Here is a 144,179-nt window from a genome sequence, read left to right on the forward strand (position 1 = left end):
CCGTCCTTCCCAAACTTCCCTCCGCCAAAGAAACAGCGCAGCTGCTAATACATCACGTTTTCCGGCTGCACGGCCTGCCCTCCGACGTGGTGTCTGACCGGGGCCCCCAATTCACCTCCCACTTCTGGAGGGCATTTTGCAGATTGCTGGGCGCCACAGTCAGCTTGTCGTCCGGGTTCCACCCCCAGTCCAACGGCCAGAATGAGCGAGCAAATCAGCAACTGGAGACGGTGCTGCGATGTCTTACCTCCCAGGAGCCGTCGGGGTGGAGCCAGCACCTGCCCTGGGTGGAGTACGCCGTCAATTCCCTACCATCTTCTTTGTCTGGGCTGTCCCCTTTCCAGTGTTGCCTGGGCTATCAGCCCCCCCGTTTCCTGCCCAGGAGGAGGAGGAGAACGCAGCTCCCCTTGGCAGCTGCGTTCATCCAACAATGTCGCCGCACCTGGAGGCGCGCATGGCTTGCCCTGCTGCGAGCCTCTGCTCAGGCTAAGCGCTTTGCCGACCGCCACCGCTCCAAAGCCCCTCGTTATCGCCAGGGTCAGCGAGTGTGGCTCTCCACCAGGGACCTTCCCCTCAGAACAGACTCCCGCAAGCTCGCCCCCCCGCTTCATCGGGCCGTTCCCCATTGCTAAGGTGATCAGTCCTGTGGCGGTCTGGTTGAAGCTGCGGCTCTCACTCCGCCGCATACATCCCACCTTCCACGTCTCCAGGATCAAGCCTGTCTTCCGCAGTCCGCTCTGTCCTGCACCCCGGACGCCCCCGCCACCCCGCCTGATCGATGGATCAGAGGCGTACTCTGTGCGCCGCCTGCTTAAGGTTCGGCGACGGGGGCGCGGACTCCAGTACCTGGTGGACTGGGAGGGCTACGGTCCTGAAGAGAGGTGCTGGGTCCCTGCCAGGGACATCTTGGACCCCGCCCTCATCCGGGACTTCCACTGCCAGCACCCTGGTGAACCCGCTGTGACGCCTGGGGGCGTCCGTAGGGGGGGTACTGTCAGGGCTCCGTCCCCCTAGCTGTGGTGTTTTTGTTTTTCCCTGTCCATGTGCTTTTTTTTCCTTGTGTTCCAGCCCCGCCCCGCTCCCCGCCTAGTCCCCGCCCGCCTGATTGCCCCATTACCTTCACCTGCCTGCCTGCCCACCTGCATCCCATCTCCTCATCAGCTCAGCCCTATTTCTACCCTGCTTGTTCCTGTCTTGTTTGCCAGTTTGTCTCAGCGTTTTTGAACCTGTTTCGTCCCCGCCGTTTTTCTTGATTTCTCTGCCTGCTCTTTGTCTTTGTTTTCTGCCTGCCGTCTTGTCCCGATGCCTGATCATTTGCCTGCCCGGTTCCTGACCCTGCCTGCTCCTGTTCCCGACCCTGTTTTTGTCCACGGACTGCCTTCCGGTTTTCGACCCTGCCTGCTTTTGTTTTGCATCTTGCCTGACATTATTAATAAACCCGCCTGGAACCTGAAGCTCTCTTGGTCTGCGACTGAGTCCTTGCCTGAGCCATTACACCGGGATTGGGAGCATCTCCTACAAATGGTGGAATAACACAGCAGGTTCAGAGAGCGAGCCCTGCTTTCTCTGTGCCTCACCAGCGTATCTGTGGGAGATTATCATATAGATGGGGCTGCTGTTACTGTCATGATAGGCTGACTGCAGAGGGGCAGGACCCAAGGGTGTCATATTACACCAGGATAGTGGATCACTCTTGCCTCTCCCTCCAGCTCAGGATTAGGCCTTGATCCCAGAATTTATCCAGCTCTTTGTGGTATCAGAGGCATGCAGGGTATTCATTCTTTTCATAGCATTTCAAAAGGGAACATATATAATACAATAATACTGGTCTTAGACAGCTATACAAATGTTTTGTTTCATAACTGGTTTTAGCATGCTAGTTTGTACTGTGTTGTAATTCCTACTCTATGTTACTCAAGGCTGACATCCTTATTTTAGGTCATAGACTACTTATATATATCCAGGAATGGAAAAGGAATTCAAATTATGAACCCTGGTAAAGGATGCAACAGCAGTGTCATCTGAGGTTTTAACTCATTAACTGTCTGGTCACCTACTACCCCTCATTACTCCTGGTTGTTAGTGTACGGTTTTTAGCAAGTTACTCGCTTTAACCTGCCTCAACTCCCACCGCACGGGGTCGTTCGGCCGACGAAGACAGCGACCACTCAACAGCGTTCACAAGCACCACACATCTTCTGTCCTTTTTCACGTTTATTCTACAATCCACACATGAGCAGGGTTACAGAAGTTAGAAATAGATAGATACGTGTAGTTAGAAAAGATAGTAGTTAGCAGTAGTAATAGTTGTAGTTTGTTAGCTGTAGCTATAGTTGTAGCCTGTTAGGTAGTCAACAGCTCAGCTTCGCCGGTCAAACGCGAGTGAGCAACAACAGAGTTATACAGTACTATAAACCCCCCGGGAACATCGCCGCTAGGGGCGCTATAACACATACACACACTTCACAGAATTATTAACCACTTATGTGCATATGAAAGAAAACTCCACAGTTAGGTTCTTGTTACGTTCCAGGACGTAGCCACGGAGTTCATACATCTGCTCTCTCTCTTGCTCTGTTCTGCCCTCCGTTTTCTTTTTTTTCTTTGCATATTGGTGCCTCTACTGCGATTGAGGAATGAGCAGGAAGATTTAAAAGGAGGAAGCCTCAGGATGTAGGGGTACTTCCCCTCTTGCTAAGGACTGTCCGGTGTACTGCTAGAGTGCTAGCTGATGATGCGCGTTGGTGTGTGTGCATTTTCTGTTACATGTAAATAGTTGTAAATATTTTCTTTGTGTTTTTGTTATTTAGTCAGCGGGTAGTAGGGGGTGGGTGCCATTTTCTATTGTTGGTTTTTTTCTCTTGTTTTCAGATAGTTAGGGAGTCAAGGAAGAGACTGTGTATTTTATTTTATTATTTTTGATTAGGTAATTTATTCCCTTTCTCCTTAAGTTTTGTTCTGTTTGTTATTTTGGCCTTGCCCACCCCTGAAGTTACGGTGTGTGTTTTGGACTGGTGAGAAGAAAGGGGGGTGTCCACTCGTTTTATATTATGTTACACCTCACGCTAGACAGGGTCATAACATTCTACTTTGTGGAACGGACAGTGTGATGAATGAGATGAGACTGGTCTTGCAGAGACGAGGTTTATTCCCCAGGAGCCAGTTACGCACGCAAACAGTGCCTGAACTAAGACTGCCTAGGCTCAGATGAGCACTCACAGAAATACCTAGGTGTAATTAAGCCACACCTCAACAATGGTTGATTTGGGTTTAGACAGAGGCAGTGGACTCCAAGCATTGATGTGTTAATGACTCTTTGTTCTCGTACAGTTCCTGTAAACAATTTGGTGTTATCTGTCCCAATATGGTGGTGACACTTTGCCAGTTCCTGCAGACTATTTGGTGTCGCCTGCCTTGGTATGGTAAAGGTACACTATATGGACAAAAGTATTCGGACGCCTGACCATTACACCAACAGGGACTGTAATGACATTGTATTCAAATACATATACTTTAATATGGAGTTGGTCCCCCTTTTGCAGCTATAAGAGCTTCCATTCTTCTTGGAAGGCTTTCCACAAGATTTTGGAGTGTTTCTGTGGGAATTTGTGCCCATTCATTCTGAAGAGCATTTATGAGGTTTGGTGGAGGAGGGATAATGGTATGGGGCTGTTTTTCAGGGTTTGGGCTAGGCCCCTTATCTCCAGTGAAGGGCAATCTTAATGCTTCAGCATACCAAGATATTTCAGACAATGCTATGTTTCCAACTCTGTGGCAACAGATTGGGGAAGGCCCTTTTCTATTCCAACATGACTGTGCCCCAGTGCAAGGACTATAAAGACATGGTTTGATGAGTTTGGTGTGGAAGAACTTGACTGGCCCGCACAGAGCCCTGACCTCAACCCCATCGAGCACCTTTGGGATGAACTGGAACGGAGATTGCGAGCCAGGCCTTCTCGTCCAACATCAGTGCCTGACCTCATAAATGCTCTACAGAATGAATGGGCACAAATTCCCACAGAAACACTCCAAAATCTTGTGGAAAGCCTTCCAAGAAGAGTGGAAGCTGTTATAGCTGCAGAAGGGGGACCAACTCCATATTAAAGTACATGTATTTGAATACAATGTCATTACAATGTAATGGTCAGGCGTCTGAATACTTTTGTCCATATACTGTATATATATATACTGTGTATAAATAAATAAATAAATAAATATATATATATATTTTTATATATATATATATATATATATATATATTTATATACAGTGGTGACTGGTGAGCTGGAAACAGGGGAAGCTAAAACATTACCTTTAAATCTATCATTACTTTCAACCTGTTCCCCTTTATCCTCCTTGATTAACAATAAAACAAATAATTTACAAATTACTGAGAATAAACTTTTAGGTTAGGTTGAGTGCAATTAACAATAACGTTTAGAAGACAGACCTCACAAAAGTGAGCATTTAATGTAATTTAAATCGACAAATGCCATCCTTGTTAATTAAACAATTTCACATTGTAGCTTTCGCAAGCACACAAACTACAGACAATCTGCGCTGTTTCACGAGCATAATCATTTACTCCATTTACGCGATTGGTGTCAATTATTCTGTGAATTATTTTTTATTGTTAATCAAGGAAGATAAAGGGGAACAGGTTGATTTAAAGGTAATGTTTCAGCTTCCCCTGTTTCCAGCTCACCGGCCGCCACTGTATATATATACATATATATATATATATCACTATCCTATATAACTATATATAATGTAAGGATATACATAAGGATATAATGGTAGCCAATGTTAAATAACGTTTAGTAAGCTATTATAGCCTACATATATCTCTAGAGAGAGAAACCTAGCTAACGTTAGCCCTTATACCACCTAATTTGCTATGGTTAGCTAGCAGTAAGTACATATTGTACAAAATTGTAGCTAGCCTACCTATAGCTCACAAGACTATTGCTCAGAGAGTGACCGTTCTAAACAAACTGAATTAGAACACTAAAGCCGTTTTCACATATGAACTCCGGACAAAGTGCGGAGAATCAGGTCCGGAAATTGGCCGGAATTTCCCTTTCACACATTTTTTTTTTTAATTTTATTTACCAACCAGTACATTCACAGACAGAATATGTGGACATGAATCATGTTACAAAGATGCCAGGAGAGTACAGTGACATTGATACAGTAAACAGCAGATGTTCAAACAGATAAAAAAAATCTACACAGAGACAGAGAGAAGGTCATTCACAGAGGTGAAAACAGTTCAGAAGGAGGACAGTTTTTGCATCTTTAGGGTTTGTTGAGGTTTGAATTGTGCTGTTATATATTTTTATGTCATTGAGGAATATAGAGAGGAGTGGCTTGCTATTATTATACTTGCATTTGTGTATAAAGTATTTTGCTAATAAAAAGATTAAATTGATAATATAAAATATATCTTTTTCCTCAGGACTGAAGTCATGGAAGCCAAGTAAAACATGTTCTACAGGAAAATTCTAAATTATACTTCAAGCTGGTGCATAAAAATATTAGTAGATCTGACCAGAATTTTTCAGTATGACAGCAGAACCAAAATAAGTGTACTGATGTTTCAGGAGGCCCTTCACAGAAAGAGCATTTATTATCTAGATCATTTTCATTCTAAGAATAATTTTTTTTAGCAGGGTAATATCTATGTATAAGTTTATAAGAAACCTCTCTCACTTTATTTATTAAAATATATTTTAAAGGCAGGGAACAAACACTCTTCCAAGGGATGTCACAGATGAAACTAGCCCAATAGGAAATCACATAAGGAACTGTCAGAATGTCTCCTTGGAACAAGGTCCAAATGGCTCTATTGTTCTTACTAATCCTGGGTGAGAAGCAAATCTGTCCTATAGCTGAGGTACATTGGTCTAAGTCTGGTATATTTGGATTGTTGGCTCTTCAACAACATCACAACCCCTTGAGGTATACCATCAACAATGGTGGCAACACCGGTGGCGAACGGTGGTAATTTAAATTTAGATAAGAAATCAAAATAGTTAAGGAGAAGACCATTCTGATTCAGTAGTTGAGAGACCAACAGAATACCATAGTTCACCCAATTTTCTAGGTAAAGAGACTTGTTTTTATAAAGAATGTCTTTGTTATTCCAAATTAAATACTTATGTGGAGAAAAATTATGCTGGTAAATTAAGGACCAGTCTAAAAGCACTTGTTTATGAAAGCTAGCCAATTTAATGGGGGTTTTATGAATGCTATAGATACACATTAGAAGAAACTTGAGACCTCCTACTTTTGAGAAAACATCTTGCGGGATAAAGTTCCAGTTAGATGATGGGGTATTTAAAAATTGCCTAAGCCAATTTATTTTAAATGTGTTGTTAAGAGATGTAAAATCAAGAAAGTTCATACCTCCACGTGCATTGGTATTCATTATAACAGACTTTTTAATATAGTGTGTTCTATTCCTCCAAAGAAAATCAAATAACATCTTATCAATTTTTTTAGCAAGAGAGTTATCAATATATAGGGGGTGTGCCAAGTACGTAAGAGATTCCTTCGGCTTTTGTCAATAAAATTCTTCCTCTTAATGACAGATCTCTTTGCAACCAGCAGTTAAACTTCTTTTGAGTTTTGGATTAAAATTAATGAGGCATCTTAAACTATCATTTTTAAGGATTGTTACCCCTAAGTACTTGACTTGATCTTTGACTGGAATACCACAAGTACTGGACATTGAGTTATCTTTTACAGCCAACAATTCTCATTTAATATTTAGAAATAGTCTTGATGCTCTGGAAAATTTTTCTATAAGAGAAATAGCTTGAGGAACCTGGGAAGCATTCTTAAGAAAAAGTGTAGTCCATATATATTGATTGTAATAATTACAGTTTCTTCAAAAGAAATAATCAAAAAAACAAAAGTGACCTAATGGGTCAGCTTCATAGGATATTTCCTGTGAAGCTTTTCTTTAAAATGGCTACTCCAGCAAAATGAGAAGATCCGTGTGCAAGCCACAAATCATTACCCCATTGTGATCTCCAAAAATTTGTGTCCTCCTTTGTTGAATGGCATTCTTGAAAAAAACAGAAGCTAGTTTTGTAGTTCTTAGCATACATAAATAAGGCTTTTCGTTTTACACTGTCTCTTAACCCCCAGCATTGACAGACAAAAAAGACAGAGACATAAAAAAAAGAGAAAAAAGAAACAGGAGTAGGTACAATAACACCAAGTGTCAACTAGAGTAAACTACAACTCACTTGGGCTAAGTTGCACTAAAACTGAAACTGTATTAATTGTATCAGCACAACTCAGAAGTATAAACCATATCAAAATGCAATAGGTAAGAATAAGTTCAACATCCATAACCCAATATATTTATCTAAATACTCATTAAATAGACGTCCCATGGTTTTCCACTGCTAGCAGGCCTGAACATAGACATCATCAGGAGAAAGAACTGGCCTAATATTCAAAAATTACACCAAAAAAGGTGAGGTATTAAGATAATAGTTCTTTATAAACCATACTAACTACCCATCTCTCTTATTTCCAAAATTAAAATGAACCCAAATGAAATTGGAGTGTGGAGAGTCAGAAATTTCTGAAGTCATTGAACATTTTCAAAATTCAGCCCAGAACCTGACAGGGATATTAATCCTAGCCTATCATTTAAGACAGCTGTTACGTCCCAGATGGGTAATGGCATCCAGAGGTATGTATGCGGGACACAACACAAAAGGAAACAACCAGCCCCCGCTGGCTTGGACAGTGCAGGGCGGCAAAGAAAGCACAGACGCGGGAGCAATGTAGGGGAGCACGATATATATACAGTGTTTACAAGATGATATACAATGACAAACATTCACAGGAAAAGGGGGGGGGGGGGAGGACAACAGGTGGTGCCAAAGAAAAGAACAAAACAAAACAAAAACCAACCCTACATACCAATACAAATCCAACTGAATACAAAAAACAAAACGGCTGGCAGAGCCAAACAAAAACCTACCTACTCTAACTAACTAAACCAAAAATACACAGAAGCGGCACCCGCCTCTAACCTAACCCTAACACAGTGAACCCTCACATGGGGACCCCCCAGCTTACCTGTCATGCCTCCCATGACAACCGAAAGCAACCAAAACCGAGACAAGATCCACAATCGAAGTCAATAAACGATGCAAAATCAAAAACACGGAACAAGCAAGTTTGTAAGCAAATGATGAACATGAAGGATCAAAACAGTGAGCGAGTACCCCAAGAATCCAGTATCTTTAAATCGGGGCGCCCTGTTTCTGGTTGGCCAGGCCGGAACGAGGAGGCGGGGCGCAGCGCCGCGGGATACCTGCGTCAGGAGAGAGAGTGGAACAGAGCGGAAAACGAGATGCAGGCGGCCCAGACTCCACACGCCCAGTGCGCTGCACGTAACAACAGCACAAAGGAATCTTAGGCTATGTGTTCAATGTTATATTAATTGGACAGGTCATTGATTGAAACGTTTTTACCAGCAGTTACTGCAGTCGCCCCCTTGAAACCAGCCCTTTTTCCTTCCTTCATTGCTTTCTCCACCAACGGCCACAGTTTATTCCTGGCATCTTTGGCTTCCTGCGGCAAATCTTCAAAGATCTTTATGTTGTTCTGTGTAGATGTTCGAGCCTCTCTCCACACCTTATCCCTGTGAGAGCGTGAGATGAATTGCACGATGATGCGTCGGGTTCGCTTGCCATCCTGAGGACCAAGCCTATGCGCAATGTCCACCGTATTTGGAAGATACTCAGCTATATCCGGAGATACCCGGCCAAACAGATCGATGATGACTTTCTTCATGTTTTCACCTGGTTTTTCTGGGATTCCTGCAACCCGCAGATTCCATCGTCGTTTGTAAGAGTCCATCTCCGAGCATTTCTGATGAAGCCATTCGTTTTCTTTCTCCAGTCCACTGACTTTGCTTTGCAATAACTTCACTTTTCCATTGATATCCTCTAATTGCGCATTCACGAATTCCAATGATGCCATCAGTTCTTTTATCGATTGTGTGTTGCTATTCACAGCATTTTCCACAGATTTTGAAGAGATTCTTGTTGCATTCTTCCAACTTTTTCGATGGCTGCGAGGAGTACAGAGTTGGAAACAGTTGGACTGTCAGCAGGTCTGTGTTTCTTGGCAGGTTGTGACTCGGGAGTAACAGGTAACAGGGCTTCCCCTGCTACAGCATTAAAGTCAGTCTCCAATGATTTTCTTACATAGCCATGTAAGGCTCGTTTCATGTCGTTATCTGAATCCATAGACCCACTTGCTTGACTCATTTTCCTTGACGACTTTCTTCGCCGTCTCTCTCTAATAATTCTACACGCTAGCTTAGCAGGCAGTTTGCAATAGGCTAGTCAGTGTTGTAATTGATATAAAAGAGAGCCTTAAAGCTATCAGCAACTGTCAGTCTAAAAGCTTAGTAATGGGGTATTATAGCCAGTTGTAGTATACTTGTACTACTTAGCTGAATTATGCTCCAACAGTTTCTTCAGAGCTGATACCACATTACACCTCCTACAGCGCCATCTTGGCCTCCCTCTCTGCCCTTTCACATATGTAGCACACAACACGAGATTTTCCATGTCAGAAGCATTCTTACCTACAGGAAATACTCCGGTTTGGTTTAGGTGAGGGGCGGCGCCTGGGTAGAGTGTGCAGGAGGCAGGACATGATGCAAAAAGTACGCTGCAGAAATCGCAGTGGCTGTATTCGAAACCATCTACTGCATACTGTGTACTGCGTACTACACAAGTATATACTGTATACTGCATGCTATTTTTCAGTGTAGTACCCAGTATGTGACCATTAATAATTACATTTGTAGTATGTTACATTGTCGCATCATTGCGAGTTTAGAAATGTCCAGATTTTCCTCGTGGTATTTTCCAGTTAGACGCCACTTGCATTCTCACGAGTGAAAAGTATTGACGAGATCGCCTAAAGTATTCATGAGTTGAAGTATTTTCAGTATTTTTTTTTTCTTTTCAATGTCTTACCTTTTGGTGGCACGGGTACATATTGTGGCATGGAGGAGGAGAAGGTGAACATAGCTATTGTACTTTTGGGTAGCCTATAAAAAAATCACACATAGCCATCCAAATGGTGCTACCGGTACACATAATTTATTATTAATTATACATTTATTATAACAATAAGGTAAGTTTTTGTTGTTTGCTATGTAATGTTAGGTCAGCAGTTCACCTATCTCACTATACCTATCACTATTACTTAGCTACAGCTTAGCTAGCTACTAACCAGATAATAAACTACTAACCAATTAATTAATCATCATAAGTTATAATAATCATAAGTTATTAATCATCGTAAGAGACAAGTTTTGGCAGTATAGCTATAGCTAACTATCTCTTTAATGATCATTGGACTCAAAATAGCATGTAATTGGATGTATCTGCAATGTCAGCGAAACATTGGAAAGCAATGTACAGGCACGCGGAAAAGAGTACAAGGCAGATGTTTGTATTCTTCTGGTTTTGCGCCAGTCGCATGATAGAAAGATAGAAACGTCATCAACACGCCCACTTGCTCGCGGTGGATTCTCCAGAACGTTGCCTGCTCTATTCACACATGGGCTCACTCTGACATGAGGCGGACTTTGTACTAGGAAGCTGGCAGAACGAAGTCCGTCACATGTCCGGTCCGACTGATTCGGACATTGCGCTCTCACATACAGCTCCTCCGGCTAAGGGCCAGATACGTTCCGGCGTCCAGTGCATGTGTGAAAGGGGCTTAACAATCTATACAATCTCATGTTGTAGCTTTCGCAAGCACACAAACTACAGACAATCTGCGCTGTTTCGTGAGCATGATCATTTACTCTATTTTACGCAATTGGTGTCAATTATTCTGTGAATTATTTGTTTTATTGTTAATCAAGGAGGATAACGGGGAACAGGTTGAAAGTAATGATAGTGTCAGGGCTCCGCCCCCTTAAGCCGCAGTGTTTTTGTTTTCCCTGTCCTTGTGCTTTTGTTTTCCTTGTGTTCCTGCCCCGCCCGGCTCCCCGCCGGGTCCCCGCCCACCTGATTCCCTTATTGCCTGCACCTGCCTGCCTGCTCACCTGCTTCCCATCTCCTCGTTACCCCAGCCCTATATCTTCCCTACGTGTCTCTGTCTCGTTGCTAGTTCGTTGCAGTGAGTTTTTCCTGTCTCGTCCCCGCTCTAGTAACCTGAAGCCTGATCGCTGTTTTTGGAATCCTGCCTGTTTTTCGACTTCGTCCTTCGCCTGCCGTTTTGGTCCCGTCTGCCTGTTCTGCCCTCCTGGTTACCGACTCTGCCTGCCCCGACTCCCGATCCTGGATCTGCCCCCGGACTGCCTTCCCGTGTTTTTGAACCCTGCCTGCCCCTGTACTACGAACTGCCTGACGATTTTCATTAAACGCTTGGTTTCGTTTACCCGGTGGTCCGCGCTTGTGTCCCGATCCCCGTTCTTGACAGATAGTGTAGTGTTTCAGCTTGTGCTTTGCCAAAAACCGGATTCGGATTCGGCTCCACCCCTCCCCCCTTATTGAAACTCCACTCTATGACTACCTCTACAGATCCACACAAATGCGAGGAGCTATATGTTCCACTCCTACCCTCCCTCCCTCCCCACTGCAATATAATATAAACACTTTGAATTATGGAGCATATAAGCAATTCCCTCCACCCAAATAATGCCACCGATTACAGAACCATTTCAGCCCTATAATGCAACTGCGATTTTGGCATGCGAAATTGTCTAAATTGTTTAAAACACAAAATCACCCTCCAGATTGGCTGGGCCACCCGCGACCTGCAGTTATCCGTTTCAACAACTTACAAAAACAATTAGGCTACCATAACATTAAATAAAAGGAGCGCGCTTAAATAAAGTAATACAGGCATGTCAATAAACAGATACAGCAACGCCCTCAATCGAATACAGAAAGTACTCACTTGCTCCAGGAAAATGAAATGACAACGCTCTTGTTTTAGAAAAATAAAACATCTCTACTGATTTTTTTTTCCACATCGTCTGCGATGCACAGTTCAGTCCTCTGCTCCTGGTTGAATCCCCTTGTCTAACCTTTCAACAAAATGCTCAGCCTCCAATGGATTTTCAAAAATGAGAGTGCGACCTCCGTGCGTGACTCTCAAGCGAGCTGGAAAGATGATTCCATAGCGAATACTCTTGGCTCGGAGTTTCTGCTTTACCCGGTCGTAACGTCGATGTTGTTTGTGAATCTCAGCCAACAAGTCGGGGAAGAACATCACCGGGTCGGGTGGTTTTTTAGAGGACTTTTCCCTTTCTCCTTGCAATGTCCTGGATCATCAATTTGGTAAATTGCTGCATTCTGTTGTTTTAAAGCCAAATTGCTAGAATTTAAAAACAGATTGTTATACTGATTGAAACTGATAAATTATAGTCTTAGAGTAAACGGGACGTGCCAGGTTTAAGGTAATTACTGAGGGTACACGGGCATTCATTTGAAAAAGAAGTCGACAACCTTGAATGACAACTGTGCATCTCGCACCCTCGGAACATTGAAAAAAAACAGAAAACATTCCTGAATTGTTCCCTGATGGTCTACATATCTGATGATGACTGAGAGCTGCAGGAATATTTGGACAAGCAAGCATGCCATATGGCCATAGGACAGCTCAGAGGGGCCAACCTACCTGAAACTGAGGGGGCAGTTTCACCCGTACTAGGTTCAGGCTAATTTGCTATCACAGTGGGGTGTCGGTCAGGACACAGGAGTCAGGTTCCGGGTTCAGGTGTTTATTGGGGATTTTGAAGGGATGGATGCGAGGGTTTGTGGTGTATGTGTGTGTGTGGTTTCTTTGGCACAGACGCACACAACAACAGCACAATGTTTGGTCCCCAAAGGCTTGGTCTCCCCAGTTCTTCACCTCCCAGATATTGTTGCGGTACTGAAGTGGGGGAGATCACTACCACCTTTATCTTGTCCCGTATCCCCGGCCCTATTGAGGCCCTGATTGGTGGCCAAAGGATACGGGCAGGTCCGAGGGCGAATGGTGACCTGGGGGCCGTCCTTGGGGGTGCGCCTGTGCCTCGAGTTCCCTGTGGTGGTCCTGCTGATAAGGGGAGCAGCAGGACCGGTTTGTGCAGGTTTCAGCTGAGTTGTAAACAAGTGCCTGTGAGAGGTGGGGGTTGTGCGCAAACAAAGACAAAGACAGAAACCAACACATGTGGCCCTTTTCTACACTACCTTTTGGCCCTTTTGGACCAAAATTTATCCAGCTCCAGGCTGTATCCAGGCCGTAGGAAGAGCAATGGAACCCTCTAGAGGGTCAAAGCCAGGCAAGAGACAATGCCCAGGATGGAGACCTGCAGGTTGGAGGAGAGGAGCAAGAGACAGAGATCAGTTTGGGGAAAATGGGTATGGACATATGAATTTTCTGCCTTCATGAACTTCAGTAGTTAAACTCATATGTATTCTTTTGGGAGCAATGTTTCCTTTGCTGGTATAGATTTATCGAGAGAGCCAGAGATATTGGAGTGGCTGACCGTGTGCACATCCTCTGAGGAGGAGAGAGGGAGGGGTTTCTGCCTCAAATACAGTGGATTAAATCCTACAGAAAGATGTAAAAACATGGTTAATTACAGTTCCACTTAGGGCTGCTGCGATTAGTCGATGTAATCAACAACGTAACATTTAACATTGTCAAATGTAAAAAAAAATGCAGTACAATTTTGAACTGTCACTTTTTCATACATTTACAGACAAATTGATGCAAATCTGTCAGTCTTTTTCAAGGGTAGTATTTTTCATTAATGAAAAATATGAAATAACTTGTGTAAATATAAGTGTTAATGTAAATGTTAAATATAAATGTTGAATGTAAATATTAAATATGAATGTTAAATCTAATATGCAAATGTGGAATGAACCTAATGAATATGGTAATTAACCACACCTCCATTGTGTGACGCATATTCTTTCCCATGGAAAAGCTCGGGCATTCACATCAAGCACTGTGGCAATGTAGAAACATGGTGAATGTAGCAACAGGTAGTGGTGATTTGGTGGAAGTAATTGAAAAAGCAGTAGCTGCTGGTGTTGTAGCAGCTCTGCGAGGTCAGACTACGCCAACGTCGAGTGGACCTACAATGTCATCGGTAAGTTCTGATTTTTAATTTAGCTACGTTATGGTTAACAAACATTGCTAGCAAACAAGCGTAACATTCCAGCAGATGTTCGTAGCCTAAGTATTGCTGAAAAGTTAGCAAGGTCACCAGACCAGACAGGCTACGAAAGGAGATGAGAAGCGAGTGATGACGTTGTCACAGAGGCAAATACAACGTTAGCTAACTAGCTAATGAAATACAATGTAGTAACCTTACCAAGGTGATAACTTGCAAAGAATCTGCTAGCTAACATACTACGAGTTCACTGACTGTGTTTCTGGTCCGTGACAGACGTATGTCATCGCATAACCAGCATGTGCTGTATTGTCTACGACTACAGGACTACTAGGAGCAGATTTTCATACACATTTCCAAAAATGTGTCCCTTTATCTCATTAGCCGGAGCTCATTTAGCTCTTGCTAACTTTTCAGCAATACTTAGGCTACGAACATCTGCTGGAATGTAACGCTTGTTTGCTAGGGATGTTTGTTTTTGAAGTTTTGGCGCTATCCCATACCCATTAACTATAAAAACAATGGAGAAAGAACCGGCAGGTTTTCAGTGTTTCATAGTGAGCCGAGATAAATTGATATGTAAAATATGGAGATACGGGAATATGATTGATAAGTACTAGAATGGCAAGAATACTCCACATCACCAGGTTTAAATTCTCTCCAAATATCCCTCAAATTCAAACTCTTTCATAAAATTTAGTATAACTGCCCTACTCTAAGTGTGTGATTTATCTATGCCTGATGACCGCTCCCTTGATGGATCCAATATACAATTAAAATCCCCTGCTATGATGTAACTGCCAGTCACTGTTGAGAGAGTGTAAGCCTAAAACAGATCCCTAAAGAACTTTGGATCATCATTATTGGGAGCGTATATATTAACTAAGTTTAAGTTTTCTGTCAGAAGGATACACTGTACAATTAAGTATCTACCAGCCTTGTCCTTGATTAGATTTGTTACCTGAAATGGGATTGATTTATGAATTAAAGTCATAACCCCTCTAGCATGCATAGAAAATGATGCTGAAAATACACACCCCTCCACCTCCTCTTAGTTTTAATATCATCTTTTGCCAATAAATGTGTTTCTTGCAGAAATATAATTTTTGATTGTAAACTATTAAGTCTATTCATAACCTGTTTGACTTTTTAAAGTTTTTGTAGGCCTCTGCAATTCCAGGATGTAAATTTAACCGCCACACCACGCGACATGACTGTTGACACAAATTAAATTACCCATATGGACACACAGAGGACTGCGTTTGAGAAACATTAACATAACTAACACGGATGTTTCAACCCACATCCAACATTGTGAACCCTTAACAACCCCTGGACCCACATAAATCCACCCTAAAGGGTAGCCCCCCCTCCTAATGTTAAGACCTCCCCTTACAGCTAACGACTGCTCCGCACTTAGCAACACGTGAGTCGGTCCGACTTTACTTCTTTCCCTACTCATGATGCTAACTTGCGCTATGCCATTTAGTATTGGGATATCCTACATATATTGTATAAACCCTACAAAAAACGGGCAATGAGCCCGGGAGGGCCAACATATTTTATGGCTAATGTAACTAATTAGAAAGCAGCAGAAACAAAACATCAACTTAATGTCAGCTCAGCATTTTTCATAAGCAGATATATACCCTTACTGCGGGTATTTACTTATTCATATTTAACGTTGGTATTTTCAGTCTTATAACTAAGGCATACCATACAATGTTGGCGATGCTCATCCAGGTGTTAACCATCTGTAACCTTAGAGACCTAAAGTAAACAACTAAATTAAATTAGGGCTAACGTGAATACCATTAAAAATTCTGCACAGGACAGCATGCTTATCGTTTGTCAGAAAACAAGGCTTGTCCTCTTCAGAACATAAAAGTGGCATTTGTTCACTGTCCCTTATCAGTTCAAAAGTCAATAAATTAAACCAAAATAACCGAATGCGACTGGTACAACAAACAAAAATATATATACTGTATATACCTGCATATACCGTTAGCCTATATTCACCGTTAGACAGATTTGTCTGTAACTTGAAAGTTAATCATCCTCAGCCTGTCCCTTTTCTTTTGTAATACGCTCAATGAAGACCTCCACGTCGGACGGGTTCTCAAATGTGTAGGACTGGTCTTTGTAGGTCACGAGAAGACGAGCCGGTACCAGCATGCCATATCAGATCCCCAAGTTCCGTAGTTTCTGCCGAACAACGTCAAACATCTTCTGTTGTTTGTGCACTCCCGCGGCCAGGTCCAGATAGAATCTCACCTGCTGATTTTTGTATAGATCTGTTTCTTCAGTACCGCCATCCTCTCCTTGTAGTTCAAGAACTTCATGATGAGAGTTCGTGGCGGGCCATTGGGATCTCTCCTCCGGCCTGTTCGGTGAGCTCTCTCCAGTATTAGCCCGAAGCGCAGCGGAGCCAAGTCCAGTATTTATTTGCTGCTGAATACCAGTGAAATTTCTCTCCAAGCGTGGGGCTGTCCTGCTGCTCACTGGCTCAGTGGGATGGCCCAATCACATTTTCTAATGGGGAGCCCTCATGCACAATGGATAGCTGCCATTCACAACTTGGCATAAATTAGACACCAGCATGTACATGGAATATTTCTGTAGGGGATGAAAAAATGAAATATTGCTGAAAACCAGTTCTCCAAGCATTATGACTGTTTGCTGGTTCTATCCAACACAGTTTCATGCAAGCTTGTGCTGGTCTTTTTGTGGTATTTTGCAATTAATCATTTAAGTACCTTTAATCTAGAGTGTTGTATTCAGGTTGATTTGAATTACTAACCCTTATTTCAGTACTCTGAACCCACGCAATGTCATATTTGAAAGAAATTAATTAAAAGAGATTCCCTCTACTTGGTTTGAATAGACAGGGTGTGGGTATGGTCTGGATTTTACTCTGGACAAATAGAAAGAGTCAGGGTTGCAAGAAGATTGGACTCCACTGAGGATGGAGCTGTTGTTTAGGTTTGATCTGAATGTCACCTGAGTGAAGCTGTGAATGAATGGGTGAGTGAATGCTGTGAGTGAATGCATCAGAGTAAGACTTTGCATGTGATGTTGGCACATCAGTGGCACTTGAGGACACACATTAGAGGACATTAACATTACAGAACAAGCCCTCCCAGTCACAGTATCCCCAACTGCAGTTTTATCAACATGATATATGCATTTATATGCACCAATTTGTTTTTGAGAGGGGTCTGTTGAAAACAGGTGAGGATAATGTACAGTGTACTACAGAAGGGTCCTTCACCTCCTATATAACTGTCCCTACTTTCAGGATCAGGTGTTCTAAATTCATGTTTTTAATGGCAGTCAGAGCTCTAATATGCTGCAAGGATATGGAATGCATTTAGTATTACATTAAAAACAAGCATCTTGCCAGTGAATTGGACTGGATGTGAAACCTTCCCAACAAAATGTCTTCTGTCTCAATGATCTCATTCAGCTTCAGTCAGCTCCTTCTCATCTCATATAAATCTGGAAGCCCAGCGATTCTTCATTGATCTATTTTTTTTTTTAGCTGTAGCTAGCTCACTAAGACATCAGCATTCGTTTAGGATGAAGAAAAAGACATGGCTTCAAGACAAATTAATTGGGTTCAAAGGAGTTTCACTGCAAATTGCATTTCACACTGTAACGATTCGGTGTTAAACAGACACATTTAATTGACTTGAATGCACAGAAGTGTTGTCAGGGTGTCAGAGACTTCTACCTGCAACAACCAGCAGGCATCCTCGTAACTGCCTTTTGGGTCCTGTTGTCTGCTGCTTCCCCGATCTTCCTCCAGAGGGCCCTTCTTCCTATCTGTGCCTTGCTTAATTTAGTTAAATGTTTTCACCTGTGTGTAGTTAGTCTAGTAATGTGTTTTGTGTTCTGTATAAGCCCTGCCGGTTTCTTTGTTCAGTGTTCAGTCTTGAGTGCTTTCCTGTACCCTAAGTTGTTTTTAGTCACTAGTAAAGATTCTTTGTCTTCTGTAACCAATTCAATTCAATTTTATTTGTATAACACTTTTTACAACACAAGTTGTCACAAAGCAGCTTTACATTGTTCCCAGGCCTGAGACCCCCTGAGAGCAAGCCTAAGGCAACGGTGGCAAGGAAAAACTCCCTAATTAACAGGAAGAAACCTTGAGCAGAACCCGGCTCAGAGGTGGAGCCCATCTGCTTGTGGCCAGCACTGGGCAGACAGAATTAGGGAGAAAGCTTAAAAGTTGTACAATGTACATTTGAGTTTTGATAGACAGTAGTAGTTAGCAACAGAGTAACTATAAAATGTATCCTAGAATGTCCAGTTCTTGTTACGCAGTTGGCTTGATAGGCAGGGCAGCGAGGTAGCAGGACTGGAAATCGGGACGTGACGCTTGGGCTACAGCTTCAGGCAGGAGCCAGGAGCAAGGATAGGAAACAAATAGAAAACAGTGATTAGTGCATGTTAAGTGCAGAAATGGAAACATAAAGGCATAAAGGCAAAGCGGGGAACGGAGGGGGGAAGAGGGATGCATGTGTGTAATAAGGAAAAATCTCGACAGATAAGGACTATGGCAGCATACCTAGGGGATGAGAGGTAAGGGGCCAGCATGATCATGAGGGTGACCCTAAGGCAGTCAACACCAGACCAAAGCCAGATCATCTGAACACAAAGTACCCAGGCTATGATGTAGTGACAGCAATGACCAATTAGTCCATCAGAGACTCTATGATCAATGTCAGCATTGTGTCCCTCAACTAAAGGATTTGAAATAAATTACAGTAGTCCAATCTGGATGTAACAAAAGCGTGGATTTGCTTTTCAGCCTTCTGTATTGATAGAATTTTCCTGATTTTGGCAAAATTCCTCAAATGAAAGAAAGCAGTCCTGGAGGTGTTTTTTAAATGTGTGTCAAAAGAGAGCTCAGGATCAATCGTGACACCAGGGTCTTTGATGGTTGGACTTGAGGCCAGTGAGACACCATCAAGATTTAATGTAATATTGGTGAGTTTGCTCCTGATAGACTTTGGGCCGATAACCAATATTTGTGTTCTGAATTGGGCCATCCATGTCTTTATGTCTTTGAGGCAGGCTTCCCATGATTGATATTTCCAAGGAGACATCAGGTTTGGCCGATATGTATAACTGGGTATCATCTGCATAGCAGTGGAAATTAATGCCATGTTTACGAATGATATTTCCAAGAGGGACCATGTATAATGAAAAGAGCAAAGGTCCAAGCACGGATCCTTGTGGTATACCATGTCTTTCTCTGGAGAGTTTGGAAGACTTATTGTTAATGAAGACAAAGTGATGTTGCTCTGAAAGATAAGACCTGAACCAGGATAGAGCCTTTCCACTTATGCCAATCAGGTTCTCAGGTCGGTCTAAAAGAATAATATGATTGATGGTATTGAAGGCTGCACTTATGTCGAGGAGCACAAGTAGGGAAATACAGCCATTGTCAGAGGAGAGAAGTAGGTCATTGATTACTTTTAGGAGAGCGGTTTTTGTTCTGTGATGTGGTCTAAACCCAGACTGAAAGACTTCCAGAATATTATTGGACTGTAAAAAGGGGCAAAGTTGCTTTGTTACATTTTTTTCTAAGATTTTCTAAAGGAATCAGATTTGAGATGGGCCTGTAGTTCGACAGGTCAGTTGGGTCTAGAGTGGGCTTCTTCAGAATAGACTTGATGACTGCTAGTTGGAAGGACTGAGGTACATGTCTGAACGTAAGGGAAGCATTGATAACATTTAATAATGGAGTGGCAATTTCAGGTAGCAGCTGTTTTAAGAATCTTGCTGGAAAGTGGTCTAGTAGACAGATGGCATTTTTAGATGAATTAATTAGGGAGAAGAAGTCGCTAAATTTAATGGGTGTGAAAGAGTCTAGGCATGTGGCTGGCCTATTGGACATCTCTACGTTATCTGAGGTTGGACAGGCCAGGCTGGAGGCAGAATTAGAGGAGAGTTTTTGAATTGTGTCGCATATCTTTATGATTTTGCTGTCAAAAAAATTCATGTAGTCATCACTACTATGAATTGATGGAATGCAGGGGTTGGCTGATGCAGAGCTCTTAACCAACCTGGTGATGGAGCTGAACAAATACCTGGGATTGTCTTTGTTTTTCTCTATTAGGGTAGAAAAATACGCAGCTCTGGCAGCTGTGAGCGCATGCTTGTAGTTTAGAAGACTTTCTTTCCAGGCCAGAAGAAAGACCATGAGATAGTACCATGATATGTTTGCCCTTCTGCTTAGTTAACCTAAGTTCATGTAACAGACATGCACTCTGTTACAGTTGTGCAGATTGTATGATGCAGGGAGCTCATCAATAAAGGCTTTGGTAGTAGCAGAAGAGATGGTGCGTCTGAGAGAAAATATGAACTATGAGTTCATGTAACAAGCTAAAGGAAGGTTGAAAGTCACCAGGTAATGGTCTGACAGTACGGGATTGTGTGGCATATTTACTACATTGTTAATTTCAGTGCCATAAGTGAGGGCCAGATGCAGCGTATGGTTGCAGCAATGTGTGGGTTTATCCACAAACTGAGAGAATCCAGTGGAGTCAATAATGGACAAAAATGCTGTTCTGAATGGATAATGTTCATTGTCCATATGAATGTTGAAACTGCCTACTACCATAACCTTTTCTGTGTTGACGACCAGGTTGGATGGAAAGTCTGCAAATTTGGATAAGAAAACAGTATAAGGGCCGGGCGGCCTTACATTACATTACAAGAGTAAACACCTGAGATGCAGTCTTGTCAGGATGTGCAAAGCTAAGTACTAGCAATCCAAATGAATTAAAGTTCTGGCCAGATTTAAAAGTGGCACAAAGATTAGAGTTATATACAGCAGCAACACCACCACCTCTACCAGCTGACGAGGGACCCGGTAGTTACTGTAACTGGGAGGCGTTGATTCATTGAAAGCAATAAATTCATTCGGCTTAAGCCAAGTTTCAGTCAGACATAGGATATCAAATTTATGGTCAATAATCAATTCATTTACTAGCATTGCTTTGGGTGTTAAAGACCTTATATTTAATAAAGCAACCCTAAGGACCACTTGTTTGCAGGTATTAATTTCAGCCTGGTTCACCAGATTTAATTTTCATCAAGTTGTAACCAATCTATGTTTTGTGTGATCTCTGCATCTGGATTCCTCCTGCTCAATTGTTACTAGTGTGGCAGTGTTTATTGGTTTGACACACAGAACACAATGCATTGGAAAGCTTCCAGATATTGTCACCCCCTTCACCACCCCTCTTGTGCAAAGGTAAGCAACAGGAGTAAATATGGAAGGGACAGGCCGCATGTAGCAGGGTTCCAAAGTCAGGGCTCAATGTCACTGAGTGTAAACTGGGTTGTGACACTAGGAGACAGATGGATAATCAGGCTAAAGTCACTGGCCTCTGGGGTTGAAGGGGGCCCTGAGGGACAGCATGCACCAGATGGGACTTCCTTTGAAAGTTGATAGTTTGATGAAACTCTCAGCTGATGAGCTGGAAGGGGTTTTTATTTCAGATGATTCACACCTCCCTGGGACCTCTCTGTGAGCCTCATTTGTCCATGTCCGCATCTAGAATGATATCTGATGGATTGCTTATGTTTCTGGGCTGGGAGACAGATGTCACGATGACCCGCCAGGCGACACATTCAATTCCATTGGCTCTGGAGGCTTGTTCTCAGTGGTGCTACCCATGGTACATTGTATATTCACTGAGCAGGCACCATTTTCCACATAATACGCTCATGGGCACAGTGGTGGTGAGTCTCCGCAACATGAACCCACAATCTCAAAGCTATAGTAGGCAATATGTGCATGTATGTGTGTGTGCATGTGTGTGTGTCACACGGGCTTGGCTGCACCCCTGTACAGGATGAATCCTGTGCCCTGCAGCTCCACTGGGATGGCAGTGTCTGAACTGAACACGTCTGCATTGAGAGGAGGATATTAAAAATAAGAACTACAAAAAGTCAAGCCAGGAGCTGCAGGATCAGGTCATTGAACACACACACAATATTATAATGTGAAAGAAATAAAAGTGACCACATGACACCTTGTCTTTCCACACCCAGTGGTTTCATAGTTTTTAGGTGTCTTAATTTAAGTTTTATGTATCTTTATTCACAGCAGCAGAATTATACTAACATTACACTTTCCCCATTTGTTACATTATTATAAAACAAAAAATGCATTTTTACAAGTGTGCAAACCCCGTAAAGGGTATTTAAAATGAAATTATATCCATTCATACCATCATATTTACAGTGTCAGTATTCCAAATCTCATTCTGCATCAGAAAGCAGAAACAAACAAAAGAAGTAAATGAAAAAATGAAATAAAACAAACTGCAATTTACAACTGGGTAGATGAACTCAGGGCAGCTCATCCAGCCTTAGACAAGCCTCTTGAATAGCACTGACTATTCATGCTGTCATTAACCTCTTTCCTCTTGTCTAGTTTATCAGTACTTTTGTCAGGAGAGGTTTCATAAATACCATCCACTGCAGCAAAAGAAGAAAAGACAAACTGCAAACAAAAGTAGACCATTTGTCTCACTTGATATGGCGTGCATATTTCATGTTCACATCTATGCTTCCTAGTTTCTTGAAGGATTTTGAGTGTGTTTTAGCCGATACCATGCTATGCAATGGTTTCAGGAATTTTGTAAATGGGACTACTCATCTGGCACATTTTGTATCGGCTGCCACGGTGACGGCCAGGGAGACGTGTCTGGAGTGCGTATTATACCTGGCAATGCTGGGGGCCACAGAGAAGAAGAGAGAAAAAGAGAGACAGAGAAAGAGAGAGCAAGACAGAGAGATCACTCCACACAAAGTACAGCATAAAAAAACAACAGCATGGTGTCACTGTAGCTGATATGTCACCTAAAGTCACAGGTGACTCTCAAGTGATGCTTCAGATCTGTTTATGTCATGCATTATTTATGACTGCTAAGCTGTCTGTGGCTATCGCTAGAATCTGTCCTGCAAGAAAATAACATCTAATCCTCAAAGTCAGAGCACACTCATTACATTACATCATTTAGCAGACGCTCTTACCCAGAGTGACTTAGAAGTAAGTGAATCGCAATGCTAAGAGTAGACATTGTAAGATAGCACAAGAGGTCAGTAAGATACAAAGTTAAGTGCTAGGCTAGAGTTTTTTTTTTTTTTTTTTTTTTTTTTTTGAACATAGCAATTGATAGGATAGATAGACATACATGGGGGGGAAGGTACTTTTTAGCTGCAGATACAGCTTGAACAGATAAGTTTTAAGTTTTTTCTTGAAGGCAGCCAGGGAGTCTGTTGTCTGAATTTTGACAGGAAGCTCATTCCACCAGTGTGGAGCCAGTACTGGGAAGAGGCAGGTTGGGGAGATACTGCCCTTATATTTCGGGACGTGGAGGCGACCTGAGGTAGCAGAGAGCAGCGCTCTTGCAGGCTTGTAGGATTTTATCATGTGCTGTATGTATTGGGGGTTGATCCGTTAAGTCCCTTACAGGTTACTAGCAAGGTCTTGAACTTGATTCTCGCTGCAACCGGTAGCCAGTGGAGGGACTCAAGGAGAGCTGTCACATGGGCCTGCTTGGGGAGGTTGAACGTCAATCAGGCTGCTGTGTTCTGGATGAGTTGCAGCGGTCGGATGACATATGCCAGGAGGCCAGCAAGCAGCAAGTTGCAGTAGTCCAGATGTGACAGGATGAGGGTCTGGCTCACCACTTGGGCTGAGTATTCGGATAGGTAAGGTTTGATCTTCCTTATGTTGAATAACAGGAATCTGCAGATTCCTGTTATTCAGGTCCAGTAAGTTAACGGTGAGGAAGTGGGAGATTTGATTGGACACAGCATGTTCTATACCTTTAGAGAGGTATAGAAGATCGGCCTATAGTTGTTGACTAGAGAGGGGTTCAGAGTGGGTTTTTTTAATTGACTACACTATAATTTCTACCAGTGCTCATGCAAAGACTGACATATATAAAACTGCTTTTCTGCACTTACAGTATTTCCAAATTGCAACCATTAACAGTCCTTTATTCAGTGATTGTAGGTTTACTGTTTTATAGGTACTTTTAAAAGTCTATATATCATGCCAGTTGCACAGTAGTCACTTTCTGCTACAGTACTGTGCAATACTCCTAGCATTATCTTTATTTTACCCATTGGTATTTTGTAAACTAAAGCAGATGCCATCTTCCAGAGGCCTGCTGAAACTAAATCAGACTACATCTCCCAGAGGCCTGCTGAAACTACAGCAGACTCTGAGTCTCAGAGGTCTGAGAGTCTGAAACTGAGGTCTGAAACTAAAGCAGTCTGTTAGAATGCTGCAGGTCTTGGCCCTGCTTTTATAGCCACTGACATTCTACACTGCATTTAAGGATTCCCTAGAAGGGTCACTTGAAGGCCTGAATTTGCTGTGGGCCCTGAATCTGCTAGGACTCCATCGGCTGTTTGGTACAGTCCACTGTTTACTGCTTACACAGATCTCTGAGTCATGGTTCTTAGTGACAGACTTCAACCCAGTTTTTAGAACCATCAGAGCAAATGTGATAAGGCCGGAAATGAGCTGTTGATAGGATGGAATTTGGTTTCTGGATACTTATCTCAAAGTCATAGTTGAGCCAATTTTTTCAAGGACACTTGATAACAGAGCCAAAAAATTTCCACAGGCTCAAATCAGTTGCAAATTCCTTGTTTATACACTCAACAAAAAGAGATATTAAGTCTTCTTCCTTCCAGACATTTGGGTTAGATAGACAGCAGTAATTAATGACCTAGTAATTATGAAATCTATCCTATAATGTCCGGTTCTTGGCACGCAGTTTGCTTGATGGGCAGGGCAGCGAGGTAGCAGGACTGTTCGGTTCTTAGCACGCAGTTGGCTTGACGGGCAGGGTAGTGAGGTAGCAGGACCGGAAGTCGGGGTGTGACGCTTGAGCTACAGCTCCGGGCAGGAGCCGGGAGCAGGGGTAGAAAACAAACAGAGAACAGTGATTAGTGGATGTTAAGTGTGGGAATGGAAACAAAAAGGCAAACAGATAAGAATGGCAGGGATGTAGAACAGAGAGGCAGGAGAGGAGGGGCAGAGAAAAAGGTGTGCAACAAGGAAAGACACCGGCAGGCTAACATTATGGCAGCATACCTAGGGGACGGGAGGCAAGGGACCGGCATAGTCATGAGGGCGACCCTAAGGGGGAACAGAGGGGGACGAGGGATGCATGTGCGTAATGGTCGTTATCTCACATTAAATTAGACATTCTGATCACTGAAACTAAGCCATTTGATAGATAATGAGAAAAGAAAATGGCAATGAGCCAAACCTGCATTGTGTTAGTATCAATTTTAAGGAAAAAATCATAGTAGATCTTATACGTGTTCAGCAATCTTAATTTGGCTGAATATGGCTCATTATTGACTTATATGTATTTAAATACTCAAAATCTATAAATGTTATCATTGAGAACATAAATACAGTTGATAAGCAATCTATACTGATGATTTAGGAAGTTAAATGGAGTTTCTGCTGCAAACAGTGGTTGAGTAATTAGCCAATAATGGACATAGATCAGACTCATTTATACATTTATTTACACCACCAGACCAAATTCAAGATACAATGACATCTTTGATGAGGATGAGCCTGCTAAAAGGCCACGGCGTGCTTTACCCCTTCCACCAAGTCCACCAGCCCCACCGGCCCCACCAAGCCCACCGGCCCCACCAAGCCCACCAAGTTCATGGGCCACACCAAGCCAACCAGCCAGCTCAATGCCAGTAATTACTCGTAAGTGATGGCTTCAGGTTTTAATGCTAAGCCATGTCATTTAGTTTTAAAGTAACTTAATATCCTAGCAGTAGTTGCACTTGTTAAAAGTAAATAGAACTCGTGATTATGGATGGGTGTTCTGGCAGATATTAGTACATATGCACACTTGGAATGTTGGTGATTAAGCGCGTTAAACTGTAGCATAAATCATAATAATAATAATCATAATGTCACACTTGAACGGTGTAACACGTCATTGAAATTTCTTTAAATTTCACTTACTATGTTAACAGCAACAGACCGGCACATTGTGACCGCGCTGGAGCACCTTAAGGAGGAGATGGCAATGATAAAGCAGATGCTCCTCCATCTGACCCAGCAATCTAATACAGTTGCCACTCTACCAGCAGGCATTAATTTGCCTCTGAGCAGCTTGGCTGAACTCGAGGCCACTGAGGACAAAATGAAGGACCTGGTCTGCTTCAATGGAATGGTACTGTACATTTGGTTTCCTCAAACATCAAATTATTCTAAAATCATAAAGGTTTTTTTATGTCAGTTTTTACTATGTTCTCAAATTACTGTTTTAATCCTTTTTGTCCTCTTGTATATAGACTAAATACTTGTCTACTATTGGTGGCACCAACCCATGCACCAATACCCGCCACGTTCTGTCCCGCATCCTGACAACGCCATTGGCACAACAGCTGTGCTGGCAGGGCTCTGGCAAGAAGGCAGCTTCTCTGCAGAGCCATCATAGGTATGTAATTATGTTCTTATATGGTCTTAGTAGGAAAAAAGTACAGAAATCTTAGTTTCTGTCTGTTTTCACGCAAGGTTTCACAAACCTGAAACATGGCTCTACAGCCCACATAATAATTGAGTCTAGGTTTGGTCAGTTACACAGTGGTTGATTTTCTGTCCAGACTTGATCTGGTTTGTATAGAGGAAAAAACATAAACCGGTTGATTTATTTTTAAGCTGTTTCCCAACCACAAACTCGGACACAATCGCATGCATACTGCACTTTATAAAACTGATCATTCCGGTCCAGGATGCTGATTGGCCCATACAGCATTCCAGCCATGCTAAAGTACACGATATAGTAACAGCTATGACCCGACACACCTGTTCGCCTTTACTTTGTATCACTAAGCACCCTTAATTAGTAATAGGACTAACAACTATTAACCTTAGGTAGGAAAATGATTAACAAATAGCCTAGTATATTGTATAAATATCTTTTTGCTAAAACTAAAAGGACAAAATGTTTAGGGTAAATATTGATCTATTTGGGGACATGACAATATCTTACTAGAGTTGGACAATCTGAAAAAATCACTAGCAAACAAACATAATCTGCTAGAATTAACAGATTGCTGTAAACTCCTGCCACATTTTCAAATGCATTTAGCCAACAAGAGTACATGCGAATAAAGTGAGTTAACCATCAACGCATTGGGTTACATGCACATTTCACAGGTCAATCTGTTTTCATTTTTTAGCAATGCAGCTATCATACCTTTGATAAAGTTACATAAAACACAGCTTGCTTGGTAACATTAGAGAAGATGTATCCACCTATAGAAGAGATCTTAATTTCTTGATTAAATTACCAAGACAACACATCTTAATAGTTATTGCATTGTATATTTTGAATATGGCAATTTTTTTTGGTTACAATCCCTGCTCTATTTACATTGCATTACATTATTGTCATTTAGCGGATGTCCTTAACCAGAGCGCCTTACATCTATTACAATTTTTACATCTAATACATTTATACAGCTGGACATTTCCTGAGGCAGTTGTGGCTTAAGTACCAGCAGCAGTGCCCTAGCAGGGAATTGAACCGGCAGCATTTGGTTACAAGCCCTGCTCTTTACCACTATGCTACATTACTGCCCCCATGCTGCACCCTGATTGTAAGAATGATTGCTTTGGCTATCATTGTTATCATTGAAACAGTCAGGCATTTTAATATGAATTTGATTCTATGTCACAGAGGGGTAGAGAGATGGAGAGAGAAAATCACAGAGGAAAGAAGTCCAGAATCCAACAAAAGACCATGTAAAGTCAGCACTGCAGCATAATACAAGTGAGTATATCTTCTCATTCTGGCTCACACAAAGGAAGCTTATTTTGGGCATGATGCAGAAATTCATCTGATTTTACTGCGTGTTTTGCTTCAGTCAGGTGTTACCCAGTAAAATAAAAAAGTACACTGAAGTATACTTAATTTAAGTATACTTAGTATACTTCCATGCACTCATGATTAATGTACGAAAAGTGTGCTATTTTCGATGTACTAATTATGTCCTTAGTATGCTAATGATATATCAGTGCTACTAAAGATATACTTAAATACAACTAAGTGTACTTGACGGTACTATTTTGAGACACCATTAAGATCCACTTAAATATACTTAAGTACATCCTTCTGTACTTTTTATAAATGTACTTTGTTTCAGCTTGGAGTATATTTGAATCCACCTTTCAGACAACTGTTAATACACTTACAATATATTGGAAATATATTTATAATTCAATCAAAATGTGTGGATAATACATTGAAAATATATTTATAAATATATATAGTATTATATATAGTACATATACTAACTGTACTTAAATTGTCTACTTTTTTACCTTTGTATAATTTAATTGAATTTATAATGAGTTTCAAATGTGTCTGCAATTAGCAACAAGTATATTTAAATACATTTTAATACACCTTAATTGTGTGTCAACATTAGGGGTGTAACGGTACGCAAAAGTCACGGTTCGGTACGTACCTCGGTTTTGAAGTCACGGTTTGGTACGTTCTCGGTACAGTAAAAAAAGACATGCAAAACATGAAATTTCTTTTGATTTATTATGAATTTAACTTGTAAACATATAAACTTGTACAAACTTGTAGACAGTGGCAAACTGGCCATAATTTCCTGAACATATAAGGAATGTACATAAAGGCAAACACCTATGGTTGAATTGCCAACGATCCGATACATTAAAGATACGTGTGAAGCAACTACTAATGCAATACGATATGATTCACCCCTATTGCGATGCAGTGCAATTTGACACGATTTGATTCAACACAATGCGATTCAACGTGATACGATGCGATGCAAAAGAATATGAGTCTATACCAATTCAATATGGTACAGATAGTTTGATTTTATTTCTTTGGTTCTTCTTAAGCAGACAGCAAATCATAAATTAACTAAAATGCCATTTACTTCAGTTAGTCATGCTGCCGGTGTACTTTATAGCGGCATGGCATATTTTGCAGATTGCATGCATCTTGGCAAATTGTCCGTCTCTCTAGAAAAATCCGCAGTGTTGCCAAACATTTGATTTCTCAGCACCGGAGGTTTGCAATTATTTTTAAAAAAGGTACTTAAGAACATATGATGACGAGAACAGGCCATTCGGCCCAACTAAGCTCGCCATTTCTTAATTAAAGAGTATCCAAAACTGCATCAAGTCTAGACTTGAACACAGCAAGGGTCTCTGCCTCAACTACATGACCTGGCAACCTATTCCATGTATTGATAACTCTTTGTGTAAAATAATATTTCCTGACATCAGTGCGGAACTTACTCTTAACTAGTTTCCATTTATGTCCTCTTGTTTTACAGACTGAACTCACCCTAAAGAATCTATTATAGTTGACCTTATTGATTCCTTTTATAAATTTAAATACCTCAATTAAATCACCCCTAAGCCTCCTCTCGCTTAATCTAAATAGGTTAAGTGACTTGAGTCTTTCCTCATAGCATTTATATTTCATGCCAGGAACTAATTTAGTTGCCCTTCTTTGAACCTTTTCTAAAGCTTCAGTATCTTTTTTATAGTGCGGTGCCCAGAACTGCACACAGTATTCCAGGTGCGGTCTGACTAAGGCATTGTATAATTTCAATATAACCTCTTTAGATTTATACTCAATACTTTTGGCTATATATCCCAGCATCCTGTTGGCCTTTTTTACTGCTACAGCACACTGCCTAGATCCTGTTAAGCTTGGGTCAACCATTACTCCCAAATCCTTTTCAAATTGAGCACATTCTAGTTTTTTTCCACCCATGAAGTAGTCTTGTTTAAGGTTCTTTTTTCCTACATGCAAGATTTTACATTTATCTAAATTGAAAGTCATCTGCCAGGTATCTGCCCACTTTTGGATGCTGTTTAGGTCTTCCTGTATTACCTTAGTTGATTCAATACTGTTGGCTAGACCCCCTAGTTTTGTGTCATCTGCAAATTTTACTATTTTACTTCTAACCTCTGCATCAAAATCATTTATGTATATAAGAAATAGCAAAGGCCCCAACACCGATCCCTGCGGGACTCCACTTCGTACAGGACCCTGCTCTGATACAATTCCTCCCACAGTTACAGTCTGCTTTCTATTAGACAGCGAACTTCAAACCCACTCGGTGATGGCTCCTGTAATTCCCGCAGATGTCATTTTCAATATGAGTCTCTCGTGCAGAACTTTGTCAAATGCCTTTTGAAAGTCCAAATAGATAATATCATAAGCCTGGTTTGAGTCCAGACATGCTGTAGCTTCCTCAAAGAAGTCCAGGAGGTTTGTTAAGCACGACCTCCCTCTGCGAAAACCGTGTTGGCTATCATTTAGAACACTATTTTGTTCCAGGAATAATTGCAAATTATCCCTAATGATGGATTCCAGTATTTTGCATGCGATACAAGTTAAGCTGACAGGCTTATAATTTCCTGGTTCAGTCCGGTCTCCTTTCTTGTAGATAGGTACTACACTGCCATGTTTCCAGTCATCTGGTATTTCTCCAGTTTTAAGGGATTGCTTAAAAATAACTGTCAGAGGCTTGTAAACCACCTCTGCTAGTTCTCTGAGAACTCTTGGATATATTCCATCAGGGCCTGCTGCCTTATTTGTTTTAAGTTTTTGAAGTTTATCTAGTACTTCTGCATCATTTAAATCAATTTCCTCTATAAGTCTCTGAGAACTGACTGCACCTGAAGGCATATGCAAAAACACTTCACCAGTGAAACTCTCCACAAAGTAACTGTTTAGTGTATCAGCAATAGCTTTGTTATCGTAAACCATAACCCCATCCTTATTTTTTATACCTCTTATTTCATCCTTAACTATCCTTTTTTGACCATAATATTGAAAAAACGTTTAGAGTTGCTCTTTGCATCTAGCGCAATTTGTCTTTCATAACACCTTTTGGCTTCCCTTATTTTTTTCTTAACTTGAGCTCGCATATTACTGTATTCAATCTTATTACTATCTGAGCTCTCCAACTTGTATTTTCTAAATAATTTCCTTTTTTGTTTCAAACTGTTCCGCAGTGACTTATTCATCCACTGTGGATGCTTCTTTTTCAGTTTTCCTTTTCTCACTTGCGGAATGAATTTACGCTGTACATCCATATGCACCACATTTCTTTGACAGTTTTACCACCTAGAAGAGGTACCCAGTTTATATTCCTTGTATAATCACGCATCTTAATAAAGTCAGCTTGCCTAAAGTTGAATACTCTAGCATTGGAGAATGCAGACTTAACTTGCCAAAAAACTTCAAATGTAATTGAACTATGGTCACTTGTACTGAGTGGTTCCCCTACCTCAATACTGCCGATTCTATCAGGATTATTACACAGAACCAGATCTAGGATTGTGTTCTCTCTCGTGGGTTGAGTAACAGACTGTATCAAAAAACAGTCATTTACAACATTCAAAAACTCTTCCTCACATTTACCTTGACCTGACACAGCCTCCCAATTAATTGAAGGGTAATTGAAGTCCCCCATTACTATTGTCTCACCCTCCTGACATGCAAGTTTAATGTTATCAAAGAGAGTACTACTGACATTGCTATCTGAGGCTGGTGGCCTATAGCATACTCCAACATTCAGGCCTTTTTCATTTTCCCCCAATATCTTAATCCATATGTCTTCACTAACACCAAGGGGCTCCATTCCTGGTATTTCCTGAGTATTAAGATTATCCTTTACATAGAGAGCTACGCCTCCTCCTCTTCTATTGATTCTATCTTTTCTTAGCAGCTTGTATCCCTCTACGTTGTACTCATCCCCATCCCCTGGACCAAGCCACGTCTCTGTAATCCCAACAACATCAAAGTTACTATTACTCATAACGGTTTCCAGATCGAGAATTTTATTTTTTATGCTTCTAGCATTTAAACAGAGAAATTTCAGGGTACCATGTGTGCCTCTCCTGCCCTCTACCCCCGCCCCCAACTGCCCAGAACCACCTCTATTACAGTGCTGCTCTGACTGATTTACAAGCATCGTTTCCTACTAATAAGATATTTAGCCATGGTGTGTTCTATTCCGGCAGTCTGTCTATCCCTACCCATCTGACTGTATAAACTCCCTGCCCCCCCAGACCCTAGTTTAAATAACCCTCTGCTACCCTAAGCATACGCTGGCCCAGTGCAGCTGTACCCCTCCGGTTCAGGTGCAACCCGTCCCGCTTGTACAGGTCACCCCTGTTCCAAAAGGAGTCCCAGTGCCCCATAAACCTGTACCCCTCTTTCCTACACCAGGTTTGTAACCACGTGTTAAACCTCCATATATAGGCTTGCTTCCCTTTGCTTGTACGTGGTACTGGTAGAATTCCAGAGAAGACTACCGTGGAGGTTCTGCTCCTAATCTTCCCCGCTAGCTCAATAAATTTTTCTTGCAGAACCCCGAGCCTACCCTTTCCTATGTCATTGGTTCCAACATGGACCATGACCACCGGATCCTCCCCCGCTCTGGCCAGGAGCTTGTCCGCGCTCTCCAGGAGGTCTCCAACCTGGGCACCAGGCAGGCAACAGACCATGCGAGACTCCTTGTCGCGCGAACACACTATGCTATCTACCCCTCTAATGACTGAATCCCCCACTATCACCAACTCCCTTTTCTTGGAGGATGAGGCCACCTGGGTGCCCTGGGGCTCTTCAGTCCTCCCACTCTCAGGATCGTGGGTCAACTCGTCCTGCAGTGGCGTGAAACGGTTGGTCACCGCAATCTCTGGAGATACTGCCCCTCTTGGAATTTTGTGCCCCTTTCTACGTTTACGCCCTACTGTAACCCAGCTCTCTCGCCCTATCTGGTCTGTATCTTCCCCCCTACCCGGCTTGGGTGAGCACACTATCTCTCTATAGGGCGTACTAATCAGTTCCTGGAACTCTAACAATTCAGGATTACTGTGGAGTCCAGCTAGTTGGGCCTCGAGATCAAGAATCTTGTTCTCCAAGTGCTCAACAAGTCGGCAACGGTCGCAGATGAACTCATTCTGGAGGTCTCCCTCCAGAAATCCGATCATCTGGCAACTCTCGCACAGTTTTGGCCACATTTTTTCCCCTAACTGTAAACGCTTTCCCTAAATAAGGATTTACTGCCGAGACAGAATTACCAGCTAAAAAAGTGCTAAAAGCACCGGGGTGGCTCAGAACAGTCAGAAGGCAGAAATCAAGCTCAAGAAATGCCACTTAGCCTAATACAATAAAACCACGTTTACAGTTCAGCAAACGCGCAGACGCGCTAACACAACCATAATCAGAATATCCTAAAATCTGACGCCGAAAAATAGTAGAAAAAGGTAAAAAAGTGAACCGGCTAGTTAGCTAAACTACCCGAATAGCTAGCTAAAGTGTGCTGCTTAATTATTTAGAGATTTGCTCCTGAGAGGGCGAAAAACCACAAAAAACCTCTCGTCAGCTAGAGACGAATTAGCTGCGATGGAGGAAAAAAAAAAGTGCATTTCCTTTTAACCATCAACTCTCCTGTTAAGCTTTCAGTCATTTTGTTTGCTGCCTCCAAGGACTGAACAATTTGGGGAAAATATCTAATTGCGATTTTTCTGACAGATATTGCGATTGCGATGTGATTTGAATGGTAGCGCACTGCATTCACAAAAGAAAAAAAAATAGACACCTTATCTCGTAATTATGAAAAAAATTTAAGGTAGCCTAGTTATCAATCGTCACTAACCTAGGCTACAGGATAAGACAGTGGGCAGTGATGGCGCTATCGCATTTAATCTGCTTTTATTTCTTCCTCGGTATGAGACACTGGGAGATATTAATGTTACTTAATGTGGATGGCATTAATATTAGTATGTCAACACTGCGCAGGCATCTCAAGTCCGGACATTCTAAAACACTTATGTTCCAAAACTGCGACCAATGCTCACCAAATGTCTCTCGGACGTCTCTTGTCATAAACACTTCCACCTGTCAAAAAATCAAAACCGAAATCCTATGAGTATGGACATGATCTTACATTAAGCATTTTCCTCTCCATTGATGCCCATTATAAGGAAAAGGTTTAACGTGGCTTAATTAATGTTCCAAAATAGCATCCAATGATCACCAAATTTGTCTGACAAACAATTCCAATAATAAAATAACAGGACCTTTCTGTAAACAATCTCTGACATTGAAAAAGGTACATCATTCACTTATGGCTCAGGGGCAGCATCTAAATATTGCACTGTAATCTGTAATTAACAGAACATCATTTAGCAATAGAACATCATCTAACCAATATCGGCATTCAATGCCGAACTCAACCAGATGGGACCACATTGGACCAACTGCGCCTCTTCGGCGTGCTCCGGACAATGGACCGCAAGACCATGGCATCACCAGACAATGGTGACCGCCCAAAAGGATGCTGAAAGCGCTGCGTGAGGAAGCGGAAGCGCGGTAAGTGAGCCGGCATTCATGCCAGGCTAAGGGCTAACCCCAGCCGACCAGCGCTCCCATCTATTTTCCTCTCCAGCGTCCACTCCATCGACAATAAACTGGACCAACTGTGTGTTTACATCAACAAAGAATGGTGTATGAACACAGTGATCGTCTCTGCGCACTGCTCAGCACTCATGGAGGTCCTGGCAGTGAGTCCTTCTACCACCCGAGAGAGTTCACAACAGTGATCGTTGTTGCTATTTACATCCCCCCTAGCGCTAGCGCTAATGCTAATGCTAGCAGGGCTCTGGGTGAACTCTACAGGATAATCAGCGAGCTACAGATGGCCCACCCCGACGGCTTCTTCATCGTCGCCGGCGACTTCAACAACGCAAACTTAAGGACAGTACTTCCGAAATTCCACCAGCACATAGACAACACGCAGAGATAACATGCTAGACCTTGTGTACACAAACATCCACAGTGCATACAAGCCCGCACCCCTCCCCCACCTCGGACAATCGGACCACATCTCCGTTTTACTGACTCCAACATACAGATCCATACAAAAAAAAGTCAGACCAGCCCTGAAGGAGGTGAGAACCTGGCTTCAGGGAGCCACATCAGCACTGCAGTACTGTTTTGAAAACACAGACTGAAATCTTCAGAGAAGCTGCCACATATGGCAGCTCTGTGGACTTGGAGAAGTACACAGAAGTGTACTGGCTACATTAGCAAGTGCACTGAGGATGTTACTGTCTCCAGAACTGTCACCAGCCGTGCAAATCAAAAACCATGGTTCTCTGCAGAGGTGCGTGCTTTGGTGAAAGCCAGGGATGCTGCCTTTAAGTCTGGGGACAAGGAGGCTCTCATCACAGCCAGAGCCAAACTGTCCCGGGCCATCAGGGCCGCAAAGCACACCTATGCAAAGAAGATCCACAGCAACTTCATGGACTCCAAGGACACATGGTACATGTGGCAGGGAATACAAACCATCACGGACTACAAACCAACACCTCAGGCTTGTAGCAGTGACGCCTCCCTGCCAGATGTGCTGAATGACTTCTACGCACATTTTGAGGCACAGAACAAGGTACTTGCGAGGAAGATCCTCCAACGACCAGGTCCTCTGCCTGACATCATTCAACATCTCCCTGAGCACAGCGACAGTACCTGCTTGCCTCAAAACAACCAGGATCATACCAGTGCCTAAGAGGTCAACCGTGTCCTGCTTCAATGACTACCGGCCTGTAGCGCTCACACCTATTGTGACAAAGTGCTTTGAGAGGCTGGTACTGAGGCACATGAAGGTCCATCTCCCAGACCATCTGGACCCACTGCAGTTCGCCTTCCGCTCTAACCAGACAACTGATGATGCTATCACTACAGCCCTCCACCTCACCCTCTCCCACCTGGACAAGAAGGACAATTATACCAGAATGCTGCTCATAGACTTTAGTTTAGCATTCAACACAATCATTCCGCAGAGGCTGGTAGGGAAGCTGAGCCTACTGGGCATGAACACCTCTCTCTGTAATTGGATCCTAGACTGCCTGACTGACAGGCCTCAGTCTGTCAGTATAGGAAAGAACACCTCCAGGGTCATCAAGCTGAGCACCGGCGCCCCCCAGGGCTGTGTGCTGAGCCCACTGTTGTTCACGCTGCTGAAGCACGACTGTGCTGCCCAGCACAGTTCAAATCACATCATCAAGTTTGCAAATGACACAACAGTGGTGGGGCTCATCAGTAACAACAATGTCCGCATACAGAGCAGAGGTCAGTCGGCTGGTAGACTGGTGTTGAGACAACAATCTGTCTCTTAACGTTGAAAAAACTAAAGAGATGATTGATGACTTCAGGAAGAGCCCTGCTGTTTATACCTCCTTGAACATTGACGGCTCTGCCGTGGAGACAGTTACCAGCGTCAAGTTATCAACGTCGCTGACTGCAAGTCCCTACAGCGGATAGTGAGGACAGCTGAGAGGATCATCGGAGTCCCTCTTCCAACCATGGAAGAGCTCTTCGAGAACCACTGCACCCAGTGGGCGACCTGCACTGACACTGACCCCTCCCACCCCTCCCATGGACTGTTCACTCCCCTGCCGTCTGGCAGAAGATACCAGAGCATCTGTACTGTCACTGCCAGACACTGCAACAGCTTTTTCCCTCAGACAGTTAGGCTCTTCAACTCCTCGCTGCCCCCTACTCCCCTCTTGCCTGCGCAGGAACAGACCCACACCCCCGGAGCACAGCATGCCCCTGCCCACTCCCCTGGACTGAGCACATAGCCACTTTAAAAAGTGTATTCTGTTTACATATTTACTTGCACTCTCTGCCTACCACCTTAAAATCTGATGTCATGTTACTTTTGTATATTTATTTATCGTCTTTTTATCCTGTCTATTTATTGTCTTGTTATTGTCTATTTATTGTCTTGTGTATTTGTGACGGAGAACTAATTGTGTTATAATTCTCCATCCCAAAATTAAGCGTCCATCTTGCAATGAGGAAGTGAGGGAAAACGTGCGCCGTCTAAAATGGAATTGAAATATTGTAAATATGCTAAACCATGTTTGATTTCATGTTCGTTATTGATTGGTTAGCATCGCCGGATACATTATTATTTTCCCACCAAACTTGTTAAGTGGTAGAATGAGCTTCGGGGGTTTGTATTAAAAAAATAAAAAGTTGAAATAATACTTTACATTTTTCCGGGGTACATTAGCGAAATGTATATATACATTTTAATGGGTGCACATGTTACTTTGTATTAACAGTGAGCTAGGTTTGGACGTCATACAGTATATGTCATTTATGAAACTTACAGTATTAAAGAAATCCCGGTTGTACTCACCTGTGCGTCTGGTGGCATGCAAAGGAGTGCACCGCACTGAACATGTGTTTTATGCATTGTGGGAAGTGCAGTTCACGTTGGTGTAGTACAAGGGGGGAATTGTTTTCAATGTTTGGGTAATTTTACTATATTGGTGGCGGGGTAAATGTGTAGGTTGAATGTGTTGTCTCTGTATATTCATGTTATACATGTTGAGGAGAGAATTAAGCTTTTTATTGTTTCTCCTTAGTTACTTGATTGTGATCCGAACAATGGTAGGGTCTAAGGGGGGTAAGCTTATTTAAGGCCCTCCGTCTGAGAGGAGGAACAAAAGAGCCAGGGTTGAGGTAAGACCTGGTTGAGGCCCACAGGTGGAAACATTCGGGGACTGATTGCCTCATGTTTCATGTTTTTTTTGTAGATAAACTAATAACAAACAGTGGTTATTTTTGGTTTGTTTTTTTTGGCACTTTAATACAATAATTAGTTCTGTTCACCCTATTTCTGTTGTCGTCTCCCCTGTTTGACTGCCTGCCATCCTCACAAGTGGTGTCAGTAGTGGGATGGCTGGCTGCAGGGCCATCTGAGGCGTGCCCAGTGTGTGAGCCGTATGAGGGACCCCCAGGTTCGGTTGACCCCGGTGGGTGAGGGACCCCAGAGATGGGTGAAACACGGTGTGAGGGACCCCAGAGATGGGTGAAGCACCAGTGAGTGGGGCACTCTGGGATGGGAGAAGTACAGTGGGGGAATGCGTGAGGTATGCCTCTGTGCATGAAACGCATGCACGCGCTTCCCAAAGGGGAGGGCAGTGTGACAAAAGTGTTGTCACTACGGTTGAGTATGAGTATGAGTACAGTTGAGTTGAGCCTGGCTCTTTGGTGTTGCGGTCAAAGCTGCAGTTTGGCACCCTGTAGACCTGGGTTCGAGGCTGGATGGGGTGACTGCTCTTGCTCTTTGCATACTTTAATAACCTTCTTTTTTTGTAAGGGGCATTTTAATACACTTACTTTAATTAATTACATTAATACACTTATTTTAAGTGCACTTCAAAACTGCTATGCTGCTATGTCTTGAAAACATATTTTGAAAGTGTGAGAAAAGTAAATTTGTTAAAAGCAAGCCATTAAGTACACTTGATAATCATATATAAACTTCCACTAAAATTGAACTTATATTTGAAGCATTCAAAGCACACTATTAAGTAATGTCCTAATAAAGTATTTATGTTTATTGTAAGTGTTTCGAGCTAAATTTTATGTAATTCAATTTTTTAGCTTATATACTAGTACAACCACGGGGTAAAAACTACACGTTCCATGAAACCATGGAGTTTTCTCATTCCCGCTCTCTGGCCTTGCTAGCTAGAGTGTGGCTAATCATTGCTATCAGCTATCCCTATAGAAGCTACCTTGCAAGCTCATCTTTAGAAGACTCATTATGTTTTTACAAGACTCATTATGTTTTACGCACCGTATATTGCTGTGTCTTACTACCTACATGTTTCATCACTCTTAAGTACTGTTAAAAACTTCTTAGGAAATTCTTTCCTACTCTATTTGTCCACCCAGTGCCAACCGGAAGCAGATGGGCTCCCCCTCTGACCCGGGTTCTGCTCAAGGTTTCTTCCTATTAGTCAGGGAGTTTTTTCTTGCCACTGTCACCTTTGGCTTGCTCTGAGGGGGTATCAGGCCTGGAATACCGATGTAAAGCTGCTTTGTGACAACTCATGTTGTAAAAAGCGCTATATAAATATATTGAATTGAAAATTTAATTGAATTTAGCAGTCATCGCTATCAGCAATAGCAAGCTCATCGTTAGCAGCAATGGTGTCGCTTAGCCATATTCTCTTCTTCTTTAAGGATGAGACCCAAAGTTTTCAGCGGGGCGAAAACCATTATAAATCAGGGCACGTGGAGGAATTCAGTTGTTTGTGGTCAGGGTGAGCATGAGCATGAGTTGACCAGTTTGGTCAGGGCGAGCATGAGGGATAAGACCTACAGGGTGTCGGTGAGTGTAGACCAGTGTAACGTTAGGTAGCATAGCTAACCAGCTAGCTAGCTAGCAAGGTCAGGTTAGCACATCATCACCCATTGAGCTTGCTAAGTGGACTAACCCACGATTTTGAATGATGAAAAATGCCTGAAACCTTTGATCTACAGAGTCAGGAACACCTTGATGTTTAAGCAAAAAGATAATTCTGCTTACACGTGTAGATCCGGGCACTGGACTTGAGTGAAAATGCACGTTCAGTTAGCTACATTTGATAGACGTCTCTCTGATGGTGTGCTTACAGAGATAACCTTCATGGTTTCCATAATGTAAAACTATGTCATGGGGCATTTTGGAAACCTGAAAAATTTGCAGTCGTTCACATATGTATTGGGGCTACAGTCCAGGACAAATCACTGAACCATTTTATATCGATTACAGTTGTTTGTTACCTAGCTAACTACCAACTGTAGTCATCTTTGCTACTGTGTCTTCCACTAAGAATAAGAATAAGAATAAGAAATACTTTATTAATCCCGAAGGAAATCTGAGTGTCACAACTGCACACATCAAAAACAACAAAACAATAAATTGCATAAAATAAATAGAGAGGTATAAACTACAACAAATAGAAAGAAGTTTGTGCAATTATGCATTGTGCAGTACTTCTGTAGCTGTCATAATAAATAAATGAGAATAGTGAGATGGAGAAGTTATCATGCTTGTGCTATGATTATATACATAGTATAAAATGAATTATGAAACAAGAATAAACAAGGGTAAGGTTATTGCTATTCTACAGTATGAAGTGCAGTAGAATAGTTATTGTCGTACAATATGCAAAACAATGATAACTGTATAGTGCAAATCCTGACCAGATGGCTAGAGAACAGTTGTGCAAAGATTATGTGTGTGGCGGGGGGCAGCACAGGGCATCAGGTGCCAGTCAATCCCATGTTGCAGCAGAGAGGGGAGGAGTTGTATCATTTGATGGATGCAGGCAGAAAAGACCTTCTGTGCCTCTCAGTGGAACATTTTGGGGAGATCAGCCTGCCACTGAAGGTGCTCTTCATGTTCACAAGCCTGTCAAGGAGAGGATGGGAGGTGTTGTTTAGGATGCTCACCAGCTTGTTAAGCATCCTTCTCTCCGCCAGCGCCCCTAGTAAGTCCAGCTCAATTCCGCCACCTATGACAGAGCTGGCTTTCCTGATGAGCTTGTTCAATCTGTTTGCATCCCCACCTTTCAGACCACACCCCCAGCACACCACCGCGTAGAAGATGGCACTGGAAACCACAGACTGATAGAACATCTGCAGCATCTTGTTGCAGACGTTGAAGGATCGTAGTCTCCGCAGGAAGTAAAGCCGACTCTGGCCCTTCTTGTAAAGGGCCTCTGTGTTCGTAGTCCACTCCAGCCTGTCAAGTGCACTCCAAGATATTTGTAGGAGTGGACTACTTCAACTCCATGGATTGCAACAGGGGTCCGAGCAGGTTTATACTTGCGGAAATCCACAACCAGCTCCTTCATCTTGCTGACGTTTAGCTGCAGATGGTTCAGGCTGCACCACTCCACGAAGCTGTCTATCAGTCCCCTGTATTCTGCCTCCTGTTGCCCCTTGATACACCCCACGATAACGGAGTCATGAGAGAACTTCTGAAGGTGGCATGACTCTGAGTTGTACCTGAAGTCAGAGGTGTACAAGGTGAACAAGAAGGGAGAGAGGACGGTCCCCTGGGGTGCCCCTGTGCTGCTCAGTACTGTCTCTGACACACTGCTCCCAAGTCTCACATACTGTGGTCTGTTGGTCAGGTAAGGTAAGGTAAATTCATGACTTTCACAGTGCTTCCAGCCTCGTCAAGATGGGAGTAGGCCCGGTGCAGCAGGTATATGATGGCATCCTCCACTCCGATGCATTCCTGGTAAGCAAACTGCAGGGGGTCCAATGCTAGTCTGACCAGGGGTCTGAGGTGGGAGAGGACAAGCCTCTCCAGGGTCTTCATCACATGTGATGTTAACGCCACTGGCCTGTAGTCATTTAAGACCATGGGGTACCCCTTCTTGGACACAGGGACCAGGCATGATGTTTTCCATAGCGCGGGAACCTTTCCAAGTCTCAGGCTCAGACTGAAGATGTTTTGGAAGACTCCATAAAGCTGTTCAAGCACAACCCTTAAACACCTCCATCCCCATGCCTTCGGGGTCTGCAGCTTTGCCTGAGTGGAGTCTTTCCAGTTGCCTCTTCACCTGGTCAGTTGTGATGGTTGTGGAGAGTGGTGAGGGGGGAAGGGCAGTCCCCGGTACAGGGGCCTGAGAGGGTCTGGAGGGGGGCTGTATGGTGATATGGGAGGTGTGAATAGTCGAGGGGCTGGGGGATGGGTGGACCAGGGCTTCAGTTTCAAACCTATTGAAAAACAGGTTCAACTCATTGGCCCTGACCACGCAGTCCTCTCTCACACGGCTGCTGGTCTGGTTGTAGCCGGTGATTCTCCTCATGCCTTTCCACACGGCACTAGCAAACCTAGCTGGGTTCAGAGCCAGAGTCGGTACTCTTTAAGTGTGTAACCTGCGGTGTCCCCTCCCGGTCCCACATGTCATATCCTGTGCTGGCATTAAGATTTAGGTCTCAAGATGCTTCAGAGGACACAGCACAATATCATTTGCTGGTCTGTGATGGCCTACAGATGCCCAGATGGATAGTGTTTCATTGAGGGTCCTGGAAAGAGGCCATGATAGATAATCATAAGGAGCATGTGCACCCTCAGGGGCCAAACAGAATGGCAGTGGCTCCACCATCTGCATGGGAGTCTCCGTTCTGCTAACTCACCATAACGCTGATGCTACCTGCAAGATGATGCAATCAGATAACACAGCTACACTGGAAGGAATATGCAGCACACATTACTATGGTGTGTATGCATGTATGCCAACATGTAATCAGACACAGAGTCAAACACACACACACTGTTTGTCTCTGTCATCTCCTGATTCTCTCACCAGTCCTTCTCTCTTTCTACTGCTGTTTTAAACACATTTCCATCTATGCTCTTATCTATTCATATTCTCTCAGTCCCAGCCTCTTCTCCATGCTGGAACCCTCTGCATCCAACATGCAGAGATCAACCTCTTACACTTCACCTTGCTGCTTGATCAACAGGTCTTTTACTTCATTCCTCTCTGAAGACTCTCAGCCTCACCTAAATACAAACCATGGTATTGAACTCAATCTCCTCTACTTGATCCAGTCTGATCCAGTTCCCTGGACATTTTTGTAACCGCTATCACTCTCTGGGATGGTGTCATCATTTTGGACTAAGAACATCAACTACCTTCAGTGAAAGCTGAGCTCTATGGCCAGGGGTCCATCCCAGTTGTTGGCTTTATTCTGCTGTGGGTAGGGCTGGGTAGATTGGCCTGGATCTTCTAGTTTCACTGCTCTCAGGCATGTTGATCAGATGACATCAGTAGAGTAGTGCCTATCCCCTGATGAGTGCCTGCTCTGCTGCACTGCACTGTGGGACTTGCAGTGTGAGTGCATCGGAGGAGTACATTTCCATCACTTCACAGCTCAGATGCAGCAGTGTATGATAGTGGTAAGGGGTGGGGATCATAACAAAAAGTTTGCTGGTTTGATTCCCCACCGGGGCACCGCTACTTCACCCTTAGGCAAGGTACATTACCTACAACTGCCCCAGCTGTATGAACATTTACATTATATTTACATTCATTCATTTGGCAGACACTTTAATCCAAAGCGACTTACAAGTAGAGTACAGCACAAGCAAAAAACCATAAGGAGTCAACAATATTAGAAGCACTGCATGACCAGGTTTCAATGGTTGGCCAGGCAAGGTACAAACTGGCTAAGGTACATAGCTGGTAAAGCTAACGAGTGTGTTACACCATTTGATTACACTTTTTAAATTTCATTTTATAGTTTAGTAGTAGACAGTTTTAAGACATGAGAAGTTCCTTTAAGGGGTAGTATTTCAGGTGACAGCGGAAGACCTGTGTCTTCAGCTGTTTCTTGAAGACATAGAGGGACTCGGCAGAACGGATGAAGTGTGGAAGTTCATTCCACCATTGGGGGACAATGGCGGAGAAAGTCTTGGATAGTGATTTTATGCAATGATGTGATGGGACCACCAAATGCCATTCGGTAGCAGAGTGTAACAGTCGGGAGAGAACGTAGGGTTGCAGTAGTGAGTTCAGGTAGGTAGGTGCTGTTTTGTTGGTTGCCCTGTATGCAAGCATCAAGGCCTTGAACATGATGTGAGACATAACGAATAGAAACATGTAAAAATGTAACCTAAGTAAGTCACTCTGGATAAGAGTGTCTGTTAAATGACAACAATGTAATGTAATGCAGCTGCCCTCATATGAGTCCAGAGGTTGTCACGGTGAGGCATGCCTCGTGCACAATTATCGATTTCAAATTAGGGTTGCATAAAGGGGAAAATGCAAAGTAAGGCAATAAACAGAGACTGCAGTCAGTCAAACGCCACAAATGAAAAACAGCAAGGAAGAGAAAAACCAAACAAGCAAACGTGTGCGAGTCATGCTACAAATAACCCCAGCTACACAACCACAAGTGGTAGGCCGAGAAGCTATGCATTTCAGATGAGATGTGAAAATTGACAGAATAATGTAAGAAACAAGAATGCAAATGATGTGCACAGCAGAGGGAAGCGTGGGCGGATGAGTAATGATCTGTGAAGGGAGACGGAGCCTGGGACAGACAGCAGAATGGAATGGAGGTGCTGCTCTAATGGGTGTCAGGCCAAGATGGATCACCCAGCCAAAGAGAGAGCAACATGGTTTCTGCATCAGAGATGTCAGCACTTGAGCAGAGAGGGAGCACAGGGATGGTGGTGTGCTGTACACCACACAGTATAGCTGAGCACAGGGGGTATGACAGGCACTGGGAGGAGTGAGGAGTGAGCACAGAGGGGGCTAAGGTGAGACACTGATATGAGACAGAGACCCGGCCTCTGAGACAGAGACCTAACCTGTGAAGCAGAGATCTGACCTGTGAGTCAGAGACCAGACCTGTGAGGCAGAGACCTGACCTGTGAGACAGAAAAACACATGAGGTGATATAGGAATTGCAGGCACAGAAAGCTGGAGTGAATGGAATGGTGCAAGAGTCATAGAAGCATCCTGTGCACATGCAACACAAGTACTAACCTCAGTTAAGTTTAGTTCAGCTTTATTCATCATGTGTATATATCAGACACACATTGGAATTTGGGAGTACAATGCAAGTAAAAGAAAAAAAAAAAACAAGGACAAAAGGCAATTACTTAAAAAATACATAAAACAGAGACATAAGAGACATAAAGTGCAAATAGGTCCAATAACAAAAAGTGCTAGTGTTTCATGTTAGTGTGTGGCTTCAAGTTTGTTCAGGGTGGCCTTGATAGGCTGGTATTGTATCCCCAACTGCAGAGGGATGAAAAGCTTGCATGCTGGGTTGCTTGAGTCACTCATATTAGCCATGTCTTCGGAGTGGTTCTTGAGACGTAGACATCCTCTACCGTGGAGAAAACAATGAGTAAAAGGATGTAACAAGTGGAAGGGTATTATGATGGGGTTATCACCACAGCCATGCCACCTTTGCAAAAAAGAGACTCAACTCTTCACAGGGTGCAGTTGCATGGTACATGCTTCTCTGATCCTGCTGAGATTTTAACTGGAAAGTAGAAGAATGGAAGGGATAAGTGCTTTGTATTCTGTCTGGCATGTCCAAACGCTGCAGCTGTGCAATGAGCATGATTCACAGCTTGCATGAATAAAATAAATCACCTCTTTCAGCTCAGACACCAGGGGAGAACAGTATCAGATCTCAGCTGTTCCTCCCCTTCCTCTGATCAGACAGGCTCTGCTTTGATGCATGCGAGATTGATACCACGTATATCAGACTCACGTTTCCAAACGCATTCTCTTTCTATGATGGGAGTATGGGATTCAGCACCCCCCAACTCAACCCCCGAGTGTGAGGAGATGTCATTAAAAGAAATTGCCTTGGCGAGTACCTTTAGCAAGGAGGAATGAAGCCTGTTTCTATATCGTCCTTTTGGGGATTGTAATGTCCTGTGTGTGGTGACGGTATAGTACACTTTATTAATCCCCTTGGGGAAATTCGTCTTCTGCATCTGACCCATCCAAAGCTCATCAGATGAGCTACCTTAGAGGGCAGACAAAATGAAGACCCAATCTCGCTCCTGGCTGATAAGCTGTTGAGCTGTGAACGTGAGTGCAAGCCATCTCTGTAGCACAAGTCACATAAATTGTCTGGGCTTCTATACACATTCTGCCTAGTAGAAATTGCATCATATTCATTTTCGTCTGACACCCTCAATATGTTGGGGTGCAAACCATAAACATGCTGTGGCTTCATCTGAGTGCTTAAGAAAGAGGCGTCCAGGAGAAGGCAATCATTGGCTATCATGTAATTAATGCCAGCACAGAAATGGATTTCGCATAATGTGACTGCATGCTTGGTTGCAGATCTCACCATAGATCTAATTTGTTTTCTGAGAGGTAGGGACTTGCAGCATTTCAAACCACTGGCTTTTTCCAGCCCACAGCAGTGAACCAATGGGGAGCAAGCCTGTAATTTATTTGCTGTCATTAGTGACATGTCTCCTCCACTCCAGTTGTTGCTTTTGGCAGCCATTGTGTGGAGAGTGAGAATGTGGATGTGAATCTCTGCGCTTATTCTCATCTCAAAGGAGAACAAAGTCCTCTGGATTGCCATTATGATTAATTACTGTCACGACCCATGATTCCTGGGTAAGAGTGCTAACATGTAACCTGCATTAACTCATTAAAATGAGTTCTGCCCTTTATTAATGCGTGCCATGTCAGTTTGGGTGTTTTAGGAAAGGACACTCATATGGAATAGGCTAATTAATTAGTTACAGCTGTTAGGACGTTTTGGGTGACGTGTGAACTAGCGGTGAGAGCACTGGGCTTTCTCCCCGAGAGAAGTATGTAACAGCATGTAATGGTGTGCAAGCGTATTCATTCATACACAGCTACCACACTGATTTGTTTAGTCTTTTGCTAATGTTATTGTGTACAGCAGTTGTTTTTTCTAAATAGCAGCATATGGGTAAAACACCACTATTAAACCTCTGAGAGTGCTTAATTGGTCACAAAATGTGAAATGAATACAATTTTAGGCCTCCAAGGATACACAAGATTCACAGATAGAACAGAAACAAACACAATGGTGATAAGATGGCAGTACTAACACTAAAACCACGAACTGCAGCACTTTGTGCTTTTGGCACATCTGCCCCACGTCACAGATTCATCCGAAAGAAATGTGACACTTCACTCTTGCACCCACTTATGTTTTTGTGATATTGCATTGCATGTTCAGTATTAAAGTAACAATAGGAGACCTGCGAATCTCATTGTCCGTGTCTATGATAACATTCATAATGCCAGGACAGCTGTGGGGAGATTAAGCAGCCAAAACTCAGGGAAAAATCAAAATGCTTTTATCAACAAAATAAAAAAATGTTCATTAATGCAAATACAAGGCAAACTTGTCAGGAGGGCAAAGGAACAGAGCCCAGTGCACACAAACATTCACCTCTGTGTGAGACATCACTGTAACCCCCAAGTTACAGCTTGTCTATCAAACAGATCTGACTCACAGACAAGTAGAGAACTTTTACCAGTTCCTCTTCAATTTTCCATTTTGTCAATAAATTAGTTAATCCACTTAAATCATGTTACTTGTCATTGTATGTGTGTAATTGTCTGATTTGTCCAGCCGAGATGCACCTGCCTAATTAAAGGCCTGTTAATTACAGGTGTGGCTAGGCAGGTATAGGGGGAATATCTTGAGATGGTTTGAGCACAGGCTGATTTTTATGTTTTTAAGTCTTTCATTTTTTTCCTTCTGTGCATTTTGTTAGAAGTGTTGACAGGGTTCTCCCAAAGCATGTTTATGCAGAGCACAAACACACATACAATAATCAGGTAGTACTGGCTGATGGAGTGTAAACATAGACCTGTGTATATGTCAGTTAATGCCACCAGGTTCAGTATCTATTGAACACCCTTCCTGAAAACCTATCAATTAAATTAGAACTGCAGCTTCTTACAGAAAAATGTTTTAAAAAACTACCTGTTTAAATCAGATTGGTGTGCACAATGCACTCCCTGTGGAAACTGCCTAATTGCTAACGTTAATCAGAACAACTAAATTACATCCTGGGGGGGGGGGGGGGGGGGGGGGGGGGTAAAAATAAATAAAATTAGATAAATTATCCAGACTTCAGCATATGAAATGACTAATTACAGTATGAGGCTGTGGTATCCTTCCCTATTATGACAGCTGACAGGAAGACAAATCATATCTATGCTTGAAGACATTGACTTAAAAGACTTTCTACTTTATTGCTACATGTCTTATGCTAATATTTGCCATGCATTAACAATAACGTATATGAGAGTGAGTCTATGACACAGGAGTTAGTATTTTTAGTCACAAACTGTACACAGGCAGTGGTCACCACTATCTTAAGAAAGCTGTGCAAATATTTACATGTATCAGAAAAGTACAAACTGCTCTTTTCTGGTTTGCTGTTATAAAACTCTCTGACATGTTGTGAGCACTGCTTAATTGTTTGTATCATTGGATAAGAGGTGGGGATGGTTTCCTAGCTGAGACCATTGTGCCTACTGGGGTTTGACAGGGGATGTTACCTAGTGGTGTGTAAAAATATTGTTTTTTCGATTAATCATTTTTTTAAAATCCGTCCGATTCGATATCGATCTGTCTACTAGTACTAGTTATACTAGTTTTTCAGTCATTGTAGCTACCTTACAAACCAGCTTTCTCTGAGCTAACTAATGCAAACACATTGCTGCTTTGTGTCATTAATAAGTAGGCAATGATGCAGATTGGTTTTGTTTTTAAGGAACTATACCCATGTGTTCCTCAAATAAAAAGATTTTGTTATACAGCCATGCGTTGCTTAACGTCCACAATATGTTCTGTGAAATAGGACGTTATGTGATTTGGACGTTGTGCAAACACCATACTATACTTTGCAAACCTATATGGAATAGGCACGAGATTGGATGCTGCTGCTTACAAGTCGAAGCATACACTGTTATACAATAAACATTTTAATTGTAAGTATTCAAAGTTCACATTAAAACAACGATAGAAAGTATAGTACAGTACGTACATAAGACATTAGCATAGGAATTTATTATGACTATCAAGACATACTGTATGTATTGTATGGTATGCTATGTACTGTATGGTTATACGCCTGGCAGCGCAATCGTTTTATTTCCATGAGACATGAGATACACGTGTTGCATGCGGGAAGCATTGCCTTCACTATGTCCGGTTATGTCCGTTACGTCCCATTCTGCGATCGGGATTTTTAAACTTTATTATAACCTTATGGGACTACGGACGTACAGTTTAAGCAAACGGACGTTGTCCAAATGGACGTTAAGCGGCGCATGACTGTACAAGCCTTTGGCCTTTTCTTTAGTGGCTTTCACAATTTGTTTCCAGTGAATCTGCACTTGTAAATTTGTGTTCCCTTTAGAGTTTTTTAAACATCTCTCCAAATATGGAAAGCTGCGATATAGTATTTCATGTCTCATTCCTATAAAATCGATATCGAATCGGAATCGAATAGAATCGGATTGAATTGACTCGTTAGCTTGTGAATCAGAATCGAATCGAATCAGGGCATCTGCGCCAATACCCAGCCCTAATGTTATCTCAGAGACTGACTGTTACGGATGAGGCGGCTCTCCTTGAAGTGAGACACATGCCAAGTTCCACACATGATTATTAGCCCTCATCAAAGCAACAGAGAAAAAATTCCTACAATATTAGATTTAATTCCATTCACTGACAGATTATTTGTGGAGACTGCCGTTGTGCCTTGATAATCTCCGCAATCACTCAGTTAGTTGCAGGTGCATAGATACTACGGAGGGAACTATGAATGAAGAAAGGGAACTTGCACAATACAAAAATAATGGGGAAAAGTCCTTCAAAGAGGGTGTAAAAATATTTTATTTATGACTGCTGTTTAAAATGCAAAAGTGCTCAATGAAAATCAGACAAACATTTTGACTATCAGTGTTAAGACAGCTGACAGCTTATTTACAAATTCGTTTTGAGTCTGTGTGCAAGAACAATTTCTCCAGACCAGGAGGGCGGCTGTGCCTCCAGTTGTAGCTAACCTCCCGTCTACTAGCTAGCTGGTAAACAGGTCATGCGAGGTACCTTCTCTATCAGAAAAAATAATGTTATCTATGTTTTTATCTCTGTCCGTATTTAGCTAAATAAAGTAACTAGCCATAATAATAATAATCATAGCTACTAGTAGCAGTTTTGTTCAACTGAGTCTTTTGGCTCATCTGATTCTCCATCCATTTTTTCATAATTGTATAATGCTTATTAGAATTGTAATTCAACTCTCTTACCTCAATGAGCGACTGTCCAATAATCATTACCTAACATTTTAAGAATGACAAAAATAGTATTTATATTGCCTGTATCTACAATATGATGTTTATTCCCTTTTCTTTTAATTATTGCTGTGCAATGTTTTGTGCTTTTATGTATGATTTTGTACCTAGTCCACATGCCCTGGAATTACCAGTGAAATGCAGCCTGTGGCTAACGTGTGAATGATGCATTTTGTGAATGTTTTTAATCATACACTGCCCCTGATAAACAAACACCTTTAACGTGGCATTTAAGTCAGAATTTGTGAGTATTTAAGTGACAAATTCCCCCTCATTTGCCACTAAAACTATGGAAAACACCCAGTAACAGGGAGTTCAACACAGCTCTGAATGTATTTACACATACTATATATCACTTTATCACTCTAATGGCCCGCAAACAGTGCACACCTCTCACATCACTCAGTTGCATTTTAGATTGTAGATTTATTTTACTCACAAGCAAGCATCACTACACAAACCAGCCTATATTTTCTGATATGGATCACCTCAGACATGTCATTTTCTGAATAATGCTTCTCTGACTAAATAAGCTCAAAACTTCACCTACCTACCTGAGCTCAATACAACAAGCCTATGTTCCCTCCCAAACACTATGCTCTGCTACCAATCCATCAAAAATGATAAATAATAATGAGGAAAAACCAGACCATTTAATATGAGCATGGACATGATACCAAACACTGCACTCTCAAGTGCAGAATATCTCTTTCAGTCACAGACTGCACTTCAGCTCCACAGCCAGGAACAACAAAATGGCTGCCTCACATGCAGAATCCTGGCTTTGGATCAACAAGCTCCCGCCTGTCCAGGTTCTGCTCGTGATGTAACACAAACCATATAAAGCCAAAGCCCCAATTTATCCAATTTCTATAATCAAAGCAGGGGCTAATTAACTGAGCCATAACAGCAAAAGCAGCTCCAAAAATAACAACATGATGTTTTTTGATCAATAGCTGTCAGTGCTTAGATAATACTGCCGGGGCCTAAAATGATACAGCTTAGTGACCTGGAGTATGCTTTTAATGCTTTTAATGATTTCAGAGTCAATGTGCACTCACCAGGAGTCTGCCTGTCAGAGTTTATAGCTAATGTGCAAAGTGAGGATACTATTGTAGTAGTAACTGTAAGGAATATAAGTAATATCCATAATGAACTGAGCATTGCATCTCTGGCAATAAAAGTAGTCCTTACGTTATTTCTCACTGGCTTATTGTAGCACACTGTGGAGTCATGACAGCATGGCTATCAACTCCACCTGCTACATTGGGTTGGGTTGGGAAGGTTACTGGGTGCATCATATTTCCCACCAGACAAAATCAAAGCAAACAGGTGTTTCTTCTAGGTCACAAGACTCCCTAAAGACCTCAGTGGCATGAACTGTGCTGCGCAAACACATCTCTGTGCCATTCATATGAACTATGAGGCAGCCCATTTTAATTGCGTCCGAGCATTCAATTGTCCAAGTGGTGACATTTTTATTATTTAGATTATTTAGCGAATAGTGAGGGGATGGGATATAAATATGCAAATATCCTTGCCACCGTTGTCACTGTTGCCACTTAATCAGGGGCCAGTGAAGTTGGCGCATTCTTATGTTGTTAAAAATTCTCTGTCATCTTAAAAAAGAAAAGCCCTTAAAAGGAGACTTAACCTTAAAAATTATGAATACAGTGCTCAGAATCATACTAGCCTAAGAGAACAAAACAAGTCCAAAACCTTAAAAAGAAACAAAGAAATATTCAGAACTAAAACTTCACGAAAGACCTGACCTTAAAATGTAAAATTCTTCTGATAAATTAACGAAAAAGATACAGTTATTAACAGAGCAGTGTGTGTTTTATCATCCAGTGCATGCATGTATATGCTTGTAATTGTAAGAGATTCAGCTTTGGGTCTTTCAATATTTGTGTTAAGTGCTACTGTTGCTTGTTACGTGTGTGTGTGTGTGCGTGTGTGTTATATCAAACAGAGAGACCCCTTCACGTTATGGGGACTCCGGTTTAATGGTGTAGTGAGGCACATGCTGACTATAGACACTCACATACACCACCACAAAGCATTACTTACTTAATATATTTGTCTGTAACCACCCATATTAAAATTTCATATTTTCTGACTATGAATGAATTATTCACTCCCCTTTCTATGATTATTGAATGATGAATGTGGTATGGGAGAAATGAAAATGTGAAGTCCTTTATTTATATTACTGTCAAACATTATTGGGGGGAAACATGTTGTGGTGAATATCTTCCTGCTGGTTTGGCCAGCCTGTGAGCATTCATCATGCATAGTCTGTGAGCCTTCAGATAATTAAGTGTGTAATTACCATGGACAGGGAGAGATCGTTCCTGGAACCTCTTCCTCTCCCTCTCTCTCTCTCTACCAACTCTAGCGGTTCTCACTCCTCTCCCCCCTGCCACGTAGGCTGGTGCTGTGACTGTGACTTCAAGGCATCTCTCCATACCTCCAGAAACGTGAGCTCGGCATAGCTTGTGACCACTGTTAGCATGAGCGTGCACAGCTCCTTGGAAGATTCAGTCATAATTCTCGTGCAGACAAAAAAGAAGACAGGAGGGGTCACAGACCACTAAGCATGTTGATAATGTGCACCTGAGGAAGAATGGCTCGATCCTCCAGCATGCCGAAGATCAGGCATTGGATAGCCATGTGAATAACTTAAAAGCAGCCTGATTTTCTTGGAGTAGAGGTGGGCAGAGTGGCAGGTCATGTTGAGGCCTGTGGCTGAGTGCCTGCTTCAGCAAAGCCATGTGGTATTGACCTGTGACCCCCGCACTTGCTCCTGGATTGGGACCACCCTATTTCAGGGTCAACAGGCCACATCAGGATATTGATGTGAATGCAGAGCAGCTGAAGACCTCTCTGTCTTCACCTCTAAGCCTGCTATGCCATTGTTTGGCGCTAAGGCTATGAGCTGGGCTTGTAATGCTAGTGTTACACTTTGACTTCCCAGTAAATTTCAAGTCAGATAATGTAGGTAAGTTGCCCTGGATAAGAATGTCTGCTGGGTTTACGAATCATGTAAATAATGTGCCCCTGTGGACACACCAGTGACTACACATTTGATTCAGATGGCTATTGTCCACGGCACTCTTCTTGGTGGAACTCTCCACCTGCCCTCACTCCCCATAGATTTAGCTCCCAGTGGCAGCACCTCTCAAACCAGCCCCAGCAGTCCATTGTGCCTGCCAACTCATTTACATCCCTGCCCCTGTGTAAGTTGCTCTGGATCACAGTGTCTGCTAAATGACAGTAATGTAATGTAATAATGGCCCTGTTCACACCTAGTATTAACATGCGTCTTGGATGATCCGATCACAAGTGGACAGCCTAAATACGGCTGTTCACACCTGGCATTAAAATGCATCCGCACGTGCGTCTCGAGCGACTGTGTTGGAAAATTTTTGACTAAGTGTATACCCCATATGTAAATTATGAGCATTGCCACTTTCACCCCACCAGAGAAAAGCGGAACTTGATGTGGTACGATTAAGCTTGTTACATGGTGGAAATAAATTATTGCCAGCAAACATAATAATGACTGCCAACAGATGTTGATTTTAACCACAGTTATTGACATATTAACTGAAGTTAATGATATATTAGCTATTTACTTTATCTTTACTATACATATGAAGGTCTAGAGGTGTATAAACCAGACAATCCAATGTTAGCCTTAAAATAGACATATCCTATTGTACTTTGTATGCATGTGAGCAGAGACTGAGAGGGGGGTCGGAAGTGTGCTGACGACTGTGAGAAGTTATGCTGCTGTGAGAGAACTGTATGCCGTAAGCTACAAAGTAAGGCCAGTTAGACGCTGTCCGGACATTGCCCAGGAGATGGATCGTGAAAGTAAAGAAGAATTGGACTCTGTGAGGGGGGGGGGGGGGGGGTTGTTTGTTCAGTACTATTGTGGTGGAAGAAATGTAACAAATTGTATATCCACATGCAGTAAGTCCATATTTAGTTCATAAGCATGCCAACCCTAGAAATAATGTAAAATTAAGGTGGGATATTTTTTCCTTTTTAAAAGAAGACAGAAATGTGCTGATGTACCACAGGGGCATGCTGGAGGGGAGATAGATAACAGGAGAATGTGGTGTGACTGGGAAGAAGTAACAATAGTGTATGGAGAAGATGGGGTGACTTTAAGGGAGGAGTTTGAGTTTCATAAGCAAGCATTGCCAGTGGGTTACATTAGGTTAGGGTTATTCTAGGTTAAAGTGGATAGTCAATCATATACAGTGCCATGCAAAAGTTTGGGCACCCCTGGTCAAAATTTCTGTTACTGTGAATAGCTAAGCGAGTAAAAGATGACCAGATTTCCAAAAGACATAAAGTTAAAGGTGACACATTTCTTTAATATTTTAAGCAAGATTACTTTTTATTTCCATCTTTTACAGTTTCAAAATAACAAAAAAGGAAAAGGGCCCGAAGCAAAAGTTTGGGCACCCTGCATGGTCAGTACTTAGTAACAGCCCCTTTGGCAAGTATCACAGCTTGCAAACACTTTTTGTAGCTTTTGAGTCTTTCAATTCTTGTTTTTGGCCATTCTTCCTTGCAAAAGGCTTCTAGTTCTATGAGATTCTTGGGCTGTCTTGCATGCACTGCTCTTTTGAAGTCTATCCACAGATTTTCGATGATGTATAGGTTGGGGGACTGTGAGAGCCATGGCAAAACCTTCAGCTTGTGCCTCTTGAGGTAGTCCATTGTGGATTTTGAGGTGTGTTTAGGATCATTATCCTGTTGTAGAAGCCATTCTCTTTTCATCTTTGGCTACCAGTGAAGTGTTCCCCATGCTACTGGCTGCAACATAAGCCCAAAGCATGATCAATCCACCCCCGTGCTTAACAGTTAGAGAGGTGTTCTTTTCATGAAATTCTGCATCCTTTTTGCTCCAAACATACCTTAGCTCACTGCGGCCAAAAAGTTCTATTTTAACTTCATCAGTCCACAGGACTTGTTTCCAAAATGCATCAGGCTTGTTTAGATGTTCCTTTGCAAACTTCTGACACTGAATTTTGTGGTGAGGTCGCAGGAAAGGTTTTCTTCTGATGACTCTTCCATGAAGGTCATTTTTGTGCAGTTGTCGCTGCACAGTAGAACAGTGCACAACCACTTCAGAGTCTGCTAAATCTTCTTGAAGGTCTTTTGCAGTCAAACGTGGTTTTGATTTGCCTTTCTAGCAATCCTACAAGCAGTTCTCGCTGAAAGTTTTCTCGGTGTTCCAGACCTCAGCTTGGCCTCCACCTTTCCTGTTAACTGCCATTTCTTAATTACATTACGAACTCAGGAAACGGCTACCTGAAAACGCTTTGCTATCTTCTCATAGCCTTCTCCTGCTTTGTAGGCATCAATTATTTTAATTTTCAGAGTGCTAGGCAGCTGCCCAGAGGAGCCCATGGCTGCTGATTGTTGGGACAAGGTTTGAGGAGTCAGAGTATTTGTAAGCTTTGAAATTTGCATCACCTGGCCTTTCCTAGCGATGATTGTGAAGAAGCCATAGACTTAACAAGCTAATTAAGGTTTGAGACCTTGGTAAAAGTTATCTGAGAGCTCAAATCTCTTGGGGTGCCCAAACATTTGCATGGTGCTCCTTTCCTTTTTTCCACTCTAAAATTGTACAAAACAAAAATAATACAGCAATCTTGCTTAAAATGTAGAAAAGAATGTTTCATCTTTAACTTTATGCCTTTTGGAGATAAGTTCATCTTCTATTCACTTAACTATTCACAGTAACAGAAATTTTGACCAGGGGTGCCCAAACTTTTGCATGGCACTGTATGTTTTAGCAGCCAAGGCAGAGATGGAGCTGGAACAATAGTTTACTGTATGAGTCAGTGTGCATGTGATAGAGAAGCCAAAATAATGTTGCTTCTCTTGGTACATGTGCAGATCTTCACCTGACCTTCACTTCTCCTGGTGTCTTGTGTTAAGGATACGCCTGATACCCCCTCCCCTTGCCTCTGACCACTGTAAGAAAGTTTTCATCTTATTCAGCAATGATGTTTTGTGTATAACAGGAGGAGCTAGGAGAAAGTAATAAAAGAGAAATGTATGCAGACCAGAGGGGCTAGCTTTTTTGGGGTGTGAATGAATGCTTGGGGAGAGTGAATGGGGGATTTGCTCTGCGTGGACCAGCCCCGGTTTACTGTATGTGATTGATTACCATATGCAATAAACCTAATTACATCAGACTCTTGAGAATTATATTTGTTCTTTAATGGGCACTGGAATTCACGTTCTGTAATTATTACAAAAGGTATGTATAAATTATATAACTTAAAATTGTTACAGTACAAGTGTGGAGGGAGCCTCCAGTCCGATTGGCCTAGACTGGGAGAGGTTCTCCATCACATGACCACTTGTGATCGGATCTCACTTCCCCGCTCTATATGCAAATAAACACGAACATCAAGTCCGTTTGCAAATGTGAGTTTACGCATCATTTAAAGGTCTGTTTGAACGAATCTTGTTATGACTGTCATTATGAAATAATGCGTGTTGTATCTGTAAATGAAAACCTAGTTGACTAGCAAGCTAGATTCCGTTCATCACTAAAATTAAATACCCTTAGCTCAGCTGCAGCTGATCTTTTGTTAAATTCAGTTTATCATTGGAAAAAACAGAAACGCTAGATTAGAACATTTTGAACTTCACCGTATTTGTCTGGCACCTTGCCAGTATGGTTGAATTAAATTGGCTAAGCAAGATATTATGTTTCCAAAGTTTCTTGCGCTATTCACTGCAATGAAAATGTTTCATAATGTAGTTTAATATCAAAGGATGTTTGCTGGTTTGCTAGTGTAACGGCTAGTGTAACGGCTCAGGCAAGGACTCAGTCGCAGACCAAGACAGCTTCAGTTTCCAGGCGGGTTTAATGATAACAACAGGCAAGCAGCGAAACTGGAAGGCAGTCCGTGGACAAAAACAGGGTCGGGAACCGGACGAGCAGGCAGGGTCGAGAAGCGGGCAGGCAAATGATCAGGCAACGGGACAAGACGGCAGGCAGAAAACGAAGACAAAGGACAGGCAGAGTCAAACACGGAAAAATCAGAAATCAAAAAACGAACTGGCAAACAAGACAGGAACAAGCAGGGTAGAAATAGGGCTGGGCTGATGAGGAGATGGGATGCAGGTGGGCAGGCAGGCAGGTGAAGGTAATGGGGCAATCAGGTGGGCGGGGACCAGGCAGGGAGCGGGGCAGGGCTGGAACACAAGGAAAACAAAAAGCACATGGACAGGGAAAAAACAAAAACACCACAGCTAGGAGGGCGGAGTCCTGACAGTACCCCCCCCCCCCTACGGACGCCCCCAGGCGTCACAGCGGGTTCGCCAGGGTGCCGGCGGTGGAAGTCTCGGATGAGGGCGGGGTCCAAGATGTCCAAGGAACCCAGCACCTCTCTTCAGGACCGTAGCCCTCCCAGTCCACCAGGTACTGGAGTCCGCGCCCCCGTCACCGAACCTTAAGCAGGCGGCGCACGGTGTACGCCTCCGATCCATCGATCAGGCAGGGTGGCGGGGGCGCCCGGGGTGCAGGACAGAGCGGGCTGCGGAAGACGGGCTTGATCCTGGAGACGTGGAAGGTGGGATGTATGCGGCGGAGCGAGAGTGGCAGCTTCAACCGGACCGCCGCGGGACTGATCACCTTAGCAATGGGGAACGGCCCGATGAAGCAGGGGGCGAGCTTGCGGGAGTCCGTTCTGAGGGGAAGGTCCCTGGTGGAGAGCCACACTCGCTGACCCTGGCGATAACGAGGGGCTTTGGAGCGGCAGTGGTCGGCGAAGCGCTTAGCCTGGGTTGAGGCTCGCAGCAGGGCGAGCCGTGCGCGCCTCCAGGTGCGGCGACATCGTCTGATGAGCGCAGCTGCCGAGGGGACGCCGACCTCCTCCTCAATTATGGTGTCAATTATGGTGAGGATGGTGGTGTTACCGTCTGATGGGGGCAAGCCGGTGACGAAGTCCAACGCGATGTGGGACCAGGGTCGTCAGGGAACCGGCAGGGGTTGCAGCAGATCGGCGGGCGGCTGGTTGGACGTCTTATTCCGGGCGCAGACAGAGCTGGCGGAAACGAAGCTGGAGATGTCCTCCCTCATGGTGGGCCACCAGAACCGCTGACCAATGAACGCCGCCGTACGTCGGGCGCCAGGGTGGCAGGCAAGTCTGGACGAGTGCCCCCACTGCAGGACCTGGGATCGGACAGACTGAGGTACAAAGAGGCGGTTAAGGGGACAGGAGCTAGGACCCGGCTCGGTCCGGAAGGCGGCGTGGACGGTGGTCTCGATGTCCCACTGTGCCGCCGCAACCACGCACCGGGTAGGCAGGATGGTGCTGGGTTCCGGGGTCTCGTCTGCTGGTGCAAACTGGCAGAAAGGGCGTCAGTTTTCCCGTTCTTGGTTCCTGGTCAGTAGGACAGGGCAAAGTCGAACCGGGAAAAGAACAGGGACCAGCGGGCCTGTCGGGGGTTCAGACGCTTAGCCGACCTGATGTACTCCAGGTTTTTATGGTCGGTCCACACCAGGAACGGCGTCTTTGCCCCCTCCAGCCAATGCCTCCACTCCTCCAGAGCAAGCTTCACCGCTAGCAGCTCCCGGTCGCCGATGTCGTAATTGCGCTCAGTGGGCATGAGGCGGTGAGAGTAGAACGCACAGGGATGGAGTTTGTTATCGGCAGCCGACCATTGCGACAGGACGGCCCCCACTCCTATGTCCGAAGCGTCCACCTCGTATGTCCGAAGCGTCCACCTCCACGATGAACTGACGGGCAGGATCAGGCTGTGTCAGAATGGGCGCAGAAGTAAAACAGCCTTTCAGGTTGCAAAATGCCACCTCGGCTGCCGGAGACCAGGAGAATGCCCTGTTGGTAGACGTCAGAGCCGTGAGGGGAGCTGCTACTGTGCTGTAGTCACGGATGAAGCAGTGGTAAAAGTTAGCAAAACCGAGGAAGCACTGCAGTTCCCGACGGGAGGTGGGGTGGGGCCACTCCTTCACCGCACGGACCTTCCGCCGGTCCATTTGTATGCTTCCTGCTGTGATAACGAAACCCAGGAAGGAGATGGTGTCTCGGTGGAATTCGCTCTTCTCAGCCTTGACATAGAGGTGATTCTCCAGCAGGCGCTGGAGAACGCGACGGACATGCTGGACGTGTTCAGGCAGGGAGCACTGGTTCAGCATATCCCGTAGGACATCATTCACCAGTGACTGAAACACGGCAGGGGCATTAGTTAACCCGAATGGCATAACCAGATATTCGTAGTGACCAGTGGAGGTGTTGAAGGCTGTCTTCCACTCATCTCCCTCCCGGATACGGACCAGGTGGTAGGCGTTTCGGAGGTCGAGTTTGGTGAAGATGGTGGCCCCCTGCAGTGACTCAAAAGCAGAGGACAGGAGCGGGAGGGGGTAGCGGTTCTTCACAGTAATAGCATTGAGACCTCGGTAATCGATACATGGATGAAGAGAGCCGTCCTTCTTCCCAACAAAGAAGAAGCCGGCCCCAGCAGGTGAGGAGGACGGGCGAATAATTCCAGCTGCTAGGGACTCCCGGATGTAGCAATTCATGGCCTCAGTCTCTGGTGGGGATAGGGAGTACAGACGCCCCCTAGGTGGTGATGAGCCGGGCAGGAGGTCGATCGCACAGTCATAAGGACGATGCGGGGGAAGCAAGGCTGCACGGGACTTGCTGAACACGGGCTTCAGGTCCAGATACTCCGGCGGCACTGCCGAAAGGTCCGGAAACTCCTCTGGTGCGTGAGCGACAGGTGACACAGGAGCTAGGGCCTCATGCAGACAGTGGGAGTGACAGAACGGACTCCAGCCCAGGATCTTGTTGCCCTGCCAGTCGATGTGGGGGTTATGCCGCGCCAGCCAGGGATGACCCAAGACTATGGAAGCTTGCGGGGTGTCAATGACGTGCAACACTATCTTCTCGCGATGGTTGCCGGAGATGAGGAAGCTCACGGGGGGAGTGGCGTGGGTGATACGGACCAGCGGGGCCCCGGTGATGGCATGGGCCTCCAGAGGCGAGTGCAGCGGGACCCGGGGCAGTTGCAGCTGGGCCGCCAGGTTGGCATTGATGAAGCTCCCATCGGCCCCTGAGTCAATCAGGACGGAGACCAGGTGAGGCTGATCCTCGACGAGCAACGTGGCAGAAAACAGAGGACGAACTTCAGAGGACTGGCTTAAGGGGGTGACGCTCACCTGTAATCCCCTTGCTACAGGTGAGCGCTGGCTTTTTGCTGGGCAGGTTGCCACGAAATTCCCAGGCTGACCACAGTACAGGCACAGCCCGGCACTGATCCTCCTCTGATGCTCAGCCGGGGACAGGCAAGTCAGGCGAGTGCGGTCGACTTGCATTGGCTCCGGGAAAACAGGCGGCGGTGTAGCAGGGCTATGCGTTGCTGGTGTGGGTAGGGGATCACGGGAGGGGCTCCGCGGTTCACTGGCTCCTCTCTCCCGGTGCCGCTGTGACAGGCGCTGGTCAACGCGGATGGCCAGATCCACCAAGGCGTCAAAGCTGACCGGCAACTCCCGAGTGGCCAGCTCGTCCTTGATGGTCTCCAAAAGGCCGTGGAGAAAGGTGTCATACTGCGCCTCATTGTTCCATCCACTGGAGACAGCGAGGGTGCGGAAATCGATCGCGTAATCAGACACCGACTGGCGCCCCTGGCGGATCAGGAGCATCTCCCTCGCGGCTTCACGACCGTGTTTGGAGCGGTCGAAGACCTTCCTCATCTCCTTGGCGAAGGTGGTGAAGGAGTGGCAGAAACGGGTGTCGGCATTCCAGACCGCAGTGCCCCACTCCCTGGCACGTCCCGTCAACAGGGTAATCACGTAGGCGATCCTCGCCCGGTCCGTGGGAAACGTGGAGGGTTGGAGTTCGAAAACCAGGGAGCACTGGGAGAAGAACGACCTACAGGTTCCGGGATTCCCTGCGTAACATTCGGGAGGTGGCAATCGGGGTTCCCGGCTCGGGAGAGCTGGCGGGGCAGACGGGGAAGCTGCCGCCGGCGGTGCGGGGCAGTTCTCCTGGCTCAGCTGCTGCAGTTGCAAGGTTGGTGGCGAAACTCTCCAAGGACCGGCCGATGGCTTCCAGCTGGCTTTGATGGCCCCCCAGCAATGCGCCTTGCAACTCCAGCGCAGCCTTCAGCTGGGGTAGGTCTGCTGAGTCCATGTTAGCCAGTTCGTACTGTAATGGCTCAGGCAAGGACTCAATCGCAGACCAAGACAGCTTCAGTTTCCAGGCGGGTTTAATGATAACGACAGGCAAGCAGCGAAACCAAAAAGTGGGCAGGGTCGAAAACCGGAAGGCAGTCCGTGGACAAAAACAGGGTCGGGAACCGGAGCAGGCAGGGTCGGGAACCGGGCAGGCAAATGATCAGGCAACGGGACAAGACGGCAGGCAGAAAACGAAGACGAAGGACAGGCAGAGTCAAACACGGAAAAATCAGAAATCAAAAAACTGCGGGAACGAAACAAGTACAAAAAACGCTGAGACGAACTGGCAAACAAGACAGGAACAAGCAGGGTAGAAATAGGGCTGGGCTGATGAGGAGATGGGATGCAGGTGGGCGGGGACCAGGCAGGTGAAGGTAATGGGGCAATCAGGTGGGCGGGGACCAGGCAGGGAGCGGGGCGGGGCTGGAACACAAGGAAAACAAAAAGCACATGGACAGGGAAAAAAAAAAAAACACCACAGCTAGGGGGGCGGGGTCCTGACAACATCTATGAATTACTTTTCTAAAACCGAAGCTCTTGAAGGGACATTCTAAAACGCTTAACGTGAAATGGCTTAATGTGGCTTAATGTTCCAAAACAGTGATGAGTATGGACGCTTTTTTGATAGGAGATAGTGTTTATGACATGTGAGATGTCAGACAAATTTTGTGATCATTGATCGCTGTTTTGGGATGCCACATCAAGCTTTTTCCTTATAATGGGCATCAATGGAGAGGAAAATGTAGTGAGATAATGACCATACTCCTAGGATTTTGGTTTTGATTTGTCAGGAGGAAGTGTTTCTGACAAGAGATGTCCGAGAGAAATTTGGTGTGATCATTGATCGCAGTTTTGGAACATTAAGCCACGTTAAGCGTTTCAGAATGTCCCCTTGATATTCATGATATCGTAAATCAACACTTCACGTATTATTTATAATACCATTTTCCATGTAATATATTGCATGACACCTTTGGGGCTTGGAAGCATTTGACGTAGCTTGCGAACTCCAGTTGTTGTTGCCTGTTGTCTCACTTTAAAACCCTTTCGCATTTAACATTTTTCATGCTCTGTAGCACACATGGTTCATTATGTTTTCATTAACGTTATTAAGCTTCTCATAGTTTTCAGTTAGCACTTGCTATATTTTTAACGTTAAATCGCTGTTACCTCAAAGCTAAAATTAGCTAGAATTTTTCCAATCTCGTGTTCTAATTGCACCAGTTTTAGCTTACGCGCTAAACAGCTAATTACACTGGTGTGAACGCCGTTGGCGCACGAATGAGTACTGTAATGATGTCAATCACACAACAGACTCGGGGAGCTCCTTTTTGCGGTTTTATTGATTAACACTCAGACAGTTCACCTGGTGCGACGGCACGTAATGTGCACGTAACCTCCTCTGGTATTTAGAAGTGCCTCGGGATTGTTTGAAACTCATGCGGGCGTCCCTGAAAAAGAGCTGTTTGTTGCGGGTAGCTGTGCCGTTTGTCCATGGAAGCTTGTGGGGTTTATTCCAGCCGAGTGTGTGAGGTAACTGCTTTCATCTTGTTCCCAATTCACTACGCTTGTGAGTTTTAATGTCATCACTCGCCACTTGGTAGTAACATTCACCTGTTGTACCGTAGTGCACCGAGAGCTCCGGGCTTCTTTTTCTTCCCTGGGTCATCAGTAGCATTTACCCCTGAGAGTAAAGGTAGTCATGGCAGTCTCATATATATGTACATCTCCTGCTGTCTATCATTGTGATCTATATGGGTATAGGCATCCAGGCCTTTGGCATATTAAGATCTGCTCTTTCCCGCGACAGATTTTGTTGTGGCTGTGGACCTGGATTTGATCACTGTTTTCCCCGTCTTTCTTTTATTGTTGGTTTGGCTTAGCGTTACAGCCAGCCTTATGTTCTACAGTCTTGTGTTTTTTTTCTCGTATTGTGTGCGTGAGTGTGTTTGGTGTGTGTACGCGTTGTACTGACTGAGGCTGTGTACGCAGTGGTTAGCGTAGTCCAATCAATGCCGGTCAAGTAGCGTCAGTGTTTGTTTGACCGAGTCTACCAGCTGCAGAGTATAGCCCCTCATTAGTTTGCCCCCCTTCCCTCCCCTTCTTGGCTTTCCCTGCCGTCACGGGTTCGCCCGTGTCGATTCAGCGGCTCGCCTGTGTGCGGCTGCTGCGTATCTGATTCTCTGTTCTGTGTTTTTTTGTTTTTTTGAACGATTTTTTTCTTTATTGATTTATTTTGTTTTCTTGCCCCTTTACTGCCCCCTTCTCTATGATCTGTGGCCTGACTGTAACTGATCCTGTTGGCCGAAGTTTACATAGCAGTATTGTGTGGACAGGCCCTAGTGGCAAGAGTGTGGGTTGCACCTTTTGTGTGCTTGCTGTGCAGTGTAGCGTGATGCTTGATAGCTCTTAACTATTGTGTGTACACATAATATAATCTGTCACTGAGTTTTTTTAATACTGCTTAGCTCAGGGCACAACTGTGCTTCAGTTAAGTGGGCACAGGCTCTCAATGAGGGAATTCTTGGTGTCGGCATCTTTGTCCGTGTGCCACTTGTTGGTTTAGCGTGTTCCCTTTGTCATCTCTGAATGTATACTGCCGTGCTTGTTTTTAACTGAAGACTGAGAGAACACAAATATACATGAAATGGAACAATAATAAATTATTGATTATTTATTGACTGTAACAGCCTCCCTTCTCCATTTATTTGGACAGCCTGGGTTTAGGTCATTATCCATCACAATAGCCTAAAAAAAACTACCTAGGGCATTCTTGTAATTTGGGGTGTATATTCCTGTTACACCCACCACAAAAGAAAACCCAGAACAGTGTAGAAAACATCTCTTCAGTGCAACTCTCTACAACTTGGCAGTCCCCGCCCCCCCGCTGCTCCACCAACCCCCCGCAGCGCATGGCGTGAGACTTGGGACAACAGATTCACATCTGAGGCCGTGGAGACTGGGGAAGGGGGCTGAGAAAGAGGCACCATGGATCAGCTAGAGAGTCACACCTGCCTTGCAATGGCTGCGGGGAGTGGGGGGGGCGGGGGAACAGTAAAGGGGAATGAGGCTGAGGGCGCGGGGTTCCTGGGACCTGGGGTGAGGCACTGCCTTGATAGGGGGCTAATCTGTCTCTGTGGAGGGCTACCTTTCTCCCTCTAGGTGGCAGCTGCACCCTGTACACCACCTCCCCCATCTCCTCCAACACCCTGCAGGGCCCCACCCACTGGCTGACAAGCTTAGGGCATCGGCCCTTCCTTCTTTGCGGGTTGTGCTCCCAGACTAGCTCTCCAGCCTGAAAGTGCCTGCCGCGGGCTCTCACATCATAATTACCCTTTTGTCGCAACCCGGCACTTTGCTGTTGCACTCGGGCGAATGCATGAGCTGACTCCAGCCTGTCTTGAAGCCTTCTGGCATACTCAGGGCCTGGGGGAACCGCAGGAGAGTCTGGGGGCGCCCAAAGGCCAACTCTGCACGTGTGTGAAGTTCCCTCCCCAGTATGAGGAGTGCCGGAGAACACGCCGTAGAATCCTACACTGCTGAGCGACACGCCATACGCACCAGCGGCAGATGCTTGTCCCAGTCCCGCTGATGCTCAGATGTCAGGATAGCCAGCTGCTGTCCCAGCATGCGGTGGAGCGAGCCCATTGCTTTGGGGCCATAAAGGGGAGGTATGGGTCTTCTGTATGCTCAGATGACTGCACATGGAGGAGAACATGCGGGACTCAAAGTTCCTCCCCTGGTCACTATGCACAGTGTCCGGCACCCGTAGCGTAGGAGCGTAGGCCTCCAGCCATTTTGTGAAATAATCAATGGCTGAGAGAACGTATCGGTTACATTTCTCTGACCGTGGGAATGGGCCCATCATGTCCACGGCCACCCTCTCCATGGGGGCACCTACTAGGAACTGCTGCAGGTGGGCATGTGACCAACTGTTGGCCCCTTCCGCACTGTGCACAGATGACACCGACGGCAGAAATCCTCCACGCTCCTCCGGAAGTGGCCCCAATAGAAGCCCTGGCGGAGCCGACAGAGTGTCTTTGTGACACCGAGTGACCTGACTCCGCCGCCCCATGCATGGCCTGTAGCACCGCTACCCTCAGGCATGTGGGGACTACCACCTGCCAACGCTCCTCACCTGTAGCAGACTCCTTCCACGCCCTCTGCAGCACACCATCAACCAGACGCAGGGCCTCGAACTTTGCCCACAGCCCTTTAGTAGCCAGAGAGAGTCCCACCACCTCTTCCCATGGTGGCCTCTGCTGTGACTCCACCCACAGAAGCACGGGCTGCATATCTGGGTCCTGCTCCTGCTGCTGCCTCCATTCCGCCACACCAACTGCCTGCAGTTCCCGGCAGATGAATGCATCTGCTTGCTGCACTGCTGGTTGCCTCTGCTGGTGCTGCTCCTCCTCGCGTAACTCTCTCTCACGGCCCTCCCTCCGCTCACAGTAGTGGCACCCATCTGCAACGCAGGGGTGCCAGGAGAGGGCATCAGCATTGGCATGTTGTGCTCCAGCCCTGTGCACCACTGTGAAATTGTAGGCCTGGAGCTCCTCCAACAACTGCGCAACCTGCCCCTCAGGCTCTGTCCGTGAAAGACATCAGCCTCTGGAGAGCAGAGTGGTCAGTCCTCACAGTGAAGGGCAAGTCACACAGGTAGTACTTAAAATGGTGCACAGAGAGCACTACCACCAGGAGCTCTCTGTGGGTGACACAGTAGCGCCTCTCAGCCTTGTTAAATGCATGACTGAAATATGCTACTACTCTCTCCCCATCTGGACCCACCTGGGACAGCACTCCTCCAATGCCCACCCCACTGGCATCTGTGACCAGAACAAATGGAAGGGAGGAGTCAGCTGGGGCAAGCACTGGGGCCTCACTCAGGACCCGGCGTAGATGGTCAAATGCCCCTTGCCATTGCTCCATCCAGAGGAAGTCTCTGTCTTTTTGCAGCAGCTGAAACAGGGGGGGCGCTGTACATGCAAATCCCCGAACAAACCTCCTATAATATGAGGCGTGGCCCAAGAAGCTTTTCAAGTCTTTCTGTGTGGAGGGGATGGGCCAGTCTACCACTGACTGCACTTTGTTCTCCATAGTGCTGATGTTCTCCCCGCCCACCCTGTGCCCCAGAAAAGTCACTTGTCGCTACATGAAATGGCACTTATCAGGATGAAGCTTCAGGCCCGCTGCCTGAATTCTCCCCTAGAGAGGCATCGAACGAGGCTCCATGCACCAGGATGTCATCCAGATAGGACCAGGCACTCCTGGCGTGGGATGCCAGCCAGTACCTGGTCCATCAGTCTGGCAAAAATGGCAGGCGCATTGCACAAACCAAAGCTAAGGACCTTAAACTGCCAGAGCCCCCATCCAGTGCAAAAGGATGTCTTTGGTCTGGCATTTGGTGAGAGGGGCACCTGGTAATACCCGCTGTGGAGGTCTAGTGATATAAACCAGGCGAAGCCAGAGATTAAGTTCACAGACTCATCAACACGGGGTAGTGGATATGAGTCTTTCTTTGTCACCCCATTCAATGGCCTGTAGTCTGAACAGAGGCGCCACTCACCATTCTTTTTGGGGACCATGACAACTGCAGCTGCCCAGGGGCTGTCTAATGGCTCAACGATGCCTGCCTGCAGCATGCCCCAGAGTGCCTTGTCGCACGCCTCTTGACGTGTCAGTGGGAGCCAGCGAGGACAACACTTTATGGGGTGAGCGTCTCCTGTATCGATCTCATGCTCCACCAGCTCAGTCTGATTGACCTCATCCTCATTCATGGCAAAGCTGTCCTTGAACTCCCACAAAAGCAGCCACAACAGCTCCTGCTGCCACATGTCCAGACCATCACAGTTCTCCATCCAGATCTTCCTTATGGCAGACAGCATTGTCTCCTCCCCCGTCTGGAGCAGCTGAGCCAGGGTAGAGTGGCCCATGCTGGTGGAGGCTGGCACTGCCAGGGGGGTGAATCGGCTCCTTTCCCACCTGAAAGGGAGGAAACTGAAAGGTAAGGCTATGGGAGGGGGAAAGTGGGTTGGCTGGAAGGGTGGGCATCCTGGGAGATTGGGGGGAAATGAGGGGAATAGGCGTGACCTGAGACTCTGCTGCAAAGACTTCTTGCGCAGGCAGGGTGGTGGGGACAGCAGCAGGTGGGGTCGTGGGTGCCAACCTGACAGCAGGCCCACCCCAGAATCTCAATGTGCCCCCCCATATCCAACTGGCAGCCTGTAGCCCTCAAAAAGTCCAACCCCAATATGCAAGGGTCCTGCACCCCTGCCACCCATACTGCATGGCGGATGGCCCTGCCCCCCACAGTCACAGTCAGTATCCCTTTACCTTTCATGGGTGCCAGCCCACCCATGACTGTGCGCAGCTGCACAGTGGTGGGCTCTAACTGAGTCCAGCCTGGCACCACATCAGGTCTTACCAGCATCACCGTTGACCCAGTGTCCACAAGGGCAGAGCAGGGAACCCCCTCCACTGTCACAGGTATATGGCAAAAGTTCCCAACGCAAGTCCATCATATCACCACCACAAGCACTGGGGAAATGTCGTCGTCTGCTTCAGGGGGAAGTGAGGCCTGACTCCCCCATCTGTGCTGTTGGGCCCCTCCTGCAGACGCCAAAGAGGGAGAGGATGAGGCTGGGGTCCGCACAGCCTCCCCTATGCAGGTCAGGCTGTACACACTGCCCAATGCGTCTCTTGAAAGCCCCTACCAAAGCCTCATAATCATGCCTGTCCTCTGGGCTAAGCAATAGAAGGCACTTCAATGCATCATCAGTGAGGCACATCACTAGCTGCAGGGCCTTATCTTCCATTGTCCAACCTCCTGCGCGAGCCAGCAACTCAAACTGCGCGTGGAAATCCTCCCAATCTGACTTATCCGAGTATTTGGGTGTTTTCAATGGGGCTGTGGCTGCGGTGTTATGGGCACTGCCATGTTTGTTGTTCCGCGCGGGATTTCGAACCTGTAGTCATGCTCATGCCAGCCCCAGCAGCCATCCTCGCGGCCGAATCCCTTAACCGAGCTCTTGCTCGAGCCATTTTATTGTCAGCTAACTAGCCAGCTAGCGCAACAAAACCGGGGCAAAATAGGCTTAAAATTCAATCGTTTTACTTCTGACACCAGTTGTAATGATGTCACTCACACAACAGACTCGGGGAGCTCATTTTATTGATTAACATTCGGACCGTAACACATTTGGCTACAGCCCACACAACTGTTACCCACCACAAAAGAAAATCTGGTATATTAGAGTTTTAGTGCAAACAGAGGACAGACAAACAGACAAACAGACAGACAGGTAAACAAACCGACAGACAGACAAAACAGATCGACGGACAAACATACAAACAAACAAAGACAAGATGAATATACAGACAAACAGGCAGAGTAACAGACAGACAGACAAATGGCAGACATAGACATGATCGTAAATTTATATCTAGGGGACAATGGCAGGGGATCTAGGGAGATGCAGAATTAATACATTTGTAAACAACAACATAAAGAAATGAAAAAAAAGGGAGAGGGATGAACACATGTGTAGGGAGTTATGGTCATGTACGTGGCTTATGTCGTAGCCGAGTTTTTTAAGAAGAGTATAAATGGATTCCAGGATATATTAAAAGCTGATAAATTGTTCTTTTTGTGTGCGGTTGTTTTTTCTGTACATATGTATTCTGAGATGAGGTTGATCCAATGTGCGATGTGGCAGGATTTTCTTGATTTCCAGTTCTGAAAGACTATTTTCTTAGTGATAGTTAGAGAGACGAGTAATGGGTTTTTGTAATTTGGCGTGTGGGTTACTTCTGAGGTGTCTCCTAGGTGACAGAGTGATGGGGATAGCGGGATTCTGCAGTCCAAGATGGAGGAAACAGTGTTAGTGACTGTGATCCAGAAGGAGTGAATTGGTTGACAGGTCTAGGTGGAGTGAAGATAGTTGTCAGTGCTACCTTGAGTGCACTGTGAACAAGTGTCTGTTACCGCTAATCCCATTTTGAACATTGTAAACTGGAGTTAGTGGTGATAGAAAAGATGTTCTTCCAGATTTCAATCCAGAAATCAGGGTTGGGAGAGAAAGCCAAGTCTTTTTCCCACTGTATTCTAGGAACTGTCAAATTGTTTGAGGTGGAGATTATTTTGTATATTTTGGAGATAATTTTCCGGTGATCTTTGATGTTCATCAGTTGTTCACTTATCTTAGACGGCTGCAGTGTGGTTAAGTTAACTTTGGATTTGATTACTGATTTCAACTGCAGATATTGGAGGAATTGGTCCCTCCCAGCCCCATATTTCTGGATAATTGAGGTAAATGATATAAATTAGAAGTTTTTGAATAAGTGGTGAAGATGAGTGATTCCCTTTTGTTCCCATTTGGAGAAGTGGATTGGGGAGTTGTTTAGTTGGAAGTCAGGGTTGTGCCAGATAGGGGTTATTTTGTTTGGTGCTAAGGTTGATTCAGTGATTTTTTTTGCTTTCCACCAGGCTGTCAGAGTTGTATAGATAGCGATGTTGTTAAAATAATTCATTTTTTGATTGATTGGGATAAAAAAGGGAGATCTGCAACTGAGGTGGGATGGCATAGGGATTGTTCCAGTTCTATCCATGGGTCTGAATGACTATGTAATTGTGTCCATTTGAATAAATATTGTATTTGATTTGCCAGATAATAGTGTAGAAAATTTGGTGCTTCAAGGATTTGGTGTTTTGTAGAGTTGTGAGTGAGATTCTGGGTTTTTTATTTTTCCAATAAAAGTGAGTGGTTAACGAATCCAGTGTTTTGAACCATTTTTCTGTGGGGTTAGTGGGAATCATGCTGAACAGGTAATTGATCTGTGGTAAAGTTTTCATTTTAACTGCTGAGATTCGGCCGATGAGGGTGAGTGGGAGTTTGGTCCAATGTTTGAAATCGTCTTCTGCTTTTTTTAACAGGGGTGTATAGTTCAGGTTGAACAGCTCTGACAGCCTGGGGGATATAGTGATGCCTAAGTATTTGATGTTACCAGTGTTAAGAGGAAGAGTTCTTGGATCTTGGACTGTAGTGTCCCAGCTGTCTTCAGAGAGTGGTAGCATAATTGATTTTTTCCAGTCAACTTGGTAATGTGAGACCATGGAGAATTTGTTAATGATATTGAATGCTTCCTGTAGTGATGCTCGGGGGTTCTGTAGGTACAATGATAAGTCATCTGCATATAGGCTGATTTTGTGTTGTGTCTTGGCATTTTGTATTCCTTTAATTTTGCTGTTTTGACGTATTGCTGCTGCAAGTGGTTTGATGAAGATGGCGAAAAGAGATGGAGAGAGTGGGCAGCCTTGTCTGGTTCCCTGGTGCAGTGTGAAGGTTGGTGAAGTGATCCCATTTGTGGCAATTGTGGCCATAAGTGATGTGTATAGTGTCCTTATCCAATGGATGAACGACTCCGAAACTGAATTTGCAGAGAGTAGTGAATAAAAATGTCCAATTAACCTTGTCAAATGCCTTTTCTGCATGTCAGAATAATAAGTCTACGGATGTTGTTTGAAGCATGCCTGTTTTTAATAAAACCAGTCTGGTTGGGATGGATTAGTGTAGGAGTAACTATTTCTATTCTGGCTGCTAATGCTTTGCTGATGATTTTTAAGTCAGTGTTGATAAGTGATAGAGGGCGGTAACTAGAGGGGAGGATTGGGTTTTTGTTTGGTTTTAATAGAAGTGTGATCGCTGCTGTGTTCATGTGGGTTGGAATGGTGGAAGTGGCTTTGATTTCTGTGGCTAATCTAGTGAATAGTGGTGATAGGGTGTTCCAAAAATACTTGTAAAATTCGGCTGGTAATCCATCAAGACCAGGTGATTTATTGTTTGGTATGCTATTTAGGGCTTTGGAGAGTTCTTTGAGTGTAAGCGGTTTATCTAATGTGTCTGCTTGTTCTGTGGTTAGTGAGGGAAGGTCAATTGAATCAAGGAATACATCTATTTCTGATTGGGATGGTTGGCTACTGGGGAATACAAATTGCTGTAGAATTGTTTAAAGATTTTGTTGATATACTGTGGGTTCTGGGTGGTTTTGCCTGAGGGGTCGAGTATTGATGCAATAACTGATTTGTCTTTTTTGTGCTGTAACATGTTTGCTAAGTACTTGCTCGCCTTATTGCTGTAGTGAAATTTGTCGTAATTCAGTTTGTTTGATCAAGAATTGTTTTTTGTCTATAATGCTTTCTAATTGTGCTTTGAGTTGTCTTAATTCGGTTTGTGTTCCTTCGGAGGGGCTGTGAGATTGTTAGATTGTTAGCTGTTTAATTCTTTGTTCTGGGTTTTTTTCGAATTAGATTCTTGGATTCTTTGGTTTATTGTTGTCTTTATTGTCTTTCTTGTCTTTGGAGCTGAGGCGGTGAACACGGTGGAATGTTATTTCATTTACTGTGTCTTTTGGGAATTTGAGGGTTGTTTCCAAGAATTCTTTCAGGGCTTTTTCTAGGTTGTTGTCGGGTGTTTGTTCTGGTATTCCGGAAAAGATGAGATTATCACGCATGCTGCGGCACTGTAGATCCAATATTGTTGCCTTCATGGTTTGATTTTCGTTGGTGAGGTGTGTTACTTGGGTGGATAGGTTTTTGACTGTTTCTTTTAGTTCGATGTTTTCTGAGTTCAGTGGGCCGCCATGTTAGATCTCACCTGCTGTCTCGCGATAGTCTCAGCACTGTGTCATCCTCCCATACATATGCTCCATACAGTAAGTATTTCCACTACGCAGAGGACATCAGTTGAACAGGCGGTCCTTCAATGTGGCCCAGGACGCATTTGCGTTCACACTGCTAAAAGAATGTGGCCATGTGTGGCCCAGACCACCTCCGAATGTGGTCTGAAAGATGGGATCTCAAATCGGATCTTGGTGTGTTCACACCTGTACTTGGCGCTGTCCACTTATGATCAGATCACCAAAGACGCATGTTAATACCAGGTGTGAACAGGGCCATGACAGCAATATTGTCCTTCAACAATGATTGCAATCAATATACAGAATAATTTATTACATGTACAATGTATGTGTTCGTTTTCTGTTTTGACCTACATGATACTGTTATCTCCAGTTGGAGGAGTGGACACATTATTAGTTAATGCATGCTTCGCATGTGGGTCTGCAGGTTTCTGTGATGTCTGATTGGATTGGACAGCTGGGGATGAAAGAACAGAGAAAGTTTCCCAAAAGAAGGAAGGAGCCACAGGGGCCAGACAGAATAAGGAAATCATTATGCTGGCTGCACTCGTTGGCCGTTTATGTTGGGTTTGGCAACTGGAGAATGTGTGCAGTGTGTAATGTGTTATTCATGCCTCCTGTGCACTGTGCCTGCCTTTGAGGAAACCTCTGCTAGGGAAAGCATGTGCTTCACAGCCTGGAGGACAGTGAGAACAGCATGGAGGAGATGCCTGTTATCTTCTTTCCAGTTTACCATGGCAATTTTACACTTTCAGGAAGAGAATTTAGCAGATTTCAGCAGGCAACCATCTCATGAGCTGAAAGATGAAGAATTACAGGGTATGGGGTATGGGCCTTGATTCCAAAGCTAGAATTCTTAGAACCCTGCTATCAGCAGATACAACCCTCATGACCTCATTTTGATGATCATTTAAGAAGAATGACTTGCCCTCATATAATAGCAAAGGGCATTCCCCTCCTGGGTGGAGTTCAATTTCAGATTGGGTTTCATTGGCCTGGATAATACCTGCGTCAATGCAAACTACCATCTGTTTCTTTTTACTTACATTGGAGGAGGAGGGATTATTCAACATGACAGATTTATGTATAAGGCAGTATTACAGAAGTGATGTTGGTCATGGCCTTTGGAGGAACATGAAGAGGAAGGAACATGCTGGGCAAAGCTGCTGGCTTTATGGCACTGCTTGCCTGGGATGAAGAAACTGACAAACAAGCCGAGGCACCATTAGAATGAGTGGGGATTGCAACCCTATGTGCACTTCAGTATTTTTATATGATACATCGTTCCCACATACAGACATAAGTTCTACACTTTTACTACATCAACATTTATGAAGATAATGGAAAATAAATGGATTTTTGAATAAAATGGCCACTTTTAGTTGAGAAAATGAATAATGTAAGCTACTCATTTGGACAAGGATGATATGATTCATTCATTTTAATAGCAGTTGCTTTAATAGTATAAAGAAAATTAAAGAAAAAGATTAAAAGTGTGACGAAGAACATAAAGAGGCTTGTGCTTTGAAAGTTGTAATCAAGGAATGAATTCAGAATAGGTATATTTACTGATGATTATCCCGTTGTACAGAAAACAAATGACTGGTGAAATGGCTGGCAGAATTGTGCCCTTCTGAGATAAACGGAAGGCATTAGCTGTATTAGCATAGGAATTCAAAAAACAGCTTTTGTGTGGAAGGGCATTCTGAATGACAACATGACATTATCTTGCAAATGAGTTGTAGTCACAGAGCAGAAAAATGACTCATGGGCAGGTACAAAGACAGAAGGAAAGTAAACTGAAATGTACTTTGTGATTTAAAATTTTGAAGATTGAAAATTTAACTGGTCTCTGCTTTTCTATGTAAATGTATCTATGGTTTGCCTCGATGAGTGACAAGGGATTGCTACACCGATCAGTGTTGTGTAGTGTTCAAAAAGAAACATGACTTAATTGTAGAGCTGAAAACACCCACCCTTTCAGAATGTATTTCAGTTCCACCTCGATCTGCATCCCCTGCTAGTTGCACTACTTCTATTACTTCCTGCTTATCTTATTGCCTGTCTGCTATTTTATTACTTGTCTTATTGTCAGGACTCAGGCATGGACTCAGGCATGGACTCAGACGCGGACCATGAGTGCTCTAATTCCAGGCAGGCAGTCCAAGGGCAAAACAAGGATCAAAACAGCAACAGGCAGGGTCAAACCGTGAAGGCAGGCAGATCAGGCAATCAGGACAGAAGGGCAGGCAAAGACGATGTCGAGGAACAGGCGAGGCAAAAAACCAGAAAATCCAAACAGGGAAACACAGGTGGGAACGAGACAGGCAGAAACACTGAAATGATCTGGCAAACAAGACAGAGACAAGCAGGACAGATATAGGGCTAGGCTGATGAGGTGATGGGAAGCAGGTATGCAGGCAGGCAGGTGGAGACAGCTTGGGGACGGGAGCCCTGACACTTATTGCCATGAGTTTTGGACATTACATAATTTATTGCCATTCTGTGATTCATGGTATCGTATGTATTTGACATAGTTTCTAGGTTTTCTTAGTTTCACAGCAGCATAGTGTTAATGCTTGAATGGTGTTGTGCATGCACTTGAGGGTCTGTGTGTATTATTAAGCAGGTCTGGCGCAGTTGCTCATATAGCTGTAATGTACAGTATAGTAACATGTGCTAACATGTCCTGTTACACAGTTGCAAAGCCACTATAATGGAAAAAAGTTGAACCATTATTTCAATCCAATAAATGGTGACCAGAGCATTGGAGCACCAAAAATAGGTAAAAAGCTCCTGGCCTTATTAAAAGCCACTTTAAAACACCCAAACTATAGCAATAAAGTTCTCTCTCTCTCTCTCTCTCTCTATATATATATATAGAGAGAGAGAGAGAGAGAGAGAGTGTTACGGGTATGCCACATGACGTCAGGAAAAGGGTGCACGGAAGTAAGGGTTAGGGGTCACATGACGTCAGGGTCACGGGGGCACGAACTTGTGCACCTCAGGTAATTTAAACGTCTATGGCGGCAAGCACAGTCGGGGGAATTTGAGTGAGTACCAGCGTACTATATTGTGCGAATTTAGTTGTTGTCTCACTTCGTGTTTAAAAGCAGCTTTATGTGTAAAGTTCGTGAGACGGTGGTGCATTTTTTTGTCGAGTTTATTTTCTAGTTTTGTTTTGGTTGTTTTGGATAGGACGGTGGAGCCAGTCCGACGGTCTATTGCAGACTGGCCGGTCCCCACCGTTTTATTTCATTCTTTTGCGCACCGATCTCCAGATCTCCATACTTTTCTTTACTCCACATTACTTTCTTCCCTCTCTCAAACCACTCTTTCTAAAACTCCAGTGCACTGCTATCTCTCCAACTATCTGTTCTCCAATCTGTATAAATACTGTTCAACCCGTTCAACTGCGAAGCACTCGCCGCTGCGTCTTCTGCCCGGCTGGACCAAACTTGGAAGAGTGACTAGCCGGGTTGTTGTATTATTATGTGCGGAGTATTTGTCCTGCCAACTGCCCTGTGACTGCCTGTAGTCACCTTTGGTAGGAGTCTGGCCGTAACAAGAGAGAGAGAGAGAGAGAGCGCTTTATTGTCATTGTTCAGGAAAGCAAAATTACATTTGCTACCCCATGTCAGTGCCATGACTACATATAACAAGAACTTAAAACAAGAATATATACAAAATGTGTGAATATATAAAACATAAGGAGTGTATGAGAAATGATTAGATAATAATAAATAATAAATTTCTGTTGCACACATACCCAATTATTGCACATGCCCATATTATTGCATTACATTGCATTGCAATAAAGTGCAGTGCACATGGTGTCCATATTATTGCACAAAAGGTAGTTTGCATTGCACACAATAATGTCATTATTGCACATGAGGTAGTCCGTGGTTCATTGTTGCCTTCTCTGGGAGGTGGAGTGGGAAGGATATATTCAGCTCCATTGCAGCTCTGGGGAAATTGCTGTCCTTCAGTCTGGTTGTGTGAGCTGAAATGCTTCTGAATCTCCTACCAAATGGGTGGTTAAACAGGTGATTGCAGGGATGAATTGAGTCCCTGACAATGTTGTGTGGCTGTCATAGACAGTGTGAGCTGTAAATGGTCTTGATGTCTGGGACTTCTGTCCCAACAATGTCAGTATGCTCTCTATGGCACACCAGTAAAGGTTCGCCAGTAGCTTTTGGGGCAGATTTGCTCTCTGTAGTTTCCTGAGATAGTATAGGCACTCATAGGCAGATTATGAGACAATGGGCCTCTGGGCACGGACATGTAAGCCCCCCCCCCCCCCCCCCTTGCCCAGCAGGGCAGGTACACAGGTTGACTTACAGCCAACAGCACAACAACTAAATTCACCTGTGCCTCAACAGGATTTACAGCACACATACACACAATTAACGCCTACAGCATATTAGCTAATACATACGTTCACCTGCATACTGCATCTCAACAGGATTTACAGCACAGGAACACTCAAAGCCAACAGCCCAATAACTAGAAATAAATTCACCTGTATCTCAACAACACAGGATTTACAGCGCAGGTACACTCAATTAAAACCAACAGAACATTAACAAAATACACTGCTCTCAACCACAAGAAAGAGATAAGTTTAAGCCACCTCTAATTAAAAAAACAAGCCTAAAAAAACAATTGACAGCAAGCTATGGTGTCACATATGCCAAACACAGGAAGACTTTATAAGCCCAAATTAATCATGAAATAGTCTTACCTTATGCAATGCATTTTTTGCTGGCTCTGCTTTGTGCGAAATCATCCACAATATCTTCCACAGCACAGGTGGTACAAGAGCTTCAGACTGCATTACAGTCATTAGCCTACAAACAGCTCTGCTTAGTTTAAAATTGGTCTTAAATGCTCAGAAAACAAAGTTCATGGTCTTCTCAAAAGCTCGCTTACAGTTGCTTGATGATTTTAGCATTTTCACGTCCAATGGCAAATCCATTGAAAGGGTGCCCTTGTACAAGTACCTGGATATATATATATGGATATATATATATATGGATAGACAACAAGCTTTTATTTAATGTACATATTGCTAATCTAGTTAGGAAGCTCAAAGTGAAGGTTGGCCTTTATTTTAGAAATAAATCTTGTTTTACTTTAATGCTAAGAAAAAACGTAGGAAGCTACTTTTCTGCCTGTGATCGATTATGGTGATATATTGTACAGTGGTCTCCCCTTATCCATGGTTTCGCTTTCCGCGGTTTCAGTTACCCGCGGTCAACCGTGGTCCAAAAATATAAAATGGAAAATTCCAGACACAAACAATTCATAGGTTTTAAATTCCGCGCCGTTCTGAGTAGCATGATGAAATCTCGCGCCGTCCCGCCCAGGACGTGAATCATCCCTTTTTCCAGCGTATCCATGCTACCTGCCCGTTAGTCACTTAGTACCGAACCCTATATATACAGTACTATCTGCGGTTTCAGGCATCCGCTGGGGTCTTGGAACATATCCCCCACGGATAAGGGGGGACTACTGTATATGCGTGTAGCCTCCTCCATTTTACGGAGCCTTGATTCAGTGTACCATGCATCGATACGTTTTATTGCAAATGCAAAGTCTCTTACCACTGCATTCTTTATGATTTGGTGGGCTGGACATCACTGACCACTCGCAGACAACAGCACTGGTTTATTTTTATCTATAAAGCGATACTGGGTAAACTTCCAGCTCACCTCTCTACCCTTCTCTGCCTCAGCTCAGGTAGTTAGCAGCAATGCTCTTCCAGGTGGTTGCTTTTTAATGTACCCTTTTGACAGATCTGGGGAAAACTACATTTTCTTACTATGCACCTTGGACATGGAATAATCTACAGAAAGATTTAAAATTAGATACATTTATATCCATTGATAAATTTAAGGGCATCATAAAGAATGTGGTGAATGAGACATGGTTGTTTTTCTTGAGAGGCCACTGAGTTTAAATAGCTGTTTTTTTGTGGTGGATTTTTGTATATTATGTTGTATATGTCGTATTTTATGTTGTATATGTTGTATTTTTAATATGTTGTGAGTTTGTATGGCTGCTATCTTGGCCAGGTCTCTCTTGTAAAACAGATTTTTTATCTCAATGGGACTTACTGGTAAAGTGAAGGTAAAATAAAATAAAAAATAAATAAATAAAAGTGATACACCACAAAAATAAATAATAATAATTAAAAAATCAATTACTGTAGGTTATCTGGCATGCATAATATTTCAAAGAGCATTCTTCAACAGGCAGAACCTCAAATATCCCACCCTGCCCTGTAAAAAATCTACTGTTGTATGGCCATTCATTTGTAGATTGGTCTGCAGGCCCATGTTATATGACTGAGGGGCCCCATTCAGACAGATCAGGGGTGGATAACAACATAATGGGGTCTTCATGAACCACGACACGAACCACCTTGTCCTTGTCCATGACCACCCCTGAAAGGCCCCTTAGCCAGAGCTTCTAATGCTGTTGTTTTGCACTTGCTTTTTTGATTTCGCCCCACAGAGTTGAAGGGCCCATATTGCATGGAGTACTCAGCCCCTTTAAAGTCCTATAGATAAACTGAAGGGATAATCACTCACTTAAAAGGTCTTATGATGTTTTTTTCTTGTGACATCTTCAAAATGAATGTTTAGGCTATTCCTTCTGTTTTTCAGTAGGACTCTTATTGACATGAATGATTAAGCCCTTTGACTATGCGACAAGAAATGCAAAGTTACACAGCGACTTCACACGGCTTCTCCGTTTATGATTAGTGGAGCTTGTTCATTCCTCCTGGTTTTTCTGAAATTGAGTATCAGTTCTTTGGTCTTCTAAATGTTAAGTGAGAGGTTGGTGTCATTACACCACCCAGCCTCCTCTCTCTATGCTGATTCATCATTGTTTGAGATTAACCCAATCACTGTGGTGTCATCTGCAAAATTGATAATGGTGTTGCAGGCATGAGCATGTGCGCAGTAATGGGTGAAAAGTGCATAGAGAGAGTGGGTTGTATACACATCCCTATTGAAAGTGGAACTGTAGACGATAAAAAACATTCTGATCTAGGTGTTCTTCTGTTCCAGGTGGTCCAGGACTATGTGGATGCCGATGGAGATGGCATCTTCTGTTAACCTGTTTGCCGTGGGAAAAAGTAAATCCCCCTTAAACCTAATATCTGGTTCGACCACCCTTAGCAGCAATAACTGCAACTAAACGCTTCCTATAATTTGAAATCTTAGCCCACTCTTCTTTGCAGAACTGCTTTAACTTTGATAGATTGGTAGTTCCTTGAGCATGAACTGCTCTCTTCAGGTCCTGCCACATCATCTCTATTGGATTCAAATCAGGACTTTGAATAGGCCACTCCAAAACTTTAATTTAGCTTCTTTTTAGCCATTCAGATGTGGACTTGCTTCTGTGTTTTGGATTATTGTCCAGCTACATCACTCAATTGCGCTTTAGCTTCAGCTCACGCACAGATGGTCAGACATTTTCCTTAGGAATTGTATGGTACATAGCAGAATCTTCAATGATAGCAAGTTGTCCAGGTCCCGAGGCAACAAAACATCCCATACCATCACACTGCCACTACCATGTTTCACTGTAGATTTGACATTCTTACAGTGGAATGCTGTATTTGCTTTAGATCAGACTTGCACCCTCCAAAAAGTTCCACTTTTGACTCATTTGTCTGTAGAATATTATTCAAAAATTCCTGGGGATCATCCAGGTGCTTTTTAGAAAATGTGAGACAAGCTTTGCTGTTTTTTTGGTGAGCAGGGGTTTCTGCCTTGCTATTCTTCCAAAGAGCCTATTTTTGCAGTCTCTTTCTTATTGTTGAGTCATGAACACTGACCTTAACTGATGCTAGAGAGGCCTGCAGTTCTTTGGAAATTCTTCCTGGGATCTTTTGAGCCTTCCTGGATCAGGTGCCACTGTGCCCTTGGGAGAAATTTTGGCAGCTTAGCCACTCCTGAGAATACTCACCACTACTCCAAGTCTTTTCCATTTGGAGATAATGGCTCGCACTGTGGTTCAGTGGAGTCCAAGAACCTTAGAAATGGATTTGCAACCATTTTCAGATAGAAACATTTTTGAGATATATCAATCTCAGCTGTTCTGGAATTTCCTTTGATCATGGCATTGTGTGCCTGTAGAAGCTTTGTGATGACTACTTCTCTGAAATTTACTTACTCTGTAAATTTATGTAAAGTAATTTACTTACTCTGAAATTTGGTTGGAACATGTAAATAGCTAACGTTAGCTATGCTTCTCCTGTCATTCAGCCGATTGCATGCAATAGACCAAACGTTAAGTAACGTTAACGTAAATAAATTGCTGGGTTGTTTGACGAAGCCATCTATCAGTATCCCTTACATATAAATTTTCAGGTGTCGCCGCCATTGTTCTGTTCACTGTGTCTGCAACTCCGAACTTGTTGTCAGGACTCAGTTGTTTGAAATAACAAGCCTCTGGCCTAACTGTCTGTCTGTCGTTCAGTTAATGGAAGCTGTCAATCAAGGTTCAAGGAGGTCGTGTGGGTGTGATTGCGTTGAAAGTGACTAATCATAAGAGGGCCAGTGCCTCCCTTGGTTTCCGCCCCCAAATTGTCAAAACTCAGGTCGATTCGCGCGACCAGAACTCAACTTCGAGAGCGGAGTTAACCCGCGTATGCCCTCCAGCGCTCGCCAAGCAGAAATCGCGCCTGGTGGCTGCTTTGTGCGCGTGTGTTTTCTGCGCTCGTGACTTTTCACATAAATCTGACGCCATACTAATCAAACTATATATATATATATATATATATATATATATATATATATATATATATATATATTTGTATGTCTTTCATAGTAGCCCTATAGGTAATTTTAGAAAACGTAGTTCGTTTTATACTAGATGGTTTAACAGTTTGATAGTTTAGTTTAATAGTTTAGATCGTTTTAGATAAGTTAGTTTAATAGTTACATCATTTAGGTAGTTTTAGATAGATCAATTCATGTTATTAATCAAAAGGTGAGTGACTTGCTGTTAAGACGCTGTTACAGTTTCAATTGCCTAATGTTAGCTAACGGTTATTTAAGTTAGTTGCGCGAGCACATTTCTAAAGGATAACTTTACTGCTCAAACTAATGTTAACATTATACCATTCCCAGCTAACACACAACGTTGCAGCAACATCGCCAGTAAGTGCTCATTTGGTCAACGCGACACCTTCTGGCGATGTTCTTGTGACATCGCAGCAACGTTTTAAGAGAATGTTGCCATTTGGTCGCGTGGATAACGTTGTTGGGACATAGTACATTGGTCGGTTGCAGACGTTATTTCATGGTACTTGGATTATGTTGCCGAGACGTCGTCCCTTCGTCACTTCTAAACGTTATCATATGGTACTGTAAATAACGTTGCCGTACGGTGGTCGGAGATAGTATTTCCGGAAATGACCGCGGCCAACCTTGTTTTTTAAACAACCTGATTGCAGGTGACAACTGTACATGTAGGCTACATGAATTTCAATCTAGCTCTTATATAAAATGTTGCATCCCAGCACTTATTAACACAGGTGATATTTCATTCATTTACAACTCAGGCATGTCATACATATGTCTACATGGTTGTTTTATTGGAATTATGAACAGAAAGTATACAACTCAACAAAAACCATAATAGGAAAATGCAATGAATATCTGTCTAGTATTAGTGTTTCAAAACTCGGCTATAGCTCATGGCTCCCAGGGTGTCTGCAGGCTTTTCAGATGCCACAGCTACATCTAGATATAAAAGTAGTCAGCAGACAGCACTTTATTTGCAATCCCTTATGTATTAATAAAAGTCAAAACTGCATTACACTGTAAAAATAAAAAATCACCTCCATGAAACTGCAATCTGCAGGACAATGCTTTAATACAACAATTTAGTTAAACCATGAGATATTTTATTTAGGTTAGAGGTTAAGAACATTGCATTTGTCCTATCCATACAATGTAATGAAATTGCTACAAACTACATAAACAGCATATCAATTTTGAAATATATATACAGATGCACCAATCCATTTTTTTCTTTTCCGATCCGATTCCAATTCCGATAACAGAATTTGGTTATCTGCTGATACCAATACCATACCGATTCGATACCAAATGTGAGATCAGGACTCTTCAACCCCCACGTCACTTAAGAGATGGGTGTGACCAAAAAGTTCTTGGTGGTAAAAGAGGGTGGAAAAACAGTAGGCCGCTCAAAGTTGCCTTTGATGAGAAATAGTTTATTTACAGTGCTCAAAAGTGCAGTATACGAAAAATAGCAAACAAAAAAACAAAACAAGAAAATGGTATGCAATGCAAAATCACAACAGATCACTATAATTGAAGATCAGCCTCACAGCTAGCTGTCTCACCTCCTTCTCTCTCCCTTTCATCCTTAAATAAAGCCATGGATTACTGGCTCATAGGGAGAGCCCACTTGGATAGGGAACAATGCCCATTGAATAACACATCAACAGTTACAGCCCCATACAGAACACATAGTATAGTGCACAGAATTACACCAAAGTATATACAAATAGCCATACACATTTTCTCCCATACAGTCATGAAATTACATACAGCATACACAACAATGAACAATAAATCAATAATACATACACAAACTCACCAACCTCGTTCCAAACAATCCTCTTCCACTGTCCTGGGAGAGTGAATAAGGTACTAGCCCTGTACTGTGCTTCCACACAGTACAAGAATGCTGATGGACCAGGAATGGAGCCAGTAAACAGAATGTGTGAGTGCCGTGCTTGTTTGACCAGTGATTCTATTGCTAACTGCGGAATGGGTTGTGAAGCTGAATCAGCGGCCGGGTACCTCACTGTTCCCTAGGACGGTTGGTAAATAAATATATACAATAAGTTGTATATATATATATATATATATGTATATGTATATGTATATATATGAATTATGTCAGTATCAGCACCCGATGCTGATATGGGATCAGATTGGTCCCAACTCTAATATATACAATGCATACTGGAAATAAAAACAAACAATACATATAGGAGGTGTAATGACATAAACACAGGTAAAAGAACACAAATATAAATAGAATCTTAACAGAAACAATATGAACAATATTTAAAGAAACATGAAAACAAAAAATGAATGAAAACGAACTTGATGCAAAGTGTCGATTGGTATGCCTCCACCTGCCATAGCCTTGTACACTGTAAAAATAAAAAATCACCTCCATGAAACTGCAATCTGCAGGACAATGCTTTAATACAACAATTTAGTTAAACCATGAGATATTTTATTTAGGTTAGAGGGTAAGAACATTGCATTTGTCCTATCCATACAATGTAATGAAATTGCTACAAACTACATAAACAGCATATCAATTTTGAAATATATATACAGATGCACCAATCCATTTTTTTCTTTTCCGATACCGTTTATGAGGGCTGGATGTTGGATGTTGGTCAAAATCCCTCATACATAGGAGATATCGCGCAAACAGTGTGTTCGAGTATATAGAAGGGAGCAAAATGGCGGAACATGCGGAGTAACTAGCGCAGCGCAGCACAGCTCTCAAATGCTTCCCATTAATATTGATTTAAATACAGCTTATAACCCCCTACAATACGGAACTTAAAAGCACCCTGGCTAACAAAATTGAGAATCTTCAGTCGTTTATTGACAAATACTATTTCGATATGTCTGACAAACCAGACCACAAGAGATCAAGAGAAGAATTGTCAAGTGCAAGCGAACCAGAAATTGAGAGGACTACCGCGTTAACAAAAACAGATCGCACAAAGCTGGAAGCCATGCACAAACAAATAAAACAACTGAAGAAACTAGATCTCTTGCAAGAAATGATAAAAGATATAGCTGAACTCAAGTCGGCGGTTGACTTCACAAACAAGTTACTGGAAGACTTAAAGGAGGAAAACGCAATCCTTAAAAAAACAGTGAGTACCTTACGAAACGAGGCGGACAAGCTCTCTAATGAAAATAAACAAATGAAAGACGAAATACTTGACCTGAAATGTCAAAGCATGAGAAATAACATTGTGATCATGGGAATAAAGGAGGAAGACTCTGAAAATTACACAGAGACAGAAAATCTGGTGAAACAATTCATGAAAAAAAGAACTCAAAATGTCGGAGGACCAAGCGACTGAAGCCATAATTGAAAGAGCACACAGGTTCGGCCGCAGAAAGGATCCAAAAAAACCCAGGCCTGTTGTGGCGAGATTCCTTAACTTCAAAACAAAGATGGATGTATTGGAACGCGGAAGAGAATTAAAAGGTACACAATTCTCGATGTATGAGCAATTCCCTCGTGAAATTATGGAAAGAAGACGCATCCTCTACCCAATAATGAAGAGCAACAGGGCCCAAAACAACAAAGTGCGCTTGACTGTGGACAAATTATACATCAATAATCAGCTGTACAGGGACTCAAAAGTTACACCATGGTTGTGAGTAGAAGACTTTTTTCTTCTTCTTCTTTTTCTTTTTTTTCCTTCAATTTTGATGAGATGTGAATCTACACCATAGTCTTCGGACAAGCCCATCACGTTTAGGTATAGGTTATTAATCCAGTTGGAAGAGAAGGTAGTGTTGAGAGACTGTTGCTGTTCTTTGGTTGTTGCTGTTTTTGCCTTATGTTTTTGTTGTTTTGCTTCTTGTTTTATTTTTCTGTTCATCTCTTTTCAAAGAGAAAGGGGGGTTGGGTTTGGAGGCCAGTGTTGTGGGAAAGGAGGGTGATGTGGATTGAGGGGGAATGCATACTTCTAGCTGATATAGGAGGGCAGGGGAGGGACAACTTCTTGCATCTTAAGGTAGCATTTATCTTCCATCTTCTTCACAATGTATACATTCCAAGATTTGAGCATGATCTAAAAACATTACAAGTATTAAACTTAAGCCTTTAAATAATGGGAAGTGAGGAAGTTATTATTGCAAGCTATAATTGTAATGGCCTAGCAGATAAAAAAAAGACAACAAGTATTTACCTGGTTTACCAGTATTTACACACTCGGTACCTTCAGATGAAACTGTTTGGAAGGAGGAATGGGGTGTTCCAATATTGTTTTCCCACAGTTTAAAAAACTCAAGGGGAGTGATGATCTTATTTAAAAATCACTTCTCAAGCTTAAGAAATAGATTCTCAAGGAAGATGGATCATTTTAAACATAACTATTGAAGACAAGCAAGTCTGTTTGATTAACTTATATGGCCCAAATAATGATGATCCAAACTTCTTTAAGTTAATTTATAATAACATAAGGGCTGCAAAATTTACAAGTGATTATTATATAATGGTTGGAGATTATAACATAGTTCAGAATACTCTTATGGATCATAAAGGTAGTAACTCAATCAATTACCACCTGCATGCTTCTACAGAAATTACATCTATAATGGACACAATGGACCTGATAGACATTTGGAGATTAAAAAACCCAAAATCACATAGGTATACATGGACAAAGACAAAACCAGGCAAGTCGTATAGATTATTTCCTTATTTCATTCTCCTTGATATCCAAAGTAAAAAAGGTTTTAATTGAAGACAAAGTAAGATCTGATCATCAACTTGTATTACTCCATTTAGAAATGACTGAATATCGTGGTCGTGGGTATTGGAAATTCAATCAAAAATTACTAGAGGATCGGACATTTGTAGAAAGAACAAAGGAATTTATCACAGACTTTTTCTCACATAACATAGGATCAACAGACCCTCTTACTGTTTGGGACACATTTAAATGTGCTTTTAGAGGACACTCAATTAAATTTGCCTCACAAAGACAGAAACAGTTTAGGTTAATCGAACTAGAAATTAAAAAGGAGATTGAAATGCTTACATCACTTGTGGACAGCTCAAAAGTAACTCAGGAGGCGTTTGACAAATTGGACCAGAAACAGAGAATTTGAACAACTAATATATGACAGGTCAAGTATTATATATTACAAAAATAAAGCAAAATGGATGGAGAAGGGGGAAAAATGCAATAAATTCTTTTTAAACCTTCAACAGAGAAATAATGCAAAGAAAAATATACTAAAATTAAATAGGAATGATTCAAAAATCCTCACTACACCAGTTGATATTTTGAATGAAGTAGAGAAATATTTTACAGAGATATTTTCATTTAAGTCCTCACCCGTACAATTAGATAAAGACGATTGCAAATTATTCTTTCCTCATACTCATGTTAAAATATCTGACAAACAGAAAGAATCATGTGAAGGTCTAATTACAGAAAATGAGCTTTACCAATCTATTATGTCCTTTCAGCGGGGAAAAACACCTGGCCTTGATGGTATTCCAATTGAAGTGTACCAGACATTTTATGAACAAATCAAAAAACCCCTCCTTACATGTTTTAATTTTTCTTATGGAAAAAGTATGCTCACAGGTACTCAGCAAGAAAGTGTAATCTCTCTGTTGTTAAAGCAAGAGCCTAGTGGCCAACATAAAGATCCAGTCTACCTGAAAAACTGGAGACCCCTTACACTTCAGTGCTATGATGCCAAAATATTAGCCAAATGCATAGCTTTTCGTATTAAACATGTCTTACCTGATATCATACACCACGACCAGTCTGGTTTTATGCAAGGACGAAATATTGCAAATAACATAAGACAGTTATTTGAAATTATAGAACACTATGATAGAACAAAGGAACCAGGATTAATTTTTATAGCAGATTTCGAGAAAGCTTTTGATAAAATAAGATGGGATTTAATATATAAATAATGGATATCTATCAATACCTATCACACTCTCACGGGGGGTAAAACAAGGTTGCCCTTTATCCCCATATTTATTCATCATAGCAACTGAAATTCTTGCTGTTAAAATAAGATCAAATAATAACATCAAAGGTTTGGAATTGCAAGGGCTAAATACAAAAATTTCATTGTATGCTGATGACTCAAGTTTCTTGCTGAGCCCTGACAATAAATGCCTACAAAACCTTATAAAACACCTAGACGGCTTCGCAAACCTATCTGGACTAAAGCCAAACTATAAGTGTCACATATTGAGGCTCGGACCACTGAAAAATACAGATTTCTCCCTACCATGTGATTTACCAATCAAATGGACAGATGGATTGTTTAATGTACTTGGTATTCACATCCCAGAGAACATGAATGAAATATCAACACTTAATTTTAATAATAAACTCAGTAAAATCACAAAGATCTTGCAGCCTCAGGAAGGAAAACCTTTGACCATTTATGGCAAAACAACTTTAATTAATTCATTAATTGTATCCCAGTTTACCTATTTATTCATGGCATTACCAACTCCTGAAGAATCATTTTTCAAAACATATGAACAGAAGGTGTTCCAATTTATATGGAACAACAAACAAGATAAAATTACGCGGACATATCTCTATAATGACTACGTATCTGGTGGTTTTAAATTACTAAATTTAAAAGCATTGAATCTTTCACTTAAAGCCTCCCTTATTCCTAAATTCTATTTCAACTCACAATGGTTTTCCAGTAGATTACTTAAGAGTGTTCACCCCATGTTTAAAAAAGGCCTTTTTCCATTCCTATAAGTCAAGCCTATGCATTATTCAGTAATTAATTACATATTCTCTAATGTCTCCACTTTTTTGAAAGAAGCTCTACAAAGTTGGTTACAATACCAATTTCATCCACCAGAGAATACAGAACAAGTCTTACAACAAATCATCTGGCTGAACTCCCACATTATGATGGACAGAACAATGATTTTTTGGAAACAAATGTTTGACATAGGCATAATTTTTATAAAGGATATAGTTGATGAAGAAGGTAAACTCATGTCATATGCACAACTAATTCATATTTATGGAACTGTTTGCACATTACAGCAATACAATCAATTTATCGGATCTTTACCACAAACGTGGAAAAGGAAAATTAGAAATGGTACTGGATACCAGTTAGTCTGTAGGCCACATATGAAAATGGCAACTTGGCTAAAAAAACACATATTTCCAATACAAACTACCATATAAGTTCAACGAAAAAGATGTTAAATATTTGGGGAATTGACCCATCCTCCGTATGCCGATTCTGCCAAGAAGAGGTGGAATCTGTAGAGCATTTGTTTTGGTATTGTCCGATTGTGGCCTTATTTTGGAAAAAGGTTCAGGAATGGTTATCAATGCAGAATGTTTGTTTTCAATTAAACTTGTTTACAGTGATACTGGGCGATATATCAAAACACTCTCACACAATACACAACATAAATATATTGCTGGGAAAAGTATTTATTTTTGGGTTGACATCAGTGGAGAATCTAAGAATTGAGAGATTCAAGAACTTTGTCTTATGGCACATAAAAAAGGAGCTTTAGCTTATGCCAAAGGATGGGATAAAGTTAGAGAGGCTGAAGGATGGAATTGGTAATATATTTAAACAAAGAAGGTAAAAAATAAAGAAAAATATATTGTACAATAACGGAGAAGACAGAACAAGAAGTTGTCCTCCTCTGGGGGGGGGGTTTCCACATGTACTTATACATACATTTATTTTGCCCATTTGTTGATCCAGACATAGCTTGTCCTTTCCACCCTGTCTACGGGGAGAGTAAGGGGGAGGAAGGGCTGGGGGGGCTAGAGGAGGGAGGAAGAGTGGGGGGTGGCTAGAGGGTTGAGTAATTTTGTCTGTTCTAACCTTTTGTAATATTCCTGTTTTGTCTTAGATGTTTCTTATTTTTTTTTTTTTACTTTTGATGTGGTTATTGTTGTTTGTTTGACTTATGTTTGCTCTGTTGCTGTCGTTTCACGTCTTGTAATATTGTATTGTGTACATGTAATATTTAAAAATAAATAAATAAATAAAAAATCCAGAGGGAAAAAAAAAACTGTGTTCGAACAATATCTCATATATGACCCCATGTGACCTTCTGGGGGGGTATTCCAAATACATGGTTTAAGTGACAAACCTGGGTAGGTTGACTCAGAGAAAGTGGTAAACCTCCTAATAGAAAAGCTCAATGCAGTGACTATCAATACAGGTTATGCAAGCAGCATTTCAAACACATTTTTGATCTCAGCACACTGGCTCGATTGACCAGGCATGAACAGCTTTTCACTGTTTAACAAGGAACACTAAGAATCAGACATTTACCAGAAACTAGATCAGTTGTATCCAAAGTACAATCAGGCAGACCAAAAGTGACCACAACATCAGAAGATCAATACATAAAACTTTGTTCACTGAGAGATGGAAAAGCAAATTCATCACAGATACAGAATTTATTAAATAAAGAATGCAACACTCCAATCAGCAAAAGTACTATCAAAAGAAGGTAAATGGACTGCATTTATATAGCGCTTTTCTACTCATTTTTTGAGTACTCAAAGCACTTTACAGTTATATGCCTCATATCTACCTACCAGTGGCAGAGGCTGCTATATACAGGCTTACCAACTAGCCACTGGGAGCTGTTGGGGGTGCAGTGTCTTGCTCAAGGACACTTTGACACTCTGCCAGGATGAGCCAGATTCAAACCAGGGACCTTCCAATCCCCAGTCAACTGCTCTACCTCCTGAGCCACTGTCGCCCCCAGCAAGAGGGGGCGACAGTGGCTGTCTAATAGTGGTCTCATAGGATGAGTAGCAGGCTCAAACACTTCTTAGAAAGGGAAACTAGGCCAAATGCTTGGGATGGGCCAAGACATACAGCATTTTGTAGTGGATCACTGAAAAAAAAACCTTTTTACTGATTAATCCAAGTTTGAGATTTATGGCAGTGTATTGAACTGACAGTGAAACTTGGTCGGGGGAATAATCAAGTTTGAGAGTGCATCGAATTTTAACTTCAGACTAACAACCTACCCTTCATAAATTACTGACAGCACAATACATATTTATAAGGTGCCCCTCAAGGTCTTGGAGTTCAGCCTGTGATTGGCCCACCTGTAGGTTAGAGTTCTCCTCCAATGCCTCCATCTTCCTCAGAAGAACTTGTAATGTGTCAGTAATTAAGGACAAGTAAGAAGTTTTTTAGAGTTTATAAGAGTCTGCATAATTGGCATACACTGTGGTTCTTCTTTTTGGAGAAGGACTCATACTAAAGTAGTTCAATACCTGTATCTGAAATACTGTCCAACCTGAGAACACTTTATTAATCTCCTCTGTGTGTCTGCCCTGAATTTGTCTGAAGAGAAGGAGAGCCTCTCCTGCAGGTTCTCCTCCAATGCCTCCATCTTTCTAAGAAGAACTCTTAAGGAGATGACTCTAGATGGTATATAAAAACAGTACACATCCCCCAAAAAGGTACTCTCTACCCTATATGACCAAGGGTTTGTCTGGTTAGATATTGGCATTCTCAGTCTTCTCAGCTAGCCTACTAGTAGTTAAAAATTTAAGAATAGCAACAGCAGCAGCAACAACAACAACAACAACAACAAAACATTTAGGCACATTGTCTCCCTACTGCCAGAATGCCAGAAGATGCATAGCTGATCTCCATCATTGAATGGTGAGCAAAAATGTAATTTCATGTTTAAAATTCACTGCATTGAAAGCTGCTGCCTAATGTATAATTATTATGTATAACCTTATTATTGACATTGCAACTTCACTATATGAATATTCATTCGCCAAAGTACAGCAATTTAAGCTAACAGGCCTAATGTTAGGCTACAGTAATGTTAGTTCATGTATGTGTTGTGTATGTGGGCTCATTTAAGCAATGATGGGAACTAAAATGAAAGTTAGCTAAGTGAATATAGGCTACCGTGCATCCATTATGAAATGTCCACATAAACTCAATTTTCTGTGCCCTCACAAAACTAACACAATAGGGGTGAAAAAATTACCAGTGTAAAAGATGCTGCTGCTTGGGCATTGCTGAATATATAGGGGAGAGTGATGTCTTTCCTACTGATTTTCCCCTGAAAGACAAGGTGAATAATGTCAGAAATCATGACCAGTGGTCATAACATCACAGTACCTTGGGTGCAGTCACACTTTCACAGATAACAAGGCAATGGAGATGTTAAGAACCCATTTTTGAGAGACGGAAAAAAAATCAAGCGGAAAACTCCAAGGACATCCCAGATAAATAATTCTGTTGTTGGATGCTAAGAGTGACAGATTAGAGGATGCACCCTTCTGCCCTCTGGCAAACGCTACCGTAGCATGCGGTGCAAGACTGCCAGACTCAGAAATAGCTTCTTCCCACAACTTGCATTAACAATACACAGACATACTGGCTGTTGGACTGCCGATACATGCGCACAGACTGACTGAATCACATATGCCCTTATTCCATATGCTGCTATTTTTGAACAACAATTCAGTGGTTTCACCACTGAGCACTCTTTCACCATCAACGGGTACCTGTTTACATCAATGTGACATTGAGCAATACACTCACAGTGTAACAATGTGCAATACACCCACTGTGGAAACTTAGTGCAATTGTGAAAACTATGTGCATTTTTTTTGTATAGTTTTTGCATAGTACTTCTACAGTTTTTGTATATATTTAGCTTAGATTGTTTTACATGCCGATATGTTATCTTGTCTGTCTATGGTGTATATTACGTCCACCTGTTGTTGTCCTGCTCGTACCAGCTTTATGTTGTGTCTTACTTGTGCCTGTACCTACCTTGCACATTGAGCATTGGGCTCAGAGAAACGCAATTTCATTCTGCTGTACACTACTTGTTGTATGGTTGGAATTGACAATAAAGTACACTTTGACTTTGACTTGACTTTAGTTTGGACTCTGCCCAAGGGATGCATCCTTGCCATCAGACATGTAAGTAGTCTACATATATCTAAATTCATTCATGATTTGGCATGAGAATACACTGTTACATGTTTTCCCCTACATAATCTTATAGCCTATTAGTATCGATAGTATGGAGTACTTATGTATTGTTGAGAATGAAAGGTTATAGCCTGTGATAGCCTACCATGCTGTATAAAATAAGACTGCATGTCAATAGCTAGTCTCAAGGCTTACATGGTTGTGCGTGGGCAACAGATGCTGTAAGACTGTATTTTTAGTGTCATGTTGCCTGTTTGTTTATCTTTTTTTCTTGCAGTAAAGCAGAACCATCTAGCACCTATTTTGTCACTTCACTAACACCAGCTTTCCTCAGCTCCACTGAATCACTCCCAGCACTACCCAAATCACATATTTTGATGTAGCCCATTCAACTGACAAGTCAAAATAACAGCACACTGCAGGTAATAACAATGCAGTAAGTTTACGTTCTGAATGTGTTTTCTAAGCGAGGTGGGACAGGCCATTATTCTTGCTTAATAAGCAAGCACAGCGTTTATCACCAAAGCTAACTATGTAAGTAAGAGCCCCAGTCCTGTACCAAGCACGAATCTCCATCTAGCTCCCACCTAGAGTGGGAGACTGCACATCGAACCGTCTCGTGCTAGGCAACCAGCCGTCACTACAGTATGATATGATTTTTCCTCTGATTACGGCTTTCCCAGTTTCCCATAGCAGTGAAGGTGAGGTGTCTGGAGAGTCATTCATCTCCGGAAAGAATTCCCACTCTCGCCTTATGAATGTTATAAAATTGGGGTCTTCTAGCAGTGAAGTATTGAAGTGCCATCTTGTTGGAGTTTTAACATATGTTTGTGTATTTACAGACAGAGAGACAGGAGCATGATCACTGATCACGATTGGGTGAATTGTGTTATTTTAAATCTTGGGTATAAGCGAGTTACTGACAATAAATAGGTCGATTCTAGATGAACATTGGTGAACTGATGAGAAGTATGAATATTCCCTTAAAGACGGGTTTCTCATTCTCCAACTATCGCTAAGGCCATGGTCCTCCATATATTGCTTTATTATGTCAGTAGAGTGCCAGCTCCCTGAGTTGCCAGAGGTGCTGGAGCGGTCGATTGTGGGGTTAATGATGGTATTGAAGTCTCCAGCTATAATGAGGTTGTTTGAATTGGACAGTATGGAAAAAAGGTTATGGAAGAAAGATGGATCATCATTGTTAGGGCCATAAATGTTTGCCAGTGTGAATGTTGTATGGTTGATGGATATGTTAATGATGATGAATCTTCCATCTGGATCAGTGATTAATTGGTTAAGTGTAGACTGAATATTTTTATTTACTAAAATTGAAACACCTCATTGTTTACTGTTATATGTTGAAGAAAATATTTTGTCAAATTGTTCGAATTTAAGGTACTGTACTTCTGTGTCTGTTAAGTGTGTTTCCTGTAAAAGACAAATATCAGCCTTTAATTTTATGAGATGGTTAATTACTTTAAGTCTTTTGGATTGAGTTCGGAAGCCGCGTATAGAAGTACATGCCTTATCAGAGATTAGAGTTGATAAGAGAGAGGGAGAGGGAGAAAGAGAGAGAGGGGGAGGGAGAGAGAGAGAGAGTGCGTGTATGTGTGTGTGTGAGAGAGAGAGAAAAAGAGAGAGAGTGAAGGGGGGATTGAGAAAGGTGCTAAGGGGCAGCAAACAAACAAAACAAAAAACAGAGTTAAAAAAAAAAAGATGGTTAGCTCAGGAGAAGTGTAGGCGATGGGCTAGCTAATAATGCTGTAGGCCTACAGAGGTGTCAGAGAAGATAGCCTAATTCTGTGGGTTATTTATTCAAAAGAGCCATGGTGTTATTTCAGGGCTTCGGAATAATTTTCCATTTATATAGAGTTTATCGACTACCAACACTGCACGTATGTTGTTTCCTCGGTTTTCCTTTAATATGGGGTAGAGAACTTTTCGTCGTTCATTTATCTCCTCGTCGTTCATTCATTCCATAAGTGGTGTTCTTGAGTTGTTTTTCTTTGCTTTTGACCAGTTCTTTTTGTTGATAGTGTTCGAATTTTGTGATGATGGGCCTTGCTTTATTGTGCTCTTGTTGTTTGCCAAGACGGTGAACTCGGTGGAAGGTGATGTTTTGGACAACGTCGCCGGGCAGTTTGAGTTGAGTTAGCATGAAGTTTTTGATCTGCAGTTCTGGATTGTCGGGTGAGGTTTCTGGAATGGCTGAGATGAGGTTATCACGCATCGAGCGTGTTTGGGTGTCTAGAATTGTTTCTTTCATCTGTCTGTTTTCGGCAGTGATGTTTTGCATTTGTTGGGTGAGTGTTGTAACATTAGTTTGCAGTTCCTGATTGAATTTTTGTAGTGTTTCGATTTGGTTGTGGGCAAATTCAAGACTGTTACGCATGTCTTTTAGCTCCTCATGTATTGACACCAACATATCCAGTTTTTTGTTAATGCTCGACAGCACACTAACCTCAACTTTGGTGATTTATAGATCACCTGTGTCCATTACGGAGTCTCTTTTTCTCCTCTTGGAGTTGGGTGTGTTTAAGTCCTGGTTAGAGTCCATGCTTGACTGCAGGTGGAAATAGTGATCGTTGATGAAAGCCTCCAAGTCCGTTAAATCCTCCAGAATGTAATCGGTGTGTAGCTTGTTTTGTGTGTTTGGTAGTCGATGAAATGTTGATTTGTCTTAGTCCGGAAAAAAAGTTTAAATCACAGAGTAGTCTTGTCTTGCTGCGCCTGTGAACAGCCGGGTGCTGCCATGTTGGATCTCACCTCTGCTCGATTCTTGCGATACTCACACCGCCATCCTCCTGTCCGTTTATTATAGGTTTGTTTATTTTATTTGTTCAACATTTACGGACAGTAACACATAAACCGCTTTTAATGTGAAACGCGATATCACGGGAAGTGATGGTGCAGTTTCACAACCTCTCACCCAACCAAGGACAGCTACAGTAAATGGGAAAGGTCCCCCCCCCACCCCGCAGCGATGCTGGTAAACACTTTGATGTCTCCTGGAAATAACAAGATCTTACAGACTCTGATGTAAGTTAAGGCTTTGGTTTATTGCATATGGTGATCAATCACATACAGAAATTCCCATTATTTTCAAGTCTGCACTTGGATGATTTTTAAAATAATTAAATAATACAGCAGACTCGTCCTATCTCTTACGCTTACCCATGTCTGGAGTTTCCCATTATTTCCAGGCCCTCGCCTGAATGATTTTTTGAAAAAGGGTTAAACAACTTCAAGGGCTGGTTTGTCCATGCTGCACTTCTCCAAGGTCATCCATTCTGATACCAACCATCTTGGAATAACTCCCAGATGCCTGCGGCCTTGAGTCACCTCCGGTCTTACTTAACTTAAAATCATATTAAAACCACACACAGAAAATCCCAGTGTATTATCAATAGTGCTTAATGTTTTTCAGTAGTTGTGCTTGCATTAGTAGTGCTCAAAAATATATCAAAAATATATTCCAGTTGTGCTTGTGTTTCAAAACATACTTCAGTAGTGCTCATATTAGTAACAGTGCTCAAAACCTACATAGTACTCAAACAGTAGTGTTTCAAAACATTTCTCCACCACAATTCCTTTGCTTTCTCTCTTGCTTCTTGCTCCGTACGTCCAAATAAGACGGACGTACTTCTCTTGCTCTCTTGCCTTGCGTCCAAAGAAGACGGACGCTTCTCTGGGCTCTCTACGCCTCTTGCTCTGCATGTCCAAAGACGGACGTACAGTACCTCTTGCCTGTTGCTTCATACGTCCGAAGAAGACGGACGTATCCCTCTCGTTCCCCAAGGGCCGCACCACGCGGACGGGACATGGACAGCCGAGCCGATGGCCTTGGCTTTGATTCTCCAAGCTAGCGACGAATTGCTTGCGGAGATCAATAAAGCAAGAGCCGAGTTTCAGCGCCAGAAATCAGAGTAGCCGAACTCGTTACCAGCCGGAGACAAAGGTGTGACTGGATCCACCTCAACGTGTCTCCCAGAAAGAAACCCTCGCCAGCGCCAGACCAGCCCTGGCTCCCCAACGACGGAACCACCAGCGAAACCACCCATGGAACCGCAAGATTTGGACCTCATTTCATGACCTACAGTAGGCTGTTACCTCTGGGCATAGGCCATTGTATAGCTAAACAACAACTGTTAGCCACATTTATGAATGTTTGTACATCCGTGTTTTTCAGAACATTACGAGTAATGTAGCTAGCTATGTTTCCTTGATTCTAGCTAATTTGTCACACACTATTCACCGCGCAGCATTAGTTAAGATACCACACAGAGACGTAGGGTCTTTGCATGCGTATTGTCTTACTAACCCCCGGTACCTTGTTTTAATCCGCACAGAATAACCCCGCAATTATCAATCGTCTGAACATGTCCTGTACCAGACAGACGTTATGTTCATTCACACATGCATATAGTCAACTCAAACTCACCGCCACACGCATGTTCCTTTGTTCTCTTTGAACACGTGTGTTCAGCAAGCACGCGCAGCACACGCACAACCCAGAACAGAGGAACACACACCCTATGACCTGCTCACACACTTGCGCAACACACTCACCCGAACCTACACATGAGTGTAAATACATACACATTCGCTTCACTCTTTGTACATAAATGTATTGATTTGTGTATGATAACTATGATATCCCAATAAATGCATTATTTTTTCAAGGTTGTCTGGTGTAATGTCACACATGGAATGAATATTGCCAATCTCTGCTGATCAGAATTCTAAATGCCTTCACCTCTTAGTTGAATCATCAGTGTTATTTGATTAGGTAGCTAAATAGATAATGTTGTGAGTTGATTAAGATTAACTATTGATGTGTTAATTTTGATTATGATTATTTAATTATTAATTGAAGTTCCAAATTAATAGTTTAGTATATTTTATGAGACTGATATATGAAACTGAGACTGATATTTTATTTTAACCACTATGGTAGACGCCATATTTTGTATGGCGCCTCCATGTGTTTATTTTAATTATCACCAACATAATTGGTACCTCATGTAAGGATATTCCTTACACGTAAGTGGTACCCCTCCCTAATTGTAAGCATTGTCCCTACATAATTGGCATTTCTCGTGTGAGGGAGACTAACTTCTCCCTTACACCAGTCAGCCATTTACTTGCTCACTCATTCACATACTTGTGTTTGTCAACTTGTCCATGCTTTCTAAGACAGCAAGGAGGTTTTACTTGAAGTAAAGTGACTACTCAATCAGAAGTTCATTGGAAAATGCAGTGATGGCACTTCCATGCTGATTGTTATTTAGTGCATTGCTCCACAGTAAGAAAGTAAAGAAATGCTGAGGCAGCCAGAGAAGGAAGTATTAATTTGAGCGTGCCATCATTCTAATAATTCTAAAGGACAGTGGGAGACAGAGGAAACAAGGTATGCCTGCTGTCCTGAAAGTTGCCAACAGGGCCCTGCAAGAGCCATGTGCCAATTATTTTTGCTTAAATACCTACACCTGTCTTATGTCTCCTAACCTATTGTTGTAATGAATTTGCAATTATGAAATAGCCATGTACAATGTGTCCCTAAGACAAGGTTTGGAATCACTGATTAGAGCAAGGAGCCCCAGTTCAAGTTTGCAACATATTAGCATGTATTTTCCTAAACTGTTGGTGACCCGGGGTAAAGAAATGTTGTGTTTCAAGTTGTAGCTTTTAGCTAGCATGGCCTGTGTTATGTAGTGGCAGTGCATACATTTGCAAGCTAACATAGCAGTCACCTAGTAATAACCTAACAGTTAAAACAGTTTGCATATCCAGCATGTGACAGAGTGCTGTCATTACGGTTGAGTATGCGCTCTGACTGCCATACCAACAAGCCTGGCTCTTTAGCGTTGCGGTCAAAGTCGCATGTTTGGTACCCCGTAGACCCAGTTCAAGGCTGGGTGGGGTGACTACTCTCGCCCTTCGCTACACAGCAGTTCTTGCATCTCTTTCAGGTGGCTGACTGGCTGATTTATAGTTAGTTTTTTTAATCTGCTTTTCTTATATATTCTACTATATAGTAGGGCTGTGCAAAAAAAAAAAAAAACAAAAAAAAAAAAAAAACACACGATATTTAGATATATATCGATATTTTAAAAGACGGTACAATATCGATATTCCAGCCCCTAATATCGATACTCCCTCCAGCCGTTAGGGGGCGCTGTACCTTCCCCGGCCATTGCAGTAGATGGGGGCAGTGCTTCTTGTACAGCGCGCATTTGGTGAAATGTCAGAAAAGATTTTACTTGCACCTTCATCATAAAAAGCAGATCTTTGGATACATTTTGGATTTAAAGCCAAAGACGGAACTAATGACATGGACAAAGCAAACACTGTTTGCAAGTATTGCCATGTTGCAATTCAGGCAAGACAACCAACTTGCACGTTCACCTACAAAGACACCACGCTGAAAAAGTAGCAGCGCCGCCGCCACAGAAACCTGTGGACCCCAGGCAAACTACTCTGGAAAACGCCACTTACAAGCTTCCATCTACCTCAGCTTGTGCACAAAAGATTACAGATTCGGTGGTGCATTTTATATGCCAAGACCTTATACCATTGTCGAAAACCCAGGCTTCAGGCTAATGGTGAATACAAACAGGGTCGGGAACAGGAGCAGGCAGGGTCAGGAACCTGGCAGGCAAACGATCAGGCAACGGGACAACTCGGCAGGCAGAAGACGAAGACGAAGAGCAGGCAGAGTCAAACACAGTGAAAACTGAAATCGAGAAAACCGGCAGGGACGAAACAGGTACAGAAACTGAGATGAACTGGCAAACAAGACAGGAACAAGCAGGGTAGAAATAGGGCTGGGCTGATGAGAAGATGGGATGCAGGTGGGCAGGCAGGCAGGTGAAGGTAATGGGGCAATCAGGCGGGCGGAGACCAGGCAGGGAGCGGGGCGGGGCTGGAACACAAGGAAAACAAAAAGCACATGGACAGGGAAAAACAAAAACACCACAGCTAAGGGGGCGGAGCCCTGACAACTTTTAAAATGCATAGAATAATCCTGGAGCATAAATAAACATGTAAACAAACAGGAGGACAAAACAAATTAGAACAACACCTCTCAAACACTCAATATAATGTAGTCCAATTTTACACCACTGAAAACTAGGCCTAAACATATAATTTAGTTCCCATATTCTTGACAATGTTGAGAAAAAATTAACATTTTAAACTTGGTAAAGGTAGTATTTATGTCAGAGGTGTTACCTTGGATTGTATTATATTGTACAGGGGTACCTAATTTTCTGGCTGGTGAGTGTATTAACATAATTCATTATAGTAAAACAACACAAAATCATAATATTGGTTCATTTTATCAATTATTGTCACTTACATTTGGCCATATAATACTAACTGATTCACTAATTCATAGAAAATCTATTTCTGCTTTACATCAACAGGAAGAGGCTGGAGTGGAGACAGCAGAGACTGATGTGAATGTGGTGCCAGAGAAGGAGGACAATCAAGGTCATGTGGAAGTTAGGGAGGAAGAGGACATCTCTGCAGGTCCATCCTCCAAGAGAGCAAGAGACTCATGCACTCTGGCCGACCTACTTGGTCAAAGATATGGTGCAAGTACTACAAAGAAACACAGAACCACACAGGACCAGGCAGAGGAGGAGATGACAAGATACAAGGAAGCAGCTCCCATGTCACTTGCCGGAGGCAATCCACTCAACTGGTGGAAGGAGCACCAGAGCGAGTAAAACGATACCTATGTATCCCAGGGACAAGTGTCTCCTCAGGACGAGTTTTTCTACCGCGGGAGATATAATCACTGCACAGAGGAGTGCACTTAGCTCAGACCATGTAGACCAACTTCTGTTCCTAAACAAAAATCTTAAAAAAAAAGTAGGCCAGAATAAGTGATGTGATGAGGTCAGGCTAACAGGCTAGACAGGAGGGGGAGGAAGAGCCATAGCTCAATATGTTGCTGTTTGTTGTTTACCATAGTGAGTTGTGTTTTTATTCTGAACTAATGTGGTCAAAGTAAGTAACTGAAGTAGTTGGTAAATTCTTGTAAGCTCTGAGTCAATGATCACTGACCAGTGAGTCCAGTCACTGAGACTGGACACAGTTTTTGTTTTTTGGGCGCACCAAACACTAAATTTCCGTTAACAAGACTTGAACAAAAATGACTCTGTAACCTTTTGTGAATATGAATGTAAGAACAATCCTTACATGCACATTATTTTGATTTTAGTCAGTGTGGGAAATTTTGTTTTTCTCCTGAGCTGCTATGGTTTAATTTACTGAGGTTGCCAAATTGTAAGCTGTAAGTCCTTGCATGCACTTTTATTTTTATATTCATTCAGTTTATGAGAATTATGCACTGAATCTTAAGTTCAATAAATTGAAAATAAATATATTGAACATCAACTCAGTTTGTCAACTCAGTTACCAATATAATGATATGTGCCTGCCTATTGTGAGATTACTTAAGTGGTACACAGCAAGTTGTATTTTCAGCACCATTTTTAAATTTTGAGTAAATGATGTCGAGTATTGCTTTAAGGGCATTATATATCGTTATCATATCGGCATCGTATCATTATCGTATCGAATCGTATCGCACTGCACTGTATCGAGGTACGTATTGTATCGTGACCCATGTATCGAGGTATGTATCGTATCGTGATGTCCTTGACGATACCCAGCCCTACTATATCGGTACTATGCTGCTATGATATTATTCTGTGATACATATAAAACAGGCACAGATATCTCTAGCTGTAGCTGTCATACACCTTTGCTTGTGAAGACAAGAATGCATGTTTGATGAGAACCTGGTTCTGGCAAAACAGTGGAAGCTAGGTGCCAGACTCTTAAAAGAGTGCAGTTGGCCATCGGTCCTACCTGCAGGAAACTACTGCCAGAGCATCATTCTAGTTCATGGAATCTCTCTGAACTGAGTAACCATGGAAACTGCAGGCCCCATTCTTTCAGACTATTTTAAGAAAGCTTTTCCTTTGTCTAGCTTTCTGCCCCCCACCCCCCTTACAGGCTTATGCAAGCTTTAACAGTTTGAAACTGAAATTGTGGTCACATTAATTAGTCCTAACTTCAGATTTACTGGTCAGGTCCGAATAAAATATGCACTGAATCTATGAAAGAAAAATAGGGAAACTTTGCATATCCAGTCATACTGCTGAGTGCCATTGAGGAATGTGTTCATGCTGAGGTTAAGAAAAGTTTCAGGAAGCAGGAGTTCTAAACCATTGTCAGTCTTAAAATGGAAGCTCCCAAACAGTATCTTGGCAGCCTTAAAGTGTTAAATATTAAAGTACTAAACCTTTCAGAATTCATTTTGTCTTGCATCCACTAAACTGTACTTTTCTTAATGATTCATTGTTCAGTGGATATCATGGCTTTCTATGTGTTCAGTGCTGAGCAGGGCCTTGCAGAAGAAGATACAGTATAATACTTTGCATAATGGTTTCATAATGCTTTGAGTCTTTTGACGGCCTTGACTTACCTTTTCTTTTGCTGTAAATACTTTTTCCTTCTATATCCACAAATCTAAGGGCAGCTTATTCAGTGCGAGTTTGCAGAAGAGCACCTACAAATCATCAAGAGATTGGACCTAATAATTCAATGTTATAAACTACTGAATTGTGAAGTCACTCAAGCCTTATTAATTTCAGTTCATTGACTTCCAAACAACAATGCCTTCCAACCTCCCCTTTAAGGGTTAAATTATCACAGCTTAGTATCTCCAAATGCAGTCAAGGTGGTTTATTTCTACAACCTCTAGCAAGATAGTTATGCAGCTTCTACAACTCAATCAGCAGAATGGGCCATTAAAGTAAATGTAATTGCTGTTGATTTATAGAGAACGGGATGCGCATGAGCAATTATAACAACAATGAAGCTAGAACAGGGGGCCAATATAAATCACAGCTCCTCTGGGACGTTTTACAGAGAGCAGACAGAAGCCATTATGAGACTCAGGGATGGTAGTAACTGTCTGAGAGAGCTTTACAGCAACAGATCTCTTCACATTTTCAAAGACATCCAAAGTGATTATCTAACCAAAATCTGTCAAAATATAATGCATGAATTTTGACATGAATGAATATCTGTGTTTTTTCATGCAATATACTGAGAATTGAATAGGTAAAGAATAAGTAAATAGTTTAAATAAATAATTCTGTATTTTATATCATTGTATACCAGGCGGTGGAGCACCAGTGCCGGTAGGATTATAATGGACCCTGAAGAATAGTGGTGATTATTTAGTGATCATTATATCAATAGACTGATTAGTTTAGTAGAATTAGTATACAACGGGACAATGATGATTGTATTCTGTGTAGTTTTTAAGGTTGATCACAGAGTTACGACCTGTGACCTACATTCAAAGTGATGCTGCTATGTTGCACTAATCATGCACACAGGCACACTGAAAGTGTATACGTGGCACAAGGCCGTCCCAAAAGAGAGGCCTGTGATTTCAAGCACTCATATAGCTGTAGTTCAGTTCAGGTCAGTCACTTCATATTTAACCATTTGGGTTAATCAGATATATCAATGCATATATCACAACCAAGATACCTCAGATCTTTGAAGCTTCTTATATTAAAAGTTTTGTTCTAGGTGATATAAGAACATAAGAACATAAGAACATATGATGACGAGAACAGGCCATTCGGCCCAACTAAGCTCGCCATTTCTTAATTAAAGAGTATCCAAAACTGCATCAAGTCTAGACTTGAACACAGCAAGGGTCTCTGCCTCAACTACATGACCTGGCAACCTATTCCATGTATTGATAACTCTTTGTGTAAAATAATATTTCCTTACATCAGTGCGGAACTTACTCTTAACTAGTTTCCATTTATATCCTCTTGTTTTACAGACTGAACTCACCCTAAAGAATCTATTATAGTTAACCTTATTGATTCCTTTTATAAATTTAAATACCTCAATTAAATCACCCCTAAGCCTCCTCTCGCTTAATCTAAATAGGTTAAGTGACTTGAGTCTTTCCTCATAGCATTTATATTTCATGCCAGGAACTAATTTAGTTGCCCTTCTTTGAACCTTTTCTAAAGCTTCAGTATCTTTTTTATAGTGCGGTGCCCAGAACTGCACACAGTATTCCAGGTGCGGTCTGACTAAGGCATTGTATAATTTCAATATAACCTCTTTAGATTTATACTCAATACTTTTGGCTATATATCCCAGCATCCTGTTGGCCTTTTTTACTGCTACAGCACACTGCCTAGATCCTGTTAAGCTTGGGTCAACCATTACTCCCAAATCCTTTTCAAATTGAGCACATTCTAGTTTTTTTCCACCCATGAAGTAGTCTTGTTTAAGGTTCTTTTTTCCTACATGCAAGATTTTACATTTATCTAAATTGAAAGTCATCTGCCAGGTATCTGCCCACTTTTGGATGCTGTTTAGGTCTTCCTGTATTACCTTAGTTGATTCTATACTGTTGGCTAGACCCCCTAGTTTTGTGTCATCTGCAAATTTTACTATTTTACTTCTAACCTCTGCATCAAGATCATTTATGTATATAAGAAATAGCAAAGGCCCCAACACCGATCCCTGCGGGACTCCACTTCGTACAGGACCCTGCTCCGATACAATTCCTCCCACAGTTACAGTCTGCTTTCTATTAGACAGCCAACTTCTAACCCACTCGGTGATGGCTCCTGTAATTCCCGCAGATGTCATTTTCAATATGAGTCTCTCGTGCGGAACTTTGTCAAATGCCTTTTGAAAGTCCAAATAGATAATATCATAAGCCTGGTTTGAGTCCAGACATGCTGTAGCTTCCTCAAAGAAGTCCAGGAGGTTTGTTAAGCATGACATCCCTCTGCGAAAACCGTGTTGGCTATCATTTAGAACACCATTTCGTTCCAGGGATAATTGCAAATTATCCCTAATGATGGATTCCAGTATTTTGCATGCGATACAAGTTAAGCTGACAGGCCTATAATTTCCTGGTTCAGTCCGGTCTCCTTTCTTGTAGATAGGTACTACACTGCCATGTTTCCAGTCATCTGGTATTTCTCCAGTTTTAAGGGATTGCTTAAAAATAACTGTCAGAGGCTTGTAAACCACCTCTGCTAGTTCTCTGAGAACTCTTGGATATATTCCATCAGGGCCTGCTGCCTTATTTGTTTTAAGTTTTTGAAGTTTATCTAGTACTTCTGCATCATTTAAATCAATTTCCTCTACAAGTCTCTGAGAGCTGACTGCACCTGAAGGCATATGCAAAAACACTTCACTAGTGAAACTCTCCACAAAGTAACTGTTTAGTGTATCAGCAATACCTCTTATTTCATCCTTAACTATCCTTTTTTGACCATAATATTGAAAAAAACGTTTAGAGTTGCTCTTTGCATCTAGTGCAATTTGTCTTTCATAACATCTTTTGGCTTCCCTTATTTTTTTCTTAATTTGAGCTCGCATATTACTGTATTCAATCTTATTACTATCTGAGCTCTCCAACTTGTATTTTCTAAATAATTTCCTTTTTTGTTTCAAACTGTTCCGCAGTGACTTATTCATCCACTGTGGATGCTTCTTTTTCAGTTTTCCTTTTCTCACTTGCGGAATGAATTTACGCTGTACATCCAGAATAATCGTTTTAAATATGCACCACATTTCTTTGACAGTTTCACATAGAAGAGGTACCCAGTTTATATTCCTTGTATAATCACGCATCTTAATAAAGTCAGCTTGCCTAAAGTTGAATACTCTAGCATTGGAGAATGCAGACTTGACTTGCCAAAAAACTTCAAATGTAATTGAACTATGGTCACTTGTACTGAGTGGTTCCCCTACCTCAATACTGCCGATTCTATCAGGATTATTACACAGAACCAGATCTAGGATTGTGTTCTCTCTCGTGGGTTGAGTAACAGACTGTATCAAAAAACAGTCATTTACAACATCCAAAAACTCTTCCTCACATTTACCTTGACCTGACACAGCTTCCCAATTAATTGAAGGGTAATTGAAGTCCCCCATTACTATTGTCTCACCCTCCTGACATGCAAGTTTAATGTTATCAAAGAGAGTACTACTGACATTGCTATCTGAGGCTGGTGGCCTATAGCATACTCCAACATTCAGGCCTTTTTGATTTTCCCCCAATATCTTAATCCATAAGTCTTCACTAACACCAATGGACTCCATTCCTGGTATTTCCTGAGTATTAAGATTATCCTTTACATAGAGAGCTACGCCTCCTCCTCTTCTATTGATTCTATCTTTTCTTAGTAGCTTGTATCCCTCTACGTTGTGTTCATCCCCATCCCCTGGACCAAGCCACATCTCTGTAATCCCAACAACATCAAAGTTACTATTACTCATAACGGTTTCCAGATCGAGAATTTTATTTTTTATGCTTCTAGCATTTAAACAGAGAAATTTCAGGGTACCATGTGTGCCTCTCCTGCCCTCTACCCCCGCCCCCAACTGCCCAGAACCACCTCTATTACAGTGCTGTTCTGACTGATTTACAAGCATCGTTTCCTCTCTACTAATAAGATATTTAGCTATGGTGTGTTCTATTCCGGCAGTCTGTCTATCCCTACCCATCTGACTGTATAAACTCCCTGCCCTCCCAAACCCTAGTTTAAATAACCCTCTGCTACCCTAAGCATACGCTGGCCCAGTGCAGCTGTACCCCTCCGGTTCAGGTGCAACCCGTCCCGCTTGTACAGGTCACCCCTGTTCCAAAAGGAGTCCCAGTGCCCCATAAACCTCTACCCCTCTTTCCTACACCAGGTTTGTAACCATGTGTTAAACCTCCATATAAAGGCTTGCTTCCCTTTGCTTGCACGTGGTACTGGTAGAATTCCAGAGAAGACTACCGTGGAGGTTCTGCTCCTAATCTTCCCCGCTAGCTCAATAAATTTTTCTTGCAGAACCCCGAACCTACCCTTTCCTATGTCATTGGTTCCAACATGGACCATGACCACCGGATCCTCCCCCGCTCTGGCCAGGAGCTTGTCCGCGCTCTCCAGGAGGTCTCCGACCTGGGCACCAGGCAGGCAACAGACCATGCGAGACTCCTTGTCGCGCAAACACACTATGCTATCTACCCCTCTAATGACTGAATCCCCCACTATCACCAACTCCCTTTTCTTGGAGGATGAGGCCACCTGGGTGCCCTGGGGCTCTTCAGTCCTCCTACTCTCAGGATCGTGGGTCAACTCGTCCTGCAGTGGCGCGAAACGGTTGGTCACCGCAATCTCTGGAGATACTGCCCCTCTTGGAATTTTGTGCTCCTTTCTACGTTTACGCCCTACTGTAACCCAGCTCTCTCGCCCTATCTGGTCTGTATATTCCCCCCTACCCGGCTTGGGTGAGCACACTATCTCTCTATAGGGCGTACTAATCAGTTCCTGGAACTCTAACAATTCAGGATTACTGTGGAGTCCAGCTAGTTGGGCCTCGAGATCAAGAATCTTGTTCTCCAAGTGCTCAACAAGTCGGCAACGGTCGCAGATGAACTCATTCTGGAGGTCTCCCTCCAGAAATCCGATCATCCGGCAACTCTCGCACAGTTTTGGCCACATTTTTTCCCCTAACTGTAAACGCTTTCCCTAAATAAGGATTTACTGCCGAGACAGAATTACCAGCTAAAAAAGTGCTAAAAGCACCGAGGTGGCTCAGAACAGTCAGAAGGCAGAAATCAAGCGCAAGAAATGCCACTTAGCCTAATACAATAAAATTACGTTTACAGTTCAGCAAACGCGCAGACGCGCTAACACAACCAGAATCAGAATATTCTAAAATCTGACGCTGAAAAATAGTAGAAAAAGGTAAAAAAAGTGAACCGGCTAGTTAGCTAAACTACCCGAATAGCTAGCTAAAGTGTGCTGCTTAATTATTTAGAGATTTGCTCCTGAGAGGGCGAAAAACCACAAAAAACCTCTCGTCGGCTAGAGCCGAATTAGCTGCGACGGAGGAAAAAAAGTGGAAAATTCCCTCTCTGTCCCCTAATGGCAACAAAAGATTCAACTTTAAGAGCAGATCAGACCTACCTTATGTAATAGCTAGGTAAATAGCACCAATTTTTATTTTTATCCGATTGAATGTAAAAGCACAGAAACCACTCCACAAACACAACACCAACAAACACAGCACAAACACAGCAGGAACTCGTCCAAGCTAGAGCAGTCGAGCAAGAGCAATCCACCCGGCTGAAGTTTCTCCCACTCTGCCTCCTTTGTCTGGGTTTGTGACAAAGAGGAGTCGGGTCACTGTGTGCTCCCCTATCAATCCAAGGATACCTTTTGAAGCAATGTTTTTCCAATTAGGTGCCAGACTCGGTGATGCAAGGTCAGTTACAATTACATATTCTGCACAGCTTATGTCATCAGTTTCCCACTATTTAGGATGCTATAAGATGTTCTTTGTGAAGCAGTGTTGCCCCCCAGCTGAGACGGACTGGACTGTGAGAGGTTGATGAGTGTGTAAGGCGTAAGACTCTAAGTGTGAAACTTAGTGTGTGTAACATCTGAAACTCTGCGAAGCCTTTCTGTACTGAAGATCATCAATAAACATCTTCTGCCTCTCCTGCAACTCCTGCAACTTGTTGGATTTCGGATCACCGAAATCCAACAACCCCCATGACCCGAACCAAGGACTCTTTCAGTGGCTGCAGTCAGGCAGATGCCTCCGCAACCTCAAGGCAAATACTGAGAGGCCTCGTAGGAGCTTCTTCCCCCAGGCCATCAGAATGTTAAATGCAGCCCATCCTGGAGTCTAACTTCAGTACTACTACTGCACCCACCATATATATATACTATGTATGTATACAATCATCACCCTGTGTTCTAACTGGTATCTCAGTCATTTACCCTGCAGTGTGGTATAATTCTGACCTAGCTGTCTTCCTTAGTTATATTCTTTAAACTATATTTTTCTATTGTGAGTTTATAGTATATCTTCCTTGTTTTTTTAAATTATATATTTTTTTCTATTGTGAGTTTTGCACAGTCTGCCCTGCTGCCGACCATCATTTCACTGCTTATTGTACATTGTACCTTGGCATGTGGCAAATAAAACTTTGAACTTTGAACTCTGAAGCACAGACAGGCTTAAAATGGTCTGTAGTCAGAGAGAAGTCATCTTTATGTTTTTGCTTTCACAAAGATGTCATTGATTGGCTAAGTTTTTTTTACCACATAATTAACCTTCTCTCTTTACACACCATTAAAATCCATGTGCAATCCATTTCTGGACATTTTAAACAGGAAAAACATTAAAATTTGTTTTGATGTTATTTTTGAACATAAGCATGTCATAGCACATATCACTATCAAGCTAACACACATGCTAGTTATCTCCACTGAATAGAAAATCAAAACCCTCAATAAAGTATCCTACATGGTATACAGTATACACACCCAGTTAGAAAATATTGCCTGAGGAAATGAGTATTACCTTGGGACTTTTACTAATGTAAACAGATTACTGACTGCAAACATGCTAGTGTCTACCCTAACGTTAGCTATCCTTAGCCATAGTCAACAGAATGGCCAGGTACTGCTGCCAACACCTTACTAAGGGGCTATAACTGAGCAGCGTCTTTCATTCAGCCATCAGCTACTGTCCCAAAGGCACCTGTTTGCAGTCCCCAGCCATTGGGGGGTTACAGACACTCTTTTCTTTTTCCAATGACAGCACTGAAATAAGAGTTGGATGACTTCAATTTCCTCTGACTGCTGTTCCTCTGAAAGGGAACTCCTCTCCATTGTGCCATGCATTCTCCCTGCAGAAGCTGGATTTGTCTCTGAGAGAGGTGAATCAAAAATGCAATTTGCTGAGTTAAGGCTGATGTTGTTGCATTTTGCGCCCACAAAAATGACTGCCTGGTGAGAAACTGGCTAGAAGAACAAAGTGCAAAGAAATGAACTGACATCAACAAATGGTGAAGGCAGTGTACATTACACTGGCAAAGCTAATGTGTTTGACTGAGGATACAGATTAGACCCACCCGAGAAACTGGTGTAATTCAAGTATGATATGAATTACGTGACTCAAAGGCTCACAGTACAGAAACATGGCTCTGAAGAAAAACTCAGACAGAATTGCGTTTATCACATGGAATCACACAGGAATCCAACAGGACCATGGAATTATCCCGTACAACTCTATTTTCATGAGTTGCTCTTAAAATATACCAAAAGCGGTCATATGAGAGCTCATGTGTTTATATTAGGCTTAGGTTCACATTTTCTTCAGGGCATTTATTCTCAAACACTGTTAATCTACCATGCGTAAAATGGAACCACCAGAGAAAAACTTCAAGCCCTTCTACCAAGGGCTAAACTAAGCCACAGCTAAGTCAAGAGGTGCCCATGTTACTCCATGTGAAAAATGTTGTTAGTCTGGGGGGACATGTGGGGGAATTCTAGAGATGTCTCCTCTTTGATCCTGTACAGGCAGGAATGAATGAATGAATGAATGAATGAGAGCCACTGATTGGATAGGGATCATCTTCTGTCAAAGATGTTGATGGAATACTGCCATAGAGGTGGCAGTGCAGTATAGCGGTAAGGAGCACGGCTCGTAACCAAAAGATTGCTGGTTTGATTCCCCTCAGGGGCACTGTTACTGTACTGCTACTGTACTCTTGGTCAAGGTACCTAACCCAGAACTGTCTCAGTAAATATCCAGCTGTATAAATGGATAACATGTAAAAAATTGTAACCTATGTAAGTCGCTCTGGATAGGAGCATCTCCCAAATGACAATAATGTAATGTGATGTTATGTAATGTGAGGGCTTTCTAATCTGCTGTGTGAATGCAGGGATGCACAGAATTCTTATACTGTGATAAAATGCCATAGATACACTATTATTATCCCCAAAATTACAAGATAAAATGTCTGCTTATTGCATTTGCTCCATTTCATCACCTTTTTTCATTCTGAGTCTCTTTTGTTTTCTGAAACTGCAGAAATGAACACACCATGATAGTGATGATGATGATGATGATGATGAGACAATGATAATTATTGCTACTGTAAAGCCTTAAAACAGTAAAACATTATGGATGTCTCTTTCCCCTGCAGCTCTCTCATTTGGCAAGTTAATCTCAAAGGCGCAGCACCTGGGCCTGTTGATGTTGCTGGCATTTACTAGAGTACATGTTTCTGTTCTAGCCATTAATTTTAGCAATGTCTGTGAGGGAGAAGCCCGTCCCTTTCTTTATTTACTGGGGTGGAATCACAAGGTGCCACAGCTCCTCCCAGACACTGATTTACCTGATTGAGTCTTTGGGCTGGTAACACAAATTACAGGTAATTTAAAGTGCATCTCAATTACAATCATTTCTCACTCCAGTGAGAATTCAGCACCAGCAGCTTTAAATTTATTAGCATGGAGGTGTGGTCCGATTTATGACTTGGCAAATGTGATGAAAAAAAAAATCAGTGTACAGGGACCACACAGCTCTCAGACGCACTTGTTTTTATTCTTGAGTGAGCTCTCTGGTCTTTGCAAAGTAATGTTCATGCAAAAAACTTTTTTGAACAGATCAAATGAGACAGATGAATATAATAAGGATATGTGCTAAACATCTCTCTTTAAGCGAAGAGTATTTATCCCATGGAGCAGAAATACCTGGTTTTCATTGGTCTTGCCACACAGAAGCTGCACACCTTATATAAAATGTGAAAAAATGGGTATCTTCATTTGAATATATTTCTAATATTTCTGTTGCATATGGCTGAATGGAGAGTGGATACGTATAACAAAATTATACCATTAGTATTCACAGAGCATTGAGCCAGCTCTCTACAGTCGTTTAAGTGTCATGTTCCAATGTGGATATTTATGGTGGTCACACATCCTCTGATCTCTTTGGTGGTGCCTTTGTAGTCTGTGATGTGCTGCAGGCCTTGCCACATCCGTCCAGCATAAGCAGTAGAGTAGAAGCCGTCCATCCTTTCTCTGTACTGCTTTTTAGCCTCCCTGATGGTTTTCCTCAGTCTGTACTTTGCTGCCTTGTACTCCTCCTCGTCACGTGATCTGAATGCAAGGGATCGAGCATGCAGCATATGGCGTACCTGACTGTTAATCCAAGGCTTCTGGTTTGGAAACTTCTTGATTTGTATGGTGGGTACAATGTGGTCAACACAGGTGCTGATGTACCCAGTCACATACTCAGCATACTCATTTATGTCAATAGAAGAATCCTCCAGTGTGGCTGCAGCTCTAAACACATCCCAGTCTGTCTGTGCAAAACAGTCCTGTAAGATACTCTCAGTCTCTGGAGACCAGCATTTAACCTGTTTAACCGCTGGGTTCATTAGTTTGAGTCTTTGTCTGTAAACCGGGTACAACAACAGGGAGATGTGATCTGAGAGTCCAAAGTGGGGGCGGGGGGCAGCTTTGTATGCCTCACGAATGTTGCTGTAAACATGATCCAACGTGTTCTGATCTCGTGTGGGAATCTTTACGTGTTGGAAATATTTTGGAAGCACAGTCCGTAGAATGCAGTGGTTGAAGTCTCCTGCAACGATGAAAACAGCGTCAGGGTGAGCTGTTTCCAGCGCGCTGATAGCGTCATAGAGTTTACCGAGTGCTGCTGATGAGTTCGCTCGTGGAGGGATGTAAACGGCGGCCAAAAACACAGCACTGAATTCCCTTGGTAGATAGTAGGGTCGGCATTTCAACAACAGCATCTCTACGTCTGGCGAACAGTGTTTGTGGATAGTTTGTACATCTCCACACCACAAGTTGTTTATGTATACACACACGCCACCTCCTTTAGCCTTACCGGAGGCGTCAGTGCAGTCTCCTTGGTGAACAGAGTGCGTCTGTAGCTGCACGGCGGATTCTGGTACTTTGGCTGACAGCCAGGTCTCCGTGAAAATTAGAGCGCAGCAGTCTCTGATTTCACGTGTTGTGATCCTGGCTCTCAGTTCGTCAATTTTGTTCTCCAGCGATCGCACGTTAGCTAGCAGGAGGCTGGGTAGCGGTGGTCGGCTAGCACGAGCTTTAAGCCTGGCATGTGTTATATTTAATTCCTAAACCTCAGATGGAAGCATAAAGAGATGGCAGCTCTTATGAGACACTTTTTCTTGCATTTCTAATCATTCTTCTGATGAAAGAGTCATTCTCACTCACAATGTGAAATAGAGGAACAATTTTTTAGAGCAATTCTCATCCTTTTTTCAAAGACTGAAGTTATCCTTTTAGTGAGTTTCTCTCTTTAAAAAGCACAATGGCTTTGACTCTCTGTGTAAAGTTTTACTGTCTTATATAAATAAAATTCCTCCGATAACCCAGAGACACCTTAGTGTTGATATGAAATGGCAAGGTCTGTTGAGAAGGCGTTCCACTAAGTTCCATTAAGAGTAATGACTTCTGGACTTTCAATGTTTCAGTAAGAGGTACTGCACTTTAAAAAAGATACTATAGTCTTGCAGTTCCAAAAGACTGTTAGCCCAAGATACATGACAGATATGCCAGACATGCCAGCATCCCTTTGTGGATTAAACTATAATATATGGCCATCTTTTTTACTGTTTTTATGAGGAGAAAGGATCAGGCAGGGAGGTAGTGATATATCCTCAGTGCACATACAAAAATGGTGGACATTGCACCCCTCTTTCAATCACTCCAAACCTGAGTATGTGGGATATGGCACCAATGTAAAATAGTTATCACTTAAATACTATACACAAGTATAGCAAAACTGCACCGTCTGGAAGTGCACCTTTGAAATTGGTGAAGACAGTAATCTGGTACATTTTAACATTACATTTTAAGTTATTGTATCAGGGAGGCAAAGAAGTAAGAAGCATAAGACCTCATGTTTTTTGTAAATTTTGTGCAGTACCAGAAGCATGAGGTCACGGGGGCTTTATTCTCCAGCTCATAACTGTCTATAAAATATGGATATTCCCATGGCCCGGTGCAGACTCTGCACCTCAGAATGGTATGTTCTCAAGATTGTTTTGTGAATGTAAGTACAACATGTGAAAGTTAAATGCAGCTGAATACAGCTGAAGGTGCACACACTGAGCTCCTCAACACTCCTAGTCACTTCACACAACATTTAATAACTGACCTAAAAAACTATTGATCAAATAAAAGAAGTTTATCATAAAGTGTTTTTTTTTTTCCAAGTGTAACTTTTGTGATTATGTCAGAATTGGGTTGGAACATTCAGTGACAGCAACACTCTACTTGAAACATTGGAATACAGAACAGACAGTGCTTGAACTGTGTCAGCAGGACCACCTGCATGGAATTTCAATGCTGTCATTTGAGGAATGGGTCAGAGTTGATAACATACACCGATAATGTTAGCTCAGTTTGACTGCATCTAGGGTTTGATAACAGAAAATGTGTCTTGGCTGAGCTCACAACCCTTTAGCAAACAGGGCTGTGCATACTTTACCTGTATGGGTGGCAGTGTGGTGTAGTGGTAAGGACCTGGGCTGGTAACTGAAAGGTTGCAGGTTTCATTCCCCACTTGGGCACTGCTGTTGTGCAAGGTACTTATCCTACTGTAACCTGGGTAGGCTGTCCTCTTACTTTACGTGACTTAGATAATTGGGGGTGTGGTAGCTTACGCATAGCCACTTAGCTTTCCTTATTTAAGCTGCGTATACCTGCCTGTTTAGCGACTCTGCTTCTGCTTCCGGATCTGTGCATCTCCCGTTTCCTGTCTGTACAGTGGTGTTGGACCGCACGCTGTTAGCTGTCCTGTGCTTGCCTACCGAGGTCATCTTTATCCTATCTGGTGTATAGGTAGGTATAGTTCATAGCGGCGTTGGGAGTTCTGTCTCCTGCTGTGTTTAGTCGAGGTAATGATTCATGGCGTAAATTCGTCTCTCCAGCATTTACGGTAATTCCTGTGTTTATAATGCGTGCGACTATGCGGAGTTGATTGTTGTGTCCTTGTGTTTTAGGTTGTCCCCTCCTGCAACACTAGCTGCTGTTCTGCCTCTAGATAGTTCCGCCCTCAGCGGAGTGGGCTAGGTTAGACGCCGGGAGCTTTTATTGTTTTATGTCTGTTGCGGTGTGTTCCTACACGCAATCCAGCTCAAATCAACTGGTCGTAGGTAGTTTTAACCGCTTGTTTTTAAGAACGGTTTTAGTATAGTGAGCAAGTAGCTGTTTGGTGTGACGGTTAGCATATTGGTATTCCCCTTCATTGTGTGTCTTAATGCTAACTGCACTTTATCACGTAGGCACGCGTTTGCGGTTTGGGAGTGAATGAGAAAGCACTTGGGTGAGTATCTTTCACATGAGGGTATTCCTAGTGTATATGTGGTGGCTTCACCACTCCCCGCCTTTATCGGTCAGGCCTGAGGGTCCTTTCCGATCTTGTGCCCTCAATTTACTATATTAAATATGAAAATAACAATCTCCAATATTAACACAAATTATACCTCAAAGTCTGATGTAAATAGGTTTATTGCATATAGATCAAAGATCACATACAGTAAACCGGGCTGGTCCACGTGGATCAAAGCAGTCCATTCACCCTTGAGACCCAGGTCTGAGGATACCCCTCAACCACCTTTTCTTATATACCTTTTTCCTAGACCTTCCCACTGTGGGGTCCACCTGTTTACCCCCCTTTCCTTGGTCCTCCCTCTTTTCCCTTTTCCGGTCTGACCAAGCTTTTACACCATTATTTATGTATCTCTCATAACCATTCTTTATTTTGTCTCCGGCCACTCTGGCTTTTCTTCCATTATTTTCACGCTAAGCCATGCCATATTTTTTAAAACCGGTGACTCCCTTCCATACTTTAAGTTGGCAGTGGCCCAAGTTCTCTGGGTCCATTACATCTGGCCTACAGTGGTCCCTAGGCCAACATGGTGCACTTAATACAATTTATGCGGTGGGCTCTTGCTAATACATAGTGTTACTAAGCTAATACAGTTTTTTCCTACTACATTCCCCCCTTTGTGACTATACAGTCACACTTATCGATCTGCTCATTTACCTCTAGGATCCGTCTAGCCAGGTGACAAACCGCCCCCCTAACCACGGCAACCATCAAAAAACGATAGCCGTCGCCCAGAGGGAGGCTCAACAACAAGGCAGGGCACGGTGTGGACGACATCCCCTCCCCGTCAATAAAGGGCGGGTGAGGCCACACCGAGTCCATTAACATTCCTACCGGGAGGTTCCAATACCAAAAACTTGATCGTACCCATCCTTGTCGCCAATACATTCAGTACCCTTATCACTCTCTTAGTAGTAATGTTATAGTTGGTTACAATGGCACGATCATGCCTGGGTTACATTCCTTTAACATATATTCAGTGCATCAATTATATCAGCAATTAGGACCAGCCACGGTGTGATTATACAGTTCACAATTACATAGTCATGTGGTAGCAGTGGCATACAGTGTAATATAACTTCATGGCCCCTCTAATAGGGGTCAATCAGTAGTGAGGTTAGTAATGATACATTTCAGTGCCTATACTTTCAGTTATAATCAGGTGTGAACTTTGAAGTCCCTTCCCCTTGCGACGTCCTCTGTAGGTGTTGTTGGACCAGCGGGCGGAGGAGAGGTTACCAGCACATCACTCCGCCTCTCCATTTCGCGAAGAGGGCGAGACCCAACTATCTATTCCAGTGCAATAATTAGTGTATTCCTAATATCTACGTATTCATTTCTTCAACCCAGGTGCTATGCGCACCGTAGAGGGTCCTCACTGTGGAGAGGTTACTAGCACTTACGATGCACAGTGAGATGTGAATGGCAATTACACCTCCAGCCACTCAGCCGTTTCACACTGGTCGATGGTAGCGTCCCCCGGCAGTGAGCACGGTGGGGTTGGAACTACTGCGAGGGCTATCGGATACTGTCCCAACACAGTGGAAATCATCCTCTTAATCATAGATTGGATCAGTGGGATCACGCAACATGATGCCAACAACAGTAAAATCACCACCAATCCCACGATCAGTCCAATTTTTGTCAAAGCAGCCTTCCAGGATGAGACGTTCAACCAGTCTAACCAAGTCCAGGCTTTCGTCTCACCTTTAGTATTCCGTGCATGTTCCTTTCCCAGCCTCTCCAGTTGTTCCAGTGCGATGGTAATGTTGCCTCCTGGCCCCGTGTGCATTGGGATCACTGCGCAACATTCATCCCCAATGCGAGTACACACTCCCTGCTCCTCTGCCAACATTGTATCCAAAATAAGCCTGTTTTGCAATGCCATGAGAGATGTGGCATGCAGTTGCTCCTTTATTCCCTTCATTGCGTTTACAGTGTAGTTGATGAACCTTTGCTGATTGTACCACAAGTAAGTAATCCATTCAGCGTTTCTTTTTCCCTGCAGATGCGGCAGCCATGTGAGTAGATTGTCTATCGATGATTCTGACATCGGTCTGTGTTCTTTTGGCATGCCGACTGGCACACCAGCCCAATTCACGTACACTCCATCTCCTCTGTCCCACTCTCCTATGTATCTTTTTGGTCTAGCGGATCGTTTGGATTTGGTGAGTGGGATTATTGCCATGCGTCCTGTCAACATTACTGGTGCACATATGCCACTCCATCCGTCTTCTAATGCAGTTCTAAGTTGCGTGCCTTTACCACAGTACCAGTATACATCAGCTATTGGATATGAGCCATTGCCAAAGTTTGGCACGGTGAAAGCATTTTGTAATATTGTCCCATTATCAGCTACCCGGTCCGCCGTGTAGCCGTAGTTAACAACTACCTCTTTACACTTGATGGGTGCCCCCTTTGTAGTGGAACATGCCCTGCTGCCTTTCTTATCCCATTCTTTACAAGACAGCCACGGGTCTATCTCCGTCACTGCAATCCCCCGTTGCCATTTGTCTATCACCTCCCCCGGCCCGTCACCTGACATTATACAGATCGGAAACTTAACGTCCCTCTGCACTGTTACTACTGGTGGTGTTCCAATCTCTTCGCTTATTTTCTCCGACTGTATGTATCCTTTTTGATGGCATTTACTCAGCTTCAGTTCTTTTAGTCCCTGCCTAGTTCTGACCCATCCATCATGCAAACGTCCATTTGGGTCCCATCTCCAGCCTTTTGCCATATAGTATAATATGCATATCAAATTACCCACTTCTCCTTTTAAGCATCCTTTCTGAGTGTAGGGTAATGGTCTCACCTGGGGGCCCTTTTTTGCATTTGTGTTATAGCATGCTATGCATGTCTTCTCACTTACTTGCCGTGCTGAGTAATTCATCCACTGATAAAACAAGTTCGTTCCCACTTGCCACTTAAATTGCTCACTCGGTGTCTCAGTCGGGTGCGGCTTCTGCTGCACTTCACTCCTACTTCCTATGGCGGTGGCCCCTACAGCCCCTTTTGTCTTACCCCCTACGCGGGCCCTGCCTTCAATTTTTAGATAACCTTTCCCCGTCTTAGTTTCATAGAAATATCTCCTCGTCTCAGCAGGGTGTATGCCCACCATGAACACCAGTACTATCGTTACAGTCACTCTCCATGTTCCCCATGGTGGACGCCCGCCCAACCTACTGTTCTCCTGTCTCCTGGTTGCCACCTGTGTCTCCAGCTCCTGCGGGAGGCGCACCTCCTTCGGCTGGCACTCCTGCCTCCTCCTCTCCATCGCTGCTTTCTCCCGCTTCCGTTTCTGCCTCTTCTGCTGTTGCCAGCTCCCGCCTGTCATCGTTCTGTTCTTCATCTCGCTCTTCCTGCTGTATTGTCCTTATTTGTTCCAATGTCCGTCCCGGCTCTTCGGCCCTGCAGCACTGATTTAAGTGAAACCACACAGTCTTACCTTCGACTTTCAAGGCGGTGGGGGTGGTTAAAACCACCTTAAAGGGTCCTTCACGCCTGGGCTCGTTCCACCTTCTTCTAAAGCACTTAATGTACACCCAGTCCCCAGGTTTCGTTTCCCGGAGGTCCCTTGGAATGTCGCTTTGTCTTCCCTCAGTGGCGCCTTTGACCTGTTGGAAGATGGCTTTATGTATTGCAGTTAGGTGTTGTACGTAATTTGACAGTTCTCTTTCCAACTGCTCGAGAGCTGGTCCACTGTAAGGGCCTCGAAGGTATGGTACTGGCATGGGTCGGCCGGTTAACATCTCATGCGGGGTCAGGTGCGTAGTCCTATTGGTTTGCATTCTCATGCTCATCAATGCTAATGGCAGCGCATTCAGCCAGTTAATTTTACCATCTGCGCATATCTTTGCTATTTTTGTTTTCAGTGCGCCATTAGCTCTTTCTACCATTCCTTGTGACTGTGGGTGGTACACACACCCAAATCTTCTCCTCACACCTAGCGCTTTAGTTAGGGTTTTCATTAATTCAGCCACGAAATGCAGCCCGTTATCTGAACTTATTTTGTCCGGAATCCCGAACCTGGGGAATACTTCTCTACATAGAAATTTTACTACTGATTTAGCATCTGGAGCATTTGTAGCTTCCGCCTCTACCCAACCACTAAACCTATCCACTACTACTAACACATAGCGTTTGCCTTGAATTCCACGTAGTCAATCATAATGTGTCTAAATGGTCCATCTGGTGGTGGAATGTGGCCGATCGGTGCTGAGAAAGCTTTCCTAACATTGTAGGTTGCACATACTTCACACTCGTGCAGCGCACGATCCACCATATGCGTCAAATAGGGTGACCACCAGGCATGTTGTATACGTTTAATGACCTCCCCCCTTGCGCAATGGTCTTGACCATGTGCATCCCTAATCAGTGTGTGTATGAGTGCTGTGGGTGCCACAAAGTGTCCTTGTGGCCCTCGCCATAGCCCTTTGTTTGGTCCTTCCTGCGTCTGCCTCGCCCCTCTCTTTTTCCAAATGCTAATTTCATATACGCTGGCTTGTTTTTGTGCCTCAATCAGGGACAGTAAACACCCCGTTGGATCCCCGGGAGTATCAGGTTCTTCTGCCAACAATGGGGCAGTAAGGGTCGAACCCATGGCGGCTTCCTTCGCCAGCTTATCAGCAAAGTTGTTACCGTCAGCCTCCAGGGTGCGAGCCTTTTGATGTGCTGGGCATTTAACAATGGCTATTGCCGCTGGCGATTTCATTGCCTCCAGTAGGTCTGCTACTGCTTGCCCATGCGTAATGGGTGTGCCATCTGCTCTACAGAAGCCTCTCTGTTTCCAAATGGTTCCATACACGTGGCACACACCATAAGCGTAGGCTGAGTCTGTGAATATGTTTACCTTCTTTCCTGCTGCTATTTGACATGCAATTGTCAGTGCCTTGATTTCTGCAAGTTGGGCTGAACACGGTTGTGATAATTGTACTGCCTGTACTTTAGACAATGTACCGTCGTCGTTGAGGCGAGCGATACCATACCCTGCATGGTTGCCTTTTTCATCTCTATAACAAGAACCATCCACAAACAATGTCATGTCCGCTTCAATGGGCTGGTTGTGCAGGTCCTCGCGTGCTTTAAGAAAAGCCTCAGTTTTTTGCAGGCACTCGTGTGGGGTGCCATCAGTGGGTAAAACCATTCTGGTTGCTGGATTAACAGTGGTACATCTCTGTATAATTATGTCAGGTGCTGACAAAATTACCTCATAGCCAGTTCTCCTGGCCTGCGTCAGCACGAATCTGGGGCTGGTTAACAGCGCATGCAATTGATGCGATGTGTATAGTACCACTGGGTAACCCATTGTTAGCACTGATGCCTTTTGGTAAGCAAACACCGCAGCTGCCAGCCCTTGATAACATGGAGGTAGACCCTGTTCTACTGGGTCCAATTTTGTGCTGTAAAATGCCAACGGTTGCTTGCCTGTGGATGTTTCCTGCATTAGCACTGCACTAGCAAATCCTGACCTCTCAGCTACATAAAGGTGAAATGGTTTGCTGTAGTCTGGATTGCCGAGCGCTGGGGCCGTCTGCATCTGAGTTTTTAAGATCTGAAAAGCCTCCTCTGCTTCCGGAGTCCATTGTAGTTGTGCTGCACTGTAACCCTGTCCTGCGGTCTTAATTAATGCCCGTAAGGGTGCGGTGATGATTGCATAGTCACATATCCAGGGCCTGCTAAACCCTGTCATTCCTAAGAATGAAAGCATTTGTCCTACAGTCTGCAGTTTGGGGGCTGTAGCGACAGCTTCTACTTGTGATGGTGCTATGTGTCTCTTGTCCCCACTTAATTGTCTCCCCAAATAGTCAACCGTTTGTCGGCAGAACTGTAATTTATCTTTGCTGACCTTGTGTCCCCCCTTCGCCAACGCTGTCAATACCGTGACCGAGTCAGCCTCACACTGTTCTCTCGTGGGGCTGCAAATTAATAAATCATCAACATACTGAATAAGTGTGCTTGGCATGTCTAAATGTTGCAGGTCCTGTGCTAACACCCTATTGAACACAGAGGGGCTTTCGCAATAGCCCTGTGGTAACCTGGTGTATGTGTATTGGTGACCTTGGTAGGTGAATGCAAAAAGATATTGTGAATCTGGGTGCAAGGGTACACTAAAAAATGCGGAACACAAGTCTATTACTGTGTACCACCGTGCATCCGGTGGTATGTTGGAGAGCAGTGTATGAGGATCGGGAACAACAGGTACTTCAGCATCAACAACTGAGTTCACGGCTCTCAAGTCATGGACCAGGCGGTAGTCATCAGAATGTGGCTTTTTGATTGGGAAAATTGGAGTGTTGCATGGGCTACTAGTCTTAATCAACACGCCTGCCCTCAGCAGGCCATCTATTGTGGGCTTAATGCCGTCTATTGCTTGTTGTCTCAAAGGATATTGTCTCTGGTTGGGCAGGTTCACTCCCTGCTTCAAGGTAATGTGCACTTGTTGTGCAGATTTTACACACCCGATGTCCGTTTTGTGTTTTGACCACAGGCAATCTGGCACCTGTTTCAATAAGTCCTCATGCTCCGGTTTCAATGGCATCTGTTTTGACATTCTGGCATCCAACAAAACCTTTTCTGCGACGCTATCATCGTATGCTTTCATTGAAATTCTAATGAACTGCTTGCTTCGGGAAGTGTGGATGAATTCATTTTCTGTTGGAAGCCACTCCAAAACCTGCAACGCTCGTCTCACCATCGGTCCTAATTCATGCGATTCGTGGCCGTGTGCCACCATCAGTGTCACATGTGGGGTGGCTCTTGGAGCTCTATACCACTGTTGATGTTGCAGTGAGGGCGACAGCGACACTGCAGCCGCTGCCCCTTGTGGTCCAATGTAGATGTCTTGACTGACCACGTGATATTGGTGTCCATTGATTACTTCATCCCAACACTCTTCGTAGTCAATGTTTGTACGATACTCGTCGTACATGAGGGTACAGTGTAGTGGTAGTTGTGGCTCTGCAGCTTTTCCCAGCTGCGCCTGCACCCATGGTTTCCATGTTTCCCATTGTTGCCGCAGCATTGAATTTTCTGGGGATAAACGCAACCAATACACCAGAGGCCGCGACACACCACCGCGTTGTGACAGCATAGGCAGCATTGAGTAACATGAATCTCCTGGAATGTCTATGTGAATGCCATCTTGTGCGCACATAATGCTGGCTTTCAGCGGGCATAGAATATCTCTTCCCAACAGGTTAACAGGAGTGTGAGCTGAGTACAGCAGTGGTGCAACTATAGTTTTTCCAGCAATTCGCATAGGGACAGGCTGAGTAAGAGGAATTATCTGTGTTTTCCCAGAGAAGCCCGTTGTCTTAACAGATGAATTAGAGAGGGGGAGATTGGCGCCTGTCTTACCAATACAGGAATATGTTGCTCCGGTGTCTACCATAAATTGGTGTTCGCATTGATTAATAATTACCGGTATGGTGGGTTCATCTTGTGGACATGTAGAGACAATCAATGACATTTCCTCCCCCTCTGGCTTCTCTGGGCCTCCCTATGCTTGCCAGTTGGCTGCTGGCTCCATCCATGGATTGGATGATGGCCCCTCACCTGTTTCACCGTTCATGGGTGCTGGGTTTGTCCATGGATTAATTGGGCATTCTCTTCGCCTGTGATCTGGCGACACCCCCAGCATACATCACCTGCCGGTTGGGAACCTTGGTTGGTGTTTACCGTTTGTTGGGTTGATAGGTACCCACCCCTCTGTGGCCCATTACCACTCATTCCTCCTCGCCCTCTTCCCCTGGCGCCTCCGCCTCCTCTCATCATAAGGGGTCGACGTCCTCCTGCTCCTCCCGCCTGATTGATATACACATTTATGGGTGGCATCTGCGTGGCGGGGGCAGCTGCTGGTGACACCAGGACTGAGCTTGCTGGAATCGGTCCTCGTTTCTGTGCTGGTGGTGCTTGCGGTGAGGCCATGCTGGTTGGGGCTACGTTGGCTGGGGCGGGTGCAGGCGTCTCGGCCAGTACCACTGGAGCTTGTGTCTTCCCCTTCTCTTTCTTATTCTTAGCTAGTTCCCCCAGCTGTAGTTGCGCTAATTTGCTGTTCAGTTGTTTAGTTTGGTCTTCTGCTTCCTTTTTCTCTCTTCTATACTGCTCCACATGGTGTATCACATGTTCTGCAAACAACGGCCAATCCATCTTCATCAGGCCGACCACTCCATCTAGACGCTTCTGTGCTTGTTTTGGCAAGCTTTTCTTCACCATCATTTTAAACAGGTTTGCAGTGGTGGCATTTGTGTCCCAAGGACTTCCTGTTTCCTCTCTCCATGCCTTCTGGAAATTGTGGAGGAACTTCTGTATGCTTTCACCTTCTTTCAGTTCCTCCCCCTCTAACTTCGTGGGATCCATTTTTCCCGGAAATTGACGTCGGAGTTCCGCCCATATGCGTGTTCTATACCCTCCGAATCCCACGTGATCCACCAGATGTCCCGTGGTCACCTGGGGCAACTGTGCCCCTTTGAAAACGTCTTCGGTCACCTGTTTTCCTCCCACATGCATCAGCAGGGCTTTGACGTCTCCAAGGGCCAGTCTGATTCCTCCTGTGTTCTCCTCCAGGGCTGTAATCCATTTTCCTGCTCCGTTAATCAGGTCTGGTAGCCGTCCTGCCAGCCCTATCATGTCCATAAATGACCATGGCACATACTGGGTTTGTCCCCCCGCTTTTTCTATTAGGGGACACATGTTTGCTTCTGATCCGCTTATCATGTCTTCGTCAGCATCCCCTTCGTAGCCATCCCGGCCTTCTTCTCTTCTTTCACACCTTTCCAGTGTCGCCCTTTTTGGTACTTCCTTGCCGTTTCTCAGTCTTGTAACACGTGACCTGTCAGGCCCCTTCTGTCCCATTAGTTCGAGAGTCTCTTCCTCCACTCGTCTGATTGCTTCTTCAATGTTCTGCATCCGTTCCTCCCTTCTCGCTAGCTCCATTCCTCTGGTCTGGGAGTCCATGTTTCCCGTCTGTCCTTTCAGCTCTTCTTCTAGCCGTCTCAACATTTGTTTCTCCTTTTCCCTTCTTAGCCGGGCCTTCTCTTCGCTTTCTATGTATAGCTCTCCATGCACCACTCGCTTTGCACCTGACCGTGAGGTCCCCTCTCGTTCCTCCGGCTCAGGGCTGCTCTCTCTCTCTCTGTCCCTATCAGTCCGTGTCCTGGGTGTGGAGGTGTAGCGTACCTTCCGCCTGACGACTGGCACTTCCTGTTCCTCTCTTTCCTCTGGAGGAGCCGTTGCTCTGGCGTACTCCCGTCGGTCCCAGGCTATGTGTCGGTCATACACGCCACCTGAGCGTTCGCCTGCCAGTTGATCCTCACCTGGCCGCTCCTGGTACTCAATTCCTGTCAGTGAGACATTGTTCAGTGACCTGGTTCTGTTTTCTGTTTGACCTCGGGAATCTCTGTTCACTTTCATTTTCACTGTCCCCAACATGGGTTCAAATTTCACTGTCCCTTTGATTTCCACATCTGAGTCAGCCTGCTCCTGATCCACCCCTGGCAGGCTTTGACTCCTTAACGGATACTGGCTGGCTTTAAACGATTTCCTGTTATCTGCGTATGGAGGTGGTGGCTCCTGAAGTGCTTCTCCTTTTTCTGTCTTTCCCACCTGCCTTCCCTCTCTGTCATGCCCCTCATTGATGTCGCAGTTCTTCCTTCATGTCTGAACCAGTTTAACACCTCCCTCTCTCTCACTCTTCTTCCTTCCTGTTTCTTACTTGTGTTCAATGCTTTGTAATATTTTATAGCCATCTCCACTTCCTTACAGTGAGCGAGGTCAAAAGTGCCTTCCCTTGGCCATTGCAGATTCCCAACGGTCCTTTTGTTCCATTCCCTCATACACCTTTTAATCTGTTTTTTGTGTTCCGGATATCGTTTAATTACTAGTCCTGCGGGTGTGACTACTTCCACTCCTCCTATGTTTCCACCCCTTCTCATTTTCCCTGCTCTTGCCCCCATGTATCCCTGTTTAGTGGTATTGTTGCCTGGGGTGTCAAATTCTCTATCTGTTTCCCTAGTCCTGATTAGTATGAATATTTTTTCCACTGTAACCCCTACCTTATATTTCCTACTAGTGTCTGGGTTATAAGTGTCGAGCTCTAATTTTTCTGAACCGTCAGGCTCTTTTGTTCTTTTGATGTGTGCCCACTTTCCTGTTTCCCACCTAACTCTCCTTGGCTTAATGACAATACTTAGTCGGGGATTCAACAGCAATCTGTCTCTTCCCAGTACAGCAAAGCCTTCTGGTATCTGTAAGAAATCTGCCAGCGGCACAGTTGCTACTCCCTCAGGGTTCTCACACAACCAAATTAATACCGAGCTCAGCGTTCTTTCTGTCCACAATCTCTGTAGTTCCGATCTCCACCTAATAGCTGGGAAATCCTCCTGTACTTGATCTAAATTGTTCCACTCTGTGATCTCCCAGAGTTTTAAATTTCTTAGTTGAGTGTCTTGATACTTTTCCACCCCTTCTTGATCTCTATAAGTGCGTTCCAGCCAAAAGTGTGTTCTAATCCCCTGCGTTTCTATATCCCCCATCTATCATTTAACATCCACCTCACGGCAGCTCCCCACAGTACTAGGAACGATATAGTGCACAAACCTAAAAATATCTGCACTCCCAAATGTGTCTGCTGTTTAATCACTGTCTCCTCTAGGTTCCCAGTCTCTATGCCGGCTTGCTGTGCCCTATTGACCCGCATCCACAATCAGTCTCCCAGTACCGGTTACAGCTCTCTCGCGGACTCCTTGCCTCATTAATTCCTTCACTTGCCCGCCAAGAGTTGTATAATACCTTAAGCCCTCTATTCCACTCAAACAAAGACCACCCTTTCTTATGTCTGTAAACACGGTACCTCCTATTCCGTGCCTGACAGCGCGTGCACACCCCTCCTTCTGCCGGCCCTGGACACCTATATGTCTCAGTAATGCTCTGGGGTATTTTACTTGTCTCAAATGAAAAGCTCCCCGGATATCCTAATTGCAGTGAGACTAATTCTTGTTCCACTCCCTTCCCATGCGATTTCCAGAGTACTTCGTCTCCTAATTTAATTTTAGTTAACTCTATCACCTTTTCTATCCTGCAATTTCTCCACCTCTCTGCTTTTCCCCACGTTAACAGTACCACTTCCACATCCAAATTAAATTCAATCCTTACTCTTATTATCACAATCCTCTCGGTTACAATGTATTCTTCAGGGCGTACTACTATATTAATATTGTGACACCATATACACGCTGGCGTTCTCCTCCACTGTACTCCTCTAAAACCCCAGTCGCACAACTGATTTAACACATAAGAGCCCTGACGCTCCTCTTCCATACACTCAAACGTCAGCACTTATATTTTGTTTATCTTTTATCCCTCCACGTTTCCTCTGGGCAGTACCTCCCTGATTTGGGGCGTATGAGGGGTAAAATGTAAATGTCTCTTATGAAGCATGCGTGGGGCAAAATGCAAGTATCTGTTTGTTGCCACACAATGTGGGCACACCTTATACACCCACCACCTCTTTTCTCCTGTTTGTGTGCACTCAGTATTTATTGCTGCTCTCAAACGGCGATTCAGGTATGCGGTCAGAGTCAAACAAAAACCTCCCAGGGTAACCCCACTGTAACTGGATCGCTTCCCTCTCTGCTCTTTTCCCATGCGTCTGCCAAATTACATCATTCCCCACACACAGCTTTATTATCTCTATTGTCTTCTTCCCCTTATATCTCTCCCAGCCTTTTCCCCGCTTACACTCCTTTAACACTACCTCTATGTCTAAATTAAATTCCACCCTTGTCCTAATGGCCCAAATACTTCCCAAATCAACGTATTCTGTTGCATGCACTTTAACAGGGTCGTCTCTAGTTTTACGACTCCAAATTATTGCTGGCCGTTTCTGAATACCGGTAACTTTAAATGCCCAATCTCTCAGCTGAGTTAACACATAAGACTCATCAGACTTATTTGCCATTCACGTTTATTCACAAAATCTGCCGGCTTCACACACACGCGTGCAACCTCCCTTTATTGGGCCTCTGGAGCACTCTCGGGAGATTTGTAGTGCACTACTGCTGGGTCTGATCTTACTTCTCTATTTATCCCTCTTTATGACCCTCCGTCGACGGTTCGAGCCGACTCTCTTTACGGCTCCTCAGGTACGTCTCCCCCTACTCTTCATAGCAGCGTGGACCACAAATCGCAGAAACACCGCCCTGAGGTCAGCACATACGGCTAATCCTCGGATGCCCACACACTACTGCACAGTCACTTGCCCGCGCAGACCTCTCTCTCTGTTATGCAGACAAGAGTGGTAGCCACAAGTGCTGCGCCCCTCTCAACCTGCCTCTTCAACCCCACAGCCTGTTTCTAGTGTGCCCCGCCTATCTGCCTCCAGCTTCTAACTGCTGTACCGAGTTCATAACGACCTGAGTCAAAGCAATTGCAAAAACCACGCACACCAAGAACCAACATACAATTAGCACATCCAACATACACTCATTCATGCCGCTTGCGCTTATCACTCTTTATTCATTCATACAGCGCATTACATCAGACCTTGGTCAATTTTTATGTTCTTTTTAGGAGAGGCTAAGCTGCCTAGGCTTGGGCAAATACAAACTGCTCTCAATTACAACAAGTATTAGCAGACTTTGGAAAAAGGCTCTGCTTACCTTTCTTTTTGGTGGCCACCGAGCCTATCCTGTTCGTGACGCCAACTAAATGTGGTGGCTTCACCACTCCCCACCTTTATCGGTCAGGCCTGAGGGTCCTTTCCGATCTTGTGCCCTCAATTTACTATATTAAATATGAAAATAACAATCTCCAATATTAACACAAATTATACCTCAAAGTCTGATGTAAATAGGTTTATTGCATATAGATCAAAGATCACATACAGTAAACCGGGCTGGTCCACGTGGATCAAAGCAGTCCATTCACCCTTGAGACCCAGGTCTGAGGATACCCCTCAACCACCTTTTCTTATATACCTTTTTCCTAGACCTTCCCACTGTGGGGTCCACCTGTTTACCCCCCTTTCCTTGGTCCTCCCTCTTTTCCCTTTTCCGGTCTGACCAAGCTTTTACACCATTATTTATGTATCTCTCATAACCATTCTTAATATTGTCTCCGGCCACTCTGGCTTTTCTTCCATTATTTTCACGCTAAGCCATGCCATATTTTTTAAAATACTTTTTAAAAAAAAAAGTATTTAAGTTGGCATACTTTAAGTTGGCAGTGGCCCAAGTTCTCTGCGTCCATTACATCTGGCCTACAGTGGTCCCTAGGCCAACATGGTGCACTTAATACAATTTATGCGGTGGGCTCATGCTAATACATAGTGTTGCTAAGCTAATACAGTTTTTTCCTACTACATATACCTCTCCCCAACAAGCTCTTAGCCCAATTTTAATAGTATAGTATTTTGATATATTTAAACTGTGTAATGGTGGAATGTATTTTTGACTTTCTTAACTTTAATAAATTTATTGTGCTTCCCAGAATCACATCTCTGTCTTGTCCTTATAGAAGAACTGGAGGGAACCCTTTCTTGTAGCGCAGGTGTACACTTGGGGTTTACATACATAAAACAATTTCCTTGGGCGAAACTCCCAAGGTGGCGTAGTTGAGCATTGCCTGTACCCCACACCTCATGGTTACACTACAATTGTAAATGGTAAATATCCAGCTGTATAAATGGATAACATTAAATGGATGAAAAATGAATAAAATCATGGCTATGTAAATGATTAAAAATATGTAAGTTGCTCTCGATAAGAGAATCTGCTAAATGACATTAATGTAATGTCTGCGCACAGTGACTCTCACCAGTTTTGCTTGCTACCTTTGCAGAGTATCCATATATTCTATGTAGATGCTTCGAATTATGTGGGGAGGAGTTTAGTCAATGTTTGTGAGATGGAGGGGAATTCAAAAAGCATATCGGTAAATGAACACAGTGCACTCCTGCCCTAACACCCGATTGGCTGGCTGCTTGTCTACATTGTGGTACCCATACTGGTGGAAGCACAGCCATGGTCTTAACGCCCCACATTTTCTGAGAATAGGTCTGACACCCGGATGCAGAGTCTGACATAAGCACTCGTGCCACGGTACTGTTGGGATGCAGAACCCCCTTCTGTTAAGGTCAGTTGGAATTCCTGCATGCCATTGTGTGGGATTCCATTCCCACGACAGCATACAAGAACATTTTGGTAAGACGCCAAACAAAAATCTTCCTAGGATATTAGCTGCTGTTTAGTGCTTTCTCATTACAAAACAAAGATCACCCAGCTGTCTGCTCTCATGGTTTTATGATTGTACTTGCCAGGACCACCTTTCTGAAATCTGAAAGTTTTTGCCCTGTGAATACATCACTAAAGGAGATGTGCTATAGGTTTGGAGCATATTTTTGGGGATCCTGATTGGCTCTCATTAGTTTGGCTCTGTCAACTTCATATTGTGGCCGCAATTTGAAATCCAACCACGCTCACCTCCAGAGGTGGACACTCCGGCTTCAAAAAGTAAAAGTCCTACCATGTATTTGTTGTAGCCATTCACTAAACAAGGTGATTTCACGAATTAGCTCCTCTACCTGCCTGAAGAGTTGTGCTAATTAAATTCAGCTGGTGTAGTGCATGGGTGGCAGGACTTTTACTTTCTTAAGCCAGGGTGTCCATCTCTGCTCACCTCCCGCTCCCTTCTTCACTCATAGCACCTCTTACATACCGCAGCCTGTATGTAAAGAGAAGCTTTTTTTCTCAGACTCCTTTTTATGGTGACTCATCAGATTTTTAGAGACCAAACCCAGTCCGCCCACACGGAGCGGGCTCATGCCATTATGGCTCTCCCACTGCATGTCTCTCTGACAAACTGTCTCTCCAATTTCCTCTGACTAACACACTCTAACAAGTTTTAATTGCACAGTCTCAATCAAGTAGCAGGGTCCCTTCTGTAACAACCCCCGCCCCCCATGGAAATGGGTTATAGGGAAAATTATGGAAGTGGCAAAATGACGGAAATCATGGGCAAGTCTGAGTTGGAGTCTAAATAACAGGATAGGGAAGGGGGGGGGGGGCATCTTAAGCCATGTACAATGACACAACCGTGTGTGTGTGTGTGTGTGTGTGGGGGGGGGGTCACATCTGTTTTCCAAATGTAAACTAACAAACTAACAAAAAAGCCCCCTGAGAACAGTTTACCACAGCTTTGTGTTCCAGCCAGCACAGTGATACACACTCCTCTGTATGTTTACAGACAGCACTACAGAATTTAGAGCAGAGAGGGGAAGTTAGCACAGGCTCTGGCTATATGGTAAATGTGACTTTCTCTGGCACAAAGAACTACTGAACTATTTGATTACTTGAATATGTTGCCATCACTGATCACTTATTTGGATATGTGTTTGGCTCCATGTTAATGAAGAATGAACAATTAATGAACAGTACCTGCTGTACAGTACCCATTTTACATTACCCACACTATAGCACTCACTCTACAGCACTCACTGTACAGTACCCACTCTGCAGCACTTACTGTAGAGTTCCAACTCTACAGTACTCACAGTACAATACCCACACAGTATGCAACTATGCAAGGTCTGTAGTAGATGGTCTGTAATGGCCAAAGTCTGGCAGCTCACACACTTCTATTATTAGGGACACAATGCACAATACAATACATTACTTCTTGTCTATACTGTCAAATATAGAAAGGTAGTTGGGGTGCAAATATATAACAAACACAGAAACCAGTATTCCATTGCTTGCCTTGTGGGTTTATGGTTTCCTGTTGGTTTGTTAGTGGACTCACCCACTCCATAGTGTTCCTTGAACCTTAGTGCATTTTTTTGTATTTCTCCAAATGTCACCATGTCACCTTATTAATCAGCAGGCCACCCTGCTGCAATTATCATCCTAAACTGTCCAAATATCGTGTGACAGAACAATCTCATTCTCATAATTTAGCTGGCGGGATCCAGACAACAAGCAATCCTCAATGAGTTCTTGCCAACGCATCCATTCAAAACATGTTTCAGATGTTGGTAGTGATTTAGAGACATTGAGAGGCATTGTCCATCAAACAACTGGGCCTATCTACTTTATCTTTAGACTAAATTTTCACATAGACATGGGCCATTGCTTCCATATTCCTATATCTAAGTGCATTATCATGTCCTGTAGTTGTTTGGGGTTTACAGTTAGAGCTCTGCAACTTTATTCAGTTACCAAATGTAATAGGAGAAACTTACATAATTTTTCCTATAACATGGAGAAATATACTGTATATACCAAATGTAATTGTTTTATGAAGGTATTTGCCTATGCCAAAAAACAAAATAACAATAAACAAAACAAAGACCTTGTTGCTTCTCTCTTCCAGCAAAATAATGCATCGTTTGTCTGGATGGTAGCAACAATTCAAAGCCTTATGTGTGAAATGTAATTATACACCTATAATTTGATTTGGTTTGAATCATTTGAATGATTCATCTTGTGGTCTCTACTGGAAAGTGCAGGCTGTGTGGCTGTAAAAAAAAAAAACAAAATTATATGCTTATAACAAAGGGACAAGGAGGATTCCTCTTCATTCATGCTGTGCAGATTTAGTATTGCTGAAACATTACATCCGTGTTCTTGGTCTGCAGAGAGGATGCAGATAGAGGTGAAGAATTGAAGCTTCAGCAACCAGGCTCTGGGGACACCTGCTTACAGACTGAATCACACAGTCAAATGGGGAAGAGATTGCCTGTGGAGCAGAATTCAGAATACTCTGCTTTGAGAAAGCAGGGGAACATGATTAAAGCATGAAGTGAGTTTTCCCCATGTGAGTTTCCTTCTCTGACCATCTGTAGGCCAATAATTGAAGACATGGAGGTGAGAATGATCTTGTTTGTGAATTCCCAACAGAACCCCCACTTTACCATTTTGCTCCTTCTTTTTTTTCAGGAACCAAAGTGATGACACATATCTGGTTCTTGGTGTTTATTGTGTGAGAATCGGGAGCTTGCCTGTGTTAATGGAAATAAATGTGACAGTATCAGTAGCTGCCTTTACATCAAGGACACTGGTCTTCAAAAGCAATAAGTTCACCATTGTGTAGAGCATATAGCTACAGTATATATTATATATCTGATCTCAAATCACCATTTTACATAGCATACAGCAAGCATATGTAATGCATAGCGGATCTGGGGTGAGCATTGTGGCACAGAATGACTTCCCACTATCCCCCAACATATTTGTGGTGGCTTCAGTGAGTTTCCACTCTTGTGTATTTTCTGTAATCTGGTAGGAGATCCTGAAAAGGCTTGACCATCCATTCTTAACCTTATTAACGTTATTAGTGTGATGGGTGGGAGTGGGATAAGTCAGCGAGACAGAGACACCTGGTTTCGTTTCACATGATCAAGTCTAGTGAGTCACCTGATACTTTCACGTCATGTGACCAGAAGTAACGCAGGTAGAACAGCACGCCACGCAGCCACTCTTTTCTTTTAAATCAGATGGCACGACAAACTCAGTGGTGAAAGCACTGTTTGCGTCGGGATTCTGCCGGCAGTGATTTAACACCAGCGGTTTCTTCAGTCGTCTGGTGCCTGGTTGTCTTCCTGGGCTGTAGCAGTCGCATGTGGCATCAATACTCCCAGGTACTAAAAAGATTTTTATTGTTTGGCCACTTTGTTTATTGTGGCTTACTCATCAATGATGTGCGTTTTAAAACTGTAGCTTCCTTGTTCGCATCACATTAGAGCGGAGGGGATAGCCAACGGTGTGCATGGTTATTGAGGATTTTACGAAGGTAAATGTTATGTATATTAAACAGTGTAATTCGTGAATTTAAATGGGAAATGTATGTGCTGCTGGGTATTGAATATGCATTCACTGTCTTTGTAGTTATCCGTGCTAAAATATATGTCCCAGTCTACATTGTATGACACCAGTGCAGATGTTATCAGGTACTAACTGCATGGATTCTTAACCAGATATCATGTAAACTCTGTGATGTTGGATGGGCATGTGGCTAATGTGGTCTTTTGTTACTTTCAGGAGCCAATTGTAGCCACTGTTTTTCCCTACCTCAAAGCTAGGTTTAATGTAAAAATTACTGGTGGTCCATTTAACATAGCCATACGTTTCCAGTGAGACTAATACTAAGCCAGTGGGCCAAGGCTTGCATTAGCTATTATGCTGTAGGTAGCCTACTATATTGTATGCCCTAAGAGTGAAATCACCTCCAAGTTGTGTTTGTTATTCATTTTGTTTGGAGAGGTTTATTCCATTTTTTTTTTCTTTCCCCCTTTGTCAGCCGGGGCCGGGAGAACCCAGGTGGGGGTTGTGATATCCTATCCACGTTTAGTCTGGGGAGCTTGTTATGATCATAGATAGTGTTGTTTTTGGCGAGGCCTTTACTAGGTGCATGGGCTGTGTAATAACCTTATTGGTTGGGTTGGATTTGTAGTGGATTCTTGCCTAAGTGTTGTGTGTAGCTAAGCTGATTATAGCACTTCTATGGTATAGTATATAACTGGCTGTTCCCTCTGGGTGATTCTGATCTCGGCTGGCGCCCCTTTCCCCCCGTCCTTACTGGGGTGAGAGTGCCCGCTCGTTGGGGTGATTATTATTGCTATTTTGTCATTTATGTATTTGTTTTTTTGATTTTGTTTGCTTGTCTTTTGTTTTGTAGCAGGCATAGTAGCCTAACTGCAGCTTGGTGCTGATTTGTCATAGTGGCTGGTGTGAGACACTTTATTGGAATTGTATATGCAATAATTTAAACATCTATTTATATATCAACTCTTTTTCCATCTTGAACAAAGTACAGTATTTATTGATATATATTTCTACTGCAACTGAAATACATCAGTAATTAAAGTGCATTATTTTGTACACCGTCCCCTCCCTCATTCATTCAGTTGAATACCATAGTGGGGAAGACCAGGTGTAATACACCCCTCGTTCTAGCTACCTCTGATCCTTAGTAATAGCTTCAGGTGGTCTAGGTTACATTAGTATTTAAAAATAACTGAGAAAGTTTTGATATGATAATATGATAACATTTATGCAAGCAAATGAGCCAGAAGCCTGAACATACATTTTAACTGATCAGTTTAACAGATGAATAATTTCATTTTGTTTAAATATTTGCATACGGAAGCTTGATGCTTTAACTCAGAAAGGGTCTTACACAAGTTGAGTATGATCATTCACCAGATATAGCCTAGACTCTGTTTACAAATGAACATATTTGCATTTAAATTTTGATTGCATTTCGCATTCACTGAGATGCAGAAAAATCATCCAATTAAAATTCCCATCTGAAGTCCCAATGTCTGTTGTATGAAGCTCTACTGTCAGCTCTACATGCTCACCTAGCAAGCCCTACTGTCTGTTATAAATACCTGCTTACATACCATTAATGTCAGCTTTACATGCCTACCTAGCAAATCTTAATGTCTGGTGTATATGGTTGTTTAGGAAGCTCTAATGTCTATTATTCCCAGGGTTCCTGGAGGTACCATAATGAGACCTCATCCAGCACTGCACCTTAATTTTTACTAGATGCCTTTGACCTTCATTAAAGGAACCCCCACTTTCACAATGCTGAATGCAGACACAGATTTTATGTTTTAAGCATTGTCTGTAGATCTTCATATTGTGGTTTTATTTTTGGAGTTGTGTGGCAGATCCTGATAAATATATTGTGGGTGGACCTGATAGCAACAATAACAAAAAAATTCTGCAATCCCTCCAGCACATGCTTTGATTGAGTGTGCTTGAGTAGGTGTGTCCAAATATTTGATTGATACTGTATATGTATTAATTGTATACTGTGTAATTATCAGTAAATCATGACTAGCATCCAGCACAAATTTTAACTGAATATTTACTGCCTCTCAAATGTAGCATGCATGTACATAAATGCAAATTCAGTATATATTTTTTACATTACATTGTCATTTAGCAGATGCGCTATATCCCATGTGAAGATTATGTTATCCATTAATACAGCTGGATATTTAGGGACAAATGTGGGTTAAGTACCTTACCCGGAACACACACAACCGATCCAAAAAACACAAGACAAATTCAGAATCCTAGTACAGGTAGAGTTCTTCAACAGGGGATCAGATAGGCAGACAGGAACAATGGGCACAGGCAAGACTCAAAGTCAAAAAACAGGCAGAATGGTCAGCAGCAATCAGGCAGATAATAACCCAAATCAGCAGGCAAAAGGGAAATCCAAAAGGCACACAGATACAAATTTACAAAGGCTAGCCCAAAACAGGCAAATACACTGAGTCAGTGTGACAAAGAACTGGCAAAACAGGGAGGTTTAAATGCACAGACTACTAATGACAAAACAGGAAACAGGTGAGTAGAATGAGCTCCAGGTGCTGGGTGTGGCAGGAGGACAAACCAGCAGGACAGGAGGCAGGATGATGGAGCACGTGGCGTCTGCAAACACAAGCACATACGCAACAAAAACAAAAAAATGACACACCCACTAACACAGACAGGGGAAAACATATATAACAGGAGGACCTCAGGTCCATATGTTTTTAACAAGACCTACATATTTGCCTTTATAATGCATTTGCATGGGGAATTGATGTTTGGAATTTACAGGGGAGTAATGAAATGTATTATTATTATTTGGGATGTGCTGGCTTGAAGGAGAGGTGGTTGAGGTTGAGTTTAGGCTGGGGGTGTTAGGACTGATGATCAACTGGAGGCAGGGTGGAGCCATGTGCTAGCCTGATATTACCATTTATCTATTCACAAGAGCAATGACAAGTATCTTTTTGAGTCTTGCCTTTTGTATGTCCCCTCTCTTTCAGTTTTTTTATTGCTTGCCAACAGTGCATACAGAATTCCTGTGATGATAATAAAAGTATCTAACTAAGGTTGAATTTATACATTGATTATTTAATTAGAAAGTTTTTTGCCCATCATTATTGTATTGTCCCATCGCCCCTTTGCCTGAATGACAAGATGGCCAATTAATACAATATGCAAAAATTCAGTGTGCAGTCATTCTAGTTTCAATTAATCTGAAGCTGTAATGTTATATAAGACAATTCAAATTGAGCCACAGGTCTCAACATCAGTTTATCTATGGACATCACAGAGAACACTTCATATTTTTGTGTCACCTGCAGAATCAGTCCTGCTGTTGAAGTGTGCTTATTAAATATATACAGTCAGGTCCATAAATATTTGGACATTGACACGATTTTCAGCATTCCAGCTCTGTACAATACCACAATGGATTTGAAATGAAACAATCAAGATGTGCTTTAAGTGCAGACTTTGGCCTTTAATTTAAGGGTATTTACATCCAAATCAGTTGAACGGTGTAAGAAGTACAACACATTTTATAGGTGCCTTCCACATTTTTAAGGGATCAAAAGTAATTGGACAATTGGCTACTCAGCTGTTCAATGGCCAGGTGTGTGTAATTCCCTCGTTATTTCATTTGCAAGGAGCAGATAAAAGGCCTAGAGTCCATTTCAAGTGTGGTATATTCATTTGGAATCTGGTGAGGTCATTGAGAATATGAAGTCCAAAGAGCTATCACTATCAGTGAAGCAAGCCATCATTAGGCTGAAAAATCAAAACAAACCCATCAGAGAGATAGCAAAAACATTAGGTGTGGCCAAGTCATCGGTTTGGTACATTCTTAAAAAGAGAGAACACACTGGTGAGCTCAGCAACGCCAAAAGACCTGGAAGACCACGGAAAACAAGTGTGGTGGATGACAGACGAATCCTTTCTCTCGTCAAGAAAAACCCCTTCACAACAGTTGGCCAGATCAAGAAAACTCTTCAGGAGGTAGGTGTATCTGTGTCCAAGTCAACAATTAAGAGAAGACTTCACCAGAGGAATTACAGAGGTTTCACCACAAGGTGTAAACCATTGGTGAGTCTCAATAACAGGAAGACCAGATTAGAGTTTGCCAAGAAACATCTAAAAGAGCCTGTGCAGTTCTGGAACAACATCTTATGGACAGATGAGACAAAGATCAACTTGTACCAGAATGATGGAAAGAGAAGAGTATGGAGAAGGGAAGGAACTGCTCAAGATCTGAAGCATACCACCTCATCAGTGAAGCATGGTGGTGGTAGTGTAATGGCGTGGGCATGTATGGCTGCCAGTGGAACTGGATCTCTTATATTTATTGATGATGTGACTTCTGACAAGAGCAGCAAAATGAATTCTGAAGTGTTTCGGGCAATATTATCTGCTCATATTCAGCCAAATGCTTCAAAACTCATTGGACGGCGCTTCACAATGCAGATGGACAATGACCCAAAGCATACTGCGAAAGCAACCAAAGAGTTTTTAAAGGCAAAAAAGTGGAATGTTCTGCAATGGCCAAGTCAATCACCTGACCTGAATCCGAATGAGCATGCATTTCACTTGCTTAAGACAAAACTGAAGGGAAAATTCCCAAAGAACAAGCAGGAACTGAAGACAGCTGCAGCAGAGGCCTGGCAGAGCATCACCAGGGACGAAACACAGCGTCTGGTGATGTCCATGGGTTCAAGACTTCAGGCTGTCATTGACTGCAAAGGATTTGCAACAAAGTATTACAAAGTGACAATGTAATCGTAACGACGCTGTCATGGCGCTAGTGCAAGCCGGCTGCCGGTCCGCTGCTCGGTGTGCGAATGCGACAACCTGAAGAAGGTAACGGTCTACTCTAGAAGTAGTCTTTTGGCTCTGAGGAAGATCAAAACGGACTTTCGCCACGTTATACCTCGAGAGATAAGGAGGAGGTACCGGGGAAACCGTGCCGGGGTGAAGCGCAGGGCTAAGGCTACAGCTAGAAATCAACAACAGCTGAGATATAAGCCACCGATCCCCTCGGTGTTGATGGGGAATGTAAATGCTTTGTCCAACAAGATGGACGAGCTGGGGGCATTGATTAAGAACCAACAGACTTATCGGGAGAGCTGCTTAATAATCCTCACAGAGACTTGGCTAACTGCCCACATACCTGATGCTAACGTGGAGCTACCCGGCTTCACTACGGTGAGGGCAGATAGAGACACCAACGCCAGTGGGAAAAGTAAAGGTGGGGGCCTCATGCTATACGTGAACAACAGATGGAGTAATCCCAATCATTGCCGTATTAAATCCGTCATGTGCTGCCGTGACTGTGAGCTGCTAGCCGTTAGCGTAAGACCATACTACGTACCGAGGGAGTTCACGCAGGTCATTGTGATCTGTGTTTACATTCCTCCGAGGGCTAATGCGGATGAGGCGCTTGATGCAGTACACTCCATCACTGCAGGGTTACAGACGCAACACCCAGAGGCTCTGGTCATCATCTCAGGGGACTTCAATCACGTCACCCTGGACTCCACCCTGCCGGGCATGCACCAGTACGTGGACTGTCCCACCCGGAAGAACAGGACCATCGACCTGCTGTACACCAACGTGAGGGATGCCTACTCGGCCACGCCCCTCCCGCCCCTAGGGAAGTCTGACCACAACCTCGTCCATCTGCAGCCCAGGTACACACCACTGGTGAGGAGGCAGCCCATCACTACACGAACTGTCAGGAGGTGGACACCAGAGGCTGAGGAGGCTCTCAGAGACTGCCTCAGCTGCACTGACTAGAGTGTGTTGCTTGACCCTCATGGTGACGACCTAGAGGAAGCTACACAGTGTCTGACTGACTATGTCAACTTCTGTACTGACATTGCTGTGCCTGCCAGGGAGGTGCGATGCTTTGCCAACAACAAGCCGTGGATCACTGGCGAGGTGAAGGCAGTCCTCAACAGGAAAAAAAGGGCATTCATGAACAGAGACACTGAGGAGGTAAAGAGAGTGCAGAAAGAATTGAAAATCTGCTTAAAGGAGGCCAGGGAGGCCTACAAAAAGAAACTGGAGGGGAAGTTGAGGCTGAACAACATCAGAGAGGTGTGGGATGGCATGAAAACCATCACTGGGTGCAAAAAGAACACAACAGGGGTGGTGGAGGGGGGTGTAGAGAGAGCAAAGGAATTCAACATCTTTTTCAATCGGTTTGACTCAACACCTGCCCGCCCACTCACCCCCCCCACATCCCCAGCCTCCCTATCTAGCCCCCCTCCTCCTTCTCCTCCTCCTCCTCCTCCTCCTCCTCCTCCTCCTCCTCCACCCCTCTCCAACCCCCCTGACTCCTCCACTTCCTCCATCTCCTTCACCATGGACCAGGTCAGGCAGGAGCTGAGGAGACTCCGCCCCAGGAAGGCAGCTGGTCCGGACAGGCTGTGTCCGAGGCTGCTGAGGGCCTGCGCTTCAGAGCTGACCGAGCCCCTGCAGCACATCTTCAACCAGAGCCTGCACCAGGGGAAGGTCCCCACCCTCTGGAAAACATCGTGTATCATTCCAATACCAAAGAAGGTACGGCCCAGTGACCTGAAGGACTTCAGACCTGTTGCCCTCACTTCTCATTTGATGAAGACTTTGGAGCGGCTGGTGATGAATGCCCTAACACCACAGGTGCAGCAAGCCCAGGACCCTCTTCAATTTGGTTACAGGAAGAATGTGGGAGTTGAGGACGCGGTGCTGTACCTCCTGCACCGTACCCACACATTCCTGGACAGAGAGAGTGGCACTGTGAGAATTCTCTTCATAGATTTCTCAAGCGCCTTCAACACCATACAGCCTCTACGCCTGAAGGAAAAACTCATCACTATGCAGGTCGACCCACCCCTCATGTCCTGGATCACAGACTACCTCATTGACAGACCTCAATTTGTCAGGTTGGGGTCTGTAACATCAGACATGGTGACCAGCAGCACGGGAGCGCCACAAGGGACTGTGCTCGCCCCCCTCCTCTTCACCCTGTACACAGCAGACTTCATGCACAACACCGAACTGTGTCACGTGCAGAAGTTTTCTGACGACACCGCCATCGTCGAGTGCATCAGGGGGAGTGATGAGGGGGAGTACAGGGCCCTTGTGAAGGACTTTACCACCTGGAGTCACCTGAACCACCTGCAGCTCAACACCTCAAAAACAAAGGAGATGGTACTGGACTTTAGGAGGCACCGCACATCTCCTCTGCCTGTTGACATCTGTGGTGAGGAGATTGAGGTGGTCACCTCCTATAAGTACCTGGGCCTGCTGCTGGACAATAAACTGGACTGGTCTGCCAACTGTGACTCTGTGTACAGGAAGGTGCAGAGCAGGCTGTACTTTCTCAGACGACTGGCATCTGACAAATCAGCTACAGAGTGGGAGTGTGGGAATGATTTATGCATTCCACCAAAGCTGTTATGCATATATGCACAGCACTCACAGTGGTTGTCAAAGAAAACATTACATTCTTATGACAGAGACAATGACTAACAGTGATTCATTAGAGTTGTTTCACCTTTCAGTGCAGCAGATACTGAGAAAATGTTTGCTGTTCTCCACCACAGATCTAGCACCTCATAAACTGAAGTTTAATAAAACATGAAGAGGCAGTGGCACTCCTTTATTTAGTCCCCCAGTGTATCTAACTGAAGTTCAGTAATTACTGTTCCATTTCAGTTTAAGAACAGGGGCATGAAAATAGCACTGAAATTGTAAAGATTGTACTGTAGGTTATACTAGATTTTAACAAAAGCAATCATTTTTATGAGCAATTCAACTGTCATATTCACATATATGCATATATATATGTGAATATGACAGTTGAATTGCTCATAAAAATGATTGCTTTTGTTAAAGAAAAGAAAATCATGGAAAAGTTCATTTTTTCCTAATTTAATTCAATTTGTCTAAAAGTTGTCATCAATCATATTCAAAGTGCAAGTTACAATACAACATCCTCCTCTTGCTTCTGAAATCACCCACAAACGGTGTATTAGGTTTGCTGATAATCCCTCCAACTTGCATGCACTTGGATGCACTCAGCTTGTACAGTATGACCAGGATGCATTCTGCTTGTACAGTATGGCCTGGATGCTGCCTGCTTGTTCAATATGACCTGGATGCACTTGACTTGTGAAGTATGACCTGGATGCTGCCTGCTTGTACAGTATGACCTACATGCAGTCTGCTTGTTCTGTTTATGCTGTCCATCAGTAGAGGCCTTGCAAAGCAGAGCCTAGGAAGTGATGTGCTACTCAAGCCATGAAAGATGTGGGGTGTCAGCCTGGGTAGAGGGTTCAGGACAGGGTGTGGGATGACCAGCCATAGCATCAGCATGGTGGCGTCACACCTTCTGACACATCCAGCCACAATGTTCTCCTTGCAGAGACAAACAGCCAAATAACAACAGTAGTGCCAATCAATGCACTTCACTTGTGTGTCCAAACTTTATGTGCAACTTATGCACATCTTGAGAGGACATGAATATATTGAACAAGCAGGATATAGAAAATGGATTAGTAATTAGTAATTAGTAATTAGCAATTGTTTGCTCTTGTGTTCTTCTTTGTTGTTTAAGCCCTGCCCTTTGTTCCTTCCTTTGCTCAGGCTTGTGTTGCCATGCCATGCCAACTTTATTTTCTTTGAACCAAACCTCTCGGGGCAATTGCTCTGTCAGCTAGTTTAGCTGCGTTTTAGAACTGTACTACTTAAATCGGAACTATCACAAGTTTAACGCACAGCTGTGTGTTAAGCGAAACGTGACTGCTGTGTAACATCACGCACGGGTTCAGCCGATTCGCAGTTAAACTGTCTGGAAACCGGAAGTTAGAAATCTATCCAGGACCAGAGCCCGTCTATATAGATATTCTCTGCCAGAAAATAGAGTTAACAAGAATGCCACGACATAATTTAGGATTCTTTGCGAGTTGGATCCTCGGTGTAGTATAAATATTATAGGCTATTGTCATTGTTATTAGGCTTATATATTTATTATACAATTTACTTCACATCTGCCAAAAACAAAGTTTATTTCCCTGCAATAAATAAATAATAAGAACCTTCCTGGATCCTGTCATCATAAAAGTGTCTGAAAGGGAACTAAAGTTACGACTTTATTGTAACCCTCGATTCATACGCATTTAGGTCTCGATCGTGTTTGAATTATTACTCAGGGACAGTGTTGTGCATGACCGCGTTAAAAGAGCGCGTTCATTGAACGTGCTCATTTTTTTCGGTGAACTGTGAACTTGAACGTATCCGTTTGCAACTAAATAACGTGAACCTGAGCTCGTTCAGGTTTGCGCTAGATTCGGAATCCTTGGGTGTGTTAAAGTTACTGTGGTGGAAAATTTTTGATAAAGTGTATACCCCATATGTAAATTATGCGTATTGCCACTTTCACCCCCACCCCCCAGAGAAAAGCGGGGCTTGACGTGGTACGATTAAGCTTGTTACATGGTGGAAATAAGTTATTGCCAGCAAACATCATAAGCATTGCCAACAAATGTTAGCTTTTGATTTTAACCACAGTTATTGACATATTAACTGAAGTTATTGATATATTACATTAGCTATTTACTTTATCTTTACTGTACATGTGGAGGTCTGGAAATGTATATGGAAACCAGACAATCTAATATGTTAGCCTTAAATAATATGTATTCTATTATACTTAGTGGAAAATATTGTATGCATTAAGCACTACTACTGAAAAGTAATATGTTGTGATTCTATGCCTAAGTAATGCTGGGGGGTTACCCTAGGTCATAAACATTGCATGTAGGCCATTGTAAGACACTGCTAGGGGGGTAATCTTGGGGGCTATTACAGGACAGTGGGTGACCTTGGAGAAGGAACACTGCCTTCAGCATTGGCCCTCCCTGGAAGTCACCCCAGAACCTTTGTGCACTATGTTGCTGTTCCACCTTCTCCTATTGGTTCATGGTCTACGCTTATTGTATCTTCTCTCCCTTCACTTCTCCTATTGGTTTACGGTCTACACTTATTGTATCTTCTCTCCCTTCACTTTTCCTATTGGTTTACGGCCTATACTTATCGTATTTTTTTTCTCTGGTTTCATGGTCTTGCCACTTTCTCCTGTTGTTTTACAGTCACGCTTATTGTATCTTCTTCCTCTGACTCATAGTCATGCCACCTTCGCTTATTGTATCTTCTCCCCCTGACATGCCCCTACAGCGTGTCAGCATGTTTTTGCCTCCTTTTAACATATGCATCCCATTTTAGTTTTGTGTTTTCTTTTAGGAGCCATACAGCTAGAAAATAAGAGCTGATTGCCTGCTTTGGCCTAGCTGACATCTACTGGCAAATGCTTGTGAACTGTATGTTGATTTATTGCAGTTTGTCATAGTTGCCCATCATAGTAGTGCTGAGCCAATGGCCCCCCTTCGTGGGAATTAATTCTTCTTTGTCTTGCTCTCGCGGCCCATCTCCTGGGCTGTGTCCAAACGGGGCCTAGTTCTTACATTAACCCTTTTTTTAAGGCCTAACCTTGTAGCTTATGGCACATAGATATCTGTGTGCCTTCTTACAGTCTGCAGCACCGCTGTCTGGCTAACTGAGTTATTTAACCTTTTTTATTATTCAGACATGGGCCTGGAAATAATGGTAATATCCCAGGCATATATGCTTAAAAATAAAACGAACTCTGTATTATTTATGTTTAAAAATCATATAGGTGTGGAGTGGAAATAATGGGAAATTTCAGAAGTGTTATGTTTAAAAATAATATACAATTGATGACTACGGAGTTTATGGGACTTTCCAGGTGGGGTAAATGTAACACCTTAAAAATAAAATAATGGTGTATTAAATGGAAAATGGGATGAGCTTGAAGGAGGAGCCTGGGAGGAGTTGGAAATTGTGGTCTGGGATAGGAGGAGTGAGAAAAGGCATAAAGGATGGATGCAGGCTGAGGGGAGGGCAGAGTGATTGGGGAGTGTTTGTGAATATATACACACCGCATATACACCTGTTGCTCCGCGGACCAACCCGGTTTACTGTATGTGATTGATCACCATATGCAATAAATCAAACAACCATGATTACATCAGACTCTGTGAGGACTTATTATTTCCCAGAAGGCATCAAAATGTGGAGGAAGACCCTCGGTCCATTTGGCCCAGAACAGGGGGACCAGGAGAGGCACACATGGTACCCTGAAATTCCTCTGTTTAAATGCTAGAAGCATAAAAAATAAAATTCTCGATCTGGAAACCGTTATGAGTAATAGTAACTTTGATGTTGTTGGGATTACAGAGACGTGGCTTGGTGCAGGGGATGGGGATGAGCACAACGTAGCGGGATACAAACTGCTAAGAAAAGATAGAATCAATAGAAGAGGAGGAGGCGTAGCTCTCTATGTAAAGGATAATCTTAATACTCAGGAAATACCAGGAATGAAGCCCCTTGGTGTTAGTGAAGACATATGGATTAAGATATTGGGGGAAAATGAAAAAGGCCTGAATGTTGGAGTATGCTATAGGCCACCAGCCTCAGACAGCAATGTCAGTAGTATGCTCTTTGTTAACATTAAACTAGCATGTCAGGAGGGTGAGACAATAGTAATGTGGGACTTCAATTACCCTTCAATTAATTGGGAAGCTGTGTCAGGTCAAGGTAAATGTGAGGAAGAATTTTTGGATGTTGTAAATGACTGTTTTTTGATATAGTCTGTTACTCAACCCACAAGACAGAACACAATCCTAGATCTGGTTCTGTGTAATAATCCTGATAGAATCGGCAGTATTGACGCAGGGGAACCACTCGGTACAAGTGACCATAGTTCAATTACATTTGAAGTTTTTTGGCAAGTTAAGTCTGCATTCTCCAATGCTAGAGTATTCAACTTTAGGCAAGCTGACTTTATTAAGATGCGTGATTATACAAGGAATATAAACTGGGTACCTCTTCTAGGTGGTAAAACTGTCAAAGAAATGTGGTGCATATTTAAAACAATTATTCTGGATGTACAGTGTAAATTCATTCCGCAAGTGAGAAAAGGGAAGCTGAAAAAGAAGCATCCACAGTGGATGAATAAGTCGCTACGGAACAGTTTGAAACAAAAAATTATTTAGAAAATACAAGTTGGAGAGCTCAGATAGTAATAAGATTGAATAAAGTAATATGCGAGCTCAAGTTAAGAAAAAAATAAGGGAAGCCAAAAGGTGTTATGAAAGACAAATTGCACTAGATGCAAAGAGCAACTCTAAACGTTTTTTTCAGTATTATGGTCAAAAAAGGATAGTTAAGGATGAAATAAGAGGTATAAAAAATAAGGATGGGGTTATGGTTTACGATA

The 144,179-nt window shown here is 43.2% G+C and overlaps 1 protein-coding gene across 3 annotated transcripts; it reads left to right on the plus strand.

The window, feature by feature from the left end:
* Positions 1 to 13,210: 13,210 nt before the first annotated feature.
* On the plus strand, positions 13,211 to 99,818 carry LOC118792098 (myb-related transcription factor, partner of profilin-like). Of its 3 annotated transcripts, none has more exons than XM_036549812.1 (6): positions 13,211 to 13,409; positions 25,768 to 25,952; positions 26,228 to 26,427; positions 26,549 to 26,694; positions 27,940 to 28,032; positions 99,128 to 99,818. In XM_036549812.1, the coding sequence occupies exons 1-5, from the start codon at positions 13,303 to 13,305 to the stop codon at positions 28,025 to 28,027; spliced, it is 726 nt and encodes a 241-aa protein (XP_036405705.1). In that variant the 5' UTR covers positions 13,211 to 13,302; the 3' UTR covers positions 28,028 to 28,032; positions 99,128 to 99,818. The 3 variants fall into 3 exon arrangements, 2 of the variants coding, with proteins under 2 accessions (XP_036405705.1, XP_036405706.1); XM_036549813.1 differs by lacking the exon at positions 99,128 to 99,818 and adding an exon at positions 32,634 to 32,651; XR_005005590.1 differs by lacking the exon at positions 13,211 to 13,409 and adding an exon at positions 13,901 to 14,149.
* The last annotated feature ends 44,361 nt before the right edge of the window (positions 99,819 to 144,179 follow it).

Source organism: Megalops cyprinoides, chromosome 17 (assembly GCF_013368585.1).
Source record: "Megalops cyprinoides isolate fMegCyp1 chromosome 17, fMegCyp1.pri, whole genome shotgun sequence".
NCBI lineage: Eukaryota > Metazoa > Chordata > Actinopteri > Elopiformes > Megalopidae > Megalops > Megalops cyprinoides.

Coding starts and splice junctions, on each gene's coding strand:
- LOC118792098 (XM_036549812.1), top strand. CDS start 13,303: ATGGAACCCTCTAGAGGGTCAAAGCCAGGCAAGAGACAATGCCCAGGA. Junction 13,410..25,767: donor GATCAGTTTGGGGAAAATGG/GTATGGACATAT, acceptor TTACACCACCAG/ACCAAATTCAAGATACAATG. Junction 25,953..26,227: donor CTCAATGCCAGTAATTACTC/GTAAGTGATGGC, acceptor CTATGTTAACAG/CAACAGACCGGCACATTGTG.